This window comes from Hetaerina americana, unplaced genomic scaffold (genome assembly GCF_022747635.1).
Source record: "Hetaerina americana unplaced genomic scaffold, ioHetAmer1.1.p SCAF_29, whole genome shotgun sequence".
In the NCBI taxonomy this organism is placed as follows: domain Eukaryota; kingdom Metazoa; phylum Arthropoda; class Insecta; order Odonata; family Calopterygidae; genus Hetaerina; species Hetaerina americana.
The window spans coordinates 4,306,028-4,446,082 of NW_027286863.1; the positions used below are offsets into that span (position 1 = coordinate 4,306,028).

Sequence of the window (140,055 nt, forward strand, 5' to 3'; positions counted from 1 at the left end):
CAAAATATTGAAGGTGGATGAAAGGAACTGTAAACGAGGAAGGTATACCTGTGATATTCCAAAAATTTCATCAATTTTGGTGGTGATAGAGATACTACAGCCACACCCAAATATTGTTAATGCAATGGAATATAATCTGCATGACTAAAGACCTATGGTGAGATTAAAAAAAAGAAGTACCTCCTTCAAAGATAAGGCTTGATGACTACAAAATGTTTATGCAATTAACCTAAATGATCATATTATATTTGACTATGATTTGAAAATGTTAATTAAAGAGTCTAGCATTAAATTTATAAATCTTTGTGAAGAAGGCAGAAATAAGTACCTACCACATGAAGAGCCACTATTTGGCTTAGTAAGACCTCTAACTTAACCATTAGAGTTAGTGGGTGCAATGCATAATCTCTTTAATGAGTTTTCGGATAAAGGCCAGGGCTTTCACATTTAAGGGCAAATATATTTGTTTTTGCCCTCCATGCATTTCATCCTAGATTATCGTCTTTTGTTTGATGCTTATAATCTTTTCCAATTAGATTTAATTGCAATCAATACCTTGTCAGGTGTCCTTCTAGTCTATTGCTTCTACTTTGATCAACTTGTACTCTCCCCTCACTCTGGCGAGGAATTCTTTGCTGCTTGTCAATCCAAAGTATCATGATCTTTGGCACAAAAACATTCAACCAATGAAAGTTCCTCTCCTTTTCTAGGATGGCTCAGCTTTTAACCCAGTAAAAAACTACAATCAGCATATAGGCTTATATGAAATATTTTAAGTAAACTATCTAATCAAGTGGCCAGTTCTTGTTTTCCATCGCTTCTGTCAATGGGTACTTTTATTTCACTCAGTCCAGAACGTCTTCAATGCTTGCTTGGTTATCCAAACTATTTCCAATAGGCACAAGCTCATTGAAACATTCGAATTTTCTCTTTGGCTTTTCTAGCATGGCCCAGCTTTTTACCCTGCACGATGTCACAATCTATGAATAGGTTTACATAAACTGTTTCGTACCCGTCTTGATTCCATCACATTTTGACAGTCTGCTTTTGATATGAAGTGCTTGTTTAGCCCCGTCTACTGTTGCCTGTTTTAGATCTGATCTGGGAGCTTTACTGTACTTTTACTCCAAGGGCTTGGTCAAATTTTGCTATGCTTATATTTTGTGTAATTTCTTCATCTGTTACTGTTTGCTCTTCTGCCAGGGTATTATTTCCTAATCGTCCTGTTTACAATTCCAAAATACAATTTTTCTGTATATATTTCTTCCTTTCACCATTCGTTCCATCTCAATGCAAATGCCTCTTCACTAATTATTACTTCTTCAGTTTTCTTTCTTAAAGGCTAGTGAGGTTATGGAATGAGCTTTTCAGTGTTTCTCCATTTTACTCTTCTTATTTTCATTATTTATTTCAGCCTGTATGTCATTATATTCGTCTTTCCTTTTAGTTTTTACTATTTTCCGCATAATTCAAAGTGATCTACCTTGAATCCTTCATAAGATCTGTGCACTATGCACTAAATGCCCTTATGCACTAAATGCTGTCTTTTTTCTGTATTCGGCGTTATATACGGCGGTGGGACCCCAGCCCTCTCACTCGTAATAACAGCAGGCGGAGTTCCAAAGGGTGGCACCAGTTAAATCCGCCTGATGGAGTGACTCCACTCTCTAGTCCATAGTAGCCCCCCCTAGTCTCCAGGGTAATCGATCCGTGTAATGTTAGAAACCTAAAGGTTAACTTTTTAGGTTCAATCAATTTCAACCATTGAAAGTAGTCAGTGAAAATCGAATATAAATTTTAATTACTATATTTCACTTTCAAACCCTGAATTCGCTCATCATCACTTTCGAGGATAATAAATGATATTTCACCTAAGAGGACGACAACAAATTCGACGCGCTGCCGAACGCCGTCCGAAATGAGGCCATTGACAACCCATGCTTCCCTAATAGCATTACGCCCTGCCTTTTACCTACTTCATTTATTTGGCTTCCTACCGCTGAACCTGAAGATTGTTCAGTTGTGTTGCCTACCGTAGTTCGACGAGTTCTCTTGGAATGATGGGTGACATGGGTAAGTTCGTTTCAATTGTTACTTTAAATTCTACCAAAAAACATAATTGTGTGGTAGGTTTAATTAAGCACTTTTCATCATACTGTAACGGTCGTCCTGTGCTAATACAAATAAAGTAGCAACAGCCTGTGTTCTTTTCTCTCGGTTGATGCAATGTGTGGTTTCGTCTTTTAGTGCATGATATACATGTAGCGACCCCACCTCGGAGAAATTTCGATATAAATATTTTCTGTGTTTTTTTCTCGAAAGACTATCTTTACTAATGAATAATACCCTAGAAAACCTACATTCGAGCATAAGGAATCATACTTAATCATTTGTTATGAGTAGCGTCCGTTTGGTGACCAGGCCTAGTCTGGCAATATTAGAAAATAGTTTGGCATAGTCGTGTACGTAGTAGATAGCAAGGCAGAGGAGTTTAGGGAAAATCATTAGTGCTAATTCCCTGTCAGAGTTTAATGTTAGGATTTTGTGAGAAAAATTATTCCCCTCCCAACTCTTCCCCTCGCACACCTTTCCTCAGTTCTTCCTTCTCTTCCTTGAGAAAGGTGGCTTGAAACACCGTGAATTCGAAAATGTGTGAGTTTCTTTTCTCTTTTGCGTGTTTCTATGTTCTTGTATTTTTATATCATGCATACATACACACACACACCGATTGTACGGAAAAACTCACACGAGCGGCACAATAATGGGACGGCACAATAGTACACAAATAGAATAGCAATTGTTCGAGCTTTCGGCCCTCTCAGAGGCCTTCTTCAAGTAAACTCACTTGAAGAAAGCCTCTAAGAGGGCCGAAAGCTCGAAAAATTTACCGTGTGAGTGTCCTCTTAAATGTTGCTATTCTATTCTATTTTTGTTATATTGTATTAGCCCATTATATATATATATATATATATATATATATATATATATATATATATATATATATATATATATATATATATATATATATATATATGCAGTAGGACTGGTAACAAAAAATTTCACTCGTTTATCTTGGCAACCGAGTTGATTTTCGAAGGTGATGGGAATAAAAAGTGGCCCTCGACGGGGGCGCGCCCGCAATGGGTTGTTATGGGTCATCAAAAGTTAAAAGTGATTGGACAAGGGAATGGGAATATAAGTGGGAAGGAGTAGGGTAGGCAGACGGAAGTGAATCGAATGAGGTTTACAACGGAGACATGGCTTGGATTTTTATCGTAAAGAGAAATTCAATCTGTATTACTCTTAAATTGGCCTTCAAAGTTTGGCTTTTCAATCTTTAGTGGCGTGATATTAAAAATGCAGCGGTCGGGTCATTGTTCTGTAGTTTCCGGCATTCCAGCTGTTTGCCTTTCCTAAATTTGTCCACCCAAAGTGCGATTGAAGAATTGTTCGTTGTTTAGGAAGACATTATTTCTGCGACAGGATTAAGTTTTTGCGGGAAATATTTTCCCTAGAATTCTTTGATTTCGGTTTTTAATTTATTGGCTCTACTTAGATATTAACTGACATTAGAGTGGGTGACACGACGGGGGAGGGGGGGGGGGTTATGAGGTTTGGCGAGAACACGGCACCGCCCCGCTGAATCGGGGCCAAAGGTATCAACTGTTTCTCCAAACAAAAGTAAGTGAAAATATAAAGGCTAAAATATTTGAAATTATGTCAACGCTGCATGATGCGCCGAAAATCTTAATCTTGTGGACACAATTCATAAATACGTCTATAAGGAAAAGCGGGGGTTGTAATAATTAGACCAGCGAGCTATAATCGTGTGAAGTCAAGCATACGAGCGATACTGCCACCTGCCAGTATCCGAATCATTACTCAATGAAAGTGTGCAGAGAAACTAGACGCCTAGAGAGGCCACTCAAAAATCATTAGGTGACATACAAATCTTTACTCAACAAGCTCAGCCTATCCTTCTTTGATTAATGCACCTTCTAGACTGTTAAAGATTTGCACACCTCATTTCTCATAAAGATATAATGTGCAATTTCTTGTGTGCTGTTGGTTTTTGAGTCGAAATTTAGTTAGATCGCTTATCCTAAATGTAATTCCAACTCGGAATAGACAAATGAGGCAATAAACTCACGTTGGAATTGAATGACTTTACCTGAAATTTACTAATTAAATCCTTTCAATTTTTAATACTTCAACTTAAAATAGAAGTAATAGGTGATTGTGATGTTAAATAGTAGTCAATGAGTATGGTATTAATAATAAGGAAACAGGATTTGATAGTCTGGGCAACTTTCGATACTCTTCAACACTACTGATGCCGTATAGTGCCTTTGAACTGTTTATGAAATGACACAGATGCTGATCCTATTGAAAATTCGACTCTTAAAATTTTTATACTAGTGCCAACCACTTCAACTTTCATTGGAATACCATTCTTGAACCCGAGAAACCTATTATTTCCATAAAATATCAACTGGTCAAAACGACCTTCAACGTCTATTTAATTAATACGTACAAATGTAACGTGGACTCACTTTCAATCTTTGCTTCACTTTGCCATCAAGGGGTTCATGGGATTACATATTACCTTACTGTAATTCTTCAAGAGATTAAATTAGAAATCGGTGGTATAGTCTGATTTGAAGACCAAGGGATTTGGTCTGTCCTTCGACTAAATTCCATGCTTTCCACTCGAAGAATCTTCGTAATAAATATATAAATAATATCGAATAAATCTTCGTTTATCATATCTTGATAAAATCGGGTACCTCACCTATTTTGACATTTGAGCCAATGACAAATATTGCTAAAATATATCCATACTTGAAGTTAAATAATCAGTTGAAAGTATTCGAAGAAGTCGTAAGAATTACTTCTATGTTTAGTTATAGTAAGATAACTTCATAGTTGACAGTTAAACAGTCAATGCGTAACTTTTAACTCTCGTTATGAATGGGACTGAGGTGTCTTTTGAAACTTGAAAGTAGATTTATTTGTCTGATATTTTTTTAATTCCACCACTCCAATAACGATTAATTTCATTATTCTTCTTGACTCCGACTCCACCGCGATACGTTCATTACAGCGTCCGAGTTGTTCAGAGAATGGATAGTCGCCAGTTGGTGGAATGCAGGGGCTCTTAATGGGGACGATGCTCCCCCTAAAGGGACGGTTTGGGAGAGCTTTTCGGGTTGTCAAAATGATTGGGCGTCGCTACTGGCATCAGTTGAGCGACGGCAGTGAATCTCAATATTTGGTTCTCATCCTTCGCCTTTGCGAAACCGATTGAATTTCGTTTCAAGCTTATTAAGGAGTCGCCAGAAAAGCAAATATTTCGAAATAAAGAAAAGGCTTTGGGATCTGATAGTGTGGATGACCTCTTATTTACACGATTCTGAGGGCATCGGTAAAGTAAAATCCGCATGAATCACGAGTGAGTAGGGCAAATTTCAGTAATACGAGAAGAGTGAATAGGGATGGAGGTAGTGATTGAATGTGCATGATAAAATAGTAAAGTCTACTCAGGATCTTGAGGATTGTTGTGGTGTGTTGGTTTATTTTCTGTCGATAAAGTGAACTTCGTTTAAGTCGCGAGGCGGTGCCTATTTTCTGCTCAAAATGATGATAATCACTATGAATGAAGGCAGGTTAGGTGCTGATTAGTTCCACCAAGTTTCCCCTAGCAAGGGAAAATAAAATGCGTCTATTTCACGAAATTGTTTCCACGCAAGGCAATTATTACAAAATAATTATTGTTGTCAATGTTATGGTTGTTTAAAGCGCATAGAAAGGGTGTAAAAAGTATGTAAAATATATATCAGTAATGTATATCATTCCGTTCTTTATTCTTCCTCTCGTCCCTTCAATTTTTCTTCCGGTCATTCCAGCCATGCCTCACGATGTGGCCTCCCATCCAGCCAGCCTCTTCCGTATCGTTTATCGTTTTCATAAATGCCACATAGGGCTAGAAGAGGCCACCAAATGAAAGAGAATTCACGTGGCAGAGAAGTGGAGAAAGGGGTCCAGCCGATATGGACCTTTTTATGAAAGTTCCACCCAAGAAGAAGGCGAATGCAAGCGAGGATTACCTGTAAGTTTAAGTCGGTCAGCCAGGGATTGCCGTCATAATGGAACAGATTTAAAGGTCCATGCGAGATTTTTCGCATTAAGATATGCCATAAAAAGAAAGTAATTCAATTTCAGCATTGATGAGGCTAATTTAATTTAAAAATTGAATTAGGAGGACATAATACAATAACTGATACACTTTTCGTAGATCTTGGAAAGTAATTTGGATGAATTGTTCATTGGTGGAGAACTGTAGTTACCAATGACAGAATTAAAGAAGGGAAATGAAATAGCTGAAGGTTTAATGGTGGCTAGTAATGTTTAAAACTTGGTCTTCGAGGAAAGATGACTTCAATAAGTTCCGGATGTGAGTGTAGAAGATGAAGAAGTTAAACTAGAGGGGATTTCAATGCAACAATTTCAGAGCGTAAAAATCATTCGCCTTGACTGGGACTCGAACCCAGATCCCTCAATATCCGGTCGAGTGCTTTAGCCACTTAAGCTACCGAGGCGTCCTCTTAAACTCTGAAATTTTGGGGCTTTTAAAGGAACTAGATGTTATGACGAAATACCGTACATACAATGTCACATGTATTCGTAGTCGTGCGCGAGGCGCCACTGTCCACGAGGTTAAAGCCAACTTTAAACACGTATGGTGTTTTCCCTTTGACAAATTCCAAAGAAACTGCGGGAGATGCCGCAACAGTAACTTTTAACGGAGTCATCCGCTAATGTGCATTTCAATGCAACAATTTCAGAGCGTAAAAATCATTCGCCTTGACTGGGACTCGAACCCAGATCCCTCAATATCCGGTCGAGTGCTTTAGCCACTTAAGCTACCGAGGCGTCCTCTTAAACTCTGAAATTTTGGGGCTTTTAAAGGAACTAGATGTTATGACGAAATACCGTACATACAATGTCACATGTATTCGTAGTCGTGCGCGAGGCGCCACTGTCCACGAGGTTAAAGCCAACTTTAAACACGTATGGTGTTTTCCCTTTGACAAATTCCAAAGAAACTGCGGGAGATGCCGCAACAGTAACTTTTAACGGAGTCATCCGCTAATGATTTTTACGCTCTGAAATTGTTGCATTGAAATGCACATTAGCGGATGACTCCGTTAAAAGTTACTGTTGCGGCATCTCCCGCAGTTTCTTTGGAATTTGTCAAAGGGAAAACACCATACGTGTTTAAAGTTGGCTTTAACCTCGTGGACAGTGGCGCCTCGCGCACGACTACGAATACATGTGACATTGTATGTACGGTATTTCGTCATAACATCTAGTTCCTTTAAAAGCCCCAAAATTTCAGAGTTTAAGAGGACGCCTCGGTAGCTTAAGTGGCTAAAGCACTCGACCGGATATTGAGGGATCTGGGTTCGAGTCCCAGTCAAGGCGAATGATTTTTACGCTCTGAAATTGTTGCATTGAAATGCACATTAGCGGATGACTCCGTTAAAAGTTACTGTTGCGGCATCTCCCGCAGTTTCTTTGGAATTTGTCAAAGGGAAAACACCATACGTGTTTAAAGTTGGCTTTAACCTCGTGGACAGTGGCGCCTCGCGCACGACTACGAATACATGTGACATTGTATGTACGGTATTTCGTCATAACATCTAGTTCCTTTAAAAGCCCCAAAATTTCAGAGTTTAAGAGGACGCCTCGGTAGCTTAAGTGGCTAAAGCACTCGACCGGATATTGAGGGATCTGGGTTCGAGTCCCAGTCAAGGCGAATGATTTTTACGCTCTGAAATTGTTGCATTGAAATGCACATTAGCGGATGACTCCGTTAAAAGTTACTGTTGCGGCATCTCCCGCAGTTTCTTTGGAATTTGTCAAAGGGAAAACACCATACGTGTTTAAAGTTGGCTTTAACCTCGTGGACAGTGGCGCCTCGCGCACGACTACGAATACATGTGACATTGTATGTACGGTATTTCGTCATAACATCTAGTTCCTTTAAAAGCCCCAAAATTTCAGAGTTTAAGAGGACGCCTCGGTAGCTTAAGTGGCTAAAGCACTCGACCGGATATTGAGGGATCTGGGTTCGAGTCCCAGTCAAGGCGAATGATTTTTACGCTCTGAAATTGTTGCATTGAAATGCACATTAGCGGATGACTCCGTTAAAAGTTACTGTTGCGGCATCTCCCGCAGTTTCTTTGGAATTTGTCAAAGGGAAAACACCATACGTGTTTAAAGTTGGCTTTAACCTCGTGGACAGTGGCGCCTCGCGCACGACTACGAATACATGTGACATTGTATGTACGGTATTTCGTCATAACATCTAGTTCCTTTAAAAGCCCCAAAATTTCAGAGTTTAAGAGGACGCCTCGGTAGCTTAAGTGGCTAAAGCACTCGACCGGATATTGAGGGATCTGGGTTCGAGTCCCAGTCAAGGCGAATGATTTTTACGCTCTGAAATTGTTGCATTGAAATGCACATTAGCGGATGACTCCGTTAAAAGTTACTGTTGCGGCATCTCCCGCAGTTTCTTTGGAATTTGTCAAAGGGAAAACACCATACGTGTTTAAAGTTGGCTTTAACCTCGTGGACAGTGGCGCCTCGCGCACGACTACGAATACATGTGACATTGTATGTACGGTATTTCGTCATAACATCTAGTTCCTTTAAAAGCCCCAAAATTTCAGAGTTTAAGAGGACGCCTCGGTAGCTTAAGTGGCTAAAGCACTCGACCGGATATTGAGGGATCTGGGTTCGAGTCCCAGTCAAGGCGAATGATTTTTACGCTCTGAAATTGTTGCATTGAAATGCACATTAGCGGATGACTCCGTTAAAAGTTACTGTTGCGGCATCTCCCGCAGTTTCTTTGGAATTTGTCAAAGGGAAAACACCATACGTGTTTAAAGTTGGCTTTAACCTCGTGGACAGTGGCGCCTCGCGCACGACTACGAATACATGTGACATTGTATGTACGGTATTTCGTCATAACATCTAGTTCCTTTAAAAGCCCCAAAATTTCAGAGTTTAAGAGGACGCCTCGGTAGCTTAAGTGGCTAAAGCACTCGACCGGATATTGAGGGATCTGGGTTCGAGTCCCAGTCAAGGCGAATGATTTTTACGCTCTGAAATTGTTGCATTGAAATGCACATTAGCGGATGACTCCGTTAAAAGTTACTGTTGCGGCATCTCCCGCAGTTTCTTTGGAATTTGTCAAAGGGAAAACACCATACGTGTTTAAAGTTGGCTTTAACCTCGTGGACAGTGGCGCCTCGCGCACGACTACGAATACATGTGACATTGTATGTACGGTATTTCGTCATAACATCTAGTTCCTTTAAAAGCCCCAAAATTTCAGAGTTTAAGAGGACGCCTCGGTAGCTTAAGTGGCTAAAGCACTCGACCGGATATTGAGGGATCTGGGTTCGAGTCCCAGTCAAGGCGAATGATTTTTACGCTCTGAAATTGTTGCATTGAAATGCACATTAGCGGATGACTCCGTTAAAAGTTACTGTTGCGGCATCTCCCGCAGTTTCTTTGGAACTAGAGGGGATCACGATTAGTTGTTATAGGGACGGGGAAGAAGAGAAGTTACTGGAGAAAATTCAAAGAGCGGAGAACAAGAGGACGGAAGATATACGAGAGAGAGGCAGCAGCCAAATGTACATTAGCAATAATGTCATGGAAATCCACTCCCATCTTCGGGAACGTTTGGGTAAGTGATAGAATGAAGAGTGTTAGGCGTACGGGTTTGACGGTTTGAACACGACAAGAGTGAATTGGTTGGAATTTATGGTTTCCGGAAGATGGCAAGGGATTAGTACCTTTGTTCGAATGCAATCGAGGCCATCGGTGCCACTTTTATTTTGTAGTCCTTTACAAGTTCTTAACTTTTGGTGCACCAAATTTCATTTGAAAGTGCGCCGGGAGGAAGATATTACACGTAGCTTGGAGGTATACGTACTCGAGTAAAATAATTGGCATGCATGCATACGGAAGCCAGCGCACATACGATCACACATCATTTACGACACGTACATCTACACATACATGCGTAGACATGAAGCGAGCTTGCATTACGCACACTCGTGCACTTACGTATAGAGTGCGCAGATGGATATCGAAGATTTTACAAATGAAATCTTGCATATAGCTACAATGCTCGCATCCGACAATGCATCTCTGCAGGCAATCAGTCAATCAATCAATAGATCACTGCCGCAGATTATAGCACCGCTGGAGTTGCCCATTTGTCTGCTTTCACCTTGGAATGTATCAGTGGCGCCAGCAAGCGAACCCAACGCTCGCCGTCTACCACTTGTTCATAATACCACAAAAGGATATAACGTAGGGAGGGCCCTCTTTGCCCTCTCATCGTCTTCTTCCGCTGTCGCAGGCGTGTAAACGGTGACGAATGCTGTGGTGAAAACTCAACTCAAAACCAGATGCACGAATAAGTAACTCGATTGCTTCGCGCCAGAGTTCCGCTTCAAAGGTTGGTCAAATTTCGGCCAGGGGACCGGGTCTGGGTTTCGGTTCCTCTAGTGTGGCTGTGTCGATTGACCGCTGAAATATAGTTGATAAAATACCACCCTTTTACGGCTAATGCCTTCATGCATTCCCCCAGCACTTCCCGGCGTCGCAAAGATGGGGTCTTACCGTTGGGACGACGGCAGTATGTACGTCGGCGACTGGAACGTGCGAGGGCAGAAGCACGGAATGGGACACTTGACCCTCCCGGACGGGACGCGGTACGACGGCGCCTTCGACAGCGGTCTCTGCGGGGGACTCGGGGTGATGAGATTTCCGGACGGAGCAAAGTGAGTAAAACAACCATGGAGTAAATTATAAATTTGACTGAAATTCAGCACAGCGCAAACTTAAGTCTATCAGTTATTCCAGGCAGGTAAATTATTGCCGTCAGATTTGAAGGAGAAAGTGTTTAAGTGATAGTGGGATGAATATTCGTGGTCTGCCTACCATCAAAAGGCTAAAATAGCGTGTATCCCCTGAAAAATCGGAAGCCTTGATATTTTATTTCACAGAAAGCCTGAGATCATTTTCAATAATTTCATTTTTATTCTTTCGACTTCCTTTGTCATTTAACTTTGAATTTAGTGAAGTATCCAATATCGTCCTTGCAACCCAACCCGACCAGACCCGACCCGACCCGACCTGATCCGACCAAACCCGCCCCCATCCGACCCGAACCGACCTGTCCCGATCCTAAACGACAAGACCCGACCTAAAAACCCCCAACCCAACCCAACCCTGGGTTGCGACTGGCGATTTGCAGGGTGCGATAGGGTGTGGCCGAAAATCGACATCGTCTCTATTGACCCTGTTGTCTCCTTCTCTCCACCCCAGGTACGAAGGGGAGTTCATGCAGGGCTGGTTCCACGGGCACGGCGTATTCTGGAGGGCCGATGGCATGAAGTTCGAAGGGGAGTTCCGGGGAGGTCGAATCTGGGGTCTCGGTGAGTTTGAGCTCCTCGATGCTCGATGGTAGTTGCTGTGATCAAACGAGGGAAGAGATTTCTGAGCTTCGTTGTCCGAAATCGTGAAGCCATTCGGAGATTCTCGACTTCCGGGGCCAGCCGAGACAGGTGCGATGCTAGAGCGGAAATATGCAGACGAGGGTGAAAAGATAACGGGAAACCCAGCGTGGGCGTCAAATTTACTTGGGTGAAAAGCACCTCTGGAGTCCACATATTTAACGATGCATTCACCTCCATCTGTCATTTTACATGTCAAATATCAAATTTAAGCCCCTACTAGAGTAAATGAGGGTCCATCTGTATTTTTATTATTATTTTTTAATAAAAAATACTTTGAACGACCAAGAGGTCACTCTATTCAATTTATTTAGCTCATGAACAATGATTCAATGATACTTTTAAACAGACGATTAATTATAAAAATGACCTTTGCTTAGAAATCAAACAGCTGTAAACTAAATATATTTCCGCAAATGCAATATGATAAGACTATTGGATTTTTCGATCAGGGTAACTTTTCACAAATTTCATATGTATCAAATAATAGCTTTACCAAAAATTAACTACTTGAACCACAGATATTGAGAAATTAAATATCGATAATTTCATATTCACAAGATGATAAAATTCGTACAAAATATGAACATTTTCGATTAACTCTTAACTCGCACCTTGTTCAAATTACAAGCCTTGAAAATTCCAAAATGCATCAGTGGGAGAATGTTTGTGTGGCTCGTGACTGACCGTTCACGAAGCTTCCGTCCGAATTCGGGCGGGCAGGGAAGGGAAGGGAGCGACGGCGGGGTGGGATGAAGAAGCCGTAGGCCTGCCAACGAAAACTGTAAAGGCGGTCACGCTCCCCCCCCCCCAGAAGAGCTCTCGGTTAGGGGGGGGGGGCTTTGGAAACCTTACGAATGCATCAGGAAGAAGAAGAAGAAAAAGAGAGAGGAGAGAATTTCTCCCCCCCCCCCCCCAAGGTCGAATTGCGATGCTCACAGCTCTCGGAATACCGCGGTCCGGGGATGACCCGGGGGCGGTGAAGGTTTTTATCATCCCGCGCTCGCGGAAATTGAGCCGAGGATGGAATGCGAGGGAATGAAGTGGTGGCTCGCCTCAAACTCCCCCTCCTCCCCGCGAACGGCCACAGCGAAGTGATCGCCGCCGAAGAGCCCAGCCTTGCTTGCTCTCACCAGGAGTCGAAAGTTTCGCATTGCGAACTTCTTATCGCCACCGCTGGCCATTGGTTCTTTTTCGGATCGCGGGGCTTTCACGACTGCTGGATTCGCAGACTTCAGCGAACCTACATTTTTTTGAGGTACTCCGAGACGATCAATTGTGGTCATTCCTCTCCCGCAACATCCCCCCCCCCTCTCTCTTTCTCTCGTTTCTCCTTCACTTGCGCGCAACATTTAGTAAGCGGTGGACTAAATCAGGCTCAAGTTTGACACGTTTTCCTCGTGAATGCACTTCACAGTGAACATTCTGGAGAACTGTAGTTCGTCGAGTGAGCTGTCCACAGTTCGAACGGGGCTGGATTTCCTTTTATGGCGTTTCTCACAAAAGGCAGATAAAAATTCCGTTTCGAAGCACTTTCATGTCTGTCTTTAATTCTTAAACTTCGCGCTATCACGAGGTGTGAGCCCCCTCTCCGCTTCCCACAAGCAAGCCCAGGGGTCAAGAGGCACGCCTGGAGAGCACGTGGATAATATAGAGTAAAACGTCCCTCAACAAATAGCTAACACCTCCCAACGAAAGGTATTTGATAATTCCGAGGCTGAATAGAATTGCCATTAATAGAAATAAGACCTCACTAACAGCGGACACTTAATAACGGATAAGGGCACCGCTCGAGGCCTAGTATTACTTTTCCTTCGTGGAATACAAGTATCTCTCTTGACGGACGGAAAAATAGGATATACTTTGTGAGATAAAATCTATTTTGTTCATTCTTCGGCTCTGCACGTAATTTCTTAAGGAAATGTCTCAAACGTCGCCCTTGAGGCTGATGTTACCCACGACAGGAATGCATGCTCCTTTCGGAAATTAAAACTTTCAGCATCTAGAATAAAACGACAAGCATTACATATTAAAAATACCAAAGAAAAATCAACTTTTTTAGGACACTTAGATATTGGATACCTCCCTCCATTTTAATGGCCCTTATTTTCCACTTTTGGGAGATTTCAGCGCACGCAAATGAAATGTGGCATCCGGCAGATTAAATGATGTAGGCGAGCTATTGGATTTACATTGGTCTTCCTCGGAGATCCTCCTCGCCAGTCGGGATGTATAATGGGGAAACGAGCACTCCTCGGTATTCGATACTACCAAATTCTATTAAATTGAAATTCTGTTCTACAATTCAGCCATTGCAATTGATGCCATCGGAGATACTGGTTTTAATTACCGATGTTTGAGCAACGTGGTCGTCTCAAGTTCAAACTACTCAAAATATTGAAGTGCATAAATGGATGGTACGTATACTCGTATGATGAGATATTTTGGCATTCGGCATTGAAAGATAATCTATATTCAACGTTAATGAAAATATATCTATATTCAACGTTATAATACTTTCGTTATAATGTCAACTGTTCAGCGTTGTATGTTGTAAACGCATTTTAGCAGGACACTTAAATGAGTATCAATTTTACAAAAGAGAATTGGGCCAATTGGATTAGCAGGTTGTGTGTAGGTGCTATATTTTTAGATCGAAGTTATCCTTTTGAGCAATAGTTTCTGCCAACCTATATATTATCAATTATCTTTGGGGTGTATTTAAATATTATTGAAATTATGTTGGTTCCTAATTTTCGTGCATGATACTTATGTCACGCTTATTTATGCTTGTATTCACGCATAGTTAAATATGCTCACATATTCCCGCTCAAAAAAAACGATGCGCCGATATTTTTCCTGCGGTGAAACTGGATCGTTGCTATGATTGAATGATTCATTTTAAGCACTCAGTGGAAAAATGTCGGTACTATCTTAAATAACGTCCATCCCTGGTTCGTGTGTTCCGACGCGCACGGGTTGGCATACGAAAATGAAACCCTTGGCTGGCAATCCGCCCATGAAAAGTAACCGACTTGACCTCGATTCGTGCACCGGATGTTCGCGCACCGTCCGACTCCACGAGTCACGTGGGAGTGTGGCAGGAGGTGTTACGTCACCAGCATCATGAAGTCTGCCGGTAAAACAAATGAATGATGAGAACAAGATCAATTAAAATCGTTGGAATGTTAAACCGTTCTCCTCTTTGAATCGAAATTTTCACCTCGGAATAATTAATATTTGCACAAGTGTGGGCGTCCGTTTCCAAATATTTTCTGTGTTCTGTAGATTCGAATAATGTGTAGGACTCTCGAAAATTCCCCCTTGGGTGTCAAAAGTGAACGGAAGTCCTTCCGGCACTCTCCCGTTTGAGATTTCGCAATCACCGACGGAGCGTTCATCGGTCAAATCATGAATCCACGAGGGGCGGAATACAAGTACGCACAAATATGTACACTTGCACGCAAGCCAAAGGAGTGTTGGAAACATCCACGCGTAGCCTGCACAAATCAAAGAGGGCCAAGGAGGAGGGACACGGCCTCTAGGGAAGAGGGAATCTCAAATGAAAGGACCGAGTGGACCGAGCACTCGCTCAATGGCAATATCTTCCAAGTGCGCTCCCCCTTCCTCGACGCCCCCGCCGAGCGGCCCTTTCGCACCCTCCCCCCACAGCACCCCCTCCTCCCCTCCGCCCACCTTCCAGCACCCCTCCTCGGGACGAGGAGGGGTGCTGGAAGGTGGGTTTCCTTGAGGACACTCTTAGCTAGGGTCTTACGAAGACATTTGAAGGCACTGATCAGTAAGCTTACGAGGATCCACTCGGATCCTTTTTTGCTTACTTTTACTTTCTTTTTATGCTCAAAGTCAACTCGCTCGTCAGAAATGAGTTCACCCGATTCAGATTAATCGAAGAAGCTCCAGAAACTTAAATATATTCTATACGTGTATTCAAATATTTCTCTTCCTTTTATTTCCCGTTTTAATTTCTCGGTAATCGTTTCGCATTTAATTCTTCGGTAACGAATACTTTATTTCATTTTCGCGACAGACAGCGTTTTCGCCACTTTCGTCTTTTATAATCTTTGAGCGAAAGCGGAATGTTCGATTCCAATTGCGACTAACGATTAAAAAAACCCTCAATTTTGGTGTTGCATGCCTAGGGTGAAATCACCACCTGCCACACACCCCTCTACCGGTGAATTTCAGGGTGTCATTCCAATGCAACAACTTCAGAGTGTAAAAAACATTCGCCTTGACTGGGATGAATGATTTTTACGCTCTGAAATTGTTGCACTGAAATGCACATTAGCGGATGACTCCGTTAAAAGTTACTGTTGCGGCATCTCCCGCAGTTTCTTTGGCATTCAGAGTGTCATGTTGATAAACAGAAATAAAATATACTCGTTGACCAAGATTATATCTTTGGGCAATGCCATGGTAAAAATTTATAACAAATATGGAAATCCCAGAAGTACCCGACCAAACAAAGAAACCACAAAACTTTTGGAAACAAATGTATTTATTTTTCAACATAATCTCCTTTCGGCTCTATACACATTTCCCAGCGATGTTCAACAAATTCCATACCCTTTTTATGATAAGAACTGTCTTGCTCCTCAAAATAGCCATCAACTGCCGACATCACTTCTTCACGGTTGGGAAATCTTTGACCAGCGAGCCGTTTTTTCAAGTTTGCGAACAGAAAATAATCCGAGGGGACTAAATCTGGCGAACAGGGTGCATGAGGTAGCAATTCAAACTTTAATTCATGAATTTTGGCCGTTGTAATTACAGATTTGTGATCTGGTGCATTTTCTTGACGAAACACCACTTTCTGGTCAGCTGAATGCTATTGTTTTGATTGTTCTTTTGTCTCGGGTTTGAAGTAATGGACCCATGTTTCATCCATGGTTATGAAACGGCGCAAAAATTCTGCTTTGATGCTGTGAAGCTTTGCTAAATACTCAATTGAAACATCTTCGCGGCACTGGTTTTGCTCGAGTGTGAACAAAGGCGGCACTCATCTTGCACACAGCTTTCCCATGCCCAAATTTTCAGTTAATATGCGATGTACCACACTTTTTGAAATGCTTGCTGTGTCTGCTACCTCGCGCACTTTCAGTCGACGACCATCCAGTCTCACTTGGTGCATTTTCTTCACCGTTTCTGGGGTCGTCATTTGGTCGACCAATGCGAAGCTCGTCTTGACAGGTTGTACGGCCTCGTTTAAACTCTGCTACCGAATATTTTACTGTTGTAAACGAAGGAGCAGATTCACCCAGAGTAGAATCCAGTTAAGCTATTATATTGGTTGGGTTTAGGCTTTTCCAATAAAAGTATTGCATCACATAACGTTGGCCAATTTCTCCATTTTCACAAATTCACTGAATACGTTAACTATTTACGGCTGCCAAACAAATACTAAACGACGAGGCATCTTCAAACTTGAAACATATGCTTAATAGATTACGTACTTTCTAATATACTGATATTTTTCAAATAACTACCTCCATCTCTGGGTCAGGCCGGGTACTTATAGGCCTTCCCATGTAGAATGGAAACAACCGCCAGAAGGAATCTTTATCCACCGTCCAATGCAGCTCTCCAAACAAAGCCATTTTTCGTTTAATGTACCGAACCTCAACCATTTGGTTCAGAATTGTTGATTTTTTGTTTCAACAATTTTGGATTGATTGATCGTTGTGGAATGAAATGAGATTTTAGAGGCTCTCGTACAATCAACAAGATTATATCGATTCTTACAATTGAGGAGGGGGCCAAGCCAATCAGGGATCAGCTAGCAGACCAGCTACTATGGCGGCCAGATGACGCTGGTCGCTGATTGGTCGGGGCGATGTGACCTCCAATGTCGGCCGCGATGACTGAACCCCTCAACTAACTTCCAATGGTTGGAAAATTTTAATTTCACAAATTTTTATTCGTTTCGGCTGAGCATTAATTCTTCATTTTTGTATATTGTTTGTAGAATTAACTTTGACTTTTTTGAACATCTTTATCCTAAATTAGTCCTTTTTGCTGAATATCCATGTTACTAAAATAGTGATGAGATGATGCAATCCTGATCCATCTCCGCTTTCGTTGCCTTCACAAATAGTTTTCTGCCCAATTTCGAACGATTATGCTCGCCGAGCATTTGGCATCATTCAATTCGTTTCACACAGTTCTCATCGTCGTCTTGAGTCACGTGGCTTCTGAACATTCGAGTATTTGAAATGACGACTGCGGGCATAGGATTTCATTTCCAATAAATTAATTAGTTTCGCCGATTATGCATATTCGTTCAGTAGAATGTATTGCGAAGCCATCATCGGAAAGGTTGGTTTTGACAGTTTAGCACTGAGTTCGTCTAAACATTGTGACGCGTGTATTCAAACATTCATAACACGACGGTGGAGGCATAGGGCGCCGTAGCATCCTTAAAAAAATACCAGAGTTGGGTTTAACAGCGGAATTTCAAGTGCATCAATGGAATAAGGAACCGCCCGGTCAGAGGCCCAAGCTCCTATCCACTCCGCGGCATATTTCATATACATTTTGCTGTGTGTTGTACGACACCGAAAATTGACCTTGGATCATCATCGCTTGCCGTTCGTTGGTGGGAGGGAATATCCAATCAAATGGCGAAATGATACGTGATCATGGACATGTTGTGCCACGTGGAACCTGGATTGAGTGATGAACGTCGAGTTGAAGTTAATAATCGTGAATGTGAGTGAACAAGCAAACTAATGAGGAGAGAACCATGTCTTCGGCGGGAGAAACCACATGCAAGTTGATATTTATTGTTCCTCAGCGAATTATTCGGTAATTTGGTACATATAGAAATGTATTGCCTTAGGGAAACATTCTATTTGGTCACTGTCGGTTGGTCGTGGTAAATCATTTCTTTTAACCACCGCTGGTCCTTGAATCACACCACACTTGTAAACATGGATGATCTAAATATAGAGATCAGATACTTTCCACGTGGTGAGTCATTCACAAATGGAACCAATTCATCGGCGTAAATTATCGGGCCTGCCTGGCATCGCAGAGTAATCTGGAAGTGCGTACGCAGTGCAGAGAGGGTGATCGGAAAGCAGCTGGGATGGATGATCCACATCTCCCTGCCGACGGGAAGGGATCTTGCTCTCCGGGGAGAGGAGTGCCCGCAGGGAGGGGGAGGGATGGGGGGTGGGGAGGGGGGTGGACGCACCTCGGAGAAATCCTTATCCTGAACGTGAGATCGGCCGCGGGACGGGCGGATCCAGTGAGGCGCCCTTGTTCCACCATGCCTCTGACCTGAGGCAAGCGATGACCGCCGCAGCGAAGGAATCCACGTAATTTGGGCGAGGTGGGGATGCGTGCTGACTTCCGTCATAAGAAAGTGAGGCGCGACTGCTCCGCCAAAGAAGTCATCGATGCTAATTATTCCTCCTCTCTTTCTCTTTTGTTCTCGTCTGATTACTTGGCGGACTGCGGAGGGAGCACGCACAGGCAGGACCCTTCACGTCGGTCCTGTCCTGTCGGTCGCCAATGTAAAGCTCGAAATCATTTCAGGAAAATCCATTTCTCTCCGATTATATCCATGCTAATTCTCTGTATCACACTTATTTCGCATTCGTTGCACTCGTTAATTGCTGTAAGCTGACTCTCCTGTTTTTGACGTTTCTAATATTACTCAGCTTGAGAGCCTCATCTCATCACCTTTACCATGAATTTCTTGGTATCCGATTTTTGCTTCCTCTCTAATCATTTACTCTTTTCCTATTGAGGTTTGCTTGACAATTGCGCATTTCTCGGCCATTCTCTCAATATGATCAAACCAGGTGAAGTAAACTTCTTCGATGAATCCAAAACACATTCACTGGTACCAGGTGAGTATGAAAGATAAAGGCTAAAAAGTACCTTCGGTTCCACTTATTTATGTGCTTGGTAATCATGTGATTATTATGCTGGACAAAAGTTATTTCCGTGGTAAAATATTTTAGACTTTTATCCTTACTCACTACTTCCCGTAAGGTTTAATGATGGCGAAATCATGCTGTGCGAAGTTTGTTAGAATTTGCCAGTACTCTCCTAAATCAGAGTACTACCCAAGCCAAATTTTATTGCCGTCATAAATGTGGCCTAACAGAAGGTGCAGTTTGCGTCGGTCAATTTTCGCCGATGAAGGGGTAATGTTTTGTAGACCTAATTTTTGACATATCACCTTGGGTCTTAATTTGCGTAAATCTGAACTTCTTGTTCACTTTCGTCATACTTACTTTGACTCGGCTATTTAATAGCGTTTTATGTGTATTTGAAAATATGCAAGTATATATATGTATATATATATATATATATATATATATATATATATATATATATATATATATATATATATATATATATATATATATATACTCATATATACAGAAACAGATATAAGGAAAAGGGATAGGAACACATATAAAGGACGAACACAATAGAGGTGGGGAAGGCGGAATCGAACGGATCACAAGAGTAAAAATATTTCCTCAACCGGGACTCGAACACCGGATCTTTCCACTTGCCGGGCGGATGCTCTTAACCACTTGAGCTATCGAGGATAGTCAATTTACCCTGAGATCCGTGGGTCTAATATGTCGCCAAGCGCCCCGATTCTTTCAGCCAAGAGATGGCGTCAGGGGGCTGTTTCACCCACCAAAGGAGAAATAGACAATAGACAAGGAAAGGAAAGGACAGTGGGTTAGAATTCATACAACATCATACAGGAAAGGAACAGTGCGTTCGTGGCAAGCATAGCCAGAAGAAAGAGATGAGCCACATTGGCCAAATACACATTCAAACACGAAATCCCGCCAAACGGCGAATAAATACTCATATATACAGAAACAGATATAAGGAAAAGGGATAGGAACACATATAAAGGACGAACACAATAGAGGTGGGGAAGGCGGAATCGAACGGATCACAAGAGTAAAAATATTTCCTCAACCGGGACTCGAACACCGGATCTTTCCACTTGCCGGGCGGATGCTCTTAACCACTTGAGCTATCGAGGATAGTCAATTTACCCTGAGATCCGTGGGTCTAATATGTCGCCAAGCGCCCCGATTCTTTCAGCCAAGAGATGGCGTCAGGGGGCTGTTTCACCCACCAAAGAGAGACCTAATATAGAGTAGGATGCTGGATTTTATATATATATATATATATATATATTAGGTAGGTTTTTGGATGGACCCAACTACCAAATAAATATTTTGTTATTCCTAACAAAACAAAAAATCCAGCATCCTACTCTATATTAGGTCTCTCTTCATCTCTGAGTACTTCCTTCCTCCCTTCATCCCGTCCAACATCCCTATCCTGTTCCTTTCCTTTCCGCGTTTGCCCAACATTCTACCCTCTATCACAGTCTTCAACATCCCACTGCCGGTCAATACCCCTTTCATCCACTTTTCCTGCCTCCATAGGATTTCTCCCAACAAATCCCTCTCTTCGCCCACCATACCAAGTACTTCCTCATTCGTTTTCTTTTGCACCAATTTCGTGCACCAATTTCACCCTTCCTCTGCAAACTATCAAATAATTATAGAATAATATACAGCGGCGGGGACAAGAGCCAACGAGGGGTTGCAATAGTTTAAAAGAGAGAGATAGGAAGAAGCGTAGTCAACATAGAACAGGTATCGGATAGATTATTACTAGTAGAGATAAAAGCAGAACCAACGAACTTGGTTATTATTCAGGTATACATGCCACCAAGCAACCCAAGGAAGAAGAGGTCGATAGGATATACGATCAGCTAGAGGACATAATCGCGTGTGTTCCTGCAGGGAAACGTTTGATACTGATGGGGGATTGGAATGCGACGGTAGGCGAAGGAAGAGATGGTGAAGAGGTCGGGGGCTATGGTTTAGGCACGAGGAATGACCGCGGAGGGAAAGCAGTTGAGTTCTGCAGGAGACAGGGGTTAGTTATCACCAACACTTGGTTTAGACACCACAAAAGACGCAGATATACATGGAAAATGCCAGGTGACTCAGAAAGGTATCAGCTAGATTATATCCTGGTTACACAGGTTTAGGAACAGTGTGATAAATTCCCACAGCTTCCCGGGAGCGGATGCGGACTCTGACCACAATTTACTTGTTATGAAATGTAGCGTCCGTTTCTAAAAGATTAGGTAGGGGCGACGAGTTAGAAAATGGAATGTAGAAGCATTAAATGGTTTGAAAAGGTAGGAGTACCAACAGGCGGTAGAGGAAATCATTGAGGATGGTGAAGATCCAAGTACTATCGAAGAAAAATTGGAAAGTATCAAGAAAGGGTTATAGAAAGCTGCAAAAGACACTATTGGAACCATTAATACGAAAAGGACTAGGAAACCATAGATCACGGATGAGATGATTACAAAGATGGATGAGCGCAGAAAATGGAAGAATGTAAACACAGAGTTAGGCAAAATGGAGTAAAAATAGCTAAATAATAAATTGATGCGGGACATAAATAAAGCAAAGGAATCACGGTGGAAGACGCAGTGTGAGGATATGGAAAGTTTGCAGAGGAAGGTTGAAATAGGTGTACTCTACAGCAAAGTTAAATCTTTATCGGGATGTAAGAAAGTAAGATCTATGCTAACAGTTAGAGATAAGACAGGGAAGACAAGAGCTGACACACGAGAGTTCTAATATATGGAAGAACTGTATGGTAAAGAACTAAGACCAACAAAGTTAGACATAGAAAAGGAACATTACGTTGGGGCACGATATGTTAGGTCCAGGCATACTCGACGATGAGATAGAAAGGGCATTAAGGGAGATAAAACTAAAAAAGGCCGCGGGGTTGGATAGCATTCCTTTGGAACTACTGAAATGTTTAGGAAAATGTGGGAGGAAGAGGCTATGTGGACTGATTAGTAGTATCTATGAGGAAGGAATCTGGCCGGGAGACGTTGTGAGATCAGTTTTAGCTCCTATTCCGAAAAAGGTAAAGGCTACATCATGTGAGGACTACAGGACGATAAGTTTGATATCCCACGCAGCTAAAGTTGTTCTCAGGATCATAAACAAAAGGATGGAGAGTAAGGCAAATGATTTCTAAGGGGATGATCAGTTTGGGTTTAGGAAGGGGAGAGGTACGTTTGATGCCATTGCGGGGATGAGATCACTAATCGAGAAAAATATAGAATACAATCAGGAGGTATTTGCCTGCTTCATAGATTTCGAAAAAGCGTTTGATGGAGTGAATTGGGAAAAACTAATGAGTATATTGCAGAAAATAGGAATAGTGTCGAGTGGATGCTAGACACCCCCTCGATATTCTGATACCCACCCGCTCCTACTCATTCGGTCTTCAATACCAGGAAGAGCGGGGGTATGACTAGCGCAGATAAGGGGGCAATGGCCGCCCTGACGCACACGGGTGGCGGGGGAGGTCCCGTGCAGAATGGACCAGGATGGCGCACGGCGGAGGGCAAGGGTCGGCCCGAAAATCATACTTAAACGGACGCACTGCCGCGGTCACCAGGATTCGCCGGGTTACGCTTGCCGTGACCGCGTCTTGTACGATTTAGTTACGCTCGCCGTGACTGCGTGCAAGACGATCCGAAGGCCCCTCGACAGACGACTTGGATACGCTTGCCGTGACCGCGTCTGCCGAATCTCTCCAGCCCCCACCGCCCCTCGACAGACGACTTGGATACGCTTGCCGTGACCGCGTCTGCCGACTCTCCCCAGCGCCCACCGCCGCCCGCTCGTGCATCCCAGCGTACCAGTCTCTCGCTCTCTCTCTCGCGCTACAAGTGAGTACGATGGCAATGCCAATCCATGGGAACTGAGGGTTAATAAATGTCTCTTTCGCCACTGATCCACTGGTATGATTTCAAAGCTCCCCAGGCCGTCTCGGCCCCTACGACATAATGGTGTCAGGTGTTAATAATAATTTGGTCAGTTGTCGAAGGGATATGTATCTATCAACGTGGCGCCTTCTGTGCAACTCATTTATTGAAGTCATCAATTGTTCATCTGTTACCACCACCACGCACACCCGGCATAGGGAAATAAGCTGCAAAATAATTGCATGAATACCCTGTATGTTTTCCATTGTACCAAGTTCCTTACGCTATAACAGTAATGTCGAATCAGAGAAATACCACTTTCATTTCAATTTAATGTCTTCCATACACACCCTAAATTCAGGCGAAAGGAGTCTATCAATTGTGCGCTTCCCTACGCGTACGCGTCATGCTTCCCTACCACCTGCTCATCTCCCGCGTATTAAACTAAACCCAAGGATGCTTCTCATTTAACTTACGTCCATTTCTTACCAATTTCCCTTATTTAAGTTTCCTATGCGATACAACACTTATCTATAATGGATTGGTTAACCGCGCATTCCGTAGGGCAGGATAGCTCATGGACTCGGCCTTGGGAAACTAACTCTAGTCGAGCCACCAACAACCCAAATTTGATGGACTTCTATCATTCAGTGAATGTCTTAGAGCAGCAAGGGGAAGGGAACCCTAGCAGCCATTTACGCAGTAATGGAGTCGCACGGCCAGAACCGCCTTACGCACCCATGAGTGGTCAGATTCATCTCATCCCAAATTTCAGCGGAGAGGATGACACCAGCGTGGATAAATTCTTAGAGAGCGTGCGCATTGTGAGCCACCTGAGTGGATGGAATGAAGTTCAGACGTTAGGTGTCGCCCGTCTTAGGCTTAGTGGCCTAGCCGCCGACTTCATTTCCGCCAACCCACACATTTTAGATTCTTATGAGAATTTTTCACTGGGATTAAAAAGAAGGTTTACGGTCAAATATCCCCCATAATGATTGAGAGAATGTTCAGTACCTGCACTCAGAAGCCACTAGAAACCGTTGCGGAATTCTCTACCAGACTGAGGATCATAGCTCGGAAACTCCAAGAATCATGGAACGATCCACAATCAGAACATGCTACACGAATGATTCAGGATAGGTTACTTGCTCAATTCCTCATTAGACTAAGGGAAGAAATTGGCAGATTCGTGATAGTACGGAATCCAAAAGGAATTGTCGAAGCAGAAAACTATGCTGCGATTGAGGAAGGATGCGTTCGCAATTACCGTAGTCACCAACCTTTGATACAATCATGTCTGTCAGAGAGTAATATGTGGCCAGAGAACATGTCACCAAATTCAAACGCCCAACCACGACCATTATTTCGGGGAATTCCAGGTCAGAGTCCCGGTGCTGCTGTGAACAAGGGGTCTTACGCTCCTTATGGGGAGAAGCGAAAGGATGCCTCTCCACGTAAATGTTTCCGCTGTGATAAACCGGGACATATAGCGCGCAACTGTCGAGCAGGAGAGGAGTCTTCCCGCACTTGTTACAGATGCGGAGAGCGCAATCACTTACCTAGGGACTGCCCCTGGATACTTTGCGGGTTATGTGGGAAGACGGGGCATTTACCTATACAGTGCCCCTCGCGGGCGTCATCAAAAAATTCGGGAAACGCCCCGACCCCGACCAATCGGTCGGGGACGAAGTAGTGCTATCCGTAGCTCCGGAAGCTGGGTGGACGCTACCTGTAATAATTCTAGGACGAGTATTCCGTTTGTTGGTTGGCACAGGAGCAGCTCTCACCATATTGCATGGGAAAAAACTCCCGCTAAACGCTTTGCAACTTTCCGGATATTACTCTCGTGTACGAAGTGCATCGGGTCACCTAATACCTATATACGGGCAATGTCAAATCCCATTCCTGATAAACAATAAGGAGTACACTCATGATACTCTCATTGCAGACCTAGGAGAGACGATATACGATGGAATTTTAGGACTAGACTTTATGGTGCGTTTTGGTGGTAGTCTATCCTTTCAGGATAGAACACTAAAAATAAGCGATGGCCAGGAAAGTCGTTTGCAAACGAATCATCCGATAAGTAACATTAACCGAGGGGAAGACTTGATGTCAATCGTGAGGAAGGACGTAAACTCTACGTTGATCGAGGACTCTCCTGGTGACATGTGTAAACCTAATTCGCATGAGAAGGATCAACGTATTTCCACGGAGGTCGTATCTCGTCAGAATGAAAGTAATGCTCCGAATGTGATAGATCTATGGGAATCCCATCTTCCGACACTCGATGACGTAACGGTGGTGCAACCCGTTTTACAGCCTAGTTATGTTACCGGTAACTCTCATGATTTGATAACGTTTGGGATGGAAAATGAGGGACTTTCGCTTAAAGAAACGGCCGCGTTCTCAACAGAAGATATATTTGGGGCGAGCATAGAGGAATCCGAAGAGCGTGATGTCTTACCGCCAGTTGCAGATTTTTGTCACAAAACATTTTATGATAGCAGGGATATCGGGAATGCCGCCGACTCCGGGCTTCGAAAGGAGGGGTCGGAGGATGAAAGGGTTCCGTCGTCCACTATCGAGGGGTGTGACATGACACCGCCAGGCGTCGGTGTAAAGGAAAGACAGACCGCAGGCTCTGAGCGGGAAGAAGAAGGCTCCGATGTAGTGATGGCTAGTGGCGTGACGGCTGAAATTGTGCTCGAAAAATCGGTTAGCGTACCTCCATTTTCAATCGTGCTAGACAGTGTTAAATGTAACGGAGAAACCGGAAGCATCGTATTTGTAGCGGGGAGAGAACAAGATCCAATGATACTCCCCATTCTTACGGCAGTGAACAAGGAAAACAAGATCCCCATTCTGATATGTAATTGTAAATCTGATACGCAAGTCGTGAAACAAGGATGCGGCATAAAGTTAGAATCTATTTATGAGCCGACGAATGAAATTCGCATCCATGGCGTGGAGGGAGACGATGACAACTTTTGGCCGGAGCCAATTAGAGAAGAATTAGCTAACCTTTTTGATTTTAGCGATGTCCCACCAAATGCCCTTGAGCCTCTCGTGCAACTTATTAAAGAATTTAGGGACATATTCTTACATGAAAATACTCCATTGGGGTACACTAATTTAGTGAAACATGAAATACATGTTGGGGAAACGGCGCCCATAAAGCAACGGCCCTACCGCGTACCACACTCGCAGCGTAGTGCGTTGAAGAACGCAATCCAAAATATGCTAAAACACGGAATTATATCGCCCTCGAACAGCCAGTGGTCAGCGCCCTTAATTTTGGTGAAAAAGAAACCGACGGAAGACGGCAGGGTAGAATACAGGCCTTGCATAGATTATCGAGCGCTCAACAACGTCACAAAGAAGGAAGTATTCCCCATTCCCAACATGGATGAAGCCTTTCATCAGCTGGGGGGTGCCTCTTTTTTTTCCACAATGGACCTGTGCAGTGGTTATTGGCAGATTGCTATGGACGAACAAAGTAAAGAATTGACAGCCTTCAGTACACCTGACGGACACTTTCACTGCAACCGCATGAGCTTCGGGTTAGCCAATGCGCCATCAACGTTCATGAGGTTAATGTCATCAATTCTAGGGGATCTAATAAATAACGGGTGTTTAGTTTACCTCGACGATATCTTGAGGTATGACCGCACTTGGTATCAGCACTTAGTAGGACTCAGAGAAGTTTTCGAGCGGTTAAGAAAAGCTAATTTAAGGTTGAATCCCAAGAAAACTAAATTATTTCGCAGAAATGTCTTATTTCTGGGTCATATAATTTCGGCTGAGGGCTTACGACCGGACAGCAGCAAGATAGATGCTATTAAACAGTTTCCAGTGCCACGAGACGTAAAAAAATTACAATCTTTCTTAGGCCTCGCGGGCTACTATCGAAAATTTGTACATAATTTTGCATTGATCGCAGGGCCTCTTACCTGTAATCTCAAGAAAGGTTCACCTTTCGTGTGGGAAAAAGACCAACAGAACGCATTCGAAACACTAAGGGACTGCTTACTGAAACACCCCATTCTAAGATTCCCAGATTTCAAAAAAAAATTTATTTTAACAACCGACGCGTCCTCAGTTGCGATAGCAGGAGTTTTGTCACAAGTTTGGGAAGGTGAAGAGCATCCAATAGCATACTCTAGCAAACAACTGCATAAAGCTCAGAAATCCTATCCAGCAACCGAACTTGAGTGCCTCGCGGTAGTACAGATGGTCAGAAAATTCCGAGTGTACCTTCTGGGGAATCGCTTTCTCCTAAAAACAGACCATAACCCTCTTCGTTGGCTACTCACCCACAAGGAACCAAAACCAAGGTTGGCGAGATGGGTGATGGAGCTGAGTGAATACTCGTTTGACATACACCACGTCCCCGGGCGCGAACTCACTCATGTCGATGCACTCTCCCGAGCAACGCCCGACGTTTCCGCTGTGTGCATCGGTGAGCCATGGATAGCCGAGCCTATGTGGGATAGGCATTATATTTCTACTGAGGAAGCAAAATGCCCTCAATTAAAGCCACTACACGACCGTGTCAAGACCAATGACCCTTCTTATTTTTATGATGATGATAATATCCTCTACGTAGTCCGGACTAGATCGGCAGATCCACAGTTTGTAATTTGCGCACCAGCATCCATGAGGAATTATATTCTACAACGTTGCCATGACAACCCGTTGGCCGGACACTTGGGATTTGATAAAACATTACAGATAGTCCAGCGTCATTTTCATTGGGATGGGTGCTACGCTGAGGTGCAACGGTATGTTCACAGTTGTATCACATGTAAAAAACGAAAAGCAAAAGGTCCCTCCGTGCCCCTGCAGCCTGTGACCGAGGCTACTCACCCGCTCGAGAAGTTAGCCCTCGATATTGTTGGTCCACTCGCAAAGTCAGAGAAAGGTAATAGGTTCATTCTTACTTACCAGGACTATTTCACCAGGTACCCCGAAGCCATCGCCATTCCAGATCAATCCGCAGAGACGGTTGCACGCGCATTTGTAGAACATATAATTTGCCGACACGGTGTTCCTAAGTACCTCCTTACAGACAGGGGTACCAACTTCACGTCAAAATTAATGCAGAGCATATGCAAACTTTTAAAAATTGAATCGATATGCACCTCTCCATATAATCCCGGCGCCAACGGCAGACTCGAAAGGGCCCATCAATCGTTCTCCGCCATTATTTCCCATTATGTAGCCCAGGATCACAGAGACTGGGATGACCACCTAAATTTCGCGCTATTTGTATATCGAAATAGTGTACATAGAACAACTGGGTTTAGCCCCGCCTACCTTATGTACGGTAGAGAACTCAACATGCCATGGGACGATATTCTCTTACCTTCTAAGTTCTCCTACGCAGAAGAACCTTCTTATGAGTTCACACTGAGGAGGAGATTACAGATCGCCTATGCACAAGCATTGCACGCGAGCACCAATAACACAGATTCAGAACATAAGCGACACAACAAACACTTAGAACTACCCCCCCTGAGCCCTGGCCAATTAGTATTGTTACGAAATATGAGCTTAAAACCAGGACAATCCAAAAAACTTGCTTCCCGGTGGATTGGTCCGTACGAAATAGCGAGAGAGAGAAGTCCGGTCACGTACGATATAAAGAGCACACGAGACGGGCGCACGGTTGTCGCGCATCGGCGGAACTTAGTCGCTCTACCCCCAGACCCGGAACCACTCCTCCCACAATTCCTAACGGATAACGCCCCTTCAGACCACTCTGTAGTAAACCAAACAGAACATGGTGTGGCGGGTCCTAGTACTCCTATCACAGAACCAACGACGGGGCTTGAGTCGGATTCACAACCAAGGAGTGATCCGAAAAAACCACCTCAACATCGGTATAACCTAAGACCAAGACCAGGGAGGAACCCTCCTCTCTAACCCAACCCCCTATAGGCCGACCACGTGGACCAAGGCGCCGCACCCAATGACGATGATGGACGCCCTACGTTCCACGTTGCAGCACCTGGAGGAGGAGAAGGGACGGCCCCAAACTGGTCCGCCCGCCTGGGAGAAAGAAGGAGCGGCTGCGGCCAAAGGATGGACAAGGAGCCCATGTAAAACCATGACGTCCTCTGAGTTTTCACGAAAGGACGGAAGTAACGCTTATAACAACTATCAGCTATTCCGGCCTAGGATTTGCGCTAATAATGCTGATTGTGCTGTGCATCGGTTTTTATATGTGCTACTACAAAAGCAAGAGACAAAGACTCCGCAAAGATACAAGTGTTACAATTGAAGTGCCAAGTGAAGTGTCAAGTGAAGTGTCAAGGGAAGTGCCGCCAAACCAGGCGAATAATACTGTACATATAGTTAATATGGTATCCCACCAACCCTTATTTCCCGAATTGTGATCTTGAAGTGATATACTTTTATTCCATCATGCTAAAATCAATAATTTTACCAAATTTTTCAACATGCCTTTCGGACTTTAACATACTGCCCTATATTAATTAGTGTTACGTATTGTAGTTTTGCGCTTAACCTCAAACTTTAATGATTTGTGTATATATATATATTTTTTTGATATGTAGTACATTACTGATCTTTGTGTATGTCTCGGCATTGACATCTGCCTCCACCTACCGCAGATTGAGAGTGAGAGCCTGGACCAGTTAACATTCAAACGCGTAGCCTTCTTTTGCCGCCGGGGTGATGTCGAGTGGATGCTAGACACCCCCTCGATATTCTGATACCCACCCGCTCCTACTCATTCGGTCTTCAATACCAGGAAGAGCGGGGGTATGACTAGCGCAGATAAGGGGGCAATGGCCGCCCTGACGCACACGGGTGGCGGGGGAGGTCCCGTGCAGAATGGACCAGGATGGCGCACGGCGGAGGGCAAGGGTCGGCCCGAAAATCATACTTAAACGGACGCACTGCCGCGGTCACCAGGATTCGCCGGGTTACGCTTGCCGTGACCGCGTCTTGTACGATTTAGTTACGCTCGCCGTGACTGCGTGCAAGACGATCCGAAGGCCCCTCGACAGACGACTTGGATACGCTTGCCGTGACCGCGTCTGCCGAATCTCTCCAGCCCCCACCGCCCCTCGACAGACGACTTGGATACGCTTGCCGTGACCGCGTCTGCCGACTCTCCCCAGCGCCCACCGCCGCCCGCTCGTGCAACCCAGCGTACCAGTCTCTCGCTCTCTCTCTCGCGCTACAAGTGAGTACGATGGCAATGCCAATCCATGGGAACTGAGGGTTAATAAATGTCTCTTTCGCCACTGATCCACTGGTATGATTTCAAAGCTCCCCAGGCCGTCTCGGCCCCTACGACAATAGATTGGAGGGACAAGAGGCTGATCCGCAACCTGTACATGTCTCAGACTGCTCAAGTGCGGGTGGGGAACGGGGAGTTCGGGATCTTCTTTGCACCGTATATTACTTTCCACTTCGCGCATTCTCTGATGTATCAAAAGTACTTGCAGCATATTCCAAACATGCCCCCACCTTGCCGTCTTTTAAGGACACCCAGTTTCCTTAAGGTGGGCTTGCATTTCTTCCTCATCTCTGCATTCCAAGGTAGCTTAATATTGGAGTCATGATTCATGGCACGTGGTTGAATTTATGGTGCATGCAATGGAGCTTCATTACATCTCCGCAATCATAGACGGTGCCTCATCAACCGTGATCGACTCATTAGAGACCTTGATCTTTCCACTGCTTACACAAGAATTTCCCAGAATTCTGCCGAAAATGTTGCAAAAAGCCTTGAGCGTGGTCGCACTTTGCTATACTTCCAAGTTCGAGATTTAAAAAGTTGGTGAAAATAATTATTAACTTTTTTCAGCATCTCTACCATCCAGTGTACTAATTAATTAAACGGTTGGAGGCTCCTATTTCCCTTGTAAACCAATTTTCTTGGTGCACATGTAACTCTCTTGCCTAATTTTCGTTGCAAAAATTATTCATTAAACGTTGATGAGTGAAAGCACCTGAGAAAAAATCATCGATATTAATATTCCTTTTTGATTCTGCCACGTGCTCGCAGTTCGAGAATGCGTGTAAGTGTGTGTGTGTGTGTGTGTGTGTGCGTGCTGGCAGTTCGGACATACACCCAGATTATTTATTGACAAGTTTTTTAAATCGTACAAATTTGCTGACATCGATGTTATGCATAACATGGTAGTATTAAGGCATCCGCTTTCAAGCCTATTCTTGATTGACTTCGTGTGACCAAATAGGATGTCACTTTTTATTTTTTCAGCCTGATATCCATTGTACCAATTGTATTCTCAGCTTAACTATTTAATTGTCGTGAATTGGAATGAATACATGAAAACATTCGATTCCTGCTAAAGATATTTCGAGATTCAAAATAAAAACAGTGCTTAACTAAGCACCGCTTCCTGGTGGAGTGGGGGTGGGTTGGGGTGGGTGCGGGCGCTTCGGGTGTATCTGCGAAATGCGGTGTCCTCTCCGGCTGCTTTGGCGGAAAGAGCTAGCGGCGGCCGGAGGAGGGGAGTATCCACAAGTTCCCATCACGTCATCTTCGACCGAGAGTTGTGTGCCTCGCGGCAGCCGAGTTTGGATACGATACGATTCACTTCCCGGGGGGGGGGGGGGGGTTGGATCCCAAAACGGCATCGCTGTCAGCGGAACGTGAGAAAAGCAGGTCGCAGCGATGGAACGGCCAAAAACTGAATTGGAGATTTCGCATTTCTTCTTGTCGATGAAAACCTGCGATTTAATGAAACGACCGTTGTTATGGCTCCGGGCGGATCGCGTCTCCATTCTGCCCTTTGATTTTGGGGACTCCCTGCAGAATAGATCCTTCATTCCGTTTAGAAATGATGACTTAAATTACCAACGAGACCGTATTTTCATTGGAAATACCACAAAAAACGGGTTTTATATATTTGTGAAAATCTTAAGAAAATCACTGTTTAGCTCAATTGAGTATGGACACTTGCTAAAACTTTGCAAACATATTTTTTAAATTCACCGATGTTTCTTCTTCGTCTTCAAGGAGATATATACGATAAGGAAATAATTACATTTATTGACTCCAGGTATCTAACAGGGTATTACAACGAAACTTCTACACCAAAAACGCAGAAATGGAGCTGTAGTCTATCTGGAGTTATATTTTTTCTAAATTACCATAATTGATGCAATCCATCTGATTCAACTAACGTTTGTTTAGAAATATTTGAGTGTAAATAAGGGCATTCGCTGATTAAGTCAAATTGTTTTTGCTTAACAGCGATTTGAGCTAAATGCTTTGAATTCCTTACAGAAAACGAAACTCTCAGCCGACGCTATGTTGAACGACACTGATTGGCTTTTCGTTTCTTTAATCGGACGGGAAGAAGAACCACCGAAGGAGGAATTGAATGAATCCGTGTCAACATAGCCATGTCTGAAAAAGATTGAGCGATCACTTAAAATCTGTCATTTGAGCTAAAGCTATCGCCATCGCCGAATTAGTGTGTGCAAAATGACCGCATGATATGGTTTACAAGGTGTTATTTTATGCCTCATGTGCTCGCATCGAAAGGCGATGTGTGAATAAATCGGCATTGGTAAAAATTTAATATATTTACATAACTCATTTGCACGATTTAGTGGCAACTTAAGTGTATTTATGTATATTTATTTCGGAGTTGGCATACTCTTGCCAGTATCGTGAAAAATATCACTGTATATATGTATGAAAAATATCGCTGGTATACATGTATTCTTCTCGATTTCACGCGGTCCACTACCTTATCGCCAATATTTTCTCCAGCGGAAGTAAAAGTAACTCACATAAAATTTAGTGGGCCGTATTAAAGTCATGCACAATTAGTTACATAGAAATCTACTTTACGTGCAGCTATCAGTCTTGTTTCCCTGCACGCTGCGGAAGGATGGAACATGGACTACGTGAAATGAGGGGCATAAATTAGTGTTTTTACATAATATATATTTCTCAATTTGTATTTACTTAAAGTTTCACCGGATACAGTAACCCTCATTATGCGATAGAAAATGGTTTAGCGATTCTGTTGAATAAGTCTGCAAAGTCCTAATCAGTCCAAATAAAATTTCCATTTTTGGCATTAATGGTGTCCATATAAATAGCCAAAAGATTCAAGTTTCCGCTTCTAAAAATCACCTCCCTGCTGTCTAACACTGAATGCGTCGAAAAAGCGTCAACCTATTGAATAACATTTCGCAAAGTGGGCGTGGCAGCAGTTCTCGCCCAACTTAATGTGCTCCGTTTATCATGCAAAAAAAAGGTAGTCCGGGAGCTGTATTACTAATTTCTTGGCGTGTGAGAGCGTGTTCATTAAAATAGGGCGTAAAAAAATATTGGATTCATAAATTTTGAGAGATTCTTCCTTCTTTCCATAATTTTGGTTGTAATCAACTGGTCTGTGGTGGGCTGCAGGCCCTGAAAACGAAATGACAAGCTCTATTGTTCTAAACAATTTGGTACTTTTGAGAATCGTATGTTCTTGAAGTCATTTCAAACACATAAGAACTTCATGTAATAGAGTAAGCCCTGCATGCTTCCTACTTCCTTTCACGGTGTCCAAAATCCGTTTTCCCTCCCATTGCTAAATGTGTACATTTGATCAAGGGGAAAATACTAGCCGGCGTTTTATTACCTAGAAAATAGTCTTAAGATAAGCATCAAAATTATTTTTTATTGAAGTGATATTGAGTGATTTGTTGACATAAATCCTCAAAAATCTACCATAATGGGTGATAAAAATGAGGTAAAATCAATTAATGAATCTTTCAAAATTACAAAAACGAGATGTTTTAATGCCGATGATCAATAGAATAGAATTAATGAAACCAATAATTCTCAAATAAACTCAGGAGCTAACTCGTAAATTATCGCTGTTTGTTGAATTGAATATCAAGTTGACTCAATTCGGAAGGACAATCCTGTCCTCATACTCAAATTCGTCCTCTCTATTTACATTTCTAAGTTATATCGACGCTGCTAGGTTGTGAAAGCACTCAAAATATCTTCGATTGTAGTATAAATAACTAATAATTAAATACATTAATGTTATTTAAACACTCGAAGCAAACTAATGATTAAAAGTGGCGTAGTTCTCTCGATCGACTAAAACGATTGGTCTGAATAATCGAACTCACTCGACTGGGCCGGAGGCTCTTAGATCAAGTACGTACGGATCGAGTCCGGCCGTGGGCGATAAGTGAAGTGGTCGTGAGGCGAATGCTATCAGAAAGTCATTCTTCCAGTTTTAGCCTTACACGCTGTGATAACCGTTTCATTTCAACGGCGCTGTGGTCTCCATTGATCCAGTAGTTTTGATAATTCAAGGATTCAGATATTATGAATGAGAGACGAATTTTGTTCGTTCGGTCATCGACTCTCAGTGGAAATTCAGGCATCATTGAGCAATCGTAGTCTATCCTATTTTTACATATTTATTCGACTTACTCTTCCAGCCAAGGAGACCTGAATTTCAGCATCCAAGACGTCGGCGTATATGTGGAGAAATATAAAGCCACATTCAAACGAAGGCGATGTGCTCATATTACTTACCATATTTGGGAAACGTATCCCTCCCCGTCTCATTTTCACACCTTCCACCTCTCCTCCCCCCTGACCCCGTGAACCCCACCCACCGGCAATCCCTTGGTGATCCACCACCAGGGGTACTCATCGACAGGCGACGGCCGGGAGCCCTCCAGTACCGCGCGAGTTTGCATTTTGGGGAGCGGAGGAAGAGTGCAGGGGACGGCGTGGGCGTTGGCCTACTCTGAAAACGAAATGTTCCAAGGGGCGTGACGTCCAATCCGATGAAGGAAGTAGGTAAGCGTGATTCGTGCAGGAGGTCGGCTTCTAGATGAAAAAATGACGTGGTGACTTAACTGAAAATAAAACTGCAATCCAGCAAGAGAACTAAGGCGAAAATCGCCCAAGGACGACAGAGCGGTGGAGATTGACGAAGCATTAGTGAAGCCTACGATGAACGCACTCGATAAAGCCAGGGAACTGTGAAGAACACGGTAAAATAATTATAGTAGCCGAGCTGCTAAGCTTCGGCAACCTCATTAGGCTCCTGCAAGATTGGTTTAAGCTCAAATAATTTCCAGAGAAATGGTAAACCGGACTTATTTGTCCCGTGCTGAAAAATAAATCAAAATGCACTTAAGTTCCAAACACTTTCCGTCCGATCGCTATTCTGACAAAATTAGGTAAAGTATTTGAAAGAGTGATTAGAGACAACATAGATGAATCAGTCAGCGAAGACACAGCGTCACTCTGATCGATTCTTATTCAGGGAAGGTGGCTCCACTTCACCAGTGGCCGAAAAATCACGCAAGCAAAAATAGCCATGCTTACAAATATGTCATGACAATTTGTAGTGACTTAGAAGCAGCTTTTGACTCCAGTTGGTGACCCACATACATTGCAGGATTAAAGAAATGCAAAATATTTGGTAAACTAATTGTATTAGTGGGAGGTTACTCTACTACCAGGGTAAGAGAAATTCGACTGAAAAACCTCGAAGCAGAAAAAGGAATTTGGAAAGGAGTCCCTTTGGGGTCTATGACGACATGGAGACATGGTTAGATTATAGGGATTGCTTCGTATTTAAAAAAAAATAAGAGAAAAAAGAAAATCGACGCCTGCTCCTGCCGTCTAAACTTCATGCATCGAACGCTGGAGCGCAATGACTTCGAGAGGAAAATATGGGAGTTGTATGTAACATTGGGACGACTACCTGAGTGGGATAAGGGAGGTTGGCCGAAGCAGACATTTGAGATGGCTTGAGAAGATTTCAGAGGGCAAAAAACTAAGGGAGGATTCCACCCAAGATAGAAGATATCTCTATGCGCCAAGATCCGGTAGTAGTCTGTCTTGTAAAGCAATAAATCGGGTGATTCATGAGGCCAACACTAAGAAAATATAAGTATTTAAATAGTGAAATATACTACTTCAATAGGTTATTTGAATGTTCAAATAATTGCAAGAAAGTGAGTATTCATGAATGATCAGTAGTAATTTAACGTAGAGTAAAATTGATGAAAAGCAGTGTAATATTGCATTTTGGGGAAAACTCAATTAAGAACCTCAAAAAATCAAGTGCCGTCCAGGCCATTCCCAAATGTGTGAATGTCATTACCGTATGCTATCCGACCTGGATTGGGAGATACTGTGAGCCGAAAGATTACACGCAGGATTTCAACTTTCAATGACATGCATATTATTCACATCTAACGATGAAACAGAAGGAATTCTTATAGCAGCTTACCTTTACAATAAAATGATGAAACAGGTCAGTTTTTACACTAAATTTACCGACCAAGGTTTTAGCACGGAGTGAAATTATCTAGTTGAAGTTTAAATTTAGCGATCTCCTATTTATATCGAAATTCAAATATATCATAATGTAATAAACATTTCGGTAGACATAAATACGAGATCGCTTAACCTGGATTTAACCCTGACAATGACACTCAGTTCTGAAACCATGGCGAATTAATTAAATTGAGTTTGAAAATTCTATTTTGTCATCATAATATAATGAAACCCGGGACACTGTGCTCTCTGATCATTGTCTTCAGCGCCGTGTTACACTCTTAGGCCAAGCCACATCGTGAAGTTAAGGGAAGTTGACCGCTGAACCTATCGCACAATCCGAGACGCCAACGTTAGGAGTCATAATGCACGGCAGTCTGAACTCACCGAAAGCCATTATTCACCAATTACTCATATGGCTGGTGACGCAGCGCCCCCTGCCACACGCCCTCGGCTTTCAGGGTGAGACGTAGGATATTCGGAACACCGCCGGCATCTAATCTCTTTCCCTCGCTTCCTCCACGTGCGTATGGCATGCGTCGCGGACTCCCCCTTCCCATTCTACTTCTTCCCCTTTTCGCATAATGACCGTCCGCGGTCCACGCCTTCCCTCCCCCCTCAAAAATAACAATTAAACCTCGACCCCCTACCAGCACTCGATGATGACCTACTTACCTCCTCATTGCCCTCGTATTTAAATCAGGGGTAGAAGGCTCTCCGTCCGCGAGTGCTTCTGTCGGTCGCAATTAACTGACGTCACGGAGGATTAAGCCCGGATGTGCTTATTTTTATCTCGACTGACCATTCCGACTCCCCCTCCCCTCGCCCCCCTGCCGTGGATTTCCGTCATGCCCCGAAGAATTTTTTCTCGACGAGGGAAAGCGATTGCCATTCCGTTCCGTGCATTCCGCCTTAAATTAGCCGACAGTACGTGTACCTTCCTGAACCCATTGAACCAGACAAAACATGTCATAAATTGAAATCCTTGATTAAAAAAGGGAAAATACTTGAGCTTTATCTGCAATGCAAATTAAGTCAATTCTCAGTATCAGCTTGAAATACTTTTCGTATGTTCCCGGTAGAGATTCGCATCCGTAATTGTCGCATGGCCTGCGAAGTGTTTCACTCGAAAGTCGATTTGAGGTCGGGGTTGGGGGGGGGAGGAAGGAGTTACGTGGCGATAAGCACATCTGCGTGCCAATTGACGCTTTCAGAGGAGGGATGCCAGGGTGCACTGTTAGTGTTTCAGGCAATTTTATTTCCGTTGAATCAAAGTTTGTTCCAGATGCATCGCCTGGCTTTGACCTCGTAGCGCTCCGGTCAGCAGTCGAACGCTCTTCCCACCGGCCACCACTAGGTTCATCATTACCTACGAAAAATATGGTTCACATACTAATGTTTTCCATGATATATCAAAAACATTTTGGCATTCTTCTTACCAGGATGCTAGTTCAGATCCATTGAATTTTCAATCTTCTTCGCCTTATTCTGGCGGGTAGAATTGAAGGGTACATTAGGCAGTCTTCCCGGGGATAACGGGTTTAGTTTGCTCTTAAATCCAGGCGGTTCGGTTTTCTGGGCATTGGAGAATCTTGGCGTACCAAATGGTGGGACAGAGAAAGAATTCGCCCCTCCTTATTATCCGGTTGATTGGGGCACAACTCAGATTATGTGGTTATTTAGATTTCAAATCTTCCTTGGGTATTAACTGACCTCCTACCCGGATGCACTGATTTCATACCTGGCACTTAGAACGAAGTGTGCTCTACACTCACCTATGAAAATCAAAGTTTTTGTTGGTTGCGCTGGTTTTGGCTTGACTTTAACACGCCTTTTGCACTTGGTTCGAAGTCCGACAGAGAAGAGGGAGCATTATTTTACTCAGATTCCCATAGTATTTCTTGGGTCCATTCGCGTGGGTTTGCTCCCGCCTGAGAGGACCGCGACGTCCCACCCGAGCCTGCGCCACGGCTTCGTAGACCAACTCGTCTTCTCCCTCTTCGGCAACCATCCTCTCCGGGTTGGACCTCCCGACCCCCGCGGGGCACCTCTCTCCTCAGCCACCTACGCCGACATTCCGCCGCCGCTGTGACCTTCGCAATTTCTCGCTATCTGACCCTGACCATCCCTGAACTCCCCTTGCTGCCCCTCCTCTCACGCTGGCTTATATAGCGAGGACCTGCACCCTCCATCCTTACGATTAATGAGGAAATCCTCGGCACTCCCCCGCCGTCGGAAGATTCTTCGGTGAAGCCAGGCCGTGACGCGCGCTCGCTTTGATGACGCCTATTGTAATCGAGGGAATTTCTTGAGTGGTAAAATGCCAAGCAAGTTCCGGATGCGATACTGTTTTTTCCCTTCTTTTTCCAGCGGGTTTTTGTGTTTGCTTCATCGATCAACGTCACCGCTGTACGAGTCGACAGAAATTTTGCCACGAGGAATGCCGAGAGTGATTCGCCGGAGGTTGTGGAATAAACGCATTTGATGCGGCAAGGACGCAGAATAACTTTGTTTCACTCTCCGTCTTTGTTTGCTGCGGTCGTCAAGACTACTGCTCGGGATCAGTGCTTCAGGTTTGGGATTCAATGGGAGGAGTTTCTTCTGAATGGAAGACAGGTTTTGGAATGAAAATTCAAGAAAAGCTCATCGTGGGTTTAATAATTACATTTCCACAGCGACGCTTTCGGTGCTCTCCTTTGGATCAAGATGAGCCATTTCTAACACGTGACCGCATTTTCAATTCCCCGAATTGCTGTAGTTTGCGTGGTGTTCGTACCAACCACGAGACTCGAATTCATGGCATGCCAGAGCGCAGCCACCGGAGTAACCTGGCCAACACGTGCATCAAAGACACTTCAGTGATTGTATCATGGGAATTTTTACGCACAGTCATCATCATCAAGAGCTGCACCTGTAGGAAATGAGCTGGCTCTATTTCTACAAAAAACTGAGCTTCAAATGCTTCCTTAAGATTTCGTTAAAAATATGTTTTTTGTTCTTCGTTCCATTTAGATTAAAGTCGTCCAATCGGTCTAACGAATAAATAGTTCCACATTGGTTCATCATTCTTGTGAATTGATCTCAGGTTCAGATGTTATAACATTTAAATCTATAATGTAACGATAAAAAGTCGCAGTAACCGAATCGATAGTAAGCCAACCGTAGCGGATGTTACTTTGGGGAATTCTTTAATTTTAAAGGAGTAACTTTGTTTTCCGTACACTGATTACGTCGCGTCGCGGCATCTTCATATCTACGGTAAAATGTTTATATTTTATATCATACTGAGGAAAGTGGGAGATTGTGGAATAGATTGCAGGACAAATATTTAAAATTTAAACGCACACTTGTAGTCGAAACGCGACGAAACCATAGTGACCCATCAAAAACAAAAGTAGAAACCCATACGCAATAAATTATGTGCGGTAAAGAGAGTTACCTCTTCAAATAAGAATTGATAAATGCAAGGGAAGTTCATTTCGGGGGTCCATTCTTCTCTGCGAACTGCAAAACAAGAAGAAACGCGTCTCTAAAAATGAGTGCTTCTGCTCCAACACCTTTCGCTCGCGCGGCGTGAAAATCCACAGGCTCCGGAAGATGGCGGAGAGACCAGCTGAAATGGAAATGATGCGTGCCTCCTTCAGACGTGAATCGCTCTGCGGGATGCATAATCATTTTTCTTTTCATCTTATTTGAATTTTGGTTAATTTAGGGCAAATCCTGCAAGGCAGCGCTTGAAATTGAGGGGCGTTCTAACCAGTTACAAACTAGACGCATGCATAGGTCTCCAACCTATTTCTGTTTTGAAATACCTCACCCTATGCTGTTTTGAGCCTTCACCGTACGCCTACGAGTTTTGGACACAGGAGGAGAGGGATTTCGCCAAAACAAGAAGGAATAAAAGAGGATGATGCCTGTAGCGTTTCATTCGCGGATCGCTTTCGCAAAAAACGACCCTGGTTACTAAGGGATAAACTACAATGGTCAATTTGAAATAAAAAACCCCCGTCTTGGAATATAGAGTTAAACCTGTCGTCGTAAAATGAATGCTTAATGGTAATTGGAAATATTCACTTTGCCTATTTGTTGTCAAAAGAAGCATCATTTCGTGATAAATGCATTGGAGAATGTATGTATATTTGTGTTGAGAGAAAATCACTTCTTGAAGGGAATGACGATCAATGCACGCGCAAAGAGAGAGTGGAAAATAGAAAAAAAGACCAATCGCTTTTCCTGAATTGAAAGTTATTTCAATATTTTGGCGAACTAATAGGCCTTCCTCTAAGGAACAAGAGTGCAATTCACCCCATGGAAAACTGTACAAAAACTTCCTCCATCAGGTATAACTTGCGATAACAATTTACATTTAATTAAAGTAAACTTAAATCTCTCACGTATTATTGGATTTAGCTGGCAGGCAAATTGTATGATGAAAAATGAAAAATTTCGAGGATCAATAGTGGAGAGTTAAAGAATAGAGCTAAGGCACCCTGAAAAAATACTACAGCCATTTCCACAAATTTCAGCAAATAATAAACTTCACTTTAAACAGTCCCAGGGAATCTCGGTATGGCAAGTGACAGGTCGACATTGTTCGGTGTCCGTTATCTCCAGAGGCACCCTCATTTTTGCCATCTTTGATCGTTCCCAAACATGACAATTTTTCAATTGTTTGGCTCAATTGGACAATTTTCGGCTCAACCTTGTGGAAATTCATTTTAATTAAATGAAGAATACAATGTATCTTTCCACTGTCCTTTATTTGCGTACAACCGGTTTCAACGCTCAAGCGTCATCATCAGGTACAAATTAAACAAGTCGAAGTCCATTTATATACCATTCACGAGGGAGGGGAGGGGTGGGTGAGGGAGGGGGGAGAAGGAGGGGAAAAAAGTGGTGCTGGGATGAGCATTTATTGGGAGGGGGGAGAGGGGTGTTAAGCATCAGGAAAGGTGATTGGTTGGTTTACAGGGAGGTGGGGGGTTTGTTGGGTCTTTCTGTGGAGGAAAGGGGTACTTCCAGGTTTCGGGAGAGGTATTCAAACAATAAATCGTTAACCAAATGACCCGTTTTTAAATTCTTCCTCATTTCGAGCTCTTCCCACTTGTCCATCATCATTCCTTTTTCCATCTGGTGTAAGAGTTCCGGGTTGAAATCACTCCCATGGTTTTCTTCCCATAGATGCTTGGCGAAGTGTGATTGCTTGAGGTCACAGTTCCTGAAACAGCGTTTGTGTTCCTCCGCCCGTGTTTTTAATGATCTCCCCGTTTGACCTATATATATATATATATATATATATATATATATATATATATATATATATATATATATATATATATATATATATACTAGCTGAATACCCGGCTTTGCACGGGTTAGGAGAAACAGTAATATAAATATACTACATAAATAAAAACAACAAATTATAAAGTACAATAATACGCCACTTCATACAAATTTAAGAATCTTTTTTATTTAACACCTGTTTATAAACTACATTTTTTGTTTCATATCCAGGAGAAAGAATATATAAATTTTTAGGCGAACCTACTCTGGAGCAAGCAACATAAAGTTGCCCGTGGCTAAAACATGGCGATCTTAGATCAACACCACAAAACTTTAAAGACTGTCCCTGTGATTTATCAATGGTAATTGAAAAAGCTAGCCGGACTGGAAACTGTAATCTTTTAAAGTTGAAGGGAAGATCAATTGGGATTAGAGGTATCCGTGGAATAAAAATTATTTCCCCTTTTCCTTTTCCAGTTAAAATGACTGCCTGGATTATATTTTTCATTAATTTTGTCACACACAATCGTGTCCCATTGCAGAGTTTTGGTGGATCTAAATTTCGCAATAAAATGATTGGAGATCCTGCTTTAAGTATAAGGCGATGTTGTGGCAATCCAGCTGGATCAAGTGAATTTAGGAATTCCGTTGGATAATTGACGGCTTCGTCAGCATCCACTAAGGTATCAACCGATTTATATATTCAATCACGTCTCCTGGCAGCATGGCTAGTATCTCCTTGTTAATTTCATTAACATCATCGTTCTTAGGAGCAAGAATGGCTCTTTCTCGCAACCATTCTAAATTTTTATAATTTTGATTAACGTTAGGATAGACTGCTTGTATCATATCGCGGACAGTTTTCACCGATACACATAAATCTGATGACAATTTTATCATACCAGATGCTTCAATAACTAATCTATCTTCTCCAATCTCCAAAAGTTTATTTGCAAAATTTTGAGCATTCCCATCTCTTAAGAGGATTCGCATGTTTTGTTTAAGGCTAATTTCTTGGACATGATTCCATAGAACAGAAAGTTTTAAAAAGGCATAAATTTCATCGGCTGGAGTCGATTTTGGAATGACCGGCAGAGTTTGACGGAAGTCTCCACACAGGAGTACCAGAGCTCCTCCCATTAAACTGCAGTTTCCTCTAAGATCTTGAAGTGTTGCGTTGAGGGCCTCAAGAGATTTTTTATGAGCCATCGTACACTCATCCCATACTATCAATTTACATTCTATAAGAACTTGTGCCTGGCCGCTTGTTTTATTTATATGACATGTGGGATTTTCTTGTCGGGAAATATTAAGTGGCAACTTAAGGGCAGAGTGGGCTGTTCTTCCTCCTTCCATTAATGTCGCTGCAATACCTGAAGATGCAACGGCTAGAGCAATTTCTCCATGAACCCTGATTTCAGCGAGAACTAAATTAATTAAAAATGTTTTTCCCGTGCCACCAGCAGCATCAAGAAAAATGATACCTCCTTCTTGTTTATCTACTTGATCCATTATTGTTTCGTACGCGAATTTCTGATCTTCATTAAGAAGTGGCTTTTTATCCGCGATGTATGCTTCTAAGTCTAAGACATTGTAGCTAGTTTCACGTATATAATCTGGATAAAATACACCCTGTTGATCTTGTACAGGTGCAAAAAGACCGAGTTCCACTAAAGTCTTGTTAACCATGGTGATACACTTTTCCTCCAAAATAATCAAAGTTTTATTAAAAATGTCGGAGTTAAACGTAATATCCAATGTAGGATTTTCACTTTGAACTTTAGCCAGTATATCCTCACTCATTGATTCTTTATATTTTTCCCATAATGTTTTTGGGTTAAATGGATTACAGGAGGTTATTATGATGGCAAACAAAATTCAGATTTGTCCTGGAAGAGAAATCAAACTGGCCTCTCGCAATGAGTCATCCCAGTGTTGATCTCCTTCTAGCAACCCTAAATTCTGGCAAGCTTCTCTGAATGTCTCACATATTTCTCCGTTTACCGTTCTTAATTCTGCAAATGAGCGAGGTCCTCTAATGGTATGTAGAAGTATTCTTAAAAAATAACATTCGGCGTTGTTAGGATGGACTGGGTAGACTCGGCCCAATGCGTCACATGAATAAATATTATTCTCAGGATCAAAGTTGCCCATTTTTCTTCTACGAAAGACTTTCCTTGATGTATTCCACGTATAATATCTCGGCAATTCTGAATACAATAGTGTTCTTGCAAAAGTATCCTGCTGGCATAGTTGGAAAAATGCTGTTTCTATGACAGCAAAAAAGTAAACAAATTACATACCTACAAACAAACACTCTCCTTTATATATATATATATATATATATATATATATATATATATATATATATATATATATAGCACCGCAGTCCCCACAAGTTAACTTATAAACGCCACTTTTATTTTATGTATATATTTTGTCTTTAGTGGTATTCAAGAATGATTTTAAGTTATTGGTATAGTAAAATCATATAGTATAGAATTCTCCAGTTAATATGAAAGGAAAAACGCAAGTATGTGGTGATCGGATAAGCAATTTGGATAGAAAAAAAGGAATGAATAAAGGGAAGCCTGCTTCTTCTCCATCTCAAACTAGACCATGTCCGAAAATACAGGTATCTTTCGCCTAACTGAATTTATCGCAAATTGACATTGAACGAAAAACAGCCGGAATATCGAGAACCCATCCTCGATTCGATTGATTCCTCGCTCAAACTGCCGAAGAAGAAAACAGCATCGAAGATGCGTTCCTTCTGAGGAGAGTGTTCGAAATCTCATCGATCGATCGATCGATCCGACTCATTGAGACTAAAGTTTCATTCATATATTTTCTTTTTTCCCACGTCTCATTATTTTTTCCCCTTGTGACGACGAAAGCACTGCTTCATTAGCCCGCGTCCAGTGCCCGCAACCCTGTTTCCAACCAGGAAGGTCCTTCTTCTTTCGCGAGGAGGTTCGCCATTTCCCGGGGTGGGAAGGGGGCGGGCGGGAGCGAAAGGTCCGAGTCGTGCTCTTTATTTTCAAATGGTCCGTGAGGGGTTAACGTGGCCGCCCACGCAGTCCCACCTCTCCCTCTCACGCAGGGAACGTGTTCTCCCGGCGGAGGACGGCTCCTCGAAGCGATGCCCATCCAACGGGTTCATTCGTTCCACTTCTCCCCCCACCTCTCTCCTCCCCCTCTGCCCACGCTCACCCTCGTCCGCCCGGCACTGTTTTGATGGGATAGGGCCCACATTCGCGGCTGCGTACCTTGTCGAGTGTGCTTCATTAACAGCCCGACGAGTTCGGTGTCTTCAACTTTGACCCCGGTTTTTCATGAGTTCTTCACAGCACGCGCGCTGTTGCTCGGTGTTTTTCGTTCACGTTGGCAATCTTTGCGCCGCAGGCATTTGCTTTAATTTTACGAATCAAGGTTTCATCGATGGTTCACAATCGAATGGTACCCATTTTCGATCTTTTTGTTAATGGCTTTACTTCAAAACTACAAAAAAATTGTGTGGGCACGGTTTACCCTGGATGGGCAACGCTCTACCTCGCCCGGTAGCCCGCATGTCGGGGACATACAGTCCCATTTCAAGCTTGATTGCGGCCGCGTCGCGTAACTCATTTGTTTGCGGTGCCCCAACAGTGCGATGACTTGAATACAACGTCATTTCTAAAAAGAAGAACTAACTACAACAAAAAACGTACCTCAATAATATAAACATATTGCGCACTTTTCATTAGCTCAAACGGCTTTCCACATTCAATGAAAAGTTAAAACGGTATAATTAAAACGATATAATTAAAGGCACGCCAAACGACACATCACTTAAAGTATATAATCTGATTTTCTTCGCTCCATCTCTCCAATAAGTTTTTTCTGCGACCACAATTTCTTCAATTCTTCACGAAAACTCCCCTCTACCGTTTTCATTGCTTGCTGTTTCATTTCTCGGCGACACTCCATGATAATGCCCATCCATCCCATCCATTTGTTTGCCATTATCCAATTATCGCGTGAAAAATAATACATGAGGATTAATGAAATGCTAGAGGTGAATCAAACTGGCACATGCCTGGGAAGTGTTGCAGCGGCGCCCGGACAGTTTACCGAGAAGTAGCTGCACGTAACGAGGGTGGCCCCAGAAATACACGACCCGACAAAGAAACCAAAAAATATTTGGAAAAAACTGTACTTATTTTTCAACATTATCTCATTTTAGCTCTATACACTTTTTCCAGCGATGTTCAATAAGTTCGACACCCTTTTAATAATAAGAACTGGCTTACTCCCCAAAATAGCCATTAACTGCTGATATCACTTCTTCACGGTTTGAAAATCTTTGACCACCGTGCCATTTTTTCAAGTTTGCGAACAGAAAATAATCCGAGGGGACTAAATCTGGCGAACAGGGTGCATGAGGTAGCAATTCAAACTTTAATTCATGAATTTTGCCCATTACCATTACGGATTTGTGAGCTGTTGCATATATTGTCTTGATGAGGCAACACTTTCTTCTTAGTCAAATGAAAAAGAAATCAAGCAAAAGTCACTGTTGCTTGATTTCTTCGCTCAAACGTTACAAAAGTTAATAATAATACTCGCATAATACTCGCCGTTGACAGTTTTTTCTTTTTCAAGATAGTCATTGAAAGTTATCCCACGCGCATCCCAAAAAACCGACACAATGACTTTGTCTGTACATGAAAAGGACTTCGCCTTCTTTGGAGGCGGTTCTCCTTTTGAATCCATTGTTTTGATTGTTCTTTTGTCTCGGGTGTGAAGTAATGGACCCATGTTTCATCCATGGTTATGAAACGGCGCAGAAATTCTGCTTTGATGCTGTGAAGCTTTGCTAAATACTCAATTGAAACATCTTCGCGGCACTGGTTTTGCTCAAGTGTGAACAAAGGCGGCACTCATCTTGCACACAGCTTTCCCATGCCCAAATTTTCAGTTAATATGCGATGTACCACACTTTTTGAAATGCTTGCTGTGTCTGCTACCTCGCGCACTTTCAGTCGACGACCATCCAGTCTCACTTGGTGCATTTTCTTCACCGTTTCTGGGGTCGTCATTTGGTCGACCAATGCGAAGCTCGTCTTGACAGGTTGTACGGCCTCGTTTAAACTCTGCTACCGAATATTTTACTGTTGTAAACGAAGGAGCAGATTCACCCAGAGTAGAATCCAGTTAAGCTATTATATTGGTTGGGTTTAGGCTTTTCCAATAAAAGTATTGCATCACATAACGTTGGCCAATTTCTCCATTTTCACAAATTCACTGAATACGTTAACTATTTACGGCTGCCAAACAAATACTAAACAACGAAGCGTCTTCAAACTTGAAACATGTGCGTTATAGATTGCATACTTTCTAATACATTGATTTTTCAAACAAATTCCTCCATCTCTTAGTCAGGCCGGATACCTTTGTGACCACCATGGCATTAGGGGAATTTACTCGCTGTAGGCGTGAGAGGGTTTAAACTTTGAGCAAAAGAGGTCTGAGGAAAATATTCAGCGTTTGTTTTGAAAATAAATTCCCATATTATCCTCACGAGTGCTTTTGAAACAAAATTTATCATCCAATTTGGACGGCGAGTGGTGCTGCTTCCGTGTTATGCACGCAAGATTGCCCAATCCCAATGAAAGCATCCAGAAGCCCTGCTTCCTCCTCCAAATGACGGACCGACCGGGAAGCGCCAGGAGAAAGCGGTAGCCGTTATTATCAGGACTCGGGCGTTTAATTATCACGAGTAATGTGATAAATTGCCATGCACCTGCTCTAACCAGGACATGCCGCGGGGAAAATTCGGAATTTAATAGACTTTTTTTTTTAAATAAATTTTCTTTTTAGAAATGGCGGGTGTGAGATGCACATTTTTTATCTGTAGTTCATGATTTACTTTAAATATACATTTTTGTCAGGATCACTAATGATATTGCAGCAGCGCAGAAGTATCAAAATGGTACTGGGAAGTTGTGACCGCGACTTAAAGTGCGGGAGGAGTTTTTCAAAAGAAAATCCTATATATTATGATTTTAATTGAAAATAATCTATTATAATCATTACCACCGATTATCTTTACTTACACTACAATTGTTTTAATGATGATTAAATGGCATCTAATTTGAGTTGGTCACTTATAACTTTTACAAAAATATAATGTACACTTTTCATTTATTTAAATGTCTCGTTGGTGAAAAAATATACTTGAGGGGAAAACAGGGGATCGGGATGGTGCTAACGTACTGGCTTCCCACCGAGATGCGCTGGTTTCGAAACCCGTAGGCGACAGATAATTTTCAGTGGTATCCCGATCCCTGCTTGAGGTGCTCTTTTGGAGAACACTTTGTGTGAGTACGCCGTCCGTCGGATGGGACATTTAAGCTGCGGACCCCTTGGAGCCTTTCGTTAAGGGTAGGCTAATACCTACGCCGGGTTTCTCTCCACCCTCCCTCCTTTCCTGTCCATCCCTAATTGCACAAATGACCTCTGTTGTCGGTTGCCTCTCCTAAATACTACTACTACTACCCTTAAAAACAGAGATTGCTGCCGTTGGTTTAAGAAGTCGTAGTGACGGTGTGAAATCCGAGGGGTTATACAATCTGCGAATCAGCTTTTTCTCTTCAAAAAGCAAAAAAAAATTCTTAAGCTTTTGAGTGGCGGAGGGGTGCGACATCTGTGGGATTCATCTTGGAAGACTTGACACACTCTCCACTCCCCCGCGTGGGCGCCCTCGATCACGGCCGGGTCAGACTCACGGGTGGAGTCGCCACCGCCAACTCTTGAACTCTCCGCCCAACCCCGTCTCCAACGGAGTGAGGCCCATTATTTTGACCAAATCGTTCGAAGCGGGCTAGTAGAAAGAGTGCAGGGCAGAAAAGTTTTAATTTTCACGTTTCATTCGATCATAAATTGAGTTATCATCCTTGGTTATATAAATCACATTGATCTTCCAGAGTAAATTAATTATTTGGATTTAATTTTAGTTTGTAGCTTTAGTTTTGGTTTATTTAGTACTCTGCAAGCCACCACTAGGGTGTGTGGCAAGGGGTGGTTACACACCTTACTACCCTTGACCCAAAACACCTTTCCCTCCTAGCGGCAATTCATGGGTTTTCTTAATTTTCTTAGATTTCTTAGGTTTCTCGAAACTTGGTCACCACAACGAAACTGCAGATGGCATGTTCATGCGTGATGCCAACATTTTCTTTCCAAGTTGAGTCGATTTTGATTGTGGATTCGACATAAATCGATCTGTGACAATCAACTCCATGCATCTGGGGTTTTCAGTTACGCAGTGGTAGTTCGTTGATATTTTATTAAATATAGACGACGGATAAAATATTAAATAGTGTAAGTTGTAATGATTGTTTAATTCAGTTAATTATTTACAATATTCTGAGATACTACAGACTCGTTCTTCCGGGAATTTTTTATTGATGCCATTTTTAGATCGCCAACAAATGAGGAGATATTAGGAACGAAGCAGAAGTAGCAACCTTTTGTTGCGAGTTATCTGTATCAAAAGGAATTATTTTCTCAAACCCTCCTCATTAATTTCAGCCGAGAACTTAGAACCCACTAATGATTGCACCCATTAGGCGTGAAACAAGAAGATCAATAGATTTTACTCGAGTTTACGCAAGTTGAGAGAAATACCTTATACGGATAACGGATGGAGAATCGGACCGGGAAGTGCTAGGCTGGAGAGAAAGACAGGGATGCCCATATTATCACTCTGTGTGTGTGCGAGAGGGGAGGGGGTGGCAAGGGGAAGGGCTGGAGACTTGAGTGAAAGTAGGTTGGGAACTCACCACATTGCTAGATTTTCGGATTATCGGGTTATCTATGATTGTAATCTTCCAGTCAGCTGGAAGATTTCAATCGTAGATAACCATTACAGAATCACTATGATAGGTATAGGATGAGAATTAATCATTAAAAAACAAAATTAATGAATTCTCTTGAAATCGGAAGGCTAAGATGAAGGAAGACACTTGACTTTTCCCCATAGGATATTTTTATTACGACCTAAGTTTCGTTCCAGCGTAACATCTTCCGGTTCCTGTTTCTTTCGTCATGAAGGATTACCGCTATGCTTCCCCTGAAACTTTGTTATTTATGAGCATCACAGCTTTTTTGATTGAACTGCTCATCTATTTAGAAAGTGTCCTGGAGAAGGTTGAGCAGAGGATCGAAGGCATTTGAAGAGGAGCTACGTATGGGAAAGAAGCGCTGACAAGCTTAGCTTTGTGTCTCGGAAACGTGGCTGTTGAGGCAAGTGGATAAGCGTAGATTGGAGGCCTTTGAAATGTGGGTGCGGAGAAGAATGCAGAAAATATATTGTTCGGAAAGGAAAACAATCGCTGAAGTTTCAGCCATGGTAAGGGAAGGGAGAAGGTTGTTTGGGGGCATTCGAAGAAGGTAGAGAGGGGAGCTGAAGACGCTAATAGAGGGGAGAAGGTTGGAAGAAAGGCGGAGGGAGGAAGAAGTGAGGCATTTTGGATGAAATCAAAGGGAAGCACAAAGTATGGAGGGATTAAGAACGATTTATTAGCATGTATAGCATAGAGTTTACGAATATTTCGTCTTGTACCAGACTGGACTTAGGAGCACAGCACCACTTCAGTGCCTGGGGCCATCTAAAACCTACCCCAAGTCTACTACTGCTCATAAAAAATGCCATAATCATTACCAGTCTGTTCCATCCGAGGCTTGGGTTGCAGTTGCCTTTCAATCCATCCTGTTGCCTGCCATTCTCCATCTTTTCTTAGTTTATTCCTCTTCAGAACTTTGTAGTTCTTCTTGTTCCTCGAAATAATTTGTTGGCTTACTCTGCGGTTCTTCCCTTCTATGGATTCTTCCCTAATGCCGTCATCAGCAAGTAAATAATTGCGAATTAGGACGTTACCAATGAATTTCCTTCTTCTTATTAGTATTTCCACCTACAATTTTCCTGTTTTGGTCCACTAATCCAGTATGATCAGTATATTTCGGATTTAGGTGTTTCTACAGCTATGTATGTAATCACCCTTCTGAAGACCTCTTAATCAATCTCTATTGATATACGTAAAATTCACCTCCATAATGATTCTGTAGAACCACATTCCCATTCGTCATATAATCTTACTTATGCCGTTTCTTCTGTGCAGATCCCACTGCCAGGGAGAAGTGTTATTTTCATGAAGTGCTTGCTTATGTCTGGGAAAGCACAGTTTGCCTTCAATCTTTGCTTTTTCCGATATACTATAGTATAGCCCTCTTTCCTTGCCGATTTTTCTTGCTGATTCCATCGCTATCGGCTTTGTTATTTAAGAAGAAAAAAATCTCCACCTTCAAGTATTTGGGTTTATCCTTTTCCAGGTTTACTTGAAAGACATCTTTGCTTACGAAGCAGCCCGTTAATTTTATTTTCCGTTTTAATATTGAATTTCCCTTTCTAATTTTATTCTCTATAAATGATTATGTCCTCGTCAGGTCATTCGTCTCTGCACATTCGTTTGAACCATTTACTACTGTTAGAAGGCGTCCTCATCCATTATCCGAATCGTGCTTTATTGAACATTATCGGGTATTGTTTTTTATTTTTACTTTATGGCATTTATGGACCAGTCGGTGTTTAACCTAATGCTATAGGGTTTTTACTATATAAATATAATTGCTGATTGTAGAATGAAGAATGCTTACAATTGTTCTTGAAATTCCATAAACAAAAAGTTTTAATTTTGTAATTTAGAAGGAACCGTAATATGAGATTATATCGCCATAAATAAAGGAACATTTGAGTGATTCGCTGGTCATTTTGAATCAAACCTTCGACGAATTTTCGATGTTTATCGTCTGTGGCAGTGATCGGACGTCCGCTGCGTGTTCCATCAACAATATGGTCTACAAGCAGGCGTGCATTGGTTTTCAGCCTACCCTCGTACTTACCGTGATGGTCAGCCTGGCCAACAGAAACTTCTGCGTTCTGTAATGGCGATAAACATAAAACGTCTGAATGGGGGCCGGTCGAAATTTGGGGAGGTACTTCAATCATCCCTCGCTGAAGAGAGCAGCTAATCGATTAGAGGTGGATGATTGCCGAACTTCCGAATCGACACGGCTCATCCGACTAAATACTCGAGCATTACTCAGTAGATTTCGGCGGCGGAAGTGTCTTGAAAATACGAACTCACTCCCTTGGCGGCCCGTGAGTGTGGCCTCATGTTTTGACCCCGATGCCTCTCGGAGGGGGAAAAGAGAGCGAGAGGGGAGCGGCGATGGGGTGGGGTGGAGGGGTTTAGCGGAAGGGTATTATTATTGCCATCTTCTTCCAAATACGGGCTGGAAGTCGAGGAGTTTCTTTGAAGGCAGAGCACTCACTTTCTCACGCTTCCACTCGAGTCCGACGAGAGAACTTCGGCGGTGAAGGAGCGGGGACGATGGGCCGAGTGCACCGGGTTTTTCTCTTTTCTTCCGATAGAAAAATCGCCATAACACACGCCGTTGCTATTCACCTCCCCCTTCCAAATCGGTTTTACTGGGGAGGCTGCTTCCGTGGGATTCCTCGATTCCCGTCTCGCATTCCACCTCGCGCGAATAACAGCGAGGGACGATGGGATATAGAGATGCAATCAAAGCGTTTGCTTTCGCTCTTCGTGGTTTATTTTTGCCCACCAACGTTTTTTCGTTGGTTCTCTTAATATATCCAAAGGGCTTATTTGTCGAACTGTTATTTATACGAGACAATGCCCGGTCGATGCAAAAACAGGCTTTGTGTCCTCCCATACAACTTATTGTTTGATTGAAGGTGAGAAGCATTGCCATCGAGAGAGATATAATTCAGGCTCAACAGTTCGAGCCCAATAGAGTAACACCTTTTTAATACCGCTAATCTTAGGTTTGATGGTCGTAGAAAGGGAAAATCTTGACAAACCGAACCCAATAGACATTTTGTATGAAGCATAGCAATGCTTAAAAAGCTCCGAGTCACTCAAGCAATACACTATCATGTATCCAAATGTTGTCACAATTACTCAATGCCAGTGAAATTTGTCTCCTATTCATTACCAAGGAGAACTATGCATCTCAGGGCAGGTGACGTCACGGTATGCTGGATTGCAAACTTAATCAGCGTGCAACCAGATCGGGAAAAGAAACACGATCTACAAATTCAGTAAGAATCTAACCGGTTGTAATCCGCTAAACCAATATGATCCCAATTTCCTAAGTTTTCTTGTCTTATTAGGAAGTTATTGATGGTGTGATTTGACGTACTTTTTATTGTTCTGGCTTGTATTTGCATCATATTTACACAATCAAGGTGATCTGATTACCTTTATGTCTTTCGAACAACATTTGGCCGATCTTGTTTTCCTTCGCCCTGCTCCTTTGACTGAAATCTAATTGAACTTCCTCGTAAGCTGAAATCGCTGGAACTCTGCTGTGGATTCCAATAAGATCCAGCAAGGTTAGGTTTCTCATTTCCTCTTCAAACGCTGCGGAACAATACAACAATGACTGACATTTTTTATGGAGAGAAAAGAAAAATTGTATGTATGTAATTATTACCATACTACCAGTGGAAAACTATTTGTGTATTCTATTGGATACGGAAATTTTACAGCGAGAGAATAAGATTAGTGAATCATATCTTTCTGTTGAAATACAGCCGCCAACTGTCGAACGTTGGTTCGAATCTGGGCGTTGGAGGATTTTTCTGGGAAATCCGTTTGCTTCGCATTTGTCGAATAGAAATATGCATTCATTTGGCTTCTAATGGTGCCATCGCGAACGGTTTTCTCATTCACGCATTCCAAAGGTAACAGAAAACTACCGCAGGTAATTTTTGACCCAAATCTTCTTTAATTATCAATCCATCATCCTCTATGGTCATCCTTTTCTGCTAAATACTTGATCAAAAATATTAATTATTGGACTTCTTAGGACTTTAGAAGTTTTGCACCATAGTGCTCGAACTATTCTTAACAGGGAAGTGCGAGGAAATACGCAAGTGGCGGTTCTGTTCGAATGATATTGCATTTATCACACTTCAGGGGGAATTTAAGAATGGCCAATTTTAAATAAATGTAAAATTCCATCGCCGGATATGAGGTGTATATGGGGATATGGCTTTCCTTTGAATTATTTTTGAAAGCCTTACCTTTACACCTGCCTTCACGAGAGAGTTCATGTCAGCTTGAGGAAAATGGCTAAAGCTGTGGCAAACAAAATGGGTCAGGACTTGTAAGAAGCATTGATTTTAAATTAGCCTTTGGGACACATAATTGCTTGACTTAAAGAACTTTTTCGAAACCAGACTAAGATTATCCGGCATACTTAGAGGTGTTTCTCGAAGACATCTCGGTCCAACACTTCCCGTCTGAGATCATCGTCAGTGTGACCTTTGAGAGTAAGTTAGGTTATGGCCTTCGGCCAATAATTTAGCGTTATGGCCTTTGGAGAGCGCGTTGGGAGGGCCCATATTGCCCTGCGTCTGGGCACTTTAGGAGTAAAAATGGTGACCGGAAAAGAAATATTTTACGTTTTGGTTGGACCCAGTGACCTTAAATTCTGATGGGAGAACCTAAAAAAGAGTGATGGCGAGAGAAGAAAAGGATTGAGGACAGGAGGCTGGAGCCTAAGAGTTAGAAGAGAAGAAGAGAAGATAGATCTGGGAAAATTCGGCAAAAATGAATACCTAGATATTGTAATAAAAGAATACTGCTCTAGGCATTAAACTGGTTCAGGTAGGCTTTGGTTGGACACAAATATCGCCACACTTCTCAATTCCATCCATAGAGACAAAGCCCAAATACCCTAAACTTCATTAAATTTTTCTTCACTTCCAAATACTTTCTATCTCACTTCATTCTTTCCAATTTGCCAACCCCTACCTAACGTCCTTTTCCACATCGCAGTCTTCCCGTCTCCAAAATACCCTACATCTCCTTTTCTCGATTCATGCGGACCTCTCCCTCTCTCTCCTCCTCCGCCATGCCCACCACTTATCCATTTGTTTTACTTTCTGCCCGATACACCTCTTTCATCCTTCTCCACACCTACGTACATTTCAAAAGCCTTCAAATTATTCAATCATTCTATTCAAACGACCATGTTTCCGCGCTGTGAAAAACTACACTGGACATCAACATTTTCGCGAATCTTTCACGAATTCCTAACTTAACGTTCCAACGTCAACTACCTCTTCCTTGTGAAAGCTCTTCTGTCTAATGTAATTCTTCTTCTGCTATCCATAGTCATTTGACATATTGGTCTAATTCACTCGCTCTAATTTCTGTCCTTTGAATATAACGTATAATTTAGCCTTCTTACGGTTTGGTAAAATCTTAATCTGTTTTTTTACATTGATTTCATCCCATACCTATAATACTGACTTTCTAATACGCTCAGCAATGGTTGTAACCCCTTAGCTGACTAGTTAACTAAAGCTTGAACATCCGTGGACCTAACTGACTTTATGAATTCCCCGCTGACTTTCATTCCTATCTCCAATTGTTCCCATGCATCTTGAACCGTTTTCTTCGCTTATGCATTGAAAAACACGGTAAAAAATGGACACACCTGTGTTACCCCTCTTCGCAACGCAACTCCATCCACCACTCCATCACCCATTCATACCTGAGATCTCTGATACACGTACAGACTTGTACATCCTCTCTCTCAAATCTAAATCTTGTTTCTGCAATACATTCATTGATCTATCCAATTCAATCTATCAAACGCTTTTTCGAAATCTAAAAAAACAGGAAAATACCTCCTTGTTGTACAGGTATTCTATATTCCTCTCGACTAAAAATCTCATTACTGCAATGGCATCACGCGTACCTCTCCCCTTCCTAAACCCAAATTGATCATCCCCTAAGTCATCATTTGCCCTACTCTCTATCCTTTTGTTTATGATCCTGAGAACAACTTTAGCTGCGTGGGATATCAAACTTATGTCCTGTAGTTCTCACAAGATGTAGCCTTTACCTTTTTCGGAATAGGAAGTAAAACTGATCTCACAAAGTCTTCCGGCCAGATTCCTTCCTCATAAATACTACGGATCAACCCATGTAGCCTCTTCCTCCCACATTTTCATAAACATTTCAGTAGTTCCGCGGGAATGTTATCCATCCCCACGGCCTTATTTAGTTTCATCTCCCTTAATGCGCATTCTATCTCATCGTCGAGTATGCCTGGACCTAAGCTATCTTCCTCTACGTCAAGTTCCTTTCCTATGTCTAACTTCGTTGGTCTAAGTACTTTACCATACAGTTCTTCTCCTATAGATTCCTTCCAACTCTCTTGAATTTTCCTTGGTTTCATTAATAATTTTCCTGACTTACCTTCGGCCTTTTGCGCGTATTTAACCTCCTTAATTCCTGACCGTGCTTTCACCTCAATGTCTTGTGCACCAATTTCTCCTTTCCTTAGTACATTTTCCATATCCTCGCATTTCTTCTCCCAACGCGGTTTCCGTCCTTTATGTTTCCCGCCACAGTTTAATAATTAACTATTTATAGTTGCTTTTACCCAATTATGTGTTTGCTGTTTTCCATTTCCTTTTTATCATTTCTCCTCCTCCAATCATTTCGTCTGCAACCCATTGTCTCCATGTGCTTTTCCTATTTAATCCGCATATGTGTATTTTAATTTTGGACTCTTGATACTTTCCATTTTTTCTATCGTACCAACTCCGTTTCCTCACCCATGATAGTATTCTCTACATCCGCCTAGTACTCCTTTGTTATCGTCCGCTCCGTCCCGGGCATTTGGGGCTCATTGGGGAGGTGGTGCTGCCGACGGCGAATTTATCCCGCGCGAAATTTTCACTGCCCAAAGCCACCAAAAAGGTGAATGTCGACGCTTTGCCTCCATTCGAGTGAGGAGGAGGTAGGGAAGGGCTGCCGTCGTGAGCGAAGACGCCCGTCCGTCTGGCCCACCAAACAGGCGCCATGGGGGACTCCCATAGAGCTTTTTGATTCGTGCGTTTCGAGCATTGTTGCCTCGCGAGCCTTTGTAGCCTTTGCAGTTGAGGTGCAGATCAGTGATTAAGTTTCCGTAATAGTCGCTCAAAGAACAGATCCGTGGAAGAACCGTCAGAGGAGCAAGTGCGAACGCAAAACAAGGATCGAGGGAACGATCAGTGACACACACGCATTCAATTTGTAGATTGTAATACCAACTTCCATCGATCATTGATTGGTTGACACTACGTCGATTGGCAGTCGTTTCCTTATCGACGGCAATTCCCACGAAAATCACGGCCTTCAAACCTAAGGTCGCTTCGATCGGTTTGGACGGAGCTACTTACCTTATATTTAGTTCCGCGGCGTATAAAATTTACATATTTAAGGAGTCGGGAAATTGGTGAAGATGAAGTACGTGGTTCCCCGTTCCACCTGAGCTTTTTAAGGAAGTTTTAGTGCTTAGAAATTCAGACAGATTTGTTTTCGTTGAGGATATCCAAAATACATATGTTCAAAATGAACCAAAACTCGAACAAATTGGGTATACATGGTATATTCTCGATAACGTAGGAAAACAAATGCGATACCTATGATTTAGAGGAGTTGATGACGTGCATGTTAAGTAAAGACGTAAAGAAGAGATTATTAGAAGTTAAGAGTGTAGTTTTGTATGTGGCTTGGAGATATGATCTTTGAGGAAAGAGAATCAGCGTAGACTGGAGGTTTTCTGAGACACTGGGGAGGGAGGGAGAAGAATAAGAATGATAAAATGGTTGTAGGGAAACGAAGCAAGTTCTGGTCCAGATAGGGGAAAAGAAAAAGTCGGGAGGTTGGGATAAATTCCGAGAAGGTAGGAAAAGTAGTGAGAGGTACTACAGTGGGGGAAGCTGAGAAAGCGAGGTAGGGGAGGAAATGGATGGGTAATTTGATTGCAATTAATGAAGATAGGGAGAATCCAGAGTTAAAGAACGTGTTAGTGGAATATGTAGTTTGGGATATTTGGCGTCGCGTCAGCCAGGGCTTAAATATATGCAGTACCTCGAAAACTTAAGAGTAGGTAGACTACTGCATACTTATTGATGATGTAATCGTACCTGGCGAAACAAAGTATGACATGATTTACCAAAAAATGCTTTTTTCTGTGTTTTCAAGTCATTTTAACATTGTCTGATTACCCTATTTGTCAAGATTTTCTCGGTTTTATTTCCCGCGGAAAATTGGTTTCGGGATCATCTTCGTAATTTTTCTTCTCGGTCGCCCCAAATTCAGCCAATCTCTCTTTTGAGATCTAATTTATATCTATAGTGGTATATTGCCAACTTAGATAGCACGTATTTTTGACCAAAGAGTCTACCCATCAGAAGATGTGTCATTATATTTATCATTGTTCAATTATAATTTTTCAACTGCAAAAAAATTGTAAATCACTGTGGTTTTCTGTTTTCTCTGCTTCCGTCGCATCGTGGAGAAAAAGTTACTTTTCCTTGTCCGAAATCGAGAGAAAATAGGGCAGAATCACTCCAGACGCATTCCAGAAGGCCGGTGCTTGGCTGAGGCGAGTCGGTCCTCACGGATTCCATTTCTCAAAGCTGCGCTAATGGCCGAGGTCATCGGAGACCGCAGGAAGAAAGGGAGGGCTCGCGCACGCGTGAGAGAAACCTTATCTCACTTCAGTCCGCGATGGAGAGGTGCGAATAAATCTGGCTTAACCTGTTCACATTGGATGATGCTAGGCTGATCAGTGCACGTAAACATTCTCGTGGCATCTCGGGAGAAGATGCCTTGCATCAAATCTACCCAGGGACTAAAATTCTAGGTAAAGGTATCCTCGAAATGAGGTTTTTACGTATGTACTAAGGATTCGGTGCAAATATTAGGGGTATTGTGTATTTAAATATATTATATCACACTCTGATGCGATAAAGTGGAGGAGATCGCAGGAAGTATACAGCCACTCGCTAAGTACTCGAACAATGTAGGGTAAGCAATGAGGAGAGCCACGTATGCTGCATCTGTATTTGGAGACAACTAAAGTCAACTGCGCAGTGGAAAAAATCCAGATTAGAAAAAATAAGTAATCGTGTAAAGGAGTGGGCTTACCTTAATTTTCTTTGCTGGAAATTAAAACAAAGATGAAAATTAAGAAAATGGGGCTGAAAATAGTTCGTACTATACTGAATGAATTAGATGAGGATGAGAAAAAGCAAAGCGTGACATGATATGTTGACAGACCGAAAGGAGCGGTGGAGAAGGGAGTGTCCGACAAGGGTTATTTGATTTGACGAATCAAAAAACTCTCTCTCTGAAAAAGTCTCCCGACTCGCCCAAGCGGCCGTTCCGGGGGAATGGTGTGGGCGGCCGACGGCGTGGGATGCTCGGTTGCACGGGGTCAAATGATCGGGTGATAAAATGCACCACTATTCATTTGGGGGCTCTCACACCTCACTAAAGATGGAATTAAAACCGAAAAAACCCTGCGGCTCCCATCAACTTGGAAGACAGTTCGGGAAACGGCATTGAAAGACCTCAAATCACCCGGTGATTCCACGTTAAAATCTTTATTGCCCTCCTCTTCGAGTGACACCTGGACCCTACGTGTCCAGGTGTCACTCGAAGAGGATGGTCACCTCCAGATCCACCTGTATGTCGAGCAACAGCGAACCCTTAAGCGTGCAACGAAGACTTAATAGTGGAATTACTAAGTGGTTTGTGTTCTTTTAATCATGAAGCAGTTATGCGAAGTCACAGCGAAAACCGCTGGGAATGAGAGCTCAGAATACCGTCGTTAACAACCCGGAAACCAGAAAACTATGTGGGGATGGTGAAGCGCTACTTAATTGTTCAGTGCTAGTTGCATTGGTGCTTTCATTCAATCTTAGAAAATGCAGGAAGTTATCCGTTTTTAGCAATAGGTTTTTTTTTAAATGCTCACAAAGGTGATTAGGATATTAGGGTTTCACACAATTTTCTTTCCTTTCCCGTCATAAGAGTTTTCCCGCAAATAGAGTTTTAGAGTTTATAGTTGTAGTTGGGCAGGATTTAAACCTGATAGCATTGAAAGTCTTTGGGGAACAAATTAGAATTTAAATTGATTCACGTATTCAGAATATAAAGCGTCGCATCGTGTTTCATTTCTGCGCAAGTTGCAAATAACATTTTTAATTGCAATATCAAAGTATAAGATGTATTGCAATTGGAGAAATCATTCCTATAGGAACAATATCAAGTCTGGTGGCTTCCCTGTCAGAAATTTATTTCAATTTCACTTTTAAATAATGGTTTTTTTCTACCTGCTTCCTCCTCCTTTTTTAACTACCATAACTTTGAATGCATCTTCCTCGTAAATCCGTAAAACACATAGCGTATGGCAAGATTCTTCCCATACCATTAGTAATTACTTACAAAACGCACCGCACATTAGCGGTTAAATTCTTCGAATGGGCATATATTTCTATCAAATACTTGCATTTCTCTCCGTTAAACTGCGTGATTTGTGGGGAATTACGTCATTGGAACATCATGGTTTGATGTTGTGCGAAATGAACCGCCGGCGCCCCGATCTGTTCCCGCTGTCTTTATCTGTTCCCACGTCGTGTTTACCACGACTGGTGAAAATGTGAATCCGAGATGACATTTATCATTCTCTCCTCTTCTCCGAAATCCCGTGCTGCTACATTGTGACGGAGCGCGATGGAAACGTAAGAATTGTACATAATCTCGAGTAGGAAAAATACAGTAATGCCTAAGTTAATCAAACTAAGCCTTTGGCAATACCATTGCACCTAGCTTTCAGTAGGATTGCCATTTTTTCGCACAATCATAAACTCAGCCGGATAAAAAACCATCTGATTAAGGTGGCTAATTTACACGGAGATCGTGCATTGCGAAATATGAAGTGAAAGGACTCCTATTATTCTTTGCTCTGATGTTCCACTAAGTAAGTTTTGGGCTCCCTTTGTGAGTCATAATTGGATCGCAGATTTGTAGGATCTATACGTTGTTTTAATGACTGAAATATGAAATTTATGTACTTCGATATGGCTTTTTAAAATGTTAAATAGGTTCTAAAACTGCTTCTAAGAGCACTGTAGTTTAAAAACAGAAGAATCATTTCTGTGCAGTAGCAACATAAATTCACGAAAAGGACGATTGGACACAAAAAACGACTAGATAAGGTATTTAATTGCGTTCTAAAGGAACATTTTTAAATATTTTACTTTTATTCACTGCAACTTATTTTTATAGGTCATTTGCCATATGTCACTCAACATTTTTCAATGTAGAGTAACACTAATGAATTCAATTATTCGATATTCAAGTTAACATACATTTGAGTAAAATACAGAATATTTGATAAATCTTTGGCAATGTAAATCACCGTCATTACATAGTCAAACGTATACCCCAAAGGTTCATCACCGAAGGAAATTACATTAAAATTATACATTCCATTATTTTTTTGGAAAAAATTCGAATATTAACTTTTATGTCCTTGAACTTTAAATTTTTAAAAAAATTTATATTAACTTTATATCATATTATTTTCGGCAGAAGGCGAACTCTGTAGGACGTCCACTAAAATCATTAGTCGATCCTCCTCTGAAACACATTCCCCAGTCTTTCAATACGGGGGTCTCAGTTCAATGATCTATCGAATTAGGCTATCGCAGGATATTCGGGGATATCATATGAATAGAATTCTGTATTCATTTTTGTTTGATGGCTCTACGTAAATATCGATTGATATCAACAGATATTTTGACAAATAATAGGGCGAACGGACCGATATCTAGCTCTAGTTGCTGGTAAAGGCCGAAAAAGAAATTGCGTGTCCGCAGAATCCCACCCTTGGACCGCGATTGTTTCGATGCTAGTATACCGGAAATAGTAATATTATTTTGACGACGACCGTTTCAGCTTACGGGAGTAGGAGTCGAGAAACCCAAAGTACTAACTGAGAGCCTCTTTATTGATCTCCCGATTCCCTTCTTAGTATAGTATGACCAGCTCTAAGTAAGGAACGCTTATCAACGTTTATGGTATTCTTAAAGCGATACGACAGTAAGGACCATGGCGCCAATTCCGGAGCCTTTTCAGGAGCTTTCGAAAGAAAAGATGGCCTTCGTCACTTGTCTCCCTAAATGGATATTTAAGGATTAGATCAGCCTTTGCGGTTGGATACCGAAAACATACGTCATTTAACTTGTTGCCATAAATTCTCAATGTCTGCAATAGTTTCCCTGAAATACACTTGAATATATTTTCCTAGATAACGTTTATTCACGATGGATAACTGATCCTTGCACTTTTCCACTTGATAAAATTTTTATTTTACGACCGGCTTTCGATGTATTACATCATCATCAGGTAACCAACTGAAGTTGTGTGCTGGCTTATACTATACATTCCGGAAGGAGGGGAGAGGACGTGGCAGTAAACGAGGGGGGGAGGAGAGGGGGCTAAAGGGTGGGGGGAGCCAAGGGAGGTGTTTAGAAGGAATAGCGGAAAAACAGCGTTGCGATCTTCTTAAAAACAGTACACGTAGTCTTAAAGTGGTCCACTTGGGCGAATGGCGGCAGTCAACTACAACCCATCTGTAGCCGGGGCGACGCTTGCAGGCGGGCCGAGGGTTGGCGGCCAGGCCAAGGGGATTAGGCCCTTCTGGAAGGGTGGCGGCGGAATACCCCACATTTAACTCACACTATGTTAGACGGTACGCAACTTCATTTTGTTGCCTAATGATGATGTAATGCATCGAAATCCGGTCGTAAAATAAAAATGTTATCAAAGTGGAAAAGTGCAACGAGATCAGTTATTCATTATGTTCGACTTCCACCACATCACGTCCCCTGAAGCTACGCAATTTGTTGATCACGAACTTAACATACAAACATTTGCCCTAATCAACCGGTGAATGATTTCAGCAGTGCTAGACACGGTGCGGTGTTAGTTGAGAATTGGTTGCCGAGTAGAATTCATATAAACTATTGATAATGCGTTGTGCGATTGATAAGAAGTGTCTGTGTGTATGTGTGTGTGTGTGGGGGGGGGGGTGTGGTGTGGTTGTATGAAGTGCCGGATGAATCTAATCGTCATGAACTGCTTTCACAGTTCAAAGTATTTTCGGCTTTCTTGTGTGCCAAAGTAAAGTGTACAGCGTGGATTTCCCATGGATTAGAGCAGTAGGAAACGATGAAAAGTCATTGTAAGGAGAACGTACTGAAACATTTCTTGACTCCAGAGCCTCACTTGATCATGTTTTATGCTGGTCCAGAATGCACACAAATGAAGGCAACCGTTTAATGCGTAAATTTCCCTCGTCCTCACCCTGGACTACGTTTTCGTGCAGCGTACTAATTTTGTTTCACTCTGGGATAATCGCTGCGAAAATTACGAATTTTCCGTGACTAAGCCAGGATGAAACAACTCAGCAATGATGATAGCGTGTGTAACAATATAATTTAAGTCACGTCGGATATTTTCACGGAAATGTAATTTTTAATTGAATATTGAGTGCGGTTAATGTGTAATCAATGGCGTAACCGGAAAGTTAAATCCGAAGACTGCTTTAGCATCTCGCCGTGAAAGTGCAGTTCGTAGACATCATCGACTTTCTTCCTCGGTATTCTAGGTGATAAAACCAAAAAAAGTATTCCGGTCATAAACGCTCTCCTCAGAAATCACAACAATGACAAAGATCATTTCATGTTGGCATATACGCATGCAACTCTTTAAATGGCATTAAAATCTCTCCCCGGGGGGGGGGGGGTGGATCCATATGGTGCGAATTATTAACGCGAAAGTGTGAGCCCGCCGCCCTATCGGAAGATCCCACTCTCTTTCCCATCGACTGGACTTTCATTCCAGTGCTCCTCGCTCCAATCAACGGGGTAGTGTTTTTAATCTCGAGGATGAGATTTATTAGCACCTGCCGAAATCATTCTGAATAATTCATCTTGCTCAGGTCCATTCATCCTCCCCCGCGCATCTGTGACTGAGCCAGTGAAATCGAGAGGAAATGCGATGGCGCGGGAAATGTCCAGGCAGATACCGAGCAGTTTTAGGGGCAAAAAAACTAGTGTGGGAGATTCACAAAATTACAAAAGATTGCTACTTCTCGTGGTAGCTTCCTAGCGAGAAAATTTTATGATATATTGGATTCATTATTTATATTTAAATAAGTGAACCTTTATTCTTTTCCTCGTGGCATAATGGACGCACGAGCGTACCTTCCCGGTTCACTCTTTTCCCTTCCTCCCCCCCTCCATCCACACCCCCTGAAAAATCGAATGCATTAAGTCACTAATTGCTAAACTTGTACATTATACCTAAGATGGTACAGTGCATGGAAACGCTTTTTAAGCAAAAAAAACTCTATGAAGTGAAATGCTGGAATCATTTTTCCTAATTTCTTCCATGAGTATGGACTTGTATGAGGTATCGGCCTCAACCGTCTACTGCTCGAAAAATGTCCTCGTTTTGATTTGACGTTGCCTCCAGAGAGAAAATTTCATTATTTCTATCACCTCTGTAAACATAGTCATTACTCATGGAATGCCTTAAACGCGTGAAGTGAGTGGAAACTGGAATCTTGGCACAATGAAATATCGGTGACGGATACCACTGTCACGATAAAATGTCAATCTACTGGTGATCGGCAATCTCCAAGATCCCGTTTTGATCGTAGCAAATCGATTCCTAAGTCGAGGCGCCTCCTCCTTTGAGAGTCGACCCTAAACTCGGTTGACCAATGACCGCGAGGTCGGTGATCCCCTTATCGTCTGGGGCGGTCGTTCGCCCCTATCACTACGCTGCGGGTACTGCCATTGCTTTGCCCACTCAACACCGATTCACCACTCACAGGAACCCATGCGTAATCATGGCGGTGCGGGACATTATTATCAGCAGAATAATTGCATACTTCTGTGTGATGGATAATGTACGAGGGTCATCCGGAAAGTAGTACCCGTTCGTGAAATAAAGACACAAAAGTAAATATTAACAAACATAAAAAATTTTATTTGAAAGAAGATACTTTAAACTACTTCTCAACATAATCTCCAAGCAAATTAAGGCATTTGTCATAACGTGTGACAAGTTTCTGTATTCCTGCTGCATAGTCCTTCGCCGCCAGCTCATTGAGATACGCGAGGGACCCATCTTGCACAAATTTTTGCATAATGCAGATGGTGTTTAACAATTTCATGAACAATTGTTCGAGAAACATTGGGAAAATGCTCACAGATGTCATCAATTGTGACGCGCCGATCGTTCCTCACGAATTCGTCAACTGAGCTCACCAGTTGGTCTGTAATGACAGACGGTCTCCCCGAACGCTCATCGTCGTGTGTGTTCCCCCTCCCCATGTTGAAGTTGCGACACCACCGCCGAACAGACGACTCGTCCATTACATTGTCTCCATACACCTCCTTTAATTGGCGATGAATATCACATGGGCGAACGTTTCTTGCATTGAGGAATTTAATCACTGCCCTCACTTCACAACTGGCGGCGTTCTCAATTTTTTTAAACATTGTAAACAATCACAGAAACAACACAGGCAATGCTAGCGTCACGCAACTTGGCTCAGAGAAGGCAGACAAGCCACTGAAGCTATCTGACCTCGTCCAGCGGCTACTCGCGTCGTCAGCACTTCATGCGGCACGAACGGGTACTACTTTCCGGATGACCCTCGTAATAACAGAATTTTAAAATAAAAAATGTTTCCGGTGATGGCTTACGAGTATGATCCAGCGACAGTGACTGCAACAGTAATAAGAAATGAAGTAAGTTGGAGTTGGTTACGGGTTGAAGTGGGATACCTTCGACAATTACCTCGTGATCGACAGTTTTTAATGAATTTCCTCTGGCGGTGTTATCCAGTTTAATCGAGGACCACCGTGGGTTTGGCGGTGCGAGGAATGTGCCCGCCCGAATGGTTGGCACCGCTAAGAGCCTTAGGTTGGTTCTTGGAATTAACTTACGAGGGAAGATTTTGCTGGAGGATAGAGAAAGTGCGGTGATTGATATTCCGGCTTCCTACCCGAAAGTTCGAATCCTGGAGGAGGCAGAATTTTCCAGTTGTATCCCTGCCCATACTTTGGGTAATGCACTTGTGGAAGCAGAATACGCTGCTCTTTACTTGCCATGTGAAAAGCACAAGTGGTGTGTGCTGTACTTTACTTGTTTTTACATTAATATACCTAATGTAACACTGAGAAAATCGGTGAAAAAATTTGCGAATCCATTCGGCTATTCACGAGAGTATACGTGTAGTTTACATGCATATTGTATTGTATTCGTAGTATAAATGCGGCTGAAGGTGTCGAAAACGAGAAACGGATTTCTCGCTCGGTCTCTGTGAGAATGAGGGGGAGTGCTGTTTCAAAGTAAAGTTTGCTGTCTAGCTAGTCTCCTGTGAAGAAACGATTGAAATGGATCTGGAGAGGATTTGTTTCGGTTTGGTTCCTGTCCATTCCTTGAGGAGATTAGATTTTCATTTGGAATTTTACTTCCGGTATATCTAAGACTTAGTTGAAGAAAATAAAAATATCTCTTCAACAAATCGGAAAGATTCAATTGGTCCCGGCTCAACTTTGCGGAAATTCATGTTCATTAAATGAAGAATACAATGTATATTTCCACTGTCCTTTATCCACGTACAATTAGTTTCAACGCTCAAGCGTCATCATCAGGTAACACTAGTTGTACGTGAATAAAGCACAGTGGAAAGATACACTGTATTCTTCATTTAATTGATCAGAAAGATATTGAGACTGATATATTCAATAAGGCGAGGATTTAGCGTGCATTATGAGGCAAGGTTTTGAAGGGCTAAGTGAATGAGGCAACGAGGGAATTAAGAAACAGGCCACAGACAGGAAATCTTGGTGGGCCACAACCTCAAGCTTGTTTTCCCGCGATATTAGACGGGTAGACAATTTATTACGCAGAATATATCGGTAGCTGAAGCTTAGGTCAGTATTTAAGCGATAGTGGAGGTTTCTAAGATGTAGGAGTGCCCCAAATCCCTGTACCCTAAAGGGTGCCGAGGGATGTGGGCTACTTTAACCTCCGGTCAGCTAATGACCTGCTATGATCAAACTAAAAGGATGAGCGCAATTATCCCGAGTTAATTTCTTTATCATCAATTGAATGATAAATGTGAGAGAATGCACTTTCTGGGGTGTATACGCCTGCCATGTAAACTGATCATATCGTCCACGCACTGTTATCGTGCTGGATGTATAGTTTATATCATGACTGCCTCTCAAGAGTTTTTCTTTAATTTTCCGCCTGCACAAAATTCCCTTGGATTTAAAGTCTCATTAGTTCAGGTTCCCCTAAAGTATATTCTGGCTCTTCTCATTCCCGAATCGGTCAAATGGGAAAATTTTGAATAGCTTCATTCGCAAAATAGTTAAGTAAGACGTCGTCATAAGGGATAAATATGTTCTTTGGCTTCATGTAATAACTCTCCAAGGGTGCACCCTAAGGGAACTCATTCATTCCGCGGAGACACATCCATCCATTGGGTTGGGCACCCCATGTCCGTCCGCGCCGAGGGTGCCCCGTCAGCGGAGATGTTTTGGGGAGCGTCATCCGCTAACGATTGCCGGGTTCCCTCCCACTCCCGTGGCGGGGAGGGGCCGGATAACGACGCCCAAGACCTCCCGAGGCCCCCACCGCGCGCCGCGGAGGTGAACGACGCATCACGGCGGGTTTCGCGGCGTGCGTCGAGTCGTCCCGGTGACTTCATCGCCCGGATCGGAAAAGTGGGACGATGGCATCGGGAGGCAGGTCGGGGAATCGGGATTGAAGGAGGGGCGGAAGGAGAGGGTGGGGTGAGGGGAGGGGAGAGGAGGTAATCCGGAGAAAGCAGGAACGGGAGTGCTGTGTTCGGGGGCGGAGTGGCGAATGGGTGCGGGAAGGAGGGACGTCCGCCACGTTCGCGGCAGTTTGGAAATGCCTTCAAAGGGTGAGAATAGTGCGACGAGCCGTAATATTTAGAATGAATCATATCGTTGAAAACAGGAGGGGAGTATTAAGTATTTCATTATTTGCAGTTCAACTACCATTTTACTCTGACAGACAGACTCCCTAAGTTCCGCTCGTTTAGGGACTGCTGTCTGTTAAAAATAACTCCGTGGACATGTCTTACGCGTTGGATTCCCAATCCATGGAGAGTCAAGAGATACAAGAGAAGTGTTGGAATAGTTGGATTACATTAGACATTGGAATTAAAAAATAAAGAATGAGCGGATGTTTTTGACTGAGTTGAAACCTGCGAGGACTATTTTTTATGGTGGTTTTCCGCCATGTAATTCGGTGAATTCAAATGAGAGTATGCTATTACATCGAAAATATGCTCAAAATTCCGCTGACATTCAGGTCCTGGATGATTTTCGTGGCCATAGTGACTGGGTTTCCACCCCCATAGTTTGCCAGGGAACTTCATAATTTTGAGCACGCTTGCGCGGTAGTACTAGTTGTTTTCATGAGAGATGATCGATAGCTGAGGTCATTTGCGCCATTGGGGATGGACAGGAAATGAGGAAGGGTGGAGAGAAACCCGGCGTCGCAATTAGCCTACTCTTAACGAAAGGCGCCAAGGGGTCCGCAGCTTAACGTCCTATCCGACGATCGACGTACTCACTCAAAGTTCCCTCCACAAAACACCTCAACTAGGGATCGGGACACCACTGAAAATATCTGCCTCCTCCGGGATATGAATCCGGTCCCTCTGGATGGGAAGCCAGTAAGTCAGCCACCGCACCATTTTGCTCCCTTCGCTTGTTGAGGGCATGACTATTATGACAAGCCCGACTGTGAAATTTCCTTATAGCATGCATGTTTCACGGATTAGCTTCGGTCAATCAGAGCCGTTTTATACCAATTTACCATTACTGTTGTAATCAAATATCAAGAAATAACTTAATAGAGTATATGATCCATTACAACTCAAGAGAAGTGTGTCATCCCATGTTATCATTTCTTTTATAGAATTTAAAATACATACATGCACTTGTGTGATATACGACATTATTGGCTGCATTTCAACAATATGCTCATTTGGCTCGCATTTCTGAGCTTCGTGTGTCGTCCATAAGCCAAGTTTCACGAAACAAGAATGACTGATATTCTAAGAAACTTAGATCGAATAGCCTTTGTTCGAAATAAGATGGCATGGATTAGTTTATTTTGGCTGTCTTGTAAAAATATCCAGCAGTATCTTAATGGATTTCTCCGGCGAGGAGCAAAGATCCCTCTAGCCGATAGGTAGATTTGAAGATAGAATATAATTTAAATTGATATTTATTAGCGACTTTATGGATTGTATTTTTATGGATTTTGTGCATGGCTACCAGGCTAACAGCCAGAAGGAGCTCATCAGATGGGACGGAGCGTCCCGGAACCTTGTTCTCTGGTTGTGAGGAAGGATAGCCAATATTCCATTTACGCGTTATCCGGCTGTTCAAGCTTTAAGATTACTTAATAATTTTTATCGGGGCTGAGAGTGTGTACAAAGATTTCGTTGAGTTTAAAATAGACGAGCAAACTTCATAAATAATCGAAATAGATGGGTGCTCTGTACAACTCACTAGGTTTCTAGAGCTGTCCCAAGTTAGTGAAGCCTTTTCAATACGTAAATTGCTTATAAGGAGTTACGAGGGTAGGTAACGGACAGCGAAGATCATTTGTGACATTAAGGACGGGTGGATAATTTTTTAGGGTTGGAATATTTGGGGAATGGAGGAAGCGTGGAGAGACACCCGGTAATGTCGATATTAGTCCACTCGAACAACGGCTGGAGCTGGAGGGTTCACAATTCAACATCCCATCCGACCGGCGGCTTATACCACTTGAAGTCCTCTCCACATAGCATCCCAAGTGTGGATCCGGTTGTCCCTGAAAAATCCTCCAGCGCCTGGGAATCGAACCCGAGCCTTCGGAGCGGGAAGCGCCACCGCACCATCCCGATCCTCCAGGCGTCGTTTATTGTACAAGAACAGCGTTTCATCTGTTTTCTCTATTTATGCGGTTTAACACCCGCTCCGTATACATCGTCAATCTAGTGAGATATAGACGTCAAAAGTGTGCTTTCGTGGGTGAGTGAGTTTAAGAGCGCCGCGAGATTACGAACCCAAGAATCCCCGGACCAGCCAGTTTTTCCAGTGGGTAAAAAGGCACTTCTACAGAGGCGCTGACGGCAGTTATGTATTCGTCGACCTGGGGATTATGTTGTGAAGGAAAAGAAGTTTCAGCTTTCTGGTGTAATTAATAGCGAGTGAGATAAAAGTTGGGAGATTTTAAAACTTGAATGCACCTCGTATCAAAATCGGTAATATATGCATCGCGGGGAACACCTTAAAATGTAAACAATAATCGGGAGTAATAATATCTAAAAATATTCTCGTCGAGTAAATTCTCACTGCGTATTCATTATGATTAGAAGTTTAGAAATCTAGTCATTCAGTTCGAACGCTGATAGTAAAATTTCGTGGTCCAAGGCTTATCATTATAGGATTATGTATCCTTGGACCACTCATTCAGGGGATTTTAAGAAATAATTTTTATGGATTTAATGGACATGTTGAAAACTTCTGTCGAATTTATTCGTACAACCGCTGCTACTAATGGCGATCACTATGTATGCGACCGTGAGCTAATGCGGGAATACTTTTTTCACCAATGGATTCTCTACTAGGGCCCTCGATCTGCAGTACGTATTTGGTTCCCAATCGAGTCAAAGGGAAAGAAATTCCGAAATTTTCCCTCGCACGTGTTTTATTCATCAAAAAAACATTATTCAACGCGCCGAAGGACGCGACAGGTCTTTTTTCATTGGCCCTTTTCTGTTAGCAACACTTCATAAAAATACCTTAAGAGATGGCAGGTGTCTTAAAGTTAAAGGCCTCTTACATCATATTCTTGTGGAGGGTCTCGTAAAAATACCCAGTTTAAGGAATAGTGGCTACCGAGAGATGGCGGATCTTTAGGCAAAACATTATTGCCAAAAGAATAAAAAAGTGAAGTCCCTCTGCTAAATAACCACACTTGGAATTTCTCTGTGAATGGAACATCTGTGAAAGCGTGAAATTGTACCACTTGCGCTTGAACTTTTTTACCGGCCCGAAGTAGGACGTCACGTATGATATTGATGCTTCAATTAAAATTCCTCCATTTCAATCGATTTCAGCTTAAATTACACTTTCTTTAGTGCGGATTTTTCCAGCAAATGTATCGGGGATCAGGATATTTTAGGACATCCGTGCCAAATTTTAATTTCATATTAAATTTGGAGTCTGTACCCGGGAGTATTGCGAGCACGTAATCGCCCTCTTTGCTGCGAGGAAATTAAGCCCTCGCTGGAGCGTGAGACGTTTGTATGTGGTAAGCCACGAGCAAGGAATCCGGCCATCTTGGGACAGGCGTATTTTATGTTTCTATCTTCTTTTAAAGACTTTTAAAAACTCCGGCTCCATTCATCGGGAGGGTGCCTTACGGCGAAAGCGCTTTTCATTTTGGAGGACGGCGTTGTGTAACAATTTTACGATCACGATTCCATGCCGATCTTCCCATGGAATGACGGTTGGCGAGGATCGAGGAGAAATCGGACAATGAGCGACCGTTAATTACGAGGGTAATGCAAATTAACTTCCAGGGGAGGAGACGCCGAGTTTCATCGGCAAGGAAAACACCGTAAGTCACTGATGATTTGCGCGAGATTAAAAATAATGAATCTCGCTACCGAATGCTGCACGAGGACACGGAACTCTGAGTTATCTGCGGATAATCTGCCGATGACCCTAAAGGTTTCTTTTAATTTCTTCCTGGTGTTTGGACATTATTGAGAACGTAATAAAATTTACCTGGATATTTAGGACTAACTTATTGAGTAAAAGAAAGCCTTCTCTCTCGATGAACAGCGCACAATATCCCCACGGGCCAATGCCGTCCTTTCCTTTATTGTGAAATGTCTAAGACATGAGTACTCAAACATTTTTCACTATCGACCCATTCTACAATTTATAAACTTTATGTCAACCTCCCTCTATTTCACCATTGCGTAATGATAATAGGACAAGCAAAAAAGTCGTTCACATGACTCGAGACAACACAAATTGAATGAAAGATTAAAGTCATTGTTTTGTACGTACATGGAATTCAAAGTACCTTGTATGCCGTATTTTTCAGCGGAATTGGAATTATTGGCTATCTAAGATTAATTGAAAATGTTATTGAAGAGAAAATGTATTCATTAGTCATGCAATCAAGTTATTTGATACATGACTTCTCGAATGGTATGATATAGTGCTATAATATTTAGTTGTATATGTACGAGGGTCATCCGGAAAGTAGTACCCGTTCGTGCCGCATGAAGTGCTGACGACGCGAGTAGCCGCTGGACGAGGTCAGATAGCTTCAGTGGCTTGTCTGCCTTCTCTGAGCCAAGTTGCGTGACGCTAGCATTGCCTGTGTTGTTTCTGTGATTGTTTACAATGTTTAAAAAAATTGAGAACGCCGCCAGTTGTGAAGTGAGGGCAGTGATTAAATTCCTCAATGCAAGAAACGTTCGCCCATGTGATATTCATCGCCAATTAAAGGAGGTGTATGGAGACAATGTAATGGACGAGTCGTCTGTTCGGCGGTGGTGTCGCAACTTCAACATGGGGAGGGGGAACACACACGACGATGAGCGTTCGGAGAGACCGTCTGTCATTACAGACCAACTGGTGAGCTCAGTTGACGAATTCGTGAGGAACGATCGGCGCGTCACAATTGATGACATCTGTGAGCATTTTCCCAATGTTTCTCGAACAATTGTTCATGAAATTGTTAAACACCATCTGCATTATGCAAAAATTTGTGCAAGATGGGTCCCTCGCGTATCTCAATGAGCTGGCGGCGAAGGACTATGCAGCAGGAATACAGAAACTTGTCACACGTTATGACAAATGCCTTAATTTGCTTGGAGATTATGTTGAGAAGTAGTTTAAAGTATCCTCTTTCAAATAAAATTTTTTATGTTTGTTAATATTTACTTTTGTGTCTTTATTTCACGAACGGGTACTACTTTCCGGATGACCCTCGTATATATATATAATATTAATGACTTTTAATTAACTTTTCCCTTGGACCCCCAATCTACCCCGAGCCCAAATCGAAGAGTCCATGTCAATCAACCTTTTGGAAATCCCTGCTCTAAGCAGGGGTACTTCCCCTGTATTATTTAGTTCCTATGGTTTCTGTCTTAAGTGCATCGCGTCATGAATATCTGAATCCGCTCAATCTCCCCACGCTCAGTAATACTAAAATGACACACGTAGTATAATAACCTTTCCTATAATTATGCGATGAACAGTATTTGAAGTTTCGTGCCCCTTTGTAGCTTAATGTTTCAACTACTTAAATGAGTGTATTAAAATTCAGTGCTCTGATAGCGAAAATCATTTTGTTTTCTTGATATTAACTGCATGATATTTTTATTAAATTCATATGAGTAAACCAAAATATAGATGTGATAGTTTCTATGCATTCAGTCAATTTTTATTTATTAAATTCTGTGTACACCTGTGTTATTGCCTGCACTGATAACTTCATCTACAGTTATGCTATATAGTTCTGTGACTTTAGTGTTAGCGATACCGTTATTATTTAGTGAAATATGGTTTCCCGTGAATATATCCATCAAAAGTGGCGATGAAAAATTCATAAGGTATCCACACTGAGATGCCATCTCAGGAACCAGTCGCAAGCGTGGCATTGAAGGATTAATGATGCGGCGAGGTACAGGGTTCGTCCGGAAAATAAGTGTACTGATTTTTTCCCGCCGCTCCAGGCGCGCCCAGCACCGCTCTGACGGGCTGCGATTGGAGGGGGGTATGTTGGCAAGCGACGCTGATAAAGGCAGTCGGCTCTGAGCTGTGGTGTAGTGAGGAGCTCTTTTAACGCGAACCTCCACGCTCGACCCACGTCACGGAACGCGATGCCGAAGTTTTTGGAGCAGCGTTATTCCATCAAATTTGCGGTAAAGCTTGGGAAATCGTCTACTGAAACTGTCGGTATGATTAACCAGGCTTACGGGGAGTCAGCCATGTCCAGAAACATGATCTTTCGGTGGCACAAGATGTTCGTGGAGGGCAGAGAAGAGGTCGACGACGAACCACGGCCTGGACGCCCATCAACGACACTCACCGACGAAAATGTGCGAAAAGTTCGTGATGTACTGAACTCTGATCGTCGTCTTAGTGTTCGGATGATAGCAGAGCAGTGTAATGTGCCAAAAACAAAACGAAAACGAGTCGCCCGCGTCTGGCCAGCGATCAAAAACATCTGGCGGCTGCATCACGACAATGCGCCGTCTCACACCGCGCTTGTCGTGTCGGACTTCTTGGCCAAGCACGGCGTGGCAACGCTGCCGCACCCGCCCTACAGCCCGGACTTGGCATCACCGGACTTCTTTCTGTTCCCGAAGATAAAGAGGAGTTTGAAAGGAACGCGATACGGGACTTTGGACGCCGTCAAAGAGGCCGTGACGACGTGTCTTCAAGAGGTTCCCGATGATGCCTTCGCGGGAGCGTTCCAGCAATGGGAACGCCGCTGGAACAAGTGTATCGACTCACAAGGGTCCTATTTTGAGGAATATTAGCTTAAGATATGTAAAAGTGTAATAAATTTTTTTTCCTGAGCTCAGTACACTTATTTTCCGGACGAACCCTGTATATCCTAGCAGGCAATGTCTCGCTCCGGCACGCAAAGAGCGACGTTTAGACGAAGTTTACGATAAAAGCCATCCAAATATCGTTTAGGAACTCCACTTTCAGATTTTTTTATCAGTTCAGTGCCTTTTCCGATAAAATCCAACAATTCTCCCATTTGTCAAGTCACCTATCTATTTACAGGTCAATTGGGCTATGAATAAATTCCACGAAGTTTCCATCGACTTAGCGTATGGGGAATGTCATTTGTAGTTTCAGTTCAGGTCGGAGTGAATCCAATTAAATTTCTTTTACAATCACAATTTATGCCTTTGGGCTGGTCACCTAGTACCCTTATGTGAATTTTACACGATAAATACCTACAAGTATATATTTTCGTTTTATATTTCCTGCATTAATCACATTCATTCCCATCCAAGATCAAGTGTTCATTTTGTAAGATTTATCCTTCCAGGTGTGTCAGCTGGCGTCATTACATCAATTTCATTTCGATAATGGCCCTCATATGTCAATTTTATAGGTCACAGTATTTATTATGAACAAAATTTCTACCGACGGTCTTAAATTATTAGCGGTCGAATGTAGCGGGGTATCCGGTGCCCGCCATTCGACGTCGGCCATCGACTCTCGACATTGCAGCCAACGACAGGGAGGGATCGCCATCTCGCGCGTGCATTTGCAGTCATTTCCTCATCATGTGCCGAAGATTTTGTTTCCATTCGATCCGGTCATCTCTCACCCACCCTCCCTCTCCCTCGCACTCCCAAATCAGCATGCGTAGCCATCGCTACCCGAAGAAACTCCTTCCTCTCTCTCTCTCCCACCATCCCGCCACAAACTTTCTTCTCATCTCTCCTCCATCCACACTTTGCGCCTTCCCATTCTCGCGGTAACCGTTTAAGGTGTCGCCGCCTCGTTAAGGGGATGCAGACTTCGGAAGATTTCCGGTGATAAAAGCTCTCTTCATTCTCTTCCCCAACTGCTTCGTTAATTAACCTCGGAGCAAACCATGGCATTTGGCCTACATCTGCACCTTTTTACGTCAGTTTGTAAATTGTGGGTGGATGCCATATGACCTCGTGTGAATGATTTGCTCGTGAAGGGAAACACGGATTTAGTGCCTGAGAAAGTCCAATAATCGGGAAAAACTCAGTTAAATTTACTGGTAACAATACCGAAATGCTTAAATAAACTAGTTGTATACTGATTTATTAAAAAATATCACTTTTGATATTTGATTGCTGTTCACTAAGTCGCCCTAGGTTCACTAAATGGCTACGTTCGCGTCACGCACACATGACACGAGCGAAGAAGGCGCAGTCCTTAAGGGAAGAACAAATTTGTGCGCGGTGACCACCTGACCGTTTTGTTTTGGATCGTTGCAGTGCCGTCACCTTGAGTGCGCGCAACCTTTGAAACTCCGTTCAACATTCAATGGCGGCATTTTAGTTTTAACATCTGTAAACGAACCTTTTTTAATGCTGAAAATACATTGAGGGAAAAGAACATTCATATATCTTTTACTTTAATTACTGATTTTCTTAATATTATTACAATTTTTATTATTATTATTTGGTATTCTACCGGTTAAGGTAGTTTTCTGGATGGACATAATTACTAATTACATAATTTGTGACCCCTAGCAAAACACAACATCCTACTTTACATCAGGTCCCTCTTCAGCTCTGAGTACTTTCTTCCTCCCTTCATCCCGTCCAACATCCCTATCCTGTTCCTTCCCTTTCCTGGTTTGCCTAACATTCTCCCCTCAATTACAGTCTTCAACATCCCGCTGCCGGTCAATACTCCCTTCAGCCACTTTTCCTGCCTCCATAGGATTGCTCCCAACAAACCCCTCTCTTCGCCCACCATACCAAGTACTTCCTCATTTGTTTTCTTCTTTATCCATTTCACCTTCTCCATTCTTCTCTACACCCACATTTCAAAAGCCTCAAGTCTACGTCTATCCTCCTGCTTCAATGACCACGTTTCCGCGCCGTACATAGCTACGCTCCATATCAAAGTTTTTACGAGTCTTATCTTAATTTCCTTACTCAAAGTCCCTCTCATCAACTCCCTCCTCCTTGTAAAAGCCTCTTTGCCTAGCGCAATTCTTCTCCTTACGTCCCTACTACTTTGACCGTGCTGCTAAGAACCACTTCCGAGATACGTAAACTGTTCCACCTGCTCCAGGTTTTGCCCTCCTATTTTATGGCATAACTTAAACTTTTTTGTTTCTGGAAATTCGCATGACCTTGCTTTATTAATATTGATTCTCATCCCATACCTGTCGCGCTGAATTTCCAATTCGCTGAGCAATGTTTGCAAACCCCTTGGCTGACTGAGAAACTAAAGCTTGGTCATCAGCAAACTTAACTGATTTTACGAATTCCCCGCCCACTTTCATTCCTACCTCCAGTTCTTCCCATGCCTCTTTGATCATTTCCTCTGCATACAGGTTGAACAGCAACGGTGATAATGGGCAACCCTGCCTTACACCCCTTCCTAACACTGCCCATCCTGACTCCCCGTTTCCCACCCGCACCTGAGCAGTCTGAGACATGTACAGGTTGCGGATTAGCCTCGTTTCCCTCCAATCTATTCCTATTTTCTGCAATATACTCATTATTTTTTCCCAATTCACTCTATAAAACGCTTTTTCGAAATCTACGAAACAGGCAAATACCTCCTGGTTGTGTTCCATATTCCTCTCGATTAATAATCTCATTACTGCAATGGCATAACGCGTACCTCTCCCCTTCCTAAATCCAAACTGATCATCCCCTAAGTAATCATTTGCCCTACTCTCTATCCTTTTGTTTATGATCCTAAGAACAACTTTAGCTGCGTGGGATATCAAACTTATTGTCCTATAGTCCTCACATGATGTAGCCTTTAGCTTTTTCGGAATAGGAACTAAAAGTGATCTCACAAAGTCTTCCGGCCAGATTCCTTCCTCATAAATACTACGGATCAACCCATATAGCCTCTTCCTCCCACATTTTCCTAAGCATTTTAAAAGTTCCGCGGGTATGTCATCTACCCCCACGGCCTTATTTAGTTTCATCTCCCTTAATGCCCTTTCTATCTCATTGTCTAGTATGCCTGGACCTAAGCTGTCTTCCTCTACGTCATGTTCCTTTTCTATGTCTAACTTTGTTGGTATAAGGTCTTTACCATACAGTTCTTCTATGTATTCCTTCCATTTCTCTTGGATCTTTCCTGTGTCAGCTATTAACTTACCCGCCTTATATGTTAGTATAGATCTTCCTTTCTTATTTCCCAATAAAAATTTAACTTTGCTGTACAGCGCACCGATTTCAACCTTCCACTACAAACTTTCCATATCCTCACACTGCGTCTTCCACCGTGATTCCTTTGCTTTATTTATGTCCCGCATCAATTTATTATTTAGCTATTTTTACTCCATTTTGCCTAACTCTGTGTTTACATTCTTCCATTTTCTCCGCTCATCCATCTTTGTAATCATCTCATCCGTGATCCATGGTTTCCTAGTCCTTTTCGCATTAACGGTTCCAAAAGTGTATTTTGCAGCTTTCTATAACCCTTTCTTGATACTTTCCAATTTTTCTTCGATAGTACTTGGATCTTCACCATCCTCCATGATTTCCTCTACCGCCTGTCGGTACTCCCACCTTTTCAAACCATTTAATGCTTCTACATTCCATTTTCTAACTCGCCGCCCCTGCCTAATCTTTTAGAAACGGACGCTACATTTCATAACAACTAAATTGTGGTCAGAGTCCGCATCCGCGCCCGGGAAGCTGCGCGAATTTATCACACTGTTCCTAAACCTATGTCTAACCAGGATTTAATCTAGCTGATACTTTTCTGAGTCACCTGGTATTTTCCATTATACCTGCGTCTTTTGTGGTGTCCAAACCAAGTGTTGGTGATGACTAACCCCTGTCTCCTGCAGAACTCAACTGCTTTATCCTCGCGGTCATTCCTCGTGCCTAAACCGTAGTCGCCGACCTCATCACCATCCATTCCTTCGCCTACCGTCGCATTCCAATCCCCCATCACTATCAAACGTTTCCCTGCAGGAACACACGCGATTATGTCCTCTAACTGATCGTATATCCTATCGACCTCTTCTTCCTTATGGTTGCTTGGTGATATGTATACCTGAATAATAACCAAGTTCGTCGGTTCTGCTTTTATCTCTACTAGTAATAATCTATCCGATACTTGTTCTATGTTGAATACGCTTCTTCCTATCTCTCTCTTTAAAACTATGGCCACCCCTCGTTGGCTCTCGTCCCCGCCGCTGTATATTTTTCTATAGTGATCACTCCAGTAATCCCCGCTATCCTTCTATCTCACCTCGCATAGACCTAAAATATCTATATTTCCCCTTTCCATCTATCGCTTAATATTCTCCAGTTTCCCTGTCCTCATCATTGTCCTACTATTCCACGTTCTTATTCTAACTAACTTGGTCTTTATCTTTAGCGTCTTCTGTCTCGCTACTGCTGGTTTTCCCTTGCAAGGGTTTGGTGGGATGACGACCGCGGAAGCCTTGCCTCCCCCGCTGCCGGGCACGACACATGGCCGATTGGGCCAAGCCCCGTTGTTGCCGGGGATCGAGATGGTGCGGGGGCTAACGTACTGGCTTCCCACCCTGAGGGCGCGGGTTCAAATCCCGGCGGTGTTGAATATTTTTCAGAGGTATCTCGATCCCTACTTGAGGTGCTTTGTGGAGGGCACTTTGAGTGAGTACGCCGTCCGTCGGATGGGACGTTAAACTGCGGACCCTTTGGCGCCTTTCGTAAAGAGTAGGCTAATGCCGACGCCGGGTTTCTCTCCACCCTTCATCCTTTCCTGTCCATCCCCTATGGCGCAAATGACCTTAGCTGTCGGTCGCCTCCCCTTAAAACTACTACTACTACCCCGTTGTTGCCAGGACTCAAAATCACTGTATCATTTAAATCTAGGGAATGATAAATGAGGTGGTTTCCCGTTGCCTTCCTCAATAGTCTTTTTAACGTGACACCATGACTTACTGGCCGCCCCACTGGGGTCAGACGCCATTGCAGCCGCCTCACTGAGGAACAGACGCTGCGTGGACTTCCTTTCGTCTGGCTCCTAACCTTCGACCTATCTGGCATGGGTGACCCTACCAGGAGCAACTATTATTAATCCCGCCAGCACAGCCCTAGGGGTCGTCGGAACACACAAGCCCTTCCACCACGTCAAGGCTGTAGTCCGGGGATGGGTTGCATACTATTTATATGTGAATATATATATATATACTATATATATATATATATATATATATATATATATATATACTATATATATATATATATATATATATATATATATATATATACTATTTTCTTTTCGATGTTAAAATCTGTGCAAAATGAATTTATGTCTGTCTATATGTATTCATGTGTACATATGAATGTAACTATAATTTTAATTCCTAATATAATAAGTATACAAGGAAGGGTTAAATGGTAGAAGGGACCATTTGGTTTCAATTTCTCCCAAATAAAGACCTCTATCTTTCTATCTATTTATCTAAATCTTCGACGAGTTTGCGATGTTCATCGTCTGTGGAAGTGATCGGACGTCCGCTGCGTGTTTCATCAACATATATGTGGCTTTTCCAGGCTCGATCCACGAAATTTTATTATACGTCAATTGATCTAACAACAGCATTGTCACCATAAACAGCCTTTAAACTACGAGGAATCTCAGTAGGAGTCACTTTTTCAGCAATTAAAAATTCGATAACAGCACTGGCGTTGACATAGCACTAGAACACGTCTCCATACTTCCGCTTCTCAAAATACGCTGGATGAATGAAACGACCTCAAACTGTGCTTGCGTGTTGAGGGGTAATGTTGCTTCCACATGCCACCAAGAGTTCATCTGAAGGCTATATTGTTTGTGATCTACAAGCATGCATGCACTAGTTTTCAGCCTGCCCTCGTATTTAGACTTACGTACGGAAGTCTTATTCCAGTTTTGGTTTTTATTTAAATTTCAATGAGAAGTATTCTATGGTTAATACACCTATATCACTACTTTCTTACGCGCCAATGAATACGTATGTAAATGACGTATTTCGACCAATCCGACCAAACTACATGAACTGGTCACAATGCCGGGCGCGTGCATCACTGGTCGTGCCTTCGTCATGCGCCGAAATTATTTTCCTGAGATCCACCCTTGTCTCCTCTTAATCAATGCTCCCATGCGTAAGTCATCGTGATAATCAATTATGTAACTGAAAGTAATATGAAGTAATAGGTGTCCACTTTACCCAATAACATTTGCCAAATAAAATATATTCCACCTACGACAAACTTGCGAACCTTCAGTTTCATTCGTTCGTTGCTTTATCATGTGACAACAAGATTCTTTTGAGCGTATTGGTTGTGAAACTGCGGCCTAGTCAGTAAACATAGCACTGAGTCATAGCACCGGAAATCCCGCCGATGCGGGGATTAGAACCCGGACTCTCTGCGTGGAAAGCCAGTGGACCTAACAACCGCATCGAGTCGGTGATTCTTGCATTTCGATAATTAATCCTGGGAGATGTGCGTCTGCCAAAGACATATCCTAAAACAATGCTTTACAAGAAACCATTTTATCACTCCGCATACTTAAGGCATTTGGCAGAAGAAGCCTCAATCTCGCCCCAATAATCACGTTTTTTATGCTATTACTTTCATTATTTCTTACTTTCTCTCCCTTTCATGCTATCCAATATGCCTTTTATTTTCCTCTCACTTCCTCCCCTCTACCACTGTCTTCAATATTCCATTGCCACCCAATACGCCCCGCAGTCACTCTTTTTTCTTGTGTTCCTCAAATTTATTTTGGCTATCCTCGAATTTTGTATATTATACAAAATTGGTGAAATAAAGAAGGCAAAATTCATAGCTAGACTGTGCGAAATATGCATCCTGCTGACTGTCTGTAAAACCAATTTGTTCCGCTAAATCAAATCTCTATTTGCTTCTTTGTTTTGAATAAAATGAATTAGTCTTCAGGCTTAAGTGTTTACACATCGCCAGATAGAATATGCTGATAAGGTAAACATTTAATCCGTGCGCAGAACACCAATGCGTTTACGCATATGGGCATTATGATTATGGGCAATGGCTCAAGTTCATTAGCCAGGCCCTAGAGTTACTTATTCCGTTGATGGGAGATCAAATGAAGGACGGCATATTGATCAGACAATAGAGACCCAATCTACGAGATCAGTGGGAGTACAATATGCTTCGCTCTTTCGCCGTCGCTCATCCGCTCGTTTCTCTCCTCCTCCTGCAGGGCTCGTGACGTTTCGCGATGGCACCCACGGCTTCCCGCGCAACGAGGGATTCTTCCAGGACTGCAGATTCGTCCGCAAGAGGCGATGCCCGGACGTGGTCCAGAAGGCCCAGAAGGTCGCGCTGATGGCGAGGGCGCAGTGCGAGGAATAAGGTGGCGACGTCCGCGGCGGCAGAGGGGGCGGCGGAGGGGTGGGCTGCTCTGTCGCCTTCGGAGCCGTGATACACCGACGAGCGCGTATCAAAAACCGTACCTGCACTGGAAAACGGAGAAGAATGGACACAGGTCCTCCTCTCTTCTGCTGACAATTATGTTGGACTTCAAAATGCTTGAAGGGGTGGAAGAACTTGAAGATACGCATGCTTTTGTTCAACTGGGGTATTTTGGTTTATGCTGAGTGAATTCAATGGATTAGGCGGTCATTTTTTTTGACTCCTTATCGCTCATATTACTGTCGCAAAAATTTTTTTCTTTTGCTTTATGAATTTGGACTCCACAGTCTTCGCAGACTCAAATGTTTACATTTTTTTCCCACTCGCAAAATGCATAAGGACTCGGTTAAAACTCAAACTGTGTTCAAGGCCAGTGACTTCATTTATGCCAGGCACACGATTTGATATCAAATACTGTTTTTTATGTTAGCTGGATCCATGATATTATTGAAATAAAAATGAAGGTGCACCTGCCTCGTTGATCTTTCTGTTCCAAGGTGACGCAGATATTTTATTTACCCGACCAGAAAAGCGCTTCCGTCATAGGTATTCATAGATATATCATACTGTGGTATTTAAAAATTCCATCCAAGGAAAAAGACGCGCTTTCATTCGTAGTTGATGAAAAGGCCAATGTGGACGATGATCGAGGTCAACAGCTATTCCACAAAAAAGGGCGACTGTCATTCCTTGTGCAGGTGGGCCCGCATTGCCTCGTTCCAGCCGGCAGAAAACTTAATGCCAACCATTAGATTCCATGGGAATAACGAGGATAGCATTCAATCACACCAAAAGTTCACGCCTTTTCGTGCACATTGTTAAGGAAAGGAAAGTGAATTGAGGAGGACAACGAGAGGGGGGGGGAGGACAACAAGACTGAAAGCCCATTGCCGTTCTTATGCATCGATTCATCTCCCGGAGTATTCACTCGCGGTGCCAATGGAATATGGAACGCGGCAATGCCCGTTCATTTCAAAGGTATTATGCATTGGTATGGAAATTCATTTCATTTCGAAATTTCTTTTTCACGTGTCTAAATCTAGTAGCCTTTGTGTGTGTCACTCTGATCTCAACGCCAGTTTTATTTGATTTATCTACTCATCCAAAAACAGACTATTGGAACTTTAAATCGAATTTTTAAATGAATATAATATGAAGAACTACGATAGTCACATTATGCAAGTCATTGGTGAAAGAAGACAAAAATCGAGCCCGATATCTCTCGATTAACGGAGGTTGTTTATTCACTAATTAAGAGGCCGTGGGGAGCGAGAGCGAATATAGATTTGGGGTTGAACCCGCAAATATTGGGCCGCGTATTGCATGGCCCAAGGAATTATCACTCTATCCGTGACCATCCCAATAGTTTACTGAAACATTAGATGAAAGTTTGCACAAAAATGAAGACAATGTGCGTATTCAATATTATTTGTGTGATGATAAATGGCACCCTTATGTTTAGGAAATAGTTGATTAATCTGGCGCATGTTTTTCATCTTGGTGTAAGATGGTGGGATTATTCTATTAGGAGGGTAAATTAGATGTGCATGCCTCTCCTCGAACATGCCTCTTCGTATTGGGGATCGTCTATTGAAATCTCCAAACCCGAATTAAGTGGTCAATTGAAAGCACACTGAAGAAGTAAAAAGCGAAAATCCGTGCACATTATTAGAGATACGTCCTGAAAGCTATGAATAAAACGAGTGTAAACTCAAGAGCGATGGAAAGAAGTCTTAGAGGATCAATACGGTAGAGATATGAGGTCATAAAGCTTAGCAATAGAAAGTAATATGACGTGAGTGGGGATACCTTGGGTCCAGTCGTACTTAATTGCGAGAGAGAAAGGATAGTTAGGATAGTTCGCATTTTCGCGGAAGTACTTAAGGGTTAAAGAAAATTGGGGGAGGAAGAATTATCGGACTAATCGGTAATATCAATGAGGTGGGAATTGAGGCAGATTATATGGATGCACTGCTAGTCCCATCTCAAAAAGGGAAAGAATTCTACAAGTGTGGCATATAGAATAATGGTTTGATTTCACACGCAAAAAAGGTACTAAGGATCATCAATAAAGGGATAGGGACGAGTGCTAATGAGTCCCTGGGGATGGCTGCTATGCGTTCAGAAAGGAGAGAGGTAAGTGAGATGCCATAGCAGTAATGAGAGCCCGAATGTTAAGGAGCATCAAATGCAACCTAGATGTATTTTTCATAGAGTTCGAGAAGGTGTTTGACGGAGTGAATTGGGAAAAACTAATGAGTATATTGCAGAAAAAAGGAATAGATTGGAGGGATATGCGATTTATCCACAGCCTGTACATACCTCAGACTGCATAGGTGCGAGTTTGGGAATGGAGAGTGCGGATGGGCAGTGTTAGGAAGAGGTGTAAGGCAGGGATGTCCATTATCTCCTATGACGTTCAACGTATACGCGGAGGAAATGATTAAAGAGGCATGGGAAGAATTGGAGGTAGGAATGGGAGTCGGCGGGGAATCCGTAATATCAATTAGGCTTGCTGATTACCAAACTCTAGTTTGTCAGTCAGCCAAGGGGTTGCGAGCTCTGGTGATTTCTGTTCCGAGGTGTAACTGTAAAGTCATCGCAAATGATAAAGGATGAAAATAAATGTATAACACAGAGATATTGCTTTTTTAGGAAGAGGAAGACTAACTTAAATATTAAAATAAGCGTTAATAAACTAGAGCAGGTGGAACAGTTCATGTATCTCGGGAATGTTTAGGACTGAAATGGTCAAAATAGTCCATCCCGAGAAGAGCTGTGCTTAGGCCGAGGAGCTTTCACAAGGCAGAAGGAATTGATGACAGGGATGTTGGATAAGGATTGTGAGGCTAGATTAGTGGGGATACTTTGTTTTGGGGCGTTCTTTTACGGCGTGAAAACATGGTCACTGAAGCAGGAGGATAGACGTATATTGGAGGCTTTGGAAGCGTGGGTGTTGAGAAGAATGGGGAAGGTGAAGTGGACAGAAAGAAAATCAAAGAAGGAAGTGCTGGGCATAGCGGGCGAGGAGAGGGGTTTGTTGGGAGAAATCTATCGGTGGCAGGAAAAATGGGCTCAAGGCATTTTGATTGGCAAGAGGGTATGCGAAATTGGAGAGGAGCTTATTTTATTGTCAGGTTCCAGGTTATATTATAGGAGGGGCAAATAAATGAATCGTAGCGCTGTCTTGTGCCCATCCAAAACCTGCCTTAAACGGTGGCAAGTACGTAATAATGGGAGAGCGTGTATTTGCATGTCGGTGATTCGTCATTTTTGCTATATTAATTTTGCAATCGGTGTCATTTTCATCTTAGCATGTAATATTATGGCCAAGGAAATAATATTAATTCTTCTCAATTGCAAGTAGAGTCTTTCAATTCACAAATAGTGTCATCCAACGTTAAAATGTTTGCGGAATTTTAAGTTCACAGATGAGTCATATATTAATACCTATGGGAAGTAATAAGACCATCACATAGGAGGGAGTCGGATGGCAGACTGATATTTAAACTGGGGCTCGATATTAGGTTTTATCTCTTTTAATCAATAGCTCGACACAACCGCAAATAGGTTGGAGGCATCAGCGATCACGAACAATCGCCCTAGAAACATGTGGAGGATTGCCATATCCCCTGTTACTAACGTCGAGTTAAAGATTCGCAGAAATATTTGCATTCCACCGATTTTTCAATTACAATGAAAATGGAAATAATTGGCCGTTTGGAAATTAATACAAAGTAAATTTTCGATGTAAATCCAGATTAACATGTGGAAATATTTCTTATTCCCTTGAGATAGTATTAGAAACTAAAATTGAGTTTTCAGAATTATTTATCGATTTCGAATATAATTTACCTCTCCTCGCGTTCAGCCACCCTGTCTATCATAAAGGCAATGAACGTCTCCTTACAATCCTAAGACGAACTTCGGAAGACCTTGCTGAGGCATGGCCTTTAATTTATTCCTATACCTACGATAAGCGTCCAAGGTGATTTTACGCCGCTGTGAAGAGATGCTATCTACCTCGATGACTATCCTACAACCTTGTTAGTCCGTGGGTGCAAATTGTTCCTTATCTCCAGGCATTTTTAATTAAGTCTTCTCAATATTACATATTTATTCTTTTGGGTTCATTCCCTCGATATCCTTCTCACTTATTCTTTCTTCCCCGTGCTTCTTAATTTAATCCTCGGAGAGAAAGTCATGCGAATCGGAGATTTTGCTAAACTGGTTCATTTAAAAATTTTAATACAAATTTGGAACTAATATGATGGAAAACGGTTCGGTACTTACTACTTAGGTAGATCAGACCACAAAGAGAAAATAAGGGAGATAGATTCCAGGACAGATAGGTACAAATACTCATTCTTTCCCCGAACAATCAGAAATCATAAAAGTAAGAAACCGAACTCACTTTAGAAATATTAAAAACATTGAATTTACAAGTCGGAGCAAAGTTAAACACTGCAAAGCTTTTAGGTATACTTTCAGGTGCATGTGTATGTTAGTTGGTAGTTTTATTGTGTTTGCATATGCGTGAGGTGTAAGTGTTCTTGCATGAATGTATGCCATGTTTTTTTGTGAATGTATGAATTTGTGGTTATTGCATGCGGTTTTTTTTTCCTTTCTAAATTACGGGTGGTGTCCTAACACTCCCCGCCACACGCCCTTGCGGCGGCTTGTGGGGTATTAAGTAGATGTAGATGTAGATATATGAAGGTAATAGTATAGATATAAAATGTCATTCCTGGTGAATTTATCGTAAAATAAAGTTGCGGAGAATATTTTCTTGATTTTTTTAAACATGCTGTCATGTCATCCATAGTTAAGACATGGCATTCCAAGTCTCTCACTCAATCTTGCCTCGAGTCATCTCTAACATTGAATCTCATCAGTATTTTCTGCGGAGTAGCGTCACCGGTGAACGTTCTTCTTCTTATTCTTTCCTTTCTACTCACGTCCAAATCCAATTTACCCTCATCACACTCAACCACTAGATCCTTCATAACTCTCTTTTTAATTTTTTTTGTTATTTGGGCTTTTAATGATTCACTTCTTTTTCCTTCACCTTCGCCCATACTGTATCGAATAGTTGGGTGTTTACGGTAATTTCAGAAGTGTAGTTTAGTGTTAGCTTTAATTTTGTGAAATAGGTAAGTTTATTTAGTTTTTGTGGTGCTTGTTATTAGTTTTTAATAGTTTGGTGGTATTCCTAGTGGGTACTCTTAGTGGCTTGCGGTGGTTTTTGTCCGTCGAATCTAATTGGTTATCGGTGAGTGCTTTATTTTCTTTACTATCTTTTTCTTTCCTTTCTTTACTATCTTCCAAAGTGTAACTTATTGATTGAGCTAAATTTAACTAACCCCTCTTAGAAATTTTAGCGTAGCGTATACAAGTTAGCTTTTGTTGGGAACTCGGTTGTTATTTAGGATGGCTTCATCTAGGTCCCCTGATGCCATGCTCGAAGGCACTGGCGAATGCGCGGCTTTAAGGGCCCGTATTGTCATGCTGGAGGGAATGGTGCGGGAGCTTCGATCGGAGATCGCTGGCCGGAGGACTGCCCTCAGGAGAGATGGTGCTCGGGGTGGGAATACGAAAACCCGCCACACCCATAGGGGTGTACGGATTCGTGTAATGGTCCCATTGAGGGAAAGGGCGCGATGAGTAGGCGCCGATCAACGGGTGACCGCCTGGTGTATACCAGGTGGAGGAGTCCCTCAGGTGACGAAGGCGATCGAGGCGGCGGTCAAAGGCACGAAGTGCTCTAGGCTGCAGGTCGTGGCCCATGTGGGCACCAACGACGTCACGGACCGTGGATCCGAGGAGGTCCTCCGTTCCCTTAGGGAACTGAGCTCCGAGGTGAAGCGCGTCCAGGGCGTCGAGGGGGTTCGGCTGGGACTAACGGTCTGCAGCATCGTTCCGAGGGAGGACCGCGGGTCTCTGGTTTGGAGCCGAGTGGAAGGCATAAACCAGAGACTATCGAGATTCTGCACGGACATAGGAGCCTCCTTCGTCGACCTGAGGCCAACCCTCCGATCTTGCAGGACTCCCCTTAACCGTTCTGGGGTCCATTACACGGCGGAAGCGGCGAGTAAGGTAGCGGATAGGATACTCGACCACTGTAGGCCTTTTTTAGGGTAGAGGACAGGTCACTTAGTGGGTCAGTAACATCTGGGGATAGCGCGTATAATATTACTTATAAAAATATAAAAGTCACCGACAACACTGGCATTGATTTAGAGAGACATGTGGCACGCACTTCCCCACAAAGGCGTCCTAAATTACAGTCAGGCAAAAATAAGGACGTTATTCAACATCAAAATAATTTAACTATACTTGTTATAAATTGCAGAAGCCTCAAAAATAAATCAGCGGATTTAGAATACATAATCCAAACTCATTCCGCTGATATAGTATTAGGCACAGAGAGTTGGCTGTGCAATGACATAAACGACCAAGAAGTTTTCCCAATAGATTTCAAAGTTTACCGACAATATAGAGATACAAGACCCGGAGGAGGGGTTTTCGTGGCAGTTAAAAGTCATTTTGAAAGCAGGCAAGTTTTATTTGAAAATATTGATATAGAAAGTGTTTGGTGCACCTTAATACAGACCAATCAACCCAACATAAATTTATGCTCTTTCTACAGACCTCCAGACTCAGATTTGAAAACACTTCATACCCTCAACGATCAAATTTACAATTTTACACGTAAATATAATAACAGCATAATTGGTGGCGACTTTAACCTCCCTGGTATAGATTGGGACAGCAATATCGTTAAATCTGTGACCCGCGATCGCGAATCTTGCAATTCCATGATAAAATTGGTTCAAAGAAACTCCCTCAATCAAGCAGTACGCATGCCCACCCGTGGAAAGAACATATTAGACCTCTTTCTTACAAAAACGACTGAACGGATTATTAGTGTATCAACTGATGAGGGCTTGGGCGACCATTAGGCAGTTAATGTCCACTTAGACATAGAAATAAAAAAGATTGTTAAACCAAAAAGAAAAATTTATAATTACCGTAAAGCAGACTTTGAATCTTTTGCCAATCAATTAAACTCTTCACTACCCGAGTTCAAAACCCGCTTAAGTCATGCCAACGTGGAAGAAACTTGGACAGAATTTGCCAATATCATGCAAAAAGGAATCGTAGATATCATACCTATAAAATGCGTTAAAGCAAATCGCGACCCCAGGTGGTACAATAAAGACGTTAGAAAAGCCCTTCGAAAGCAGAGAATGCTACACTCTAGGGTAAAGAGGGCAGGCGTGAACACATCATCCCCTGAGAATAAACAATTATGGGACACATATAGATCCTCTAAAATTGAAACCAAAACACAATTACGTAGCGCTTTACTGGAATTTAAACGCAAAGTACTTTGCGAGCACTTGGACACTGACCCCAAAGCTTTCTGGTCATATGTTAGGGAAGTAAATGGGAGTAAACAAACCGTGGCTTGCTTAAGGGATTGTAGCAATATAATTCATACAGACAGTGAGGGTAAAGCTAACATCCTAAATTCATTCTTCCAAAGCGTTTTCTCGAATGATGTTGCCACCGCATATCTCCAAGAAACAATACATACTCCACCCATGGAAAAAATAACAGTGGACCAACAAGGAATTCTAAAATTGCTTAATGAGATTAAACCCAACAAATCCCCGGGTCCCGAAAATATACCAGCTAGGGTGATAAAACATTTAGCTCCAAACATTACCCCGTACCTTGAATTTATATTTAACAAATCGCTGACAGAGTTCAAAGTACCTAAGATTTGGAAAACCGCGCAAATAACGCCTATTTTTAAAAGTGGTGACAGGGAGGATCCCAGTAATTACAGACCTATATCTCTCACTTCTATCTGCTGCAAAATCTTAGAGCACAGAATTGTCAGTTCAATAATGAGACACCTTGTCAATGTTAACTTTTTAAGTGACAATCAACACGGATTCAGGAAAACTCGCTCCTGCGAAACCCAATTAGGATTATTGACACATGATTTACTTTTATCTGGTGAGAGAGGTAGGCAAGTGGATGCCATCTTCTTAGATTTTCAAAAGGCATTTGATAAGGTCCCACATGGTAAACTCATTCGTAAATTAAAGGTCGCGGGTATAAACAAGGGGGCCATAAGTTGGGTTAAAGATTTTCTTTCAGAGCGGGAACAACGGGTAGTCCTTCATGGCGCTAGTTCCGACAGCGTTCGAGTCACGTCAGGGGTACCTCAGGGAAGTGTAATCGGGCCGTTGCTCTTCTTGATTTTCGTTAACGATTTGAATCGCGAAGTGAAAAGTAAAATTAGGATGTTCGCGGATGACACGGTGATCTATCGGGAGATATCTGGGGATGAGGATCGTTTTATTCTAGAGCAGGATTTAGGTTGCATTACTAAATGGTGTTCTAACTGGGGGTTGACACTAAATTATAATAAATGTTCGGTGGTAAATTTCTTTAAAAGATCAATGGGATTTGCTTACAAATTAGCTGGAGGTGACCTAGCAGTAGTGGATACGGTAAAATACCTAGGTGTCTCATTCACAAAAGACTTGGAGGACTCACATACGTAAAGTCTGCGGTCAAGCATATAAAAAATTGGGATTCATTAGACTCATTGTCGGCAAAAGTGACTCGAAGGTCAAGGAACGTTGTTACCACGCTCTTGTAAGGCCTCATTTAGAATACGCATGTAGCGTGTGTGATCCGAGCGAAAAAGGTCTCATTCGGGAAATTGAGAAGCTTCAACGCCGGGCAGCCCGTTTTTAAAAAATGCCTACGATAAAACGCAAAGCGTCACCGAAATGCTCATGGATTTGGGGTGGGAATCATTGGCTGAGAGACGATTCAATGCAAGATTGAAATTATTAAATAAATTTAGATCCGCATGTTTCAGCACCGAGGTCTCGCAAATCATTCGTACTCCTACATACATTGGTCGCTTGGATCATGCATATAAAATTCGGGAAGTAGATGCCAGAACTAGCCGACTCAAGGACTCCTTCCCACGGACAATACGGGATAGCAACTGCAGGGTTATAGATAGCAAAAATTCCACTTGCCACCCTCAGCGTCTAAAAAATAATTAGTTGTATTTAAATGCATGCTCGTCCACTAACCTTATGTGTTTTTTTATAATATCCCATTCTTTCCGAATGACGTCATTTGTGTTCTGTTCATCTGTTTTTAAGTTTCCCTTTCAGTCCTTCGTCCCTCTCCGCGGGGGGAAATTCCTGCTACCTGCAACGTTGGGTCGCATTCCCTGCCTTTTACAGACTCTTTGGGGGTAGAGTCGTGAAGGATTGTCGGGTCTTCCACCGGGTCAAGGGTTCTATATTGGCCGACGTTTCGATGCCCGACTCGTGCATCGTCTTCAGGGTTGATGGCTGCCATTCCGTATTCAAAAGAATCAATTGAAATTAAAATGGCAGGACATAATTTCAATAGGGATTCCGGCTATTCCCTCAGCAATGCATGGAAACCGGTGCTAAACCAAGTAAAGAAAGGAAGGAACAGACCACAACTGCCCGGCGACCAATCAGGAGGTCCCCCCTCCTCGGGCCAATCACAGGTCACCTGAGGCGTGAGCTCAGGTATATAAGACGGCCAAATACGGAATGGCAGCCATCAACCCTGAAGACGATGCACGAGTCGGGCATCGAAACGTCGGCCAATATGGAACCCTTGACCCGGTGGAAGACCCGAGAATCCTTCACGAATCAAATACGCCGGGAAAGCACCAGATCTTACTTGGGGGTAGAGTGTTTCGTGGTGCATTTTCATGTGGTAGTGATGTTTCAATTTCTTGCTTGTTGTGTCCTGGCTTCCGTGTTGTAGGATGGCTTTTGTGCTGCATCCTGGGGTGCAGTTTTTAGTTGTTTTGCGGTATATGTGTTTGCATGAGTATTGGATGAAGGGATTTTTGCATGAGTGTGTGCGCTGCTGTTGGTGTAATTTTCCGTGTTGTTTTTTTGCGTGTGGTATTTTTCCTTTTTACGGTTGGTGACCTAACACCCCCCGCCACACGCCCTTGCGGCGGCTTGCGGGGTATTATGTAGATGTAGATGTAGAAATTCCTGCGTTGGTCTTGCAAATGGTTTAAGCAAGTGATTATTTGGCGATGAATTTTTATGCTGCCATAATGATTGCTACTTGGGATTAAGGGTGGACATTCTAGGTCAAGTTTAACCGTGTCAATTTCATCATGTGATTTGTTTCTCAGGTGTTATTCCTTACATAAGCGCTTTGGTCCCGTTTTAATGTGCTGACGAGTTTTCGTGCGGTCAAAATGAACACCATTTGTCTCGCAAGACGATTAGTTGGGCGTGGCCCACTCGTGGAGGCCGAAACCAAACATTACCTCGTATTGGTTGGCTATTTACTTCATTTAGTTTTATTCCTGCTCGCGAGTCCAACGGTACAAATGGCGTGATATCTTTCTCAGCAAGAGATACGCGGAAATATTGGGTGGGACAGAATGAACTCCCTAGTTTTAAATAATCACTGAATGGCGCGAGAGTAAATTAGTGGGGGCAAGTGGTCGCGATAACGGAAGGAAACAACGTCATTTTTAGTAATTACTATGCAATGGTCTGGTGAGCATCGAGGCTTTGTCGTAGAAATGTTCTGTAAAAACAATGATAGTGTGGTGGTGACTCGGAGGGCTTTTCGCAGTCGGTTTGATTTGACTCGACATGACAGGGTTCCTGATGCTAAAACCATTAGAAAATGGATTACTGCGAGCGATTAGTGTACGAGCGAGAGGATCAGCATTTCCTAGAATACCAGCAGGGCGACCTAAAAGTGTGAGGACACCAGAAAGCATCGTAGCATCCATCAAACAGTCTCCGTCGTGCTCTGCGCGGAAACATGTTGTTGCCCTTGGAATATCGCCCAGAACGGTAAGGCAAATTGTACACTCTGACCTTTATTTGCACCCCTACAACACGATGGTTGTTCTAAAATCGTGTTCAGAAGATTGAGTGAAATGTAAAGATTCTTGCAAGGCAATCTTAACCTTTGTGCAGCGCGACACTATTCTGTGGTCTAGCGATGAAGCGCATTTTCACATCATCGGTTCAGTAAATAAGCAACGTTTTCGTTACTGGGCGACTGACAGCCCTTGCGAACTTCACCCAAGATCTCTTCATAGCCTCAAAGTGACAGTTTGGTGCACTGTGTCCTCCATAGGCATTATTGGGCCTTAGTTTTTTGAATCTCGAGTTCCAACTGTAACTTTGTACTCTGTGTGCTAATGAGAGATGCTGGAGAACCTTTTACTCCCCAAAATGAAAGAGTAAGGTGAGGCATATGACACAGGAGCCTTTTGGTTTCAATAGGATGGTGCCACGGCTTATACCGCCCGTCGTTCGGACCAAATCCTGCAAGAACAATTTCCCGGCCGCCCGCGTGATCTCCTCACGAGGGGATGTTCCCTGGCCCCTCCTTCGCTCCCAAGATTTGAGCCCATGTGACATTTTTCTTTGGGGATATCTCAAAGATGAGGTTTACGAAACTCAAGAAAGGACCTTGGAAGGTCTTCTGGAGGCAATTACGGATGTCACATCTGGAATATAGATTGCATGGTATACTGAGAAGAGTTTTAGAAAACTTTTTTGAACGACTCGGCAAGTGCATCGCTCTTCAAGGCCTTCACCCGGATGAAATAATTTTAAAAACCTAAGGAATTAAAATTGTATTAAATCTAGTTTTCAGAAATAAAAACGTTTTTTTATTATCTTGGTTGATTTTTTTACAATTTACCCGCCAAATTAGGGAGTCCATTTTGTCTTATGCTGTAGTGGTAAGGGACATAGGGCTATCTGCACCTTCTGTAATATATCATCGGCAACATAAGGAACTTACGTTCTTCAATTCAGAATCCCTCGTTAACCGTATGCATGCGTTTCTTTTAGCATTCCCCGGGATTTGTTTGTCCAGCACCACCTTTATCACCTTTCCCTCCTCCTTTGCGCTCCTGGCCATAAATCCCTCGGCCTCCCCTTTCTGGATGCATCTTCCCCTCTTGGGCGTCCTCCACCCGCGAAACCTTCAAGGTAAGCTACTCTAGTGCTTGCAGCCAATATTTATCTCTCCCCTCGGCTGCATCTCTTCCATGCTCTCCGAATTCGCTTCCCGCTCTTATCTCGTTTTCTCCTTTCTCATCCCTTCACTGGATTTCCCTAACCGCCAACGCCATCTTGAAATCAATCCAGTCGACAGATAGAATCTGCTATAAATTGCCTCGTTTTTCTTGAGTGTTCGCTCGTTACGATTAACCACAAGTTCAAATTACTTGAATCGCTATGTTTTAGGCACAAATGCCTATGATACCTTAGGGTGTGTCATTGCGTAATTTTAAAGAACTAAGGTTGGTTGTGTTAAATTATTGCGGTGGAATTATGGGAATCCCAGCGTGAAAGGCTGAGTGCCCGATGGAGTATAATGGAGGAAGGGAAGATACGGGGGAACAGGAGAGCCTCGCCATACTTAGATGGACTCTTTTGATAATTATCAGAATGAATAATGAAACGTTGTATGCGTGCTCACGCGCACTCCCTCCGTCCCATTCCCTTTCGGCGTGGAACTTTCAACGATATCTAATTTTTAGATTATTTCAGAAACTTGCACCAGCAAGTCTCATCTCATCTCTGTCGAAGCCACTCATCATTTCATGCATGCTCTTATATTTCTGATACTTTGGACATTTCTTGGCTCATTATCAATATAGAAGTAAAATTCATGCCCTTGACTTGGAAAAGGAAGAGGGTAAGGGGTAAGGGTAAGTTGAATTTAAGATATGAACCCGGATCTCCGAACGTCCGGTGGGGTGCGCTAGCCATGGGAAGACCGCCGACCCAAGCCACCCTCTTTCAAAGTGAATTCCCCAAGTGGTTTTGCCGAGCAAGATGTTCTTGTCTGTCGCCCAATATATATAGTCGGGAATCCCCGAGAGTCGGGTTCAAATCCCGGTCATTCCAACTTCTTTCTTCATCCCGAGTTTTCCGAAAGGTTTCCCGTAAAGGGTTTGCGGCTTTTCATCATTACTTGAACGAAACGATTGTTTAAAGGGAAATACGTGTCAATCTATCCTTTTTCTCCTCAACTGTGTGATTACTTATGAAGGTCGCAGAAAATCGTGAATTCAGACAACAATTATCGATAGCCACTATTCCGTTCCGAAATTTTTGGGTTAACCTAATGCTTCGAATGAGTGCCTTTGAATTCCACCACCCGAACTATCACCGGGAAGATCTTTATCGGCACTCATTGGCTGCGAGGCATTCATTATTGTCTTCAATCGAGGCTATTAGAGGGAATCAAACATCCCCAAGTTCGACGCAACAAATCGAGATTTTCCTTGAGAAGGCGTCATTGGTTACAGAGAGTTTTCCCGACGTGGATGTCCAGGCTGTAGCTTTGAAATCGAAGAAAGCCGTTGAAGTCTAGCGCTAGAGAAATTCCAAGTAAGCCATCTCATTCTTCGCCCAAATTCGCTCTGACCTCCACTCCGTCTTCCATGTAGGTTCTTCCTCACTTGTTCTTCGAAAAACATCCTCCTCATTCCTCAAGGATCCTTCCTTAGCAACAGCTGGCCGCCTCCGCCTCTTCGCCACGAGCATTTGCGGCGACGGCCCCACACTCTTCCCCGCACCCGCGCACGGCTCGAATCGTCACATTCTGACCAAGCGAAATGATTCTGCTGCCACCCTGGAAGGCTCTCTGGTCCACGAGCAGGGGTGCGGCTTGCGCGCAATCAGCCGTGGTGAAACCCTTTCACTTCCCATGCGGTCACGTCGCTCGGATTCCATTCGTCCTTTTGGAATGAAATTTCTGCCGGTGGTTGCTGAAAGTGGCTGCTATATGTGTTTGCATGTGTGTTGGATGAAGGGAATTTTGCACGCGTGTGTGCGCTGCTGTGAGTGTAATTTTCCACGTTGTTTTTTTGGATGTGGTATTGTTCCTTTTTACGGTTGGTGACCTAACACCCCCCGCCACACGCCTTTGCGGCGGCTTGCGGGGTATTATGCAGATGTAGATGTAGATGAAGCTAGCAATTATCATTCAATTTTATCAGAAAATTAATAAAAGTTTACCATAGTTTTCTGTCGCCTTAATGGCAGCACTACGCTATGAGTTGAATTTATTCTTGCCAACGGAAGGACTTTTCATGATAGTTGCATTTGAGGTAAACGAATACACTTCTGTTCCAATCATGTTGATCATTTTTCTGCAATGTAGCATGTGGTGTGGCATCAGCATAAATGGTTGAGGTCTTTGATTGTTCAACAGCTATTTCCATCTGCGGTGACACTGGCCCGTCTATCAGTTTCTTTTCCTCTGTCGCCTGTGATTTCCCAGGAAGCTTTGTTACCGGAAAAATCACACCGTTCGGGTGAAACCGATAATGCCTGGGAATCGAAGCCTCTCCTCAAGTTCCCATGGTCAGTAGTCCATCCCCCGGATTACCCTTGGTCTACCACGTCTCAATATAAAATATACAATAATGAAGCAAATAATTAAAAAAATACTACTTTCGCTATGGAACATTTCATATAGTTTCTTTTCCAATCATCGGTTATACACCAGTCTTTCCCTTTTCATTACAATTATCTTGTATTCCATCAATATATTATGTACATTTCTTGTCTAATTAAAAAAATGGTAAATGGTGATTGCGATACAAGTGCCTAATGGAGAAATTTGGTCCGCGCGTTGTGTCATGAGTTCCAGGAAGACTGCGTTAGAATGCCATCGGCCGCTTTCAGGGAAACGTCCGACGCCGATCCTAACCACACTCGGGTTGAGAACACTCCAAGCGCAGAGCCCCCCCCCCTCCGTCGGAGCCCCCTCGGCCTAAGAGCAGGGAAATATCGTCGCCGAGCAATCCTCACCATTCCTCCGTTCCCAGAATATTTGATCTCCCTAAAAACACCCATTCAGCCAAGAGAAAATGACGTCCTCCCTCGAAAATTGTAGCTGGAAAAAGTAATCGATATCAATGGATTCCGGTTCCTAGTAAATATTTCGTGAAACTTGAGTCTCCCTACGGAGCCAGCAGTTCAGTCAGGTGAAAATGCTCCCCCCGCGGTTATCCCACTTACACTAAGAATCTATTTCAGAGTCACGCACGCTCGGAAGCGGACGAGACCGGCGAATTAAAATTGGAAACCACGGAATCCAATTTTCCTGCGGACTGGGTTTCCCTACCCCGTCCTCAACTCTGCCACCGCGCCAACGACGATACTACGCTCCCCTCCCCCTCCCGCCCACCGCCGAACTTCGTTCTTCCGCGCGGATGCCTCACGCACCTCGGCCCGTCGCGTCGCCGTCGACACCCCAACCGCCCCTCGCCCCCCGGAGTCGACCTTGCCATTGGTCGGGAGAATTTGGGAAGGTCGTGCCCGGCGGGGGAAGATGCTGCCGGCACTCCAAGAGGAAGGGGAGGGGACACTCGGGGGTATGGAGGAGGGAGTCCCTAGACCGATAGAGCCTCGGGGGGAAAGGTCGGTTGAAGGGAGGGTGGGAAGGGGTTGGAGGAGGACGTACAAGGGGAGGGGAGGGTGGGGTGAGGGCTGGGAATGACGAAAGGAATTAATTGTGGTCATCGCACCGATGGCTTCGGGATTCCTGCGTCACAGCTTCCCTGCGTCAGTTTTTGTTTTTTGGAGTCGGGAGGAACGCTGTATAGAAAAGTCGCAGATTGGCGATCTGAGTTCTAAGCACGAGAGCTCTTCAGTGGTCCTTGATGCATTTCATTTTGTGGCTGTTACTAAAGTCGGTGCCAAACATCGCCAAATATTTTCTTGAATTAATTAGAGATTTGAAAAGGAACGCTACGACATTAGAAGAGGGTCTCTGGCGAGGCGAGGGCAGAGGTCATTAGCGCCACTCATGGCGTAAGGAGGGTTATCAGGAAACACGGAATAGCCATTAGTCTCCCTGTGCATGGCTTGATTTCATTCTGCCCTCTGACTTGGAGATGAAGCACTCTCGTCTCAGTGCAGCCATGGGGAGATCTGATCATCACCGAATGAGGAAAATCTGAGTAATCACAACGTATACTAATCTGATCGAAAAATAAAAAAGGGAGTTTGGAGATATATCTCCCGACTTAACTGAATCCGATCGGGCTCGATTTCAAAACCGCGAGAGGCGTTTTGTTTCATTCGGACGAGTCACCTTTTGTTCGTCAGAATTGTGGAGGAAAAATGTGGGGCATATGGCAAAGGACAAAATGTCATCCTTTCGCAAGATGGAACCGATACTAGGGATTCCGATTTCAATGCAAAGTGACAGTATTTGCATTTGTAATGGAACGAATAATTTTAGGAGATAAATCCTTGATTATTAGTTCATTATTTTTTAATTAGTAATTAGGTAATTATTGTCTCTAGAGGCAATATTTCTTCCTTGATATAAAAATCAAAATATTATATAACGTTTCATACAAGGTACGGAAATCGATTGGGGCGTTAAAGTAAATAAATCAAACCAACCCAAAGAAGGAAATTCGTGCTATGGAAAAAAATATCTTAACCCAACACCCACATTTCTGTACATTAATCCTAGAATATATTCTAGTTTTATTTCATACCCTTCGAGTGATCGGTACTGATAAATTGTTAACATTCACCGTTGCTGCTGCTGGGCTAACATACTTTAAATAATTTCTGTCCTTTATTTCCTAACTAGGTTTAACGTAACCGCCTTAGATTCAGTTACATTAAACCCAGTCAGAAAATCGTGCATTACCTCGAAGGAAATGGAGAATGCACTCTATAAAGGTCATTGGAAGGGAAAAACACGAATTAAACTGATGAATAATGGTCTAACACCATTATATATTGTCTCCATCTAATCTATTGCATTCCGTTCATTGCCGAGAACTTATATAAAAATGAAGGAGAATCAAAAGGAACTTCACCAACTAACCGTCATAAGTTCAACCTCCTATGCATAACATATTGCCTTTAGATATCCTTTAAGATATACCTTTAATATCTCCAAGAAACAATACATACTCCACCCATGGAAAAAATAACAGTGGACCAACAAGGAATTCTAAAATTGCTTAACGAGATTAAACCCAACAAATCCCCGGGTCCCGAAAATATACCAGCTAGGGTGATAAAACATTTAGCTCCAAACATTGCCCAGTACCTTGAGTTTATATTTAAAAAATCCCTCACAGAGTGTAAAGTACCTAAGATTTGGAAAACCGCGCAAATAACGCCTATTTTTAAAGGTGGTGACAGGGAGGATCCCAGTAATTACAGACCTATATCTCTCACTTCTATCTGCTGCAAAATCTTAGAGCACATAATTGTCAGTTCAATAAAGAGACACCTAGACAATATTAACTTTTTAAGTGACAATCAACACGGATTCAGGAAAACCCGCTCCTGCGAGACCCAATTAGGATTATTTACACATGATTTACTTTTATCGGGTGAGAGAGGTAGGCAAGTGGATGCCATCTCCTTGGATTTTCAAAAGGCATTTGATAAGGTCCCACATGGTAAACTCATTCGTAAATTAAAGGTCGCGGGTATAAACAAGGGCGCCATAAGTTGGGTTAAAGATTTTCTTTCAGAGCGGAAACAGAGGGTAGTCCTTGATGGCGCTAGTTCCGACAGCGTTCGAGTCACGTCGGGGGTACCTCAGGTAAGTGTGATCGGGCCGTTGCTTTTCTTGATTTTTGTTAACGATTTGAACCGCGAAGTGAAAAGTAAAATTAGGATGTTCGCGGATGACACGGTGATCTATCGGGAGATATCTGGGGATGAGGATCGTTTTATTCTAGAGCAGGATTTAGGTTGCATTACTAAATGGTGTTCTAACTGGAGATTGACTCTAAATTATAATAAATGTTCAGCGGTAAATTTCTTTAAAAGATTCACGGGATTTGCTTACAAATTAGCTGGAGGTGACCTGGCAGTAGTTGATACGGTAAAATACCTAGGTGTCACATTCACAAAAGACTTAACTTGGGGGACTCACATACGTAAAGTCTGCGGTCAAGCATATAAAAAATTGGGATTCATTAGACGCATTGTCGGCAAAAGTGACTCGAAGGTCAAGGAACGTTGTTACCACGCTCTTGTAAGGCCTCATTTAGAATACGCATGCAGCGTGTGGTATCCGAGTGAAAAAGGTCTCATTCGGGAAATTGAGAAGGTTCAACGCCGGGCCGCCCGTTTTGTAAAAAATTCCTACGATAAAACGCAAAGCGTCACCGAAATGCTCATGGATTTGGGGTGGGAATAATTGGCTGAGAGACGATTCCATGCAAGATTGAAATTATTAAATATATTTAGATCCGCATGTTTCAGCACCGAGGTCTCGCAAATTATTCGCACTCCTACATACAACTACATAATACCCCGCAAGCCGCCACAAGGGCGTGTGGCGGGGGGTATTAGGTCACCAACCGTAAAAAGGAAAAATACCACATGCAAAAAAACAACACGGAAAATTACACCCACAGCAGCGCGCACACTCATGCAAAAATCCCTTCATCCAATACTCATGCAAACACATATACCGCAAAACAACAAAAAACTGCACCCCGTGATGCAGCACGAAAGCCATCCTACAACACGGACGCCAGGACACAACAAGGAAGAAATTGAAACATCACTACCACATTAAAATGCACCACGAAACACTACCCCCAAAGAGTCTGTAAAAGGCGACCCAACGTTGCCGGTAGCAGGAATTTCCCCCCGCGGAGAGGGACGAGGGATTGAAAGGAAAGAGACTTAAAAACAGATGAACGGAACACGTGTGAGGTCATTCGGAAAGAATGGGTTATTATAGCAAAACACATAAGGTTAGTGGAAGAGCATGCATTTAAATACAACTAATTATTTTTTAGACGCTGAGGGTGGCAAGTGGAATTTTTGCTATCTATAACCCTGCAGTTGCTATCCCGTATTGTCCGTGGGAAGAAGGAGTCCTTGAGTCGGCTAGTTCTGGCATCTATTTCCCGAATTTTATATGCATGATCCAAGCGACCAATGTATGTAGGAGTACGAATAATTTGCGAGACCTCGGTGCTGAAATATACGGATCTGAATTTATTTAATAATTTCAATCTTGCATTGAATCGTCTCTCTGCCAATGATTCCCACCCCAAATCCATGAGCATTTCGGTGACGCTTTGCGTTTTATCGTAGGAATTTTTTACAAAACGGGCTGCCCGGCGTTGAACCTTCTCAATTTCCCGAATGAGACCTTTTTCACTCGGATCCCACACGCTGCATGCGTATTCTAAATGAGGCCTTACAAGAGCGTAGTAACAACGTTCCTTGACCTTCGAGTCACTTTTGCCGACAATGCGTCTAATGAATCCCAATTTTTTATATGCTTGACCGCAGACTTTACGTATGTGAGTCCCCCAAGTTAAGTCTTTTGTGAATGTGACACCTAGGTATTTTACCGTATCAACTACTGCCAGGTCACCTCCAGCTAATTTGTAAGCAAATCCCGTGAATCTTTTAAAGAAATTTACCGCTGAACATTTATTATAATTTAGAGTCAATCTCCAGTTAGAACACCATTTAGTAATGCAACCTAAATCCTGCTCTAGAATAAAACGATCCTCATCCCCAGATATCTCCCGATAGATCACCGTGTCATCCGCGAACATCCTAATTTTACTTTTCACTTCGCGGTTCAAATCGTTAACAAAAATCAAGAAAAGCAACGGCCCGATCACACTTACCTGAGGTACCCCCGACGTGACTCGAACGCTGTCGGAACTAGCGCCATCAAGGACTACCCTCTGTTTCCGCTCTGAAAGAAAATCTTTAACCCAACTTATGGCGCCCTTGTTTATACCCGCGACCTTTAATTTATGAATGAGCTTACCATGTGGGACCTTTCGTGGTGCATTTTCATGTGGTAGTGATGTTTCAATTTCTTGCTTGTTGTGTCCTGGCTTCCGTGTTGTAGGATGGCTTTCGTGCTGCATCATGGGGTGCAGTTTTTTAGTTTTTTTGCGGTATATGTGTTTGCATGAGTATTGGATGAAGGGATTTTTGCATGAGTGTGTGCGCTGCTGTGGGTGTAATTTTCCGTGTTGTTTTTTTGCATGTGGTATTTTTCCTTTTTACGGTTGGTGACCTAACACCCCCCGCCACACGCCCTTGCGGCGGCTTGCGGGGTATTATGTAGATGTAGATAGATGTAGAATGTGACACCTAGGTATTTTACCGTATCAACTACTGCCAGGTCACCTCCAGCTAATTTGTAAGCAAATCCCGTGAATCTTTTAAAGAAATTTACCACTGAACATTTATTATAATTTACAGTCAAGTCCTGCTCTGAAAGAAAATCTTTAACCCAACTTATGGCGCCCTTTTTTATACCCGCGACCTTTAATTTACGAATGAGTTTACCATGTGGGACCTTATCAAATGCCTTTTGAAAATCTAAGAAGATGGCATCCACTTGCCTACCTCTCTCACCAGATAAAAGTAAATCATGTGTAAATAATCCTAATTGGGTCTCGCAGGAGCGGGTTTTCCTGAATCCGTGTTGATTGTCACTTAAAAAGTTAATATTGTCTAGGTGTCTCTTTATTGAACTGACAATTATGTGCTCTAAGATTTTGCAGCAGATAGAAGTGAGAGATATAGGTCTGTAATTACTGGGATCCTCCCTGTTACCACTTTTAAAAATAGGCGTTATTTGCGCGGTTTTCCAAATCTTAGGTACTTTGCACTCTGTCAGGGATTTGTTAAATATAAATTCAAGGTACGGGGCAATGTTTGGAGCTAAATGTTTTATCACCCTAGCTGGTATATTTTCGGGACCCGGGGATTTGTTGGGTTTAATCTCATTAAGCAATTTTAGAATTCCTTGTTGGTCCACTGTTATTTTTTCCATGGGTGGAGTATGTATTGTTTCTTGGAGATATGCGGTGGCAACATCATTCGAGAAAACGCTTTGGAAGAATGAATTTAGGATGTTAGCTTTACCCTCACTGTCTGTATGAATTATATTGCTACAATCCCTTAAGCAAGCCGCGGTTTGTTTACTCCCATTTACTTCCCTAACATATGACCAGAAAGCTTTTCGGTCAGTGTCCAAGTGCTCGCAAAGTACTTTGCGTTTAAAGTCCAGTAAAGCGCTACGTAGTCGTTTTTTGGTTTCAATTTTAGAGGATCTATATGTGTCCCATAATTGTTTATTCTCAGGGGATGATGTGTTCCTGCCTGCCCTCTTTACCCTAGAGTGTAGCATTCTCTGCTTTCGAAGGGCTTTTCTAACGTCTTTATTGTACCACCTGGGGTCGCGATTTGCTTTAACGTATTTTATAGGTATGAAATCTACGATTCCTTTTTGCATGATATTGACAAATTCTGTCCAAGTTTCTTCCACGTTGACATGACTTAAGCGGGTTTTGAACTCGGGTAGTGAAGAGTTTAATTGATTGGCAAAAGATTCAAAGTCTGCTTTATGGTAATTATAAATTTTTCTTTTTGGTTTAACGATCTTGTTTATTTCTATGTCCAAGTGGACATTAATTGTTTTATGGTCACTCAAGCCCTCATCAGTTGATGCACTAATAATACGCTCAGGCGTGTTTGCGAGAAATAGATCCAATATGTTCTTTCCACGGGTGGGCATTCGTACTGCTTGATGGAGGGAGTTTCTTTGAACCAATTTTATCATGGAATTGCAAGATTCGCGATCGCGGGTCCCAGATTTAACGATATTGCTGTCCCAATCTATTCCAGGGAGGTTAAAGTCGCCACCAATTATATTTATGCTGTTATTATATTTACGTGTAAAATTGTAAATTTGATCGTTGAGGGTGTGAAGTGTTTTCAAATCTGAGTCTGGAGGTCTGTAGAAAGAGCATAAATTTATGTTGGGTTGATTGGTCCGTATTAAGGTGCACCAAACACTTTCTATGTTATTATTTTCAAATGAAACTTGCCTGCTTTCAAAATGACTTTTAACTGCCACGAAAACCCATTGGTCGCTTGGTCGCTTGGATCATGCATATAAAATTCGGGAAATAGATGCCAGAACTAGCCGACTCAAGGACTCCTTCTTCCCACGGACAATACGGGATAGCAACTGCAGGGTTATAGATAGCAAAAATTCCACTTGCCACCCTCAGCGTTTAAAAAATAATTAGTTGTATTTAAATGCATGCTCTTCCACTAACCTTATGTGTTTTGTTATAATAACCCATTCTTTTCGAATGACCTCATTCATGTTCTGTTCATCTGTTTTTAAGTTTCCCTTTCAATCCCTCGTCCCTCTCCGCGGGGGCAAATTCCTGCTACCTGCAACGTTGGGTCGCATTCCCTGCCTTTTACAGACTCTTTGGGGGGTAGAGTGTTTTGTGGTGCATTTTCATGTGGTAGTGATGAATCAATTTCTTGCTTGTTGTGTCCTGGCTTCTGTGTTGTAGGATGGCTTTCGTGCTGCATCATGGGGTGCAGTTTTTTAGATGTTTGGCGGTATATGTGTTTGCATGAGTATTGGATGAAGGGATTTTTGCATGAGTGTGTGCGCTGCTGTGGGTGTAATTTTCCGTGTTGTTTTTTTGCATGTGGTATTTTTCCTTTTTACGTTTGGTGACCTAACACGCCCTTGCGGCGGCTTGCGGGGTATTATGTAGGTGTAGATGTAGATGTAGGAGTCTATTCTCGCACTGTACGCCCAGAAACGCCATTTGGAAGCTGAGTCTGGAACAAAAGGGTATCTGGAATGACAAAACATTTTGATCTCCTTGGATTTCTATTTTATCTTTTTGTGATTCGTCAATTAAAATCGATTCTGCTTACCATAGCATTCACCTCCGACATTGATAATTGAACGGTAGCCGGCCTAGGATAGCATAGTCACTCGTTGACTGTGATTCGGCGGTGATGCCTACTTTTAATGAGGCATGACAACCTAAAACATTCATTCTTTTGATCACTGACATTTGCGATTATCTGTGCGTGAATTCCAAGGGGAGTGAAATGGAGGCATGCAATGGTGATTCAACATCCGGAACAGCCATGTCAAACATTGGCATTCGCAGGAGTAGAGCGTGAATTCACTTGACGTATAGCGGAGAGATTTCCTCGAGGGAATATCAGGGCGATGTTATCAAGCGAAGCAAATCATTTCGGGGAGAGTATTGCCAATAAAAAATAAAATAGGTAAGTGGTAGAAGCGTGAAAAAGTCCTCCAAGGTTCGATGGATGCGGGCGTAAAAGCTCAATTGCCTGAACTCATTACTCTCATTGCCTCAACTCATCTGACTGAACTTAATGTTAATGCATGGATATTTATCCATGCATTAACATTAAGTTTAATACGAAGCGTAGTTTTGTAAGGTTTCAAAACTTGGCCTTCTGGGCAAGAGTTAATTGGAGATTTTAAAATTAAGGGTGTAGAGAAGAATGGAAAAATATAATAGGCCGTAAGGAAAGCGACTAGGGAAGTGCTGGGCGCTACAGGGAAAGAGTGACGGTTGTTTGTATGATATCGGAGACAGGGTGGGAGGGGATTGTTGAGAAAAGAAGGCAGGAAAATGACGGAAGGGTACACAGAGTGGCAATAGAATATTGAAAACTCTGTTTTCGAGTACATGGACCTTTGCCCGCTGGACTACCGCACCCCTAGTGAAGAACGTGAGTATTATCTAGAGGTTAGCTGTTAACCAAAAGTAAGGAGCCACAATTGATTCTGGCAAAACACCACAGTCCAAATTTATATATCTTGCACCCATGTTGGTGAATTGTCCATCGTACTCTCACTCGAATGATTCCTGTCACGGGGCAGAGGAAAAAGTGGAATAACTGGAAAGGGTCAAATATATTCAGCCAAATATTTTGTCCTCGCCTGGCCACGGAGAAAGCGGAGAGAGGAAGAGAGAGAGTGTGTGCAAGGAAGAGAGGAAGGGAATGAAGTGAAAGTGAGCACGTAGTGTTGCCGAGAAGAAAAGGAAGATGAGGGCGAGAAGGGGTGGGGATCGGGGTGGCAGGTGAGAGTGGCGGTTGGGGGATTACTGGGAGGGTAGGGCACAGGGGCAATGATTCGGGCAAATGCCAAGGTCTCCTGGGATGAGGAATGCTCGCAAGGACACCCGCCCCCGTGAGCCCCAGCTCGGCTCGTCGTTCGTTCCGACACCCATTTTTCCTCCTCCCCCGACCCCCCCCCCAACCCCTTCTCTCTGCTCCCCTCCCACCCCCGGGCCTCGCATCATCCTGCAAACACTTAACTCCGTTTTTCAGATTGCGCCGAGTGACTCCGAAGTGACTCCCTCCTCTCCGTCCTCCCGCCGGGTCGGCCGACGCAACCGGCAATCCTCACTCGCTTCACAGCGAAGGCACTATTTGCTATGGAAACTCTTTCTTTGTTCTAACTAACAACACCCGCAGAGCTGCTTTTTTCACCAAAACAGCTGATCTCCTCCCGGCTTTGGTTTGAATAAAGAAGCAAGCGCCGGAATGATCCTTTGAAAGATGCTGGGATTTATTTGAACTGTCTCGCATGCCATCTCTCCCGCAGAAAAGATAGGATCGACTGGGTGCAGCATCCATTTATCACGCTCACAACCATCCTCTCCTAATATACTCATAGTAGAGGAATGTTCAGCTCCACTTGCAGAAACTTCACTTCAAAAGACGACTTGAAGATAACACCCCCGGCCATAGGTGGCGTCTTCGACAATAATGCGTGGATTTTAATTGGTAGTATTCTTCCAATTAAGGAAGGTTTTTGATGGAAGCGGGGACCAAGCATATCTAGACCTCCAAACCCGCCTAATGCGAGAACCCTCAAATCACTCACGGAAGTTTAGTCCTGAGTAACTGAAATCACTCACTCACAAAAACCAATATTAGATTATTTAGAAAGATATTTAGAAAAGAATCGTTAAAACTTAGAGCCTGTTTTCTACGGCGCTGAAATTCAGTCGATTAGGCAAGATTATTATATTATTATTGTTAGGTAATCTACCGGTTAAGGTAGGTTTTTGGATGGGCACAGCTCCTAAATAAATATTTTGTGACTCCTAACAAAACACAAAATCCAGTAACCTACTCCACATCATCCTACTCTATATCAGGTCCCTCTTCATCTCCAAGCACTTTCTTCCTCCCTTCATCCCGTCCAACATCCATATCCTGTTCCTTTCCTTTCCTCTTTTGCCCAACATTCCCCCTTCTCCATCACAGTCTTCAACATCCCACTGCCGGTCAATACACCCTTCATCCACTTTTCCTGCCTCCATAGGATTTCTCCCAACAAACCCCTCTCTTCGCCCACAATTCCAAGTACTTCCTCATTTGTTTTCTTCTCTGTCCATTTCACCTTTCCCATTCTTCTCGTCACAGACATTTCAAAAGCCTCAAGTCTACGTCTATCCTCCTGCTTCAATGACCACGTTTCCGCGCCGTACATAGCTACGCTTCATATCAAAGTTTCTACGAGTCTTTTCTTAACAACCTTACTCAACGTCCCTGTCATGAACTCCCTCCTCCTTGTGAAAGCCTCTTTGCCTAGCGCAATTATTCTCCTTACGTCCCTAATACATTGACCCTGTTGGTCCAAAAGAATTCCCAGATACGTAAACTGTTCTACCTGCTCTATATTCTTCCATTTTCGCCGCTCATCCATCTGTGTAATCATCTCATCCGTGATCCAAGGTTTCCTAGTCCTTTTAGTGTTAATGGTTCTAATAGTGTCTTCTGCGGCTTTAGACAACCCTTTCTTGATACTTTCCCATTTTTATTCGATAGTACTTAGCTCTCTACCATCCTCCATGATTTCCTCTACCGCCTGTTTGTATTCCTTCCTTTTCAAACCATATAATGCTTCTACATTCCATTTTCTGGCTCGCCGCCCCTGCCTTATCTTTTTGAAACGGACGCTACATTTCATAACAAGTAAATTGTGGTCAGAGTCCGCATCCGCTCCCGGGAAGCTGTGCGAATTTATCACACTGTTCCTAAACCTGTGTAACCAGGATATAATCTAGCTGATACCTTTCTGAGTCACCTGGCATTTTCCATGTATATCTGCGTCTTTTGTGGTGTCTAAACCAAGTGTTGGTGATAACTAACCCCTGTCTCCTGCAGAACTCAACTGCTTTCCCTCCGCGGTCATTCCTCGTGCCTAAACCATAGCCCCCGACCTCTTCACCATCTCTTCCTTCGCCTACCGTCGCATTCCAATCCCCCATCACTATCATATGTTTCCCTGCAGGAACACACGCGATTATGTCCTCTAATTGATCGTATCGACCTCTTCTTCCTTATGGTTGCTCGGTGGCATGTATACCTGAATAATAACTAAGTTCGTCGGTTCTGCCTTTATCTCTACTAGTAATGATCCTTCCGTAACCTGTTCTATGTTGACTACGCTTCTTCCTACCTCTTCATTTAATACTATGGCAACCCCTTGTTGGTTCTCATCCCCGCCCCTGTATATTATTCTATAATTATCACTCCAGTAATCCCCGCTATCCTTCCATCTCACCTCGCATATACCTAAAATATCTATATTTCCCCTTTCCATCTCTCGCTTAACATTCTCCAGTTTACCTGTCCTCATCATTGTCCTAACATTCCACGTTCCTATTCTAACTAATTTGGTCTTCTTCTCCTGCGTCTGCTGTCCATGCAAGGGTTTCGTGGGATGACGACCGCGGAAGCCTTGCCTCCCCCGTTGCCGGGCACGACACACGGCCGATTGGTCCGAGCCCCGTAGTTGCCAGGACTCAAAAACTCTAAATCGTCCATTATTTTAATCTTGGGAATGATAATTGAGGTGGCTTGCCATTGCCTTCCTCAATGGTGTTTTTAACGTGACACCATCACTTACTGGCCGCCCCACTGGGGTCGGACACCATTGCAGCCGTCTCACTGAGGAACCGTGGCTGCGTGGACTACCTTTCGTCTGGCTCCTAACCTTCGACCTATCTGGCATGGGCGACCTTACCAGGAGCAACTATTATTACTCCCGCCAGCAAAACTCTAGGGGTCATCGGAACGCACAAGCCCTTCCACCACGTCAAGGGTGTCGTCCGGGGAGGGGTTGGCAAGGTTATGGGCTCAGATTGGAGTCATTTGAAAAGTGGGTGTTGAGCAGGATGGAAAATGTGAAATGGACAGGACAGGAATTAAACGAGGAAGAGCTAGGAATGGTGGGGAGGAGATGGGATTGGGGGGAGAAATCATTAAGGGGTAGGAAATTGGACACAGAGCGCTTTGATTGGTAATGGGGGTTGAAGACTGTGATAGAGGTGGTAGTTTCAGGCAAACGAGAACGGGGAAGGAATGAGATAGGCAAGTTGGATGGCGGGAGGAAGCATGCGGATAAAAGGGGGACTTACTGCAGTGTCAGATGTGAGATTAATGTTTGTAAGGATAGGCCGCGAAAAGTATCATTGGGACATTGCATCGTCTGTTTCTCTACTTAAGTCAAGTGAAGTTTCTCTACCTAACTCACCCTAAGCGGTAAAATACTTACTAAAATTAGAAAACGGATGTCCTGGGGGTGCTTATGTTTGAATTAAATTGAATTACTTTTATGAAGCGGGAGTATTATTTTGTTAGTGACTCAAAACGGGGTTTGGATTTTAAATAAATTAATACTAAGCCTACTTCTGTCGGAAGACTAATTGCAATCTTAAATTTGTCCGACAAAGTTACAGCTGTAGCGACCCCGAAATCAGGTCAGTCATCATTTGCAAATTAAATAAAATAATACTGTGCGCAATTGATAATTTTTGTAATATTCTCAACAATTTGGTCAAAATAATGTGCCCTACGCAGATGTACATAGGCGGTAAACAATTTAAGTGGCTACTCCGTACGGGTATCGAATCCAAGTGGTACTATTTATCAGGGGAGGCGACTGACAGCCTAGGTCATTTGCGCCATTATGGATGGGTGGATCAATTGTTAGGGGGAGGACGCTCAGAGAATGGAGGGCGGATGGAGAGAAACACGGCGTCGTCCTACTCGTGACAAAGAGCATCAAAGTACCCAGCATTTAACTACAGACCTGACGGATTGATGGCTGATACGGCTGACAAAAATCGTGTTTCAGCTGGGAATAGAGATCAGGCCCCCGGGGTGAAAAGCCTGTATCAATCCGATCCTAATGGCATCCAGCTATAATCGATGGTAAACAGGTAGAGAAACTAATCCGATGCACGCAAGAGTCCATCTCCTTAGTGAATTTTTGTAAGGGTAAACTCCTGCGTACAATCGCCTCTTAAGCAATTACCTAAGCGAGTTGCTGTTATGAAGGATTCTAAAATTAAATAAACAGGTGCGAATAGCTCTCGAAGGTCTCTTATATCTCGTTATTTTTCCTTTTTGTTGATCCATTTTCAATACAAATTTTTCAGCGTTTGTAAGTCTCAATATTTAAACCCTTAAAACATAAGAAAACGGAAGAAAGAGGCTCGTGTTGTAGTGTCAAAAACTTTTGGAGCCATATGAAGTAATGATCTCTTAACTGAATCTGCGGGCAAAGTTAATGAAAGTTGGAGGGCTCATCGGATTTCCAGTGGTGTAGCGGCCGATTTCAATATGTTTTATGACACAATTGACCTTAAACATCTACATCTACACAATACCCCGCAAGCCGCCGCAAGGGCGTGTGGATGCTCAAACATGCGGATATGAATTTATTTAATAATTTCAATCTTGCATTGAATCGTCTCTCTGCCAATGATTCCGACCTCAAATCCATGAGCATTTCGGTGACGCTTTGCGTTTTATCGTAAGATATTTTTACAAAACGGGCTGCCCGGCGTTGAACCTTCTCAATTTCCCGAATGAGACCTTTTTCACTCGGATCCCACACGCTGCATGCGTATTCTAAATGAGGCCTTTGAGTGTTTTCATATGTGTGGGGCGTAAATGTTCTTGCATGATTGTATGCCATGTTTTTTTTTGGATGTATGATTCTGTGGTTTTTGCATGCGGGGTTTTTTCTTTCCTAAATTACGGGTGGTGTCCTAACGCCCCCCGCCACACGCCCTTGCGGCCGCTTGCGGGGTAATAAGTAAATGTAGATGTAGTCCAACTCATTTTCTGCGTATTTCTCTCTATTTTATTATCGTATTGCCATCATTATCTTCTCCATCAAGTTCATGTTATGAGTCTTGGTATGCACACGAAACTTTCTCAAGCCCATCAGTCTCACAATTTTCTATAATACCCTCATAGGTACCACAATAGGACTCCTCATACACGGACCCGGATCTCTGGTGGAAAAAATTATGGCCTACGGTGCCTGTGGTATTAGCTTTTTTCTCCGGGACCAGCGTCTAAAAATTAGTCGGAACGCATTTCGGCGAATTAATTTACTTAAATTACCATGGGAACGCGATGGGGGCCGACCTCCGCCTTAAAGGTTGCATCCACCGCGGTGGCGGCCGGCCCGTCGCGTCGGTGGCGCCCCTGCCGGTGCGCACTCAACCTCCACGGAGGTAAATCCAACCGCTCCGCTGGGATCGGACCGAGGTGACCTTCTCCCCCGAGCCCCTCACCTGCTACCCTTTCGGCCCACCCTCGTGCCCTCCCTCTCCTTTGGGACGGCGCCCGATCTATGCAGACACCGGCCGGGTGAAGGGCAGAAAGAGATATATACTTTTATAACCCATCCGCCTTCACTCGGTTTGGATTCCATTCCCTTCCCCATCGCGCCGTGATCTCGGCTCGAGATGTCCCTGCGAGACCCTCGAGGGAAGCGACCTGCCGCCGCAGTAGACCATCGCCCACAGATTTCAAAGGTGACCACATTCATCGGCGCTCCACCGCCGTAATCAACCCTAAGGTTGGTTCGAATGGGTGATCTCGCATCGATTTAAGCCTCGTGAAATTAACTCATACTTAATTACCATTTCTTCCAGCCTTCAATAAACATGCCTGCATCAGACGAAGTCCTTATACGTAGGCTTATGATACTTCAAATTCTCTTCGGTTGATTGAGCCTCCATGCTAAAGGGCTTCGGTGGAGAATGTGTGACGTCGTCCCAATCATTGATTCACCTCAGCTACAAGAGATGTACTTATGATTTCAACTCATTAGCTTCTTAATATTTGTTTCAATATTTTCTTCGGTTCGGATGCCATATAGGATTTGCACAAAAATGAAAGCGTTTTGTGATCATTATCTCGAAGCCTTAATATTTGGGTATAGGTCATGCAAGGAAGAATTAGAAAGAAACCACCGGTTCCCATTAAGTCTCTTACCGAAAACAAAGCGGTTTATGAACAGGTGAGAGGAAAAGTGACGTCAGCGATGGGGAATACGCTGGAACGAAGGCCTTAGGAAATGAGACAAACTCTTTATATCTTTAATGTTCGCTGAGTCATTTCCTTCGAGCATTAAACAAATATGTATGACTCTCCTCACCCTTAGCTATCCCGGGTTCCGTTCGAGCAAAACACCACCTTTGATAACCTTCAGGTCACCGATGAAGTCTCCTTCCCCATCGCTTCCTGCACTTTGGGTTCCTTGTTTTCATTACATGTGTGAGGCGTGAATTTGTGAATGTCAAGGACTGTTTATGTAATTCTCGAGGATTGAGACTTTGCGCAGTGGCTCAGGGCTGTAGGCTAAAATAATGTAGTCTATGCAGTGGCAGATCTAATGAGTGGAGACATGGAAGTCATTACACCTCCCTCGGCTTAAATAAAATTTTATATTAACATTACTTTTCCGCACAACAGTCCTTTTGAAAACCTTTACTTCCCGAACATAAAATTATCTACTTCAAGGTGCATTTTGGTCCCTGAATTGGTTCAAATTGTTTTAAATTTAATTGATTTTTAGCTTTGTGTTTAGAAAAAAGTTTGTAAAATTATTTTCGCTCATACGTTATGCTCGCATATAAAAATGAACCCAAATAACTTCTTTCTATATCCGTTCCTCTCCCTCTTTGATGATGAATTTGAAAAAATATTGATACCATTATAAATTGCCTAATGAATTTCAATTATGTATAGGTTGATCGCCTTGTTGCGAATTGCTGAGTTTGAGAGCCCCTCCACGACGTGACAAGCTAACAGAAGTTCTTCAGAATAACCTGCTGTTTGGACTACAGCCACCACGATAAGGCTTTCTATTTGTTAAATTGCCCAAGATCTATTAAAATTGAAAGAAGAAGAGCGAGAAATCAAACTTTTCCTGTCTAACAACGTGGAAACCAACAAACTTTTCCAATCACTCCCGCACTGGTCCACAAACTCTCGTTGCCTAGTAACGCGATTCAAAAGATGGCGCCCAAGAGGTGAGTAATGCGTCTCGTCCTCCCAGTGTCTCTCCCTCACATTACATCTACATCTACATAATACCCCGCAAGCCGCCACAAGGGCGTGTGGCGGGGGGTGTTAGGTCACCAACCGTAAAAAGGAACAATACCACATGCAAAACAACAATGTGGAAAATTACACCCACAGCAGCGCACACACTCATGCAAAAATCCCTTCATCCAACACTCATCTACATCTACATCTATTTAATACCCCGCAAGCCGCCGCAAGGGCGTGTGGCGGGGGGTGTTAGGACACCACCCGTAATTTAGAAAAGAAAGAGAAAAAAAACCGCATGCAATAACCACAAAATCATATATCCAAAAAAAAAAACATGGCATACATTCATGCATGAACACTTACACCCCACACACATGCAAACACTCAATCTACACCTTACATAAACATGCACCTGAAAGTATACCTAACATCTCTATAGTGTTTAATTTTTTCCGACTTGTAAATTCAACGTTTTTAATATTTCTAAAGTTACTTCGGTTTCGTACTATTATGATTTCTGATTGTTCGGGGAAAGAATGAGTATTTGTACCTATCTGTCCTGGAATCCATCTCCCTTATTTTATCTTTGTGGTCTGATCTACCTAAGTAGTGTGGGGCCATTATAATTCCTTCAGTGTCATAGTTAAACTCGTTTGTTCTGAACCTTTCTAAAAGTCTAAGCCTAGCTTGTTCTCTCCGCACTTCAAGTGGTTCCCAGCCTAAATTCCCTAAGAGACCTGTCACACTTGTGTTCTTATCATAACAATTTTTAACGAATCTAGCGGATTTTCTCTGGACTTTATCTAATTCTTTTTGCCAAATTTTCTCCCACGGATCCCAAATACTTGCGGCATATTCCAAATGAGGTCTAACTAGAGCAAAATAACACCTCTCTTTAACTTTTTCATTACATTTCCCCACCACCCGTTTAATGAAGCCAAGTTTCTTTAAAGCTGATCCGCATATTGTCCTGATATGTTCTCCCCATGAAAGGTGTGGTGTTAGAACAACCCCCAAATATTTAACTTGATTTGCCGTAGTCAATACTGAACCCTCTATTTTGTAGTTTATATCCTGTTCTTCGCTTCCTTTATTCCAAAATTTCAAAACTGCGCATTTATCTATATTAAGTGTTAATCCCCATTTATTGCACCATTCTGAGATATTGTCTAAGTCTCTAGAGAGTAGCTCGCGTTCTAGTTGGCTCCTTATTTCCCTGTATATCACCGTGTCGTCAGCAAATAACCTTAGATTGCTACTAACGTGTGTGCTTAAGTCATTTATGTATATTAAGAACAGAAGAGGCCCTATTACACTTCCCTGGGGGACGCCCGAAGTTACATCTCTCTCCGTTGAGCACAACCCATCTATGACTACTATTTGTTTGCGGTTTGACAAGAAGTCTCTAATCCAATTAATTAATTTCTCATTGATCCCATAGTATTTAAGTTTATGTAACAATTTATTGTGTGGGACTTTGTCGAAGGCTTTTTTGAAATCCAGGAATACTGCATCGACTTGTGTGTTGTTTTCTCCCGATCTAAGTATATCGTGAATGAAGAGACCAAGTTGTGTTTCGCAAGATCTGCTTTTCCTAAATCCGTGCTGGTTGTGGATTAGTATTTTCCTACTATCAAGAAATCTCATAATGTTAGTGACAATAATGTGTTCCAATATTTTGCAAGAGATCGATGTTAAAGAAATGGGTCGGTAATTGGTTGGTTTATCCCTATCGCCGCCTTTATAGATGGGAGTTATATGGGCTAGCTTCCAGTCGCGAGGCACTGAGCCTTCTTCTATCGATTTTAGAAAAACAATATGTAAAAACGGGGCAATGTCTTCAGCTAATTCCTTTAATATTCTAGCAGGTATTTCTTCCGGACCAGGTGCCTTGTGTGCTTTGATACTACGGAGCAGATGTACTATTCCCTGCTTGGTCAGTGTAAGATCGCTCATGTGTTCCCCGGGTGGGTGTGGAGGATCATTTGGTGCGTTTGTGTTTTTGTTGTAGACGCTCTGGAAAAAATGGTTTAAAATATTTGCCTTTTTCACGCTATCTGTAATGATTTCTCCATTTTCAGTCTTCAAAGAGTGAACAGTGGGACGTTTACCCTGTATTTCCCTAACGTAGGACCAGAATGACTTTGGATTTTGCTCGAGATATTCGCTTAGCATTTTAGATTTAAAAGAGTGTAGTGCTGTGCGCATAATTCAAATTTATTATATATTACTAGCCGTAAGAGCTCATTTCTATCAATATTCCAAGTGTTCTCTGTATTTGTTGTCATTGTTTTTGTCTTGTATTCTGGTATTTTTATCTTTAAATATTCCCTTAGTCCGTTAAAATTTGTCTTGTTATATAGGTATATTTTACGCTTTTCTTTGTTTATTTTGACGAACTTAGTTTTTAACTCTACAAGAATAGCCTTATGGTCACTGATTCCGTCTATTATTTCATGGTTAGTAATGATTTCGGGCATAGAAGTCGCAAAGATGTCTAGTATGCTTTGGCCCCGTGTTGGTGATTTAACAATTTGTTCTAAGGAGTGTTTTGTGAATATATGAAGGAGTTCTTGGCATAAATCTCTGATTTTGGCAGATTTTCCTACGCAGTAGTTGTCCCAGTCAATTGACGGTAGATTTGTGTCACCAGCGATTATAGTAATACTGTTGCTTTGTCTGCTGCTGATAGTGGCTATTTGTTCGTCGAGCTTGTGTAGGACATCTGTGTTAGAATCTGGGGGTCTATAAAATGAACACACGAATAGGCTTCTGCCATTGTAGTCCTTAATGTTGCACCAAACGCTTTCTATGTCATCTACGTCGCATTCATATCGTTGGCTACTAAGATGTGACTTTACTGCAATGAATACTCCCCCACCCAACCTATTTGGTCTGTCCCTTATGTAAATTGTGAAACCGTTTGGAAAACCTCATTGTTTGCTATATCTCCCGTGAGCCAACTTTCCGTTCCGACTAATATGTCTGCGTTTGTACTGACAAAAATATGTTCAATATCCGATATTTTGTTTCTAATGCTACGGCAGTTTAATGTTATAATTTTAATATGGCTAATAACTTCTTGTTTTTCGGTTTTATGTACGCTAACAAAATTGTTTTGAGACGATTCGTGGTGAACAGAGAAAAAAAATTACATTCACTTGCATTGCTATCTGTTATGTATGTAGAGACACCAATGTTATTAAGTTTACGTGGGTTATATGTTGTTTTAACGCAGTTGTTGATTTGTTCAATTTTTTTGGGGATTTGAGAGGCATTACCTGAACTGAATTGACAAAAAGCGCTGGATTCTACTTTATTTTTCCCAATATATGACCTACGCTCTTGCCTACCAGCTATGCTAAACCCTCGAAACGTGTTCGTGTAACCTACGCGCTACCAACTGCGATGCCTCGGCAGTATAATGGACCCCGGAGCGATTGAGGGGTACCCGACACGATGAGAGGACAGGCCTCAGATCAACGAAGTCCGCTCAGATTCCCCGGCAAAATCCCAGCAATCTCTGATTTAAACCCTAAATGCGGCTGCAAACGAGCCTTCCGCGGTCTATACGCGGCACAAAACTACAAATACTTAATTTAATTGGGATCTTCAACTCTACCTCAACTTTGTTTCACCTCCGAGTGCATCTCCTTAAAGGAGCGCAGGATCTCTTCAGATCCACGTTCCGAGGCGTGGTTTGTCCCGACATGAGCCACAATGCGTAGCTTGGAGCAGCCCGTATTACTGACGGCCGCCTTCACCGCCAGCGTCGCCTGGGGTACCCCGCCGCCTGGTATACACCAGGACGACAAGAATCCAACACCTCCCTCCTGTTGGACTCTGCGGCGCAGCGGATTCATTATACGCCGGACATTGGAACTGCCTAATATAACGGTTCCCTCCTTCCCAGACCGCTGATGCCTTACCCTAGGCAGTGCCCTCGGGGTAGGGGTAGGGGCTGCAGGTACGGTGGTGCTGTCATCCGACAGCATCTGGTACCTGTTGGAGACGGGGATGGTATCTGCCTCCGCAGAGTCCAATCCTCGCCGCAGCGTTACCTTGCCCTTGCCCCGAGAGACGACCCTCCAATCGTCTGACCTACGGACGTGAGACACTCCCTCGTTGAGAGATGGGACACGGGGTAGGTAGGTCTCTAATCGCCCAGCCACGTGTTGCATTCGGACGAATCCGTGCACCCCTATGGGCGTGGCGGGTTTTCGTATTCCCACCCTGAGCACCATCTCTCCTGAGGGGAGCCCTCCGGCCGGCGATCTCCGATCGAAGCTCCCGCACCATTCTCTCCAGCACGACGATACGGGCCCTTAAAGCCGCGCATTCGCCAGTGCCTTCGAGCATGGCAACAGGGGACCTGGATGAAGCCATCCTAATTTAACTACCGATTTCCCAACAAAAGCTAACCTGTATACGCTACGCTAAAATTTCTAAAAGGGGTTAGCTAAATTTAGCTCAATCAATAAGTTACGCTTTGGAATTGAATATGAAGCCTAAGTGGAAAAAACGATGCTTGAGTAAGGTCTGGCTTTCAGAGGACCAAAAAAAGATAGTAAGAAAAAGGAAAGCACTCACCGGGCACCAATCAGAGTCGAAGGACAAAAACCACCACAATCCACTAAATAAATTACTACTACCACACACTACGGTTAACAAACCACACACAAAAGGAAAACTATATAAACGAAGCAACGTATACGTTGACACTACACTACACTTCACTAAAACCAAAAGCACCAAGAATCAAGCTGGCAGGCAGGTAGTCTCTGGTGGGTCAAACCGGTTACCAGGAGCGCTCAGTAGGCAGGTCCCCTCAGGTTGAGGGCCAGAGAGAGAATCTACATCTACATCTACATAATACCCCGCAAGCCGCCGCAAGGGCGTGTGGCGGGGGGTGTTAGGTCAACAACCGTAAAAAGGAAAAATACCACATTCAAAAAACAAGACGGAAAATTACACCCACAGCAGCGCACACACTCATGCAAAAATCCCTTCATCCAATACTCATGCAAAAACATACACCGCAAAACAACTAAAAAACTGCACCCCATGATGCAGCACGAAAGCCATCCTACAACACGGAAGCCAGGACAAAACAAGCAAGAAATTGAAACATCACTACCACATGAAAATGCACCACGAAACACTCTACCCCCCAAGAGTCTGTAAAAGGCAGGGAATGCGACCCAACGTTGCAGGTAGCAGGAATTTCCCCCCGCGGAGAGGGACGAGGGATTGAAAGGGAAACTTAAAAACATATGAACAGAACACGAATGAGGTCATTCGGAAAGAATGGGTTATTATAGCATGTGACGTTGTGCTTGGCGCAGCGTCACTTGCCCAGTTCGAATACGCGCGCCCCTCTCGCGAGCCGTAGAACGGCGGGGCGCTATCTGTTGGCGCCGACAACGTATGTAAGAAAAAAGAAGAGCGGGGCGCGCCGCGCGCGGAGAGTGCCGGCCAACACATGGTATGGAGAGTTCGTGGTGAGACGTCCGAGAGAGAAGGTCGTGTGCTATCATCGTCGAGTCACCGACAGCCTGCGAACACCGGTGGTGCGCGTGCCAGCAACCGACCTCGCCGTGTGGGCCCCCCGCAGGCCCCGACCGGAACATCGGGAGCCAGCAGTCGACAGCGAGGCGGCCATCTTCGGCTGCAGCCGAGCGGCCACCCAACATCGTGGCCCAGCAGGCGTCGGCACCGCGCGTCATGTTTGCTTGGGAGCGCCCACACCTTTTCTTGTGATAATAAATAGTTCTAATGAAGTTTACTCGTCGGAGTCCATTTTTATGCGCCTCCTTGCGTCCCTCGTGATTTCAGCTGAAGAGCCGCTGCCCACCCCGGGGCACATAAAAGGTGAGCGAGCCCTCCCCTGGGACGAGGAGTGTGATGGGCCAGGTGACAGCCAGCGGCGTGACTCTGCGGCTAGCCATGCGGCTAGCCTGGCGCCCTCAAAACAAGTAGAGTCGCGGCCTCCTTTGTCTCGTGGTATCGGGGAAAATTTATCTATAAATTACATACCGCGTCACAAACAAAACACATAAGGTTAGTGGAAGAGCATGCATTTAAATACAACTAATTATTTTTTAGACGCTGAGGGTGGCAAGTGGAATTTTTGCTATCTATAACCCTGCAGTTGCTATCCCATATTGTCCGTGGGAAGAAGGAGTCCTTGAGTCGGCTAGTTCTGGCATCTATTTCCCGAATTTTAAATTCATGATCCAAGCGACCAATGTATGTAGGAGTACGAATAATTTGCGAGATCTCGGTGCTGAAACATGCGGATCTAAATTTATTTAATAATTTCAATCTTGCATTGAATCGTCTTGCAGCCAATGATTCCCACCCCAAATCCATGTGCATTTCGGTGACGCTTTGCGTTTTATCGTAGGAATTTTTTACAAAACGGGCTGCCCGGCGTTGAACCTTCTCAATTTCCCGAATGAGACCTTTTTCACTCAGATCCCACACGCTGCATGCGTATTCTAAATGAGGCCTTACAAGAGCGTGGTAACAACGTTCCTTGACCTTCGAGTCACTTTTGCCGACAATGCGTCTAATGAATCCCAATTTTTTATATGCTTGACCGCAGACTTTACGTATGTGAGTCCCCCAAGTTAAGTCTTTTGTGATTGTGACACGTAGGTATTTTACCGTATCAACTACTGCCAGGTCACCTCCAGCTAATTTGTAAGCAAATCCCGTGAATCTTTTAAAGAAATTTACCACTGAACATTTATTATAATTTAGAGTCAATCCCCAGTTAGAACACCATTTAGTAATGCAACCTAAATCCTGCTCTAGAATAAAACGATCCTCATCCCCAGATATCTCCCGATAGATCACCGTGTCATCCGCGAACATCCTAATTTTACTTTTCACTTCGCGGTTCAAATCGTTAACGAAAATCAAGAAAAGCAACGGCCCGATCACACTTACCTGAGCTACCCCCGACGTGACTCGAACGCTGTCGGAACTCGCACCATCAAGGACTACCCTCTGTTCCCGCTATGAAAGAAAATCTTTAACCCAACTTATGGCGCCCTTGTTTATACCCGCGACCTTTAATTTATGAATGATTTTACCATGTGGGACCTTATCAAATGCCTTTTGAAAATCCAAGGAGATGGCATCCACTTGCCTACCTCTCTCACCAGATAAAAGTAAATCATGTGTCAATAATCCTAATTGGGTCTCGCAGGAGCGAGTTTTCCTGAATCCGTGTTGATTCTCACTTAAAAAGTTAATATTGTCTAGGTGTCTCATTATTGAACTGACAATTATGTGCTCTAAGATTTTGCAGCAGATAGAAGTGAGAGATATAGGTCTGTAATTACTGGGATCCTCCCTGTCACCACTTTTAAAAATAGGCGTTATTTGCGCGGTTTTCCAAATCTTAGGTACTTTGCACTCTGTGAGGGATTTGTTAAATATAAATTCAAGGTACGGGGCAATGTTTGGAGCTAAATGTTTTATCACCCTAGCTGTTATATTTTCGGGACCCGGGGATTTGTTGGGTTTAATCTCATTAAGCAATTTTAGAATTCCTTGTTGGTCCACTGTTATTTTTTCCATGGGTTGAGTATGTATTGTTTCTTGGAGATATGCGGTGACAACATCATTCGAGAAAACGCTTTGGAAGAATGAATTTAGGATGTTACCTTTACCCTCGCTGTCTGTATGAATTATATTGCTAAAATCCCTTAAGCAAGCCACGGTTTGTTTACTCCCATTTACTTCCCTAACATATGACCAGAAAGCTTTTCGGTCAGTGTCCAAGTGCTCGCAAAGTACTTTGCGTTTAAAGTCCAGTAAAGCGCTACGTAATTGTGTTTTGGTTTCAATTTTAGAGGATCTATATGTGTCCCATAATTGTTTATTCTCAGGGGATGATGTGTTCACGCCTGCCTTCTTTACCCTAGAGTGTAGCATTCTCTGCTTTCGAAGGGCTTTTCTAACGTCTTTATTGTACCACCTGGGGTCGCGATTTGCTTTAACGTATTTTATAGGTATGAAATCTACAATTCCTTTTTGCATGATATTGACAAATTCTGTCCAAGTTTCTTCCACGTTGACATGACTTAAGCGGGTTTTGAACTCGGGTAGTGAAGAGTTTAATTGATTGGCAAAAGATTCAAAGTCTGCTTTATGGTAATTATAAATTTTTCTTTTTGGTTTAACAATCTTGTTTATTTCTATGTCCAAGTGGACATTAATTGTTTTATGGTCACTCAAGCCCTCATCAGTTGATACACTAATAATACGCTCAGGCGTGTTTGCGAGAAATAGATCCAATATGTTCTTTCCACGGGTGGGCATTCGTACTGCTTGATGGAGGGAGTTTCTTTGAACCAATTTTATCATGGAATTGCAAGATTCGCGATCGCGGGTCCCAGATTTAACGATATTGCTGTCCCAATCTATTCCAGGGAGGTTAAAGTCGCCACCAATTATATTTATGCTGTTATTATATTTACGTGTAAAATTGTAAATTTGATCGTTGAGGGTGTGAAGTGTTTTCAAATCTGAGTCTGGAGGTCTGTAGAAAGAGCATAAATTTATGTTGGGTTGATTGGTCCGTATTAAGGTGCACCAAACACTTTCTATTTTATTATTTTCAAATGAAACTTGACTGCTTTCAAAATGACTTTTAACTGCCACGAAAACCCCTCCTCCGGGTCTTGTATCTCTATATTGTCGGTAAACTTTGAAATCTATTGGGAAAATTTCTTGGTCGTTTATGTCATTGCACAGCCAACTCTCTGTGCCTAATACTATATCAGCGGAATGAGTTTGGATTATTTTTTCTAGATCCGCTGATTTGTTCTTGAGGCTTCTGCAATTTATAACTAGTATAGTTAAATTATTTTGATGTTGAATAACTTCCTTATTTGTGACTGACTGTAATTTAGGACGCCTTTGTGAGGAAGTGCGTGTCACATGTCTTTCTAAACCAATGCCAGTGTTGTCGGTGACTTTTATATTTTTATTAATAATATTATACGCGCTATCCCCAGATGTTACTGACCCACTAAGTGACCTGCCCTCTATCCTAAAAAAGGCCTACAGTGGTCGAGTATCCTATCCGCTACCTTACTCGCCGCTTCCGCCGTGGAATGGACCCCAGATCGGTTAAGGGGAGTCCTGCAAGATCGGAGGGTTGGCCTCAGGTCGACGAAGGAGGCTCCTATGTCCGAGCAGAATCTCGATAGTCTCTGGTTTATTCCTTCCACTCGGCTCCAAACCAGAGACCCGCGATCCTTCCTCGGAACGATGCTGCAGACCGTTAGTCCCAGCCGAACCCCCTCGACGCCCTGGACGCGCTTCACCTCGGAGCTCAGTTCCCTAAGGGAACGGAGGACCTCCTCGGATCCACGGGCCGTGACGTCGTTGGTGCCCACATGGGCCACGACCTGCAGCCTAGAGCACTTCGTGCCTTTGACCGCCGCCTCGATTGCCTTCGTCACCTGAGGGACTCCTCCGCCTGGTATACACCAGGCGGTCACCCGTTGATCGGCGCCTACGCGGCGCGCCCTTTCCCTCAATGGGACCATTACACGACGGACATTCGAGCTACCTATTACTACAATACCCTCCCTTCCCGTTCCCTGACGTCTTACCCTAGGCAGTGCCCTAGGAGTAGGGGTAGGGGCTGCAGGTACGGTGGTGCTGTCATCCGACAGCACGTGGTACCTGTTGGAGACTGGGATGGTATCCGCCTCCGCAGAGTCCAATACACGCCGCAGCGTTACCTTGCCCTTGCCCCGAGAGACGACCCTCCAATCGTCTGACCTACGGACGTGAGACACTCCCTCGTTGAGAGATGGGACACGGGGTAGGTAGGTCTCTAATCGCCCAGCCACGTGTTGCATTCGGACGAATCCGTGCACCCCTATGGGCGTGGCGGGTTTTCGTATTCCCACCCTGAGCACCATCTCTCCTGAGGGGAGTCCTCCGGCCAGCGATCTCCGATCGAATCTCTCGTACCATTCCCTCCAGCATGACAATACGGGCCCTTAAAGCCGCGCATACGCCAGTGCCTTCGAGCATGGCAACAGGGGACCTAGATGAAGCCATCTTAAATAACAAAAACCATCGCAAGCCACTAAGAGTACCCACTAGGAATACCACCAAACTATTAAAAACTAATAACAAGCAACACAAAAACTAAATAAACTTAACTATTTCACAAAGTTAAAGCTAACACTAAACTACACTTCACTAGGGAAGAACAAACGCAGAGGTACAGAAGTAACAGCAGGCACGCAGGTAGTCTCAGGTAGGGTCGAACCGGTTCTAGGGAGCGAGCTCGAGCACGTCTGTTCTCGGCAGAAGCCAGGCAGAGAATGAGAAGATATAGATGATTTATCTATATTAAGTGTTAATCCCCATTTATTGCACCATTCCGAGAAATTGTCTAAGTCTCTACAGAGTAGCTCGCGATCTAGTTGGCTCCTTATTTCCCTGTATACCACCGTTTATTTCACTTCGCGGTTCATTGGAAGAGAGACGATTCAATGCAAGACTGAAATTATTAAATGGATTCGGATCCGCATGTTTCAGCACCGAGGTCTCGCAGATTATTCGTACTCCTACATACATTGGTCGCTTGGATCATGCATGTAAAATTCGGGAAATAGATGCCAGGACTAGCCGACTCAAGGACTCCTTCTTCCCACGGACAATACGGGATAGCAACTGTAGGATTATAGATAGTAAAAATTCCACTTGCCACCCTTCAGTGTCTAAAAAATAATTAGTTCTACTTAAATGCATGCTCCTCCACTAACCTTATGTGTTTTGCTATAATAACCCATTCTTTCCGAATGACCTCATTCGTGTTCTGTTCATCTGTTTTTAAGTTTCCCTTTCAATCCCTCGTCCCTCTCCGCGGGGGGAAATTCCTGCTACCTGCAACGTTGGGTCGAATTCCCTTCCTTTTACTGTCTCTTTGGGGGGTTGAGTGTTTTGTGGTGCATTTTCATGTGGTAGTGATGTTTCACATTCTTGCTTGTTGTGTCCTGGCTTGCGTGTTTTAGGATGGCTTTCGTGCTGTATCCTGGGGTGCAGTTTTTTGTTGTTTGGCGGTGTATGTGTTTGCATGAGTATTGGATGGAGGGAGTTTTGCATGAGTGTGTGCGCTGCTGGGGTGTAATTTTCCGTGTTGTTTTTTGCATGTGGTATTTTTCGTTTTTACGGTTGGTGACCTAACACCCCCCGCCACACGCCCTTGCGGCGGCTTGCGGGGTATTATGTAGATGTAGATGTAGAAATCGTTAACGAAAATCAAGAAAAGCAGCGGCCTGATTACACTTCCGCGAGGAATCCCCGACGTGACTCGAACGCTGTCGGAACTAGCACCCTCATGTGTGAATTTTCACACGCCGTTAGAGCTTAGTACCGGGTGAACTCTACCATCACCTACTAACCGAACTTCAGGTTCATTACTGTGTTTATATTGATAGAAATGAGCTCTTACGGCTAGTAATATTGAATGAAAGTAAAACTTCAATAGCCGTAAACAGTTTACCTTTCCAAACAAAGTACAAATGAAGAAGTTTTAAAGCTATTTAGAAGGGTTCAAATGTGTTATTTGGGCAGTGAAAACGTGAACTGCGTTGCATCCCAAAGAAATTTCATTTCGCGTCCACCGAGTTTCATTCTCCGAGCCAGCGAAGTCAGTCAAAGAGAGGAACTGCCTCGAGCCCCCTTTGTCTTTGTTTCGGCCTGGCCCAGATTTATTCCAGAGATTTATTCATTTATCTTTACATCTCCTCTTTGACAAACTTCCTCGCTTCTCAGTTCACAACCCCGCGGGTAGGGGGATAGAGAATACTCCCGCAGTATCCCTGCTTGTCGTAAGAGGCGACTAAAAGGGCGGGGAGAAAACCCCGAAAACAAACCCCAAGCCAGCAAGGGATGCGTCCGGACAGTGCTGTGGATCCACTGTCTGTGAGCGGCCATACCATCTGGCCTGCGATCCGCCCAGGAGTTTGCCGTGCCTGGAGACCCGTAAGGGAGAGAAGGGGATCCTGGAGGGTGAGCTTTCTGGTTCCCAGCAGGGTGTCGGATGCCCTGTATGGACCGGGGAGTGATAACCCTCTTCGGCCCCGGATTTCGTGTAAACGGGAGGCCGGGAGCTAGCCACTCCCGGTCAATCGGCTTCCGTCGCGTTTTCGCTCCGGTGGCGAGTGCCAAGGTTGTGGGGGTCTGCGTAGGGAGGTCGGAGATGTAAGGGTTTTGGTGGGCCCTTGCACCGAAGATCCACCCCGAAACAGACAACCACTCCAGAAGCGCTATATCCCTCGAGTTAGCCCTGGCGACCGCTCCGGTTTGGCGGAGTGGCGTCCCAAATGTGTGGCTCCGTGGTGGGTGGGGAGGCCGAGGGACGAATCATTTACTATTATGGAGGAAAAACCCTTTCCACCACTAAAAAGATCCCGTCCGGACACCGGCGGGGGAGAAAAGTGTATTGGCGCATGTAAGCGCTATTTAATTATGTCGTGCATAAAGGAAGGTGAAACCTTGAAAAAGGTTTCTCCTTTCTTAATTCGCAGAGTGTTGTCACAGATTGTGCCTGGGGACCCAAAGAGCGTGAAGAAGCTCCGGGATGGTACACTTCTTATAGAGACCCTGAACGATACACAAAGTGAAAAACTGCTTGCTATGGGAATGCTCCATGACATTCCGATTAAGGTGGAGGTGCACCGCACTCTTAACACCTGTCGGGGAGTCATCAGTCACTACGACCTCCTATACGTGGACATCGAAGAAATCAAGAGAGAAATGTTCTCTCAGGGAGTGACTGATTGTCGTCGACTCACCACAAGGCGCAACGGAGAAAACGTAAACAGCACCTCCGTGATCTTGACGTTTGCGCGTGATAGACTACCCGACAAGGTGTTTGTGGGCTATGAATCGGTACCAGTGAGGCCATTCATCCCAAATCCCGTGCGTTGTTTCAAATGCCAACGGTTCGGCCATGTCGCGTCGCGCTGCGAGGGCAAGGCCACCTGCCCGCGCTGTGGCAAAGACGCGCACGAGGATAAAGAGTGCTCTTCGGAACCTCTTTGTGTCAATTGCGAGGGTACACACCCAGTGTACTCTCGTGATTGCCCGAAGATGAAAGAAGAGAGGAAAGTCATGGAGATAAAAACACTGGAAAAAATCCCATATGCGGAAGCGAGGAGAAAATACAGGGCGCTAATCGCCCCAACTTTCTCCCGGTCCTTTGCTTCCGTTGCAACCACGCCATGTGTAAAGTGTACCATCGCCACGCAGACGGAGATACCGAAAGAATCCCCAATGGAAAACACGCAAGTGCCTAAACCCAAAAGGGTGAAGGATGGAAAGAGTAAGGTGGACAAGGAGCCACCTACTCCTGTGGGCCCTTCAAAGAAGAGCCCACTAAAAACCACCAAGGGGAACACGCCAAAAGGGCGTGAGAATACACCTTCCCCGCCGCCTCCAGTGAAGCCAAAGAAGCCGGAGGTAATTGAAGAGGACCAGAGTATCTCTGATACTGAGGTCTTCGCAAACGAGTGGAAGAGGAAACATCGCTTCAAGCGATAACCTCAATAGAGTTGGTCATCTCCCTTTTTAGTCAACTTATTTATTTATATATTTATTTATTTATTTTTCATTTTAATTTAACACTTTAAATGTGTTCCATTCTGCAGTGGAACTGCAATGGTTTTTATCGGCACAAGGAGGAGCTGGCCATTTTAATCCAAGATTTTAAACCCTCTTGTATTTGTCTCCAAGAGACCCATTTTAAGGCTGAAGATAAGGGTATTCTGAAGGGGTTCACTGTTTTTAGAATGGATGACCTAAGTGGCCAACGAGCCCAAGGGGGAGTAGCAGTTGCGGCCCGTGAGGCCCTTTACACCTCGCGAGTCCAACTGAACTCTCCATTCCAGGCCGTCGCTGTCACGGTGCACACCCCTGAGAGGATGACGTTATGCAACGTGTATCTGCCAGAGGGTGCACCGGTGACTCGCCTGAACCTTGAAGCCCTTGTCCACCAGCTTCCTCAGCCGTTCATTTTGATGGGAGATTTTAATGCCCATGATCCTCTCTGGGGAGGGCCAGAAACCCAAAGTAATAGGAGAGGTCGAATTTTATCCAACTTTATTGAGGATTTTAACCTGTTTTTATTAAATAGCGGCGAAAAAACCCGTTTTAACAGCTTCAATGGGGAATTCTCAGCAATAGATCTTTGTCTATGCTCGAGAAGTCTAGCCCCAAAGCTGAAAATGTCCACCCACAACGATCTCTGTGGGAGTGACCATTTTCCTCTTCTACTCGTTAAAGAAGACTCTTCGCCCACCATTTCAAAACCTCCGGAAAAGTGGCGTATTAACCGTGCGGACTGGCCACTTTTCAAGCGTACGTTTACATATAAACACGACGCAAGTTTCGACGCGTTGCACAACGTCGATAAACTAAGTTCAACGCTGTTGGCGGCAGCTACCAAAAGTATCCCTCGTACGTCCGGGAATATAAATCGAGCTCCTGTCCCTTGGTGGAACGGGGAATGCGACCGGGCGATTCGGGCGAGGAAAAAAGCATTGAATATTTTTAGAAAATATCCCACGGCAACTAATCTGGCATCGTACCGCCGCCTGAGAGCGCGAGCTCGAAGGGCCGTGAAGGAGGCCAAGAGGGCTTCCTGGATAGAATACGTCTCTACCATCAACCATCGCACGCCACTTGGTCAGGTATGGGACAAAGTCAAGAAAATCTCCGGGTCCAAGGGCTCATTTGTCATCTCGCCATTGCTTGTTGCTGGCCGGGTGGTTAATTCACCTGCCGAAATAAGCAACATATTTGCCAGTCAGTTCGCGGCCAATAGCAGTGACGAGGGCTATGCCGCGGACTTTGCGAACCGGAAGAGGCGATGCGAGAGAGTCCCTCTCAATTTTGGTGCAGGCCCTACAAGCGAATATTACAATGAGCCTTTCACGCCCTGGGAGCTTAAATCCGCCATCGAAGACTCCCATTACACCTCGCCAGGGGCGGACGAAATCCACAACGCATTTCTCCGGAACATTCCGGAAACCGCGATTGGGGAGGTCCTAAATACCCTCAACCAACTCTGGAACGAGGGCAGTTTTCCAAATGCCTGGCGAGAGTCCATCGTGATACCAATCCCAAAACAGGGCAAGGACAAAAATGACCCGAACAACTACCGTCCCATATCTCTCACCAGCTGCCTGTGCAAGGTGATGGAACGGATGGTAAACCGACGTCTCATGTGGTGCTTGGAGAGTCGACACCTGCTCTCCGACGCTCAGTGCGGCTTTCGGCGTGGCAGGTCCACGACAGACCATCTGGTTCGCACTGAGAACTTCATCCAGGAAGCCTTTCTCCAACGTCAACACGTCATAGCAGTCTTCTTCGACCTGGAGAAGGCCTATGATAGTGTGTGGCGATGGAGAATCCTCAACACGCTCCACAAGTGGGGATTTAGAGGCAACATGGCCCTATTTATCAGAAATTTTTTAACCAACCGCCTTTTTAAAGTAAGGACTGGGAAGCACTTTTCCCGATCTTTTACACAGGAGAACGGGGTACCCCAGGGTTCAGTACTGAGCGTGACGTTATTTGCCATCGCCATCAACGACGTGGTGGAATGCATCAATGCCCCGGTGATGGCATCGCTCTATGTGGACGACCTAGCCATATTTTGCCGGTCGACACGACTGCCAAACGCTTCCAGGCAAGCCCAGGTGACTCTAAACAAACTGGGAGAGTGGTCGCGAAAGAACGGATTTCGTTTCTCCATGGAGAAAACGAAATGCGTGCACTTTCACCGTCTTCGCGGTTACCACGTTACCCCGACCCTAACCCTGTTGGGTAGGATTCTTCCATTTGTGGAGTCCGTCCGCTTTCTCGGCATGATCCTGGACCAAAAGCTGAACTGGCGGGAGCATATCCGCGTGTTACGTGAGAGGTGTCGCCAAACCCTCAACGTTTTAAAGTTTTTAACTCACTCCACTTGGGGAGCAGACCGCACCAGCATGCTTTTATTGTACAGAGGCTTGGTGCGATCCAAACTGGACTATGGTTCCATAGTGTATTCCTCAGGACGAGAGTCTTACTTGAGACCACTTACATGTGTCCACAATGCTGGGATACGGTTGGCCACCGGGGCATTTAGAACAAGCCCAGTCCCAAGCTTACTTGCAGACGCAGGGGAGCCTCCGTTGGAAACCCGCAGGATGATTTTAATGGGCAACTATGCCTGTAAAATTTTATCAGAGACAATCCACCCTTGTTTTAACATAGTTTTTAACCAACGGTTTTTAGACTTATTTAACAGGCGGAGAAGGGCAACTAGGCCCTTTGCCGTTCGTTTTAATCATTTTATTAACGCGGTAAATTTTACATTTCCTCAAATATGCCCCGTCTCCTATGCTAAGTACCCGCCTTGGTTAACGCCAATGCCGGATATTAAACTCATTGCCAGTGCACGCCGCAAAGCCAAGACGACCGATTCCGAATACCAGCAGCTCTTCAGTGCCGTCCTCGGCTCACTTTCTGACTTTGTCCCAGTCTACACCGACGGGTCAAAGTCAGAATCTGCATGTGCCTATGCGGTCGTGTCCCACTACCATGGAGTCGTGAGGAAAAAACTGCACACTTCTTGCAGCATTTTCACAGCCGAGCTGTCAGCCATAAGGACGGCCCTAGGAGAAATAAAAGAAAGCGATGGCTCTTTCCTCATCTGCACAGACTCTTTGAGCGCCCTAAAATCTATATCGGTCTTTGCACCTGTGCGCCCGATAGTCCAGGAGATCCATTATACCCTGTTGTCCCTTCAGAGAAAGGGGAACAGGGTCTCCTTTATATGGACTCCTGGTCACGTCGGCATAAGAGGTAACGAAAAAGCTGACCAGGCAGCGAAGGATGCCCTTCGAAAACCCGAGACCGACTCCACCTTGGTTCCAATGGAGGACGTAAAGGCTGCCTTGCGGAACTCGGTCCTGCATCAGTGGAAGGAGACTTGGCAGTCTCTGCAAAAAAATAAACTCAGGGCAATAAAACCGGTCGTTTCACCATGGTCCTCTTCCATCCGGAAAATTCGGAGGGAAGAGGTCATGATTACGCGCCTGAGAATAGGACACTCTGCCCTCACTCATTCGTACCTCTTTGCGGAGGTAAAAGAACAGCCCCGTTGCAATGAGTGTTTCCAACCCCTGACGATAAAACATATCCTGACGGAATGCACAACATACCAAAGGGCCAGAGACATGTTGAAGATAAGGGGAGACTTAAAAAATATTTTAGGGGATGACTCTGGGTCTATTAACCGAGTCTTAAGTTTTTTAAGGTCAACCGGTTTAATGGGGCAGCTTTAGCTTTGGAGCTCATAATTTTAATGCTTTTGATTTTAGCATTTTCCTTTTTTTTTTTTGTTTATTTTATTTATTTATATATTTATTCGTATTTATTTGTTTACTTATTCCTAGTTTAAAAGGAACATAAGTTTTACGTTATGACAGTGGTGCAAAATGACGATAGCTGTCGACGCACCCTACAAACCCCTAAAACTACTACTTCTCAGTTCACCTTACACCTGATCCGTTCCTCGAACTCAGGAGAGTTCTAGCTAAATTTTACTCGTAAACTGCTTGTGATCGTATGTACGTTCTTTTGACTCGTTACCTCGTTTAGGCCAATTTATCGCGGAGGACGCTTCCTGGATACACGCACGCATCGCTCGCAAAGATAACATTTGGATCAACTTTCTACGGAGCGTCTTCCCCTTTCACGCTGGGTACGATATGTTTTCCCACTTCGGGATTGGCATTTACATAATCTGACCAGCTCACGTGCGGAATGATCTCGTAACTGGTTTGAATAGGTAGGCGCAAGGGTGAGAAAGATGAGTCTTTTAGCTTATCTGCAAGATTTTCTCGCGTGATGCGGATATATTATGGGAAAAAGCATTCGTCTCCTGGGCGCGAAAAAAGATGGTAGCCAAATTGATGTGAGAGAAAAGGTGAGAAAGTTGTGCAGCCTCCGGTAACCTGTAGTTTGTCGTTACGTCACGTTAAATTCATACGCCCTCTGGCAAAATCGCGCGAGAAAAAAATATGCAAGAGATATGCTCGGATTGAGAAAATTAAATTCGTAAGAATTATAAAAGTTGACGCAGCCACGAACCTTATGTTAACGACCAGCGCTAAATATAGAAGAAGCGCTGAAGCGTGAAAGTGAGCGAATGAGACGAAGACTGAACATTTATGATTTATGTAAATTTCTATAGACTAATGACAGAGGCGTAACGTGGTACTTCACATCATAAAAAGAAGACTGCATATGCCATCCGACAGTAGCAGAGTAATTAGAGTCCTGGGACCATGTGTGACGCTACGATCTTATTCACATTAACAGAATGTATCATAATGTAAATAGGGAGTGAAAGGTTGAAAAATTATCAATTTAATCTACAACATTGTGGTTTCTTAAAAATTTGATCATCTGGAATGAAAGGGATGGTAACTGTTACATCTACATCGTACCCTCAGAAGCCACCGAAAGAGGCTGTAGCGGGTCACCACCCGTAATGAAGAATAAAACCGCATGAAAAACACACAAATTCACGCCAATCTACGCACATAAAAAACCGTAAATATTCATACAAAAACCTATACAACTCAAACAATTGCAGACACATAAACTATCAACTAATCGCACCTTTCGAATATACCGTATGTCTACGCAACGTTTAATCTTGTCCTGACTTGTAAATGGAATGTCTTTAATGTTTCTTAAGTGACTTCGGTTTCTTACTTTTATGATTTCTGATTGTTCGGGGAAAGAATGAGTATTTGTATCAATCTGAACGGGAATCTATCTCCCTTATCTTATCTTTGTGGTGTGATCTACCTGAGTAGTGTGGGGCCATTATAATCCCTTTAGTATCATTGTTAAAATCGTTTGTTCTGAACCTTCCTTAAGGTCTAAGCCTGGCTTGTTTCCTTCGCATCTCATGTGGCTCCCAGCCGAATTTCCCTAAAAGCCCGTTGTAATGTCACTCGTTTGGAAATTATTTTGAAAAAATTGTGGAATATCGTCAGAAATGGAGGAAGATATAATTGGAAGCAGACGTTTTAAGGAAATCATTTTCGTGTGCATTCCTGGAAATATTCTAAAGAAGTTATAAGAAAAAAGTCTTTAGTGTACCTTCTCCAATAGTTCCTTCTCCAACAGTTCCTTCTCCAATTCGGAGTGCTAGAGGACGCCTCGATGGAGAAACTCAGCCGCACCTCGAGGGATCCGGGTTTGAATTCCGGTGAAGGTTAGTCGTTTTTACGCTCTAAATTTATTGCAGTGTAAGCCTCAAATATTGCTTAAATGTGAAGGTCGCGTTCAATTGGACCTTGAATTAAGGAAAAGTTTGTGGGAAAGGATATATAATCATCACATGAAGTATGTTTCTACTGAACATAGAGTCGTATTAAACAATACGAGAGGAAGATGTAAATGGTAAAATATAGCATTGTATTGGGGAAAATTGGCTGGCACTAATTTTCGAATCGAATGATAAGTGGGATTTAAATACTATTTTCCAATTTTCGAAATTAGGTCGGCCCATTGGCCTATAAAAGCATGTTTTTACATATCTGGCACTTCTGATGCCTGGATTCCCTATGGGATCCAAATATAACTTTGCTAATTTTTTTATTCACTTCGTTTCCCAATTATCTCATCCATCGCACCTCTCAGTTTCGTAAATGGGTCCCGCCTTTGAGCTAGTCGGCCGGTTGGCGATTCGACGGACTACATCCGTTGTTGGCATCAGTTTTATCGAAATGGAGTTTACTATGAATTTTCTTTGCCAGAGTTTACTCAATGATGCATTGCCGACTAACCATTTAATGTATTTTAAGCTCGCCTGCTTTTCCGCATCTCCATTCATGGCATATTGTGGTAAACAAGGGGTCATTTCTTATTGAGCGCATTGAACATGCTGGTACTAAAAATATTTTGATAAGTTTTCGAAAATGAGGTTCATTTTGTAAACTTTGTAAACTTAATAAATTTGAAAAATGAATTAAATTACTTAAAGAAATGAATTAAATTCTGTAGAAACAGTGCTTGTAAAATTAGTCAATTTTAGAAATTCGAATATAAAATTTTAATTGACCTTTTAGGGACACGGAATGGTATGCCAGCGCATTTTCATTTAAGGTCACTGAATAGAAACCGTCCATAAATGGTGTTATGCTGTTTTTGGCCATTTTCAATCCAAAGTTTACCCAATGTCGCACTCCGTCACGTGTCTTGAAATGATGTCACGCTTTTTTCCCAACATCCTCCACTTAAAAGTTGGCGGAAAAATCTCCCCTTAGCCCCTGGAATGAAAATTTGCTCGATACTTGCGACAGGAGTTGCAGCGTCCGTAAAATGTTTGCAAGCCTCTCACTCGCAAGAAGACAAGCCAATCAAATACTAAATGTACTCAAATGTCAATATTTTCCGGAGGAGATGAGGAACGAATGATTTTGATCCCTTGGCCGCAGCGCCGAGGTTTTTGCGAAGTTGTCTTCAATTGTATTTGTTGAGTCAATTAAAATAAATGTGTTGCCAGAATCGATAGATTCACTCAAAAGCCTTCGAACTAGCGCCCTCATGCGTCCACCTAACGCAAGGTGAATGGCTTGTACACTCTGAAATAGTTGCATTCTATTGCCGTATTTATTCCGGTCTCATTCGTTTCCTCCAAATGAGACAGCGCGCAGTGACAATTGGTTGCAGGCAAACATTCCTGAAAGTTGGAGTTTCATACAAATTTATTTCTAGGATTGCCATTCACAATAATCGTTCGGAATTCGTCAAATGACTTTCTAGTTTTTTCATCATAATTCTGGGAACCTTTTTCAATTTTCTAGGTGCTTGGCAGTGAGTGGTATAGTGTTCAATATGGTTAAGTCGTGCCGGAAAAAACTGTTTATGAAATTACCATTGGAGGTTTCGAATCGCGGGCTGGATGGCCTCGACGGCCACTGCACCAGTCTGTTGGCCTCAGTTGCGGACCCCGCCGTGGGCGCTGAGGTTAGGTGGTGAACGAACGTAGTCGTGTTCTGGCAAATCTAATTTCCATCGATTCCCTAGATGCTGTCCTTTTGTTATTCCGAGCACTTCTTTTCCACTTACCCCTGTCCCATTTGCCATCTAAATTTCTTTCAAGCTGAAGCTAATGCCAATAGATCAATACTCTCTCTAGTTTTACGTATTACATTTTGAAAAAGAAAACTACACTGTTTAATCAATGTTCTGCGTAAATGAATTGCAAGTTACCATGACGTCATGGCTGAAATGAGGGTCTATCAGGTAATCCCACCTTCATTCTACTTCTCATTAAGCAAATTACCCGGCAAGTCGCAGATAGGGTGTCAGGCATTTAGCATAAACATTTGAGTATCTCTAAATAAATAGTTACCAATAATTGTGTAAAATATCAAGTAATGGAGATAATGTTAATTACAGATATATATATATGTATATATATATATATATATGTGTGTATATATATACATGTATATATATATATATATATATATATATATATATATATATATATATATATATATATATATATATATATATATTAGGTAATCTACCGGTTAAGGTAGGTTTTTGGATGGACCTAGCCACAAAATATAGATTTTGTGATTCCTAACAAAACACAAAATCCAGTATCCTACTGGATTCTTCATCTCTGAGTATTGGGTCTTTTGTGGTGCCTAAACCAAGTGTTGGTGATGACTATCCCCTGCCTCCTGCAGAACTCAACTGCTTTCTCCCCGCGGTCATTCCTCGTGCCTAAACCGAAGTCCCCGACCTCATCACCTTCTCTTCCTTCGCCTACCGTCGCATTCCAATCCCCTATCACTATCAAATGTATCCCTACAGGAACACACGCGATTATGTCCTTTAATTGATCGTACATCCTATCGACCTCTTCCTCCGTATGGTTGCTCGGTGGCATGTATACTTGAATAATAACCATGTTCGTCGGTTCTGCTTATATATCTACTAGTAATATTTTATACGTTACCTGTTCTATGCTGACTACGCTTCTTCCTACCTCTTCATTTAATACTATGGCAACCCCTCGTTGGCTCTCAAAGGGATAGGAATACATATAGCGGACAAACAGGATAGAGGCGGGGAAGGCGGAATCAGGTAAATCACGAGTGTAAAAATAATTCCATATACCGGGACTTGAACTCCGGATCTTTCCACTTGCCGGGCGGATGCTCTCAACCACTTCAGCAATCCAGGAAACGTAATGTACACTGAGATCTGCTTGTTGTCTATATCTCCTTTGGAGGGGGAAACAGCTCCCTAACGCCATCTCTTGGCCAAAGAATCAGGGAACTTGGTTGCATAAAGCATCGCAGATCTCAGTGTAAATTACATTTCCTGGATAGCTCTAGTGGTTAAGAGCCTTGGGTTGGTAGTCCACGCAGCGACTGTTCCTCAGTGAGGCGGCTGCAATGGCGTCTGACCCCAGTGGGGCGGCCAGTAAGTGATGGTGTCACGTTAAAAACACTAATGAGGAAGGCAACGGGAAACCACCTCAATTATCATTCCCAAGATTTAAATAAAAGACAACACAGAAATTTTGAGTCCTGGCAACTACGGGGCTCAACCCAATCGGCCGTGTGCCGTGCCCGGCAGCGGGGGAGGCAAGGCTTCCGCGATCGTCAACCCACGAAACTCTTGCAAGGGAAAACCGGCAGCAGCAGGACAGCAGACGCAGGAGAGGAAGACCAAATTAGTTAAAATAGGAAGTGGAATGTTAGGACAATAATGAGGACAAGGAAATGATTAATGTTAAGCGAGAGATGGGAAGGGGGAAAGTAGATATTCTAGGTCTATGCGAGGTGAGATGGAAAGATATCGGGGATTACTGGAGTGATAATTATAGAATAATATACAGCGGCGGGGACGAGAGCCAACGAGGGATGCCATAGTATTAAATGAAGAGGTAGGAAGAAGCGTAGTCAACATAGAAAAGGATTACGGAAGGATCATTACTAGTAGAGATAAAAGCAGATCTGACGATCTTGGTTATTCTTCAGGTATATATGCCAACGAGCAACCATACGGAAAAAGAGGTCGATAGGATATACGATCAGTTAGAGGACATAATCGTGTGTGTTCCCGCAGGGAAACATTTGATAGTGATGGTGGATTGGAATGCGACGGTAGGCGAAGGAAGAGATGGTGAAGAGGTCGGGGACTACGGTTTAGACACGAGTAATGACCGCGGGGAGAAAGCAGTGGAGTTCTGCAGGAGACAGGGGTTATTCATCACCAACATTTGGTTTGGACACCACAAAAGACGCAGGTATACATGGAAAAAGCTAGCTGACACAGAATGGTATCAGCTAGATTATATCCTGGTTAGAAATAGGTTTAGAAACAGTGTGATAAATTCGCACAGCTTCCCGGGAGCGGATGCGAACTCTGACCACAATTTAGTTATTATTTAGAGTCCGTTTAGAGTCCGTTTCAAAAAGATAAGGCACGGGCAGTGAGTTAGAAAATGGAATGTAGAAGCAGTAAATGGTTTGAAAAGGAAGGAATACAAACAGGTGGTAGAGGAAATCATGAAGGATGGTAAAGAGCTAAGTACTATCGAAGAAAAATGGGAAAGTTTGAAGAAAGGGTTGTCTAAAGCCGCAAAAGACACTATTGGAACCGTAAACACTAAATGGACTAGGAAACCATGGATCACGGATGAGATGATTAGAACAATAAATTGAGGCGGGCAAAAAATAAAGCTAAAGAAGCCTGGTGGAAGACGCAGTGTGAGGATATGGAAAGTGTGTAGAGGACGGGTGAAATCGGTGCGCTGTACAGCAAAGTTAAATCGTTATCGGGAAGTAAGAAAGGAAGAGATAAGGCGGGTAAGGAAATAGTTGACGCAGGAATGATCCAAGAGAGATGGAAGGAGTATATAGAAGAAGTGTATTCTAAAGAACTTCATCTACATCTACATAATACCCCGCAAGCCGCCGCAAGGGCGTGTGGCGGGGGGTGTTAGGTCACCAACCGTAAAAAGGAAAAATACCACATGCAAAAAAACAACACGGAAAATTACACCCACAGCAGCGCACACACTCATGCAAAAATCCCTTCATCCAATTAAAGAAGTTCTCTCGGGCTTCCCACCGGGCCAGGTCAGGAAACCCGAGAGAACTTCTTGAATACCATACGCCGGGAAAACCTGAGGTCCTTCCTTCATCCAATACTCATGCAAATACATATACCGCAAAAAAACTAAAAACTGCACCCCAGGATGCAGCACGAAAGCCATCCTACAACACGGAAGCCAGGATACAACAAGCAAGAAATTGATTCATCACTACCACATGAAAATGCACCACAAAACACTCTACCCCCCAAAGAGTCTGTAAAAGGCAGGGAAAGCGACCCAACGTTGCAGGTAGCAGGAATTCCCCCCCGCGGAGAGGGACGAGGGATTGAAAGGGAAACTTAAAAACAGATGAACAGAACACGAATGAGGTTATTCGGAAAGAAAGGGTTATTATAACAAAACACATAAGGTTAGTGGAAGAGCATGCATTTAAATACAACTAATTATTTTTTAAACGCTGAGGGTGGCAAGTGGAATTTTTGCTATCTATAACCCTGCAGTTGCTATCCCGTATTGTCCGTGGGAAGAAGGAGTCCTTGAGTCGGCTAGTTCTGGCATCTACTGTATTTCCCGAATTTTATATGCATGATCCAAGCGACCAATGTATGTAGGAGTACGAATAATTTGCGAGATCTCGGTGCTGAAACATGCGGATCTGACTTTATTTAATAATTTCAATCTTGCATTGAATCGTCTCTCAGCCAATTATTCCCACCCCAAATCCATGAGCATTTCGGTGACGCTTTGCGTTTTATCGTAGGCATTTTTTAAAAACGGGCTGCCCGGCGTTGAAGCTTCTTAATTTCCCGAATGAGACCTTTTTCACTCGGATCCCACACGCTGCATGCGTATTCTAAATGAGGCCTTACAAGAGCGTGGTAACAACGTTCCTTGACCTTCGAGTCACTTTTGCCGACAACGCGTCTAATGAATCCCAATTTTTTTATATGCTGGACCGCAGACTTTACGTATGTGAGTCCCCCAAGTTAAGTCTTTTGTGAATGGAACACCTAGGTATTTTACCGTATCAACTACTGCTAGGTCACCTCCAGCTAATTTGTAAGCAAATCCCGTTGATCTTTTAAAGAAATTTACCTCCGAACATTTATTATAATTTAGTGGCAATCCCCAGTTAGAACACCATTTAGTAATGCAATTTAAATCCTGCTCTAGAATAAAACGATCCTCATCCCCAGATATCTCCCGATAGATCACTGTGTCATCCGCGAACATCCTAATTTTACTTTTCACTTCGCGGTTCAAATCGTTAACAAAAATCAAGAAAAGCAACGGCCCGATCACACTTACCTGAGGTACCCCCGACGTGACTCGAACGCTGTCGGAACTAGCGCCATGAAGGACTACCCTCTGTTTCCGCTCTGAAAGAAAATCTTTAACCCAACTTATGGCGCCCTTGTTTATACCCGCGACCTTTAATTTATGAATGAGTTTACCAAGTGGAACCTTACCAAATGCCTTTTGAAAATCTAAGAAGATGGCATCCACTTGCCTACCTCTCTCACCAGATAAAAGTAAATCATGTGTAAATAATCCTAATTGGGTTTCGCTGGAGCGGGTTTTCCTGTTTCCGTGTTGATTGTCACTTAAAAAGTTAATATTGTCAAGGTGTCTCATTATTGAACTGGCAATTATATGCTATATGCTAGACCCCTTCATATAAGTCTTTCGGAATTTGGTCCTTCGGTCCAGGGAGAGCGTCGGCTATTTTCTTGGTGCAGTTAAATCTTGTCACCACGTCATGTTGTCACCAGGTCACGAAAGACTTATATGAAGGGGTCTACCAAGTACCCTGTTCATGCGGGAAAGCCTACACCGGGGAAACATGCCGCTCATTGAAAGTTCGGATAAAGGAACACCTCCGGGCAACCACAAAAAAGCAGTTTTACCTGTCGGCCATTTCAGAACACCAATGGAGTGAACCCGGTCACGAGATTTCATTCCAAAAAGCAAACATCATAGCCAACGAGAGTAGATACTACCCGCGTTTAATTAGGGAAGCAATTGAGATCACAAAAACCCCGGAGAACATTAACAGAGATGAAGGCTACCATCTCCACAACGCGTGGAAGTGAGTTCTCCGGGAACGGACCAATCAGGGAGCAGCCACTAGACGGGACCACCTATATAAGGGTGGCAAAATTCCGAGTCCCTCATCGAGGATCGGAACACGTATCTTCGAGTTCCGCTTCCAGCGGCGGTCCGTGGCCTCATCGCGCGACGGAACAGCGTGCGGCGCCAATGGCAGAAATACCGCACAGCAGATGTGCGGACGC

General features: G+C 43.3%; 1 protein-coding gene across 3 annotated transcripts; it reads left to right on the top strand.

Annotated features, from left to right (window-relative positions):
* The first annotated feature begins 1,939 nt into the window (after window positions 1–1,939).
* Window positions 1,940–82,744, top strand: rtp (MORN repeat-containing protein retinophilin). 3 transcript variants are annotated; one of them, XM_071587033.1, is made up of 5 exons: window positions 1,989–2,073; window positions 5,907–6,109; window positions 10,673–10,865; window positions 11,413–11,522; window positions 82,047–82,744. In XM_071587033.1, exons 2-5 carry the CDS (start codon window positions 6,091–6,093, stop codon window positions 82,196–82,198), a joined length of 474 nt encoding a protein of 157 aa, XP_071443134.1. In that variant the 5' UTR covers window positions 1,989–2,073; window positions 5,907–6,090; the 3' UTR covers window positions 82,199–82,744. The 3 variants fall into 3 exon arrangements, with proteins under 3 accessions (XP_071443135.1, XP_071443134.1, XP_071443136.1); XM_071587034.1 differs by lacking the exon at window positions 5,907–6,109 and having other exon boundaries at window positions 1,940–2,073; XM_071587035.1 differs by lacking the exons at window positions 1,989–2,073; window positions 5,907–6,109 and adding an exon at window positions 10,340–10,540.
* The last annotated feature ends 57,311 nt before the right edge of the window (window positions 82,745–140,055 follow it).

Coding starts and splice junctions, on each gene's coding strand:
- rtp (XM_071587033.1), top strand. Junction 10,866..11,412: donor AGATTTCCGGACGGAGCAAA/GTGAGTAAAACA, acceptor TCTCCACCCCAG/GTACGAAGGGGAGTTCATGC. Junction 11,523..82,046: donor AGGTCGAATCTGGGGTCTCG/GTGAGTTTGAGC, acceptor CTCCTCCTGCAG/GGCTCGTGACGTTTCGCGAT.